At 46.8% G+C, this 135,791-nt stretch overlaps 2 protein-coding genes across 4 annotated transcripts; both read left to right on the plus strand.

The window, feature by feature from the left end:
* Nucleotides 1-6,449: 6,449 nt before the first annotated feature.
* Nucleotides 6,450-78,697, plus strand: LOC144121002 (E3 ubiquitin-protein ligase MIB2-like). Of its 3 annotated transcripts, none has more exons than XM_077653888.1 (22): nt 6,450-6,917; nt 32,159-32,281; nt 38,180-38,419; nt 39,384-39,555; nt 45,925-46,031; nt 47,034-47,228; nt 48,567-48,706; nt 49,190-49,297; nt 52,353-52,457; nt 54,246-54,378; nt 54,990-55,102; nt 55,513-55,617; nt 61,639-61,774; nt 63,040-63,116; nt 63,693-63,856; nt 67,429-67,594; nt 68,575-68,729; nt 69,756-69,882; nt 70,561-70,782; nt 72,860-73,041; nt 75,659-75,855; nt 76,493-78,697. In XM_077653888.1, the coding sequence occupies exons 3-22, from the start codon at nt 38,293-38,295 to the stop codon at nt 76,717-76,719; spliced, it is 2,958 nt and encodes a 985-aa protein (XP_077510014.1). In that variant the 5' UTR covers nt 6,450-6,917; nt 32,159-32,281; nt 38,180-38,292; the 3' UTR covers nt 76,720-78,697. The 3 variants fall into 3 exon arrangements, with proteins under 3 accessions (XP_077510014.1, XP_077510015.1, XP_077510016.1); XM_077653889.1 differs by lacking the exon at nt 6,450-6,917 and adding an exon at nt 19,092-19,403; XM_077653890.1 differs by lacking the exon at nt 6,450-6,917 and adding an exon at nt 19,092-19,284.
* Nucleotides 78,698-88,540: 9,843 nt separating this feature from the next.
* On the plus strand, nt 88,541-135,266 carry LOC144118473 (uncharacterized). Its single transcript, XM_077651409.1, has 23 exons — nt 88,541-88,590; nt 91,149-91,328; nt 92,544-92,604; nt 93,049-93,179; nt 94,127-94,233; nt 94,880-95,037; nt 98,561-98,659; nt 101,519-101,633; nt 103,627-103,699; nt 105,055-105,117; nt 106,092-106,167; nt 107,609-107,748; nt 111,955-112,134; nt 113,288-113,351; nt 116,987-117,120; nt 119,166-119,266; nt 122,611-122,765; nt 125,972-126,073; nt 127,830-127,944; nt 130,116-130,188; nt 130,318-130,380; nt 130,825-130,900; nt 131,819-135,266. Exons 1-23 carry the CDS (start codon nt 88,541-88,543, stop codon nt 131,969-131,971), a joined length of 2,469 nt encoding a protein of 822 aa, XP_077507535.1. The 3' UTR covers nt 131,972-135,266.
* Nucleotides 135,267-135,791: the final 525 nt, after the last annotated feature.

A 135,791-nucleotide genomic window follows, 5' to 3' on the forward strand; every position in this document is an offset into this window, starting at 1 on the left:
GCGTCCTCCAAATTTTTAAAGGTGCTATACCTCATTCGCCCCGGCGCGGTGGCTCAGTGGTTAGGGCGCTCGACTACTGATCCGGAGTTCCCGGGTTCGAACCCGACCGCGGCGGCTGCGTTTTTATGGAGGAAAAACGCTAAGGCGCCCGTGTGCTGTGCGATGTCAGTGCACGTTAAATATCCCCAGGTGGTCGAAATTATTCCGGAGCCCTCCACTACGGACCTATTCGTTCCTATCTTCTTTGACTCCCTCCTTTATCCCTTCCCTTACGGCGCGGTTCAGGTGTCCAACGATATATGCGACAGATACTGCGCCATTTCCATTCCACCAAAAACCAATTATTACTATACCTCATTATCAGTCATAGCCATATCGTTGTCTACACTTTCGCGAAGGTGATTCTCGTAGGCGCCGCAACGAAAGGAATTCTGGCGACCCACAAGCACCACATAGAAATCGCGGGCCTGAGTAGCGCATGCAAGGCACCCTGCGCCCACCGGACGCCTCCACCGTCCCATAGGAATACATGTAAAAAAAGTGGCTGTGGCTTAACTCAGCTGAGCCAGGACATCCAGAACGAAAGCTCTGTTAAGCATGGTTAGACAGGGTTTAGCGTTGGTTCAAGTTTATTTTTTTCAAGGCTTCACCGAGAGCAAATCACGTGATGCGTCACGTGCCACAGGTGCAAGAGCGAGCGTCCAGATCGGCGGTCGGCGCAGCGGCGGACGTGACTGCCAAGCGCAAGAGCGAATCACGTGACACATCACATGACACAACTGGCGAGAAGCGGCCGAGTAGTGTTCCTGTATATGCTCCCTGCGTATACAGGAACACTAGCGGCCGAGCAGCAACCAGCGCCGCGGTGGACGTGACTAATAATAAGAATAATTGGTTTTTGAACCGCGGCGTAAGGGAAGCGATAAAGGAGGGAGTGAAAGAAGAGAGTAACAAATAGGTCCGTAGTGGAGGGCTCCGGAATAATTTCGACCACCTGGGGATCTTTAACGTGCACTGACATCGCACAGCACACTAATAATAAGAATAATTGGTTTTTGGGGAAAGGAAGTGGCGCAGTATCCGTCTCATATATCGTTGGACACCTGAGCCGCGCCGTAAGGGAAGGGATAAAGGAGGGAGTGAAAGAAGAAAGGAAGAAGGAGGTGCCGTAGTGGAGGGCTCCGGAATAATTTCGAACACCTGGGGTTCTTTAACATGCACTGACATCGCACACTACACGGGCGCCTTAGCGTTTTGTCTCCATAAAAACGCGGCCGCCGCGGTCGGCTTCTCGGCCTTTGGCTAAGATCAAAGTGGACGTGACTGCCAAACGCGCAGCGATGGCGTTGATGAAGAAGAAGATCGAGGCGCGATGCCACGCGCGATTTTGCACATACAGCACGCCTCCCGTTAGAGGTCAAATCTAAGATCCGTTGACCTTCAGGCTCAGCATGGGAAGAGTAGAGATTTTCATTCTAAAATAATTTTAGTTCTACTAAGCGAAAATAAAAAAAAGTGCCTAAGCCAACATACCTTGACGACGTAGCGTACGGAAACCCAGGGGTGAAAAAGATGGCTTCAACCGGTAAAACCATGAATTCAACGCAGCCTTCTGTCCTGCGCCTTCCCACAGCACAAAGAACGCTCTAACATGCGCGTTACACGCTCGTAACGATCCTGTGAGTTTTATTTTCTAGTGACTAAGTGTGGGGATAAATTCTTGGAGCCAGACAAGCACGAGGGGGGGGGGGGGGGGGGACGTCTTTAGGAAGGAGCCGTGGCGCGCCGCACCCATGGTGCAATGGCCAATTCCCTTTATACTTTAAAAAAATTGGCTTATCTGCTTCTTCAATATGCTCATGCGGTGTTTTGTGCGGAGATGTCAGTCATCACTTCCGCAATTGCTCCCTTACTGCTCCTTTAGTTTCCCGTTTAAAGTCTCTCTGCTCATCTGACATTACACTGTCTACTTACCCCTCTCTTTTGAATAACCCTGCTGCTTGTGCTGTTCTGACTCAAATGGTTCATCTCATCAGCAGCACAATTCCTACACATTCGCGATGAGTACCTTCGTCACTATCATTTTCTTGCTTAAGCTCTGTACAGAGAAGTGCTCTGTGCTCCTTTGCTGGACAATGATGTATCTCTGTGTTCTGACACTGTGTTTGAACCAACTGTGCCTGTGACTTCATCTGTGTTGACATTATCTGTGACTTTATCTGTGCTTCTGTCTGTCTTTGGTGTCTGGACCTACTGTGCCTGTGACTTCATCTGTGCTGACATTCTCTGTGACGTTATCTGTGCTTCTGTCTGTTTGGCGCCTATGGTGTTTTAGTGTTTTGTTTGTTTGTTGCTTCTATTTTCCTGCTTTTCTCTTTACATTAATTTTTTTGAGCGTTTAGCTCCTTTTCTTTTTTTATTGGCTTTAAGCCCGGTAAAGCGTTGCTTGTCTGGGCTCCCTGTCTCTTTCATTTATGTTTTTTGTTTCTTTTTTCTGAGAGGACCAATAAAAGGGTTAAAAGGGGGGGGGGGGGGGAGGAGCTACTAGCAACGCGAACACAACACAAACTACACAACGCTGCGACAGGAGAGCTGGGTGAGGCCGAATTAGGTAGAGCAGGCTAATCCATGGGCACTCGCCGCAAGAGGGTGGTGAGTCTCCGAAGGTCCCTCTCGCCTGTAACCGCAGTGGACGGCCGCGCTGCAGTCGTCGGAGGCGCTGAGGAGTGCACTGTGCGTGCTAGGAGCCGCCCATTGCCGCGAACTCCGCCGCTGCGAGCACCGGCTCGAACAGCGGCATCAGTAGGTCCATGAAGCGGCGCAAAAGACTCGCGATGCGCCGCCGCTGCATCAGTTCCGAAAGGAATGGTGTGGGCACGCTGAGGTGCGCGGGAAAGCTGCTGGGAATCCGTAGCTACGAAGTGCACGAAAGCCCACTGATTAGAGCAAGAGCTGCCGCGCGTTGGTGTGCGCGGACGACTGGGATCTACGCGAAAAATGGCGCGCAATATGGCTGCCGTCTAGCGAGGCGAGCGACGGGAGGCCATTACTGCACCCCTGTTAGACAGTGGCTCAGCAAGGACTGCCGATAGTCGGCTCACGCCTTCAGGAACCGCCGCACCATGTTGAAGTTGTGCGGCAGCGGAGGAACCGCTAGAAGACGGGCACGCTGGTGAGCGTCGTTTCCGGCGGCGCGATGAAAAGGCAGACCGCCGTCGTCTGCCTGCGGCAGGGAGCTGACGGCGCATGCGCGAGAAACGCATGCGCTGACAGAGATGTGGGGTCAGCCGCTTCCTTCGGCTCTTCGAGCGAAACTGTTCTTCGATCTCTCAAAACGGCGAGCGCAAGAGCAAACCGCAGCTTGTGGCGTGAGGGAGAAAGAAAAGACAGCGAGCAGTCAATTTTTATTTATTATTGAAAATCATTGGTCCCGAAACGCTATACTCAGTTGCCTTTCTGGGACCAAAATGGTATGATATTCGCTTTTGTCGCTGCTCAACACACCCGAAAAAAAAAAAACGTTTCTAGACCATTAGTGGGAGCACTGCCTTTTTGCTTGGGTTTCTACGTCCTGCCTCTACGGTCTAGAAACGTTTGAAAAATGTACTGGGACTGGGACATTCCATTCTTCTTGGGCGCACATAGGGAGGTACGTTGCTTGCTGGGAAGTTCGTTCATTCCACGCGTCACCTGAAACCAAAAAAGACACAACCAAAACAATTCTGCGCCTAGCCCAAGCATACGCCAGCGGGAAATAATAATAATAATAATTGGTTTTTTGAGGAAAGGAAATGGCGCAGTATCTGTCTCATATATCGTTGGACACCTGAACCGCACCGTAAGGGAAGGGATAAAGGAAGGAGTGAAAAAAGAATGGAAGAAGACCTGCCGTAGTGGAGGTCTCCGCTATAATTTCGACCACCTGGGGATCTTTAACGTGCACTGACATCGCACAGCACACGGGCGCCATAGCGTTTTTCCTCCATAAAAACGCAGCCGCCGCGGTCGGGTTCGAATTCGGGAACTCCGGATCAGCAGTCGAGCGCCCTAACCACTGAGCCACCGCGGCGGGCCAACGGGAAAGGCGCGTATGCATTCCAAGCGTAAAAAGGCGTCAGCGAAACCTCGTATTCTCGAAAGGAAGGGGTGTGAACAATACCGAAAGTGATTACCACCATCGGATGGTCGAAATTATTCCGGAGCCCTCCACTACGGCACCTCTTTCTTCCTTTCACTCCCTCCTTTATCCCTTCCCTTACGGCGCGGTTCAGGTGTCCAACGATATATGACACAGATACTGCGTCATTCCCCCCCCCCCCCCAAAAAAAAAAACCAATTATTATTTATCGGGTGCCTCCTTCCCCGCCCGAAACACCGTCACCCGAAAGAAAATGCCCAATGTGTTTCGTACAAAATACCCTGCTCTGAGTTCCCGGCATTGTACCTTGGGCAACAAAGTATTTCACGGAAAGGATGAAGCAGCGCAAAGCTGACGTCAAATGAGCGAAGCGCAGTGGCCAACTACTGCGAGGCATGTGACCGAAGGATAGACAGTGAACTATTAACCGCGCTGCAAAGACCAAGCTAAATACGCGCACAAGGCTGCAGCTTCAGTCATGGCACGTTCAACAGACGCCGGGGAAAATTAATCGTTTTCTCGAGACCCTTCCCTCCTCCTAGATACACAGTTTCAGTGACCTGGCGATCAACTATATCTGCAACTCGCCCGCAATCACAGCTTGACGAATAAACCGAGTGAGGTTTCCAAACGCCGTGTTTTCTTACAGGAACTTGGCTGGCGTTCATTCCTCTCTTAAACTGGAATCTCAAACCGGAGAGACCTCTGTCGAACGTTTTCATTTTAATCGCGTAGCTATTATTAGTGACGAGGCAGCAAAGGGTGGAAAAACAAAATGCCGCATATCAACAGCTTCGATGCTTGCTCGGATCCGTCGAACCGAACCTTGCTCACCACGAACCGGGAAGCCGGGCCACGCCTGTGCTGAGGAAAGCGACATTTGCCTGAGCTCCTACAAAGATTCCTTCCACAGGTGCTCCGTGAGCATGTCAGGCGCGTGCCATGCGGGAAAGCATCTCGCAGAGCCACCACGGCCTCCGATATAACAGTGGGCTCGTTTCAATAGCCTGCCCGCACTCGAATAATCGTGCCTCTGATGGGTTACGCGACGATTAGCACAGAGGCCTGTAGTGTGTCCTCTTGAGTGAAAAAAAAAAAGGAGACGCGAAGATGCAGCCACGCGCTGAAGGTGTCTTTCTCTCCCATCGCGGGGTCACTCCCCGTGGACTTATCGCCGTCAAGACTACACGCAAACATCCACACACAGAGAGACATGAACTGTCGTAAAGTAATGAAATACAAGTAACCGTGTCGTGGTTCAGCTGTGCCTTTCCGACAGAAGGCTCTACAGACCGCATTAGGGACAAGCTCTGCATGCATCCGCTCTGATCAAAGTGCTTCGAACAAAGTACGCTTGCATTGGTCGGCTCCAAATTCTCCCTTTTCACAGCAGAGACACTCTGCTGTCAGTGCGCGATGTCATTGCACGTTAAAGATCCCCGGGGGGTCGAAATTTTTCCGGAGCCCACCACTACGGCACCTCTTTCTCAATTTTCTTCTTTCACTCCTACCTTCCTCCCTTCCGGCGCGATTCAGGCCTGCGCCATTTCCTTTCCACCCGCTGCGGTGGCTCAGTGGTTAGGGCGCTCGGCTACTGATCCGGAGTTCCCGGGTTCGAACCGGACCGCGGCGGCTGCGTTTTTATGGAGGAAAAACGCTAAGGCGCCCGTGTGCTGTGCGATGTCAGTGCACGTTAAAGACCCCCAGGTGGTCGAAATTGTTCCGGAGCCCTCCACTACGGCACCTCTCTCTTCCTTTCTTCTTTCACTCCCTCCTTTATCCCTTCCCTTACGGCGCGGTTCAGGTGTCCAATGATATATGAGATAGATACTGCGTCAATTCCTTTCCCCAAAAACCAATTATTATTATTCATTTCCTTTCCTAAAAAAACATTTTTTTTTCACTTCCGTGTCACTTCTGTGATTAACGAGTCTACTCAGAACCCTAGAATATTAGCAGATTGGAAAACCGCCTCAGTGACCCCTAAAGTGTTCCCCCCGCCCCACCCATTTTTTTTTTTTTACGGGATCGGTGCATCACATAGCTGCTTCTGGAATTAGGAGGAGGGGATGGGGCTGTGCCGTAGTTGACAGTTAAGTGGCATCTCTACTCTTTGTTTCCGCGTGACGCCTTTGTCCTTTCTCGAGTGAAATTTTAAAGCGGCGCAGATCCGTCGTCACGAGACTCCGAAGCAGCAGCAAACCATCCATCATCCGTGCGGCAGCTGCACGCCGAGTTTTCTTTCTCCCGTATTAAAAAAATCGAGGGGAGGAGGGGCCCGCTACGCTCCCCGATGTCGCTATAGAAGCGCGAAGTCGGCGCCGCGCCGCGCAACCGTCGGCCCCGTATCACTTTCTTCCACGTTGGAGTGGTGCAGCCAAACGAAACGAACAAAACGCCGCCGTTAGCGCCACCTAACGAGCCCTTATCGAGTCCGCAGAGACGCAAGCAGCGAACAGGCAAAGTGGTGTAGGCTGGCCGCGAAGGCAGAGTTCGTTTACTGGTGCGTATTTTGCCGTCTGCCGTCGGTGATAACGATAACGTCGACGAGTGGGAAGTTGTTGGTCGCAGTCCGTCCGCCATCGTCGCGAGCTGTAAACTGAGCAGCAGCTGACGAAGGTCAAAAACTCGCGACTGTCGTTGATGCCTGTGTGTGCGTGTTACATGGTTTCGTGCGCGCGCGAATGACTACGGAGGTTCCGCATTCGAGCGGATGTTCAGGACTGTCGCCTGTCGACCACTATTCCTCGCGGTCTGCTGACGGTCTCGTCTGACACAGGTATGCATACTGCCTGAGTAGAGTGTTGGTGTGCTGCGTGCGTGAGGTGGTTGTGTGCTGTGGGTGCTGGCTATGTTGCTTAGAGGTTTTTAGGGTAGTGAGACAGAATTGTCCTGTCACTTCGTCACAATCAAGGCAGCCGCCCTCATCACCTTATGGCCGGTTGTCGCACTGTATTCGCGCGTCATGCCTTGATCTACTGAAGACGCACTTGCGCTCCTTGCACCCCTGGTCTTCCAGGAAACTGGTGCATCACGTGTCAAGACTTATGCCTTCCGGTGCGTCGGCAACAGTTCATGCTCATCTCTCTAAAAAAAAATACAAGACAGAAGCGGCAGTAGGAGAGGTTGCGTGTTTGTTCTCTGGCATGTCCAGTGGTGATTACTTCCGGCAGCGTGTTTTCATTTGCACGTGAAGGAGTGATACTTTTGTCTGTACACAGTCACTTTTAGTAGCATTTTGGTGATATTTGTCTACTCCATGCAGTCGCGGTTCGACATCTCCGCGATGCGGCATTGAATGAAATTAACTTCTTCAGTGGGCGCAGGCCGTCGCTGCCGCTGTGTGATTGTGCGCTGTCAAGATTCCCGGCGAAATCGCGACATAACAGGAAAAATGCTGAATTTGCGGCCCGCGCGTTGTGCTGCTGGTGAATGAACGATACAAAACGGACCGGGTGAAAGCAACACCTACGCAGAAGTCTTTTTGCAAACAAACGGCTGCCTTCATGGTTCGCCTTTGTGAGATTTATCTTGTGAATGCATGTCGCAAGGGACGTTGCTCTCAGCACATCGGTCGTGTTCACAATGCTTTGACAATAAAGATCGCAGATCTCATCCCCCAGCGCTGTTCTGTCAAGGTGTTCTGTGAGATTAGTCGGATACAACTCAAGAACAAACTGCTTTTCGCCATCAAAGGACCTCCTTCCGGCCGATGGCGCCAGCCGGTTCTCATGAGCCTGCTAGCGCGACACTATAAGGAGTGGCCGATGAAAGGGGATAGTCCCCTCCTTCCATGGTTGGTGTTAAGTGGAAGCCCACGGGGCCGATGCCCCCCCCCCCCCCCCCCCCCCCGCACCTGTTACCAGGAGCGATCATGCCCGGGGAGGGGGGGGGGGGGAATCGAGGAATGTACGTCGAGGCGTGACGCCCGCTTAGGGTGAGAGCTGCGCATTCCACTGGGCTCGCGACAGCCCACGGGGGGGAATCGAGGAATGTACGTCGAGGCGTGACGCACGCTTAGGGTGAGAGCTGCGCATTCCACTGGGCTCGCGACAGCCCACGGGGACAATGCCCCCCCCCCCCCCCCGCACCTGCTACCAGGAGCGATCATGCCCGGGGCGGGCCCTGGGCTCCGCCCACTAGTACATACGATGCAATTGCTTTGCTATTGGTCTAAATTGGGCGAGAGCTAGATTACTCAAGCTCCGCCCAATTATCGAAGGGGTTAAAACCCGCGGAAAACGACGACTTGGGACGAGCGCGCCGAGTCTCAAGCTCGGCCGTTTTTAACAGCCTTTTTTAAACAGCCTTTTTTTAAACTGCCTTTTACTCACCTGCGTTTTTATGTCAGTGCCGTCTTTAATAAACAAGTTTTGCTTTGGGAAGTTGGAACTGCTGCCCCAACCGGCAACGTGTCGCCGGACGAAGACCTGAAGTACTCTTCGTACTACTAAAAGCCGTTCCCATCGGTAGGAGGGCAAGAGGAAAGTTTAACTGTTGGGGATAGCACCTTCCCTGCATTGCCACGCGGCTCCTTGCACTGTCACGCTAGCAGGTTAATGAGAACCAGCCGACGCCATTGGCTGGATGAGGGTCTTTGACGGCAAAAAAGCAGCTTCGTTCTTGAGTTGTATCCGACTATATATATAGCACTGCTGTGATCGTCCTACGAGCAGCGCGGGCCAAAACATGCGGGACCCGTGAGCTGACAACGACGCCGTCATCCTCGCGACGGCGCGGCGCCGACTCCAGGCACAGGCGGCGTCTCCGTTTGTTTTGGGAACGAAGTGGTCCATCCCCACACCTCCTGCGAGTCATTTCGGCAGGGCGCCCACATTGGAGCGGGACTGCGTCAGCCGGACGGCGCCTTCCCTATAATGGGAACGGCGGCGGCAGAGGGAGGAAGCCGTGTTTTCCCACGGTTTGCTGCAGACAGAAGCGACCTGTTCGAAGGCGGTGACCTTGCTATAGGAATGGTGCTCCAAGTTGATCCTCTTCATCGGCCGGTTTCAGCGGGGTCTGTTTGGCCTTATGGTGCTTATGGAGAACATCCGTCGCCGACAGAAGTGCTGCGTAACGGTTACCTCATCACCATCGCCACTGGAACTGCTGAGAGAGGGAACCGGCGTCGCCTTCTGCTGTTGACGTCTCCCCTAGAACTCACGTGCGTCCAGCCAATTGGACACAAGACAAGTGGCTATACATTCCCCAGCTAGGCAGCTGGGGACAACAGGCCGTATAAAACGAGCCGGACGGCAGACTGTTCTATGCTTTTGGAACTTCTCTAAATATGTAAAATAAACTGTGCAGCCTTCTTCAGCACCTGTCGGCTCTGGCTATATATAGTCCGCCTCCGGCCGCCTCATCCCTGATCCGACCACGCAAGCTGGAGCACAGCACGTAACCTGGGCCACACCAGCGCAGAGAATACGCGTCGAATAGCCTCAACGACAATGTAACTTTGTTGCTCGTTCATCTGGCGTCGTGAAACAAGATCCTACGTCCGGATTGATCTCTAAAGAAGTTCGGTTTCCAAGCGCTTTTCCATTGCAAACGGCAAGCAGTTTTTCATGTGGATTCTGTCCGCTTGGCGGTGTTGGCGGTTGCGTATACGGCCCACGATGTAACAGTATATGAGAGATGTTGGTTGTTGTGCTTCGGCCGCTTGGTCCGGTACCATGCTTCACGGTGTGTGCGCGCCGGCTGAGGATAGCGGATGGCCTGTGGCCACCCGATAGCATGTTCGCGGTTTCAGTCACCAATTTATACAGCGGCGCTAATGTCAGACAGAGCCACGTGCTCAAGCATGGTTGTTAATTTCGCGGGTGGCGGTACATCACGGAGATCGTGTTAGGGCCTGTCACATTTTATATGTTGTGGCCCGGTGCACGGATGTGCATGTTCTCACAAACACTCTTCTGGAGCCGTCACAAGCTCCACGCCCGCGACGAAGTTCACAAGGTTGTGGTGAAAACTTCCATAGACACAGGGGAGTTTAGGACACGCAGGTCCTTGGGCCCCTGCACGTCAGCATAGGCGCCCGGTGACGTTACGGCTAGTCCGGCGGGCTCCTCGCTCTGAACCGAGTCAAAATTATCGCATAGAAAAATTGTGATGTATGACTGATTACTCGCCGGACGTCGAGCAGTCATCTTTCGCCGTACTTTCATGTGCGAAACGGGCTACCAGCGCACCAGGACGTGTATGTGAAGAAAGTTGGCCGTCCCATCCGGGAGTCGCATAGTGCCTGTCACGCGCTCCGTGTCCGGTTTCCTGCCGGAAGCTCGGCCTGTCATATCGTGTGCCGTCTGGGAACTTCAGCCACGTAGAGATGCGAGCCGTGCTAAAGCAAACGCACATTTCCCACGCAGAGCCCCATTCGCTTCTACTTATTCGTCGATTTGGAAATGCGTTCAAAGTTCAGGTGTCATAAAAAAAAAAACAAGTATGCTTCGTGTTTTTACTCAGTGACTAAGCAGCCGCCGCGGTGGCTCGATGGTTATGGCGCTCGGCTGCTGACCCGAAAGACGTGGGTTCGATCCCGGCCGCGGCGGTCGACTTTCGATGGAGGCGAAATTCTAGAGGCCCGTGCACTGTGCGATGCCAGTGTAAGTCAAAGAACCCGAGGAGGTCGAAATTTTCGGAGCCTTCACTACGACGTCCCTCATAGCTTGATTTGCTTTGGGACGTTAAACCCCAATAAGAAAAAACAAAAAAAAACTTATGACTATGCGTTGACTAGGTGCTGATGAAGTGTTTCTTTCCTCATTGCTTTGGCTTTTTTTCCAATTCAAGGATTTTATTTATGTTACTTTCAAAATACAAAACAGTTGCTGGACCCATAGCCATTGGCTAGTAAAGGGTCCAGTGATGAAATACGATACAAATACTGACACAGCAGAGGAGGAATGTAATTAATAAATACAAAATTTATTCTTGACGCACACATCATAGGCAATGTAATAATATTGTGTTACAATTTGATTTAAACATTACAATAGGTTTCAAAAAGGTATTTCTTTAGAACAGTTATGAAGTTATTGGCTTGCTTGATGTGTACTGGCAAATAATTCCAGATCAAGGCCCCGTTAAATTCTATGAGCCTTTTCCCGTGCACATTATGAGATGGGGGCAAGTTAAAGTTATCATTAGTTGCAGCTCTTGTATTTCGTAAATGGGAGTTTAAACAAAGTTATGGGGAGAGGATCATTAGTCTCTAAGATACTATGTATAGTTTGTGCAATTTTTAATTCGTACAATGCATTGAATGGCAGCACATGAACAAAATTATACAAAGATCTACTGGATTGACCACGACTTGAAAATGTAATAATTCGTAATGCACGTTTTTGCAGACGGATTACAGGTTCGAGATAAGTTGTGAAAGTGGCACCCCAATACTCAATGCAGTAAGAGAGATGACTATGAAAGAAGGAAAAGTTAAGAATGCGTATAATGGGGTATGCAAAACATTCACGAGCTTTAAGTAAAACATAGCAAGCGTAAGCGAGCTTCGAACAAAGGTTTTTAATATGTGATTTCCAGTGCATGTTTGATTCAAATAAAATACCTAAATTTTTGTACGAGCCAACTTGTTCTATTTTTTGGCCGCTTAATGATATGTGCAGTTCCTCAGTATTTATTTCCTTTTTTTCTGGAATGAAAAACTGTATACTTAGTCTTACTGAGATTAAGGGTTAATTGATTGGACGTGAACCACGTAAAAACATTGTCTAGCTCTGCATTTATTTTATCCTGTATTTCATCCAAATTCTCTCCCATAAATACGAGAGCGGTATAGTCAGCATACATTAAACGGACAAAGCACTAAACGGATACAGCATGCATTGTACGGGCGGTTGCATCTTCTATACACTTCTGGAGGTGTGATGAACTATCGGCAGCAAAAGCTTATGGGACGCGAATATGCAAAAAAAAAAAAGTATTCCAGTGCAGTCATGTAATCCAGGCAGCTCAAATATGTCAGGATATGAGGGGATGTAGATGCTCTGTCCACTGTTAACAAAACCACGCGACTGGGTTCACTGGGTCGCGAGGCAGAGCTACAATAAACTGTTTTCCGAGAAAATGCGTCCCGTAAACATCTGCAACCCATGCATCGTACACCATGATTAATCTAGTGACTGAGGCAGGAACGATATGAATGTCAAATATAGCTCTGGGTGCTATGTAGCAACCTTTTGCCCTGCACTCAAACATACAGGTAACTGGACGCGCTTTCATTTGGGTCTTCGCTAGCGCTGACGATAGCGTATCGCTGGCCAGCTAGCGATGAAGGCCGCACAACAGGCAGGGCATGCAGTCTTAACATGGGAGGGGAAGGGGGGGGGGGGGTAATATTCAGCGGTCGCGTCGGGTATCAGACACTGATACCTGCTGTTGATGTTGTTCCAAGCAGACGTACTGCCAGCATGTCGGCGCTCCGCTATTTGATATGGCGTGGGGAGCCTTATCTAAGCGACAGGCGCAAGATGATAGCTTCGGTTATTTCTGTACTCTTAGCGATAATGTTTGCGTGCTCTGAGAACTGACATGCAGTTTCTCCCGGCTTCTTTAAACATTCCCAACGCCGCTCTCCATTTCTATTAATCCCGCCCTTTGAAGGACTATGCAGCGGCATACCTGAGGAAACTCAATTTCGCAACGGAAAACATAAACTGCACTTTTTCTTTAGACATGTGCACAATTTTATGCGCTTCCTACAAGCCTTCACAGTAGTAAATTTCAGCATCGAAACATTATTTGTGAAATAAGCACTCCACGGATCACAGAATCGGAGCCCTCCACTACGGCATTCTTCTTCCCTTCTCCTTTCACTCCCTCCTTTATCCCTTCCCTTACGGCGCAGTTCAGGTGTCCGCCGATATGCGAGACAGATACTGCGCCATTTCCTTTCCCAAAAAACCAATTTTCATTTAATTTTTTTTTCATATGCGCATGATATCGAAATCCGAAAAAAAGGCTTTATATTGCGGTAGCAGAATCCGTGTACATTACTGGGTGGAATGATGTGCTGCCAGCTGGAAAATTGCTTTCTTTAGGGAACGGAAATGGTGGTGGTGGTGGTGGTGGTGGTGGTAGTGGTTTTATTAAAAATAATAGTAAAAAGGAAGGAAAAGATTTTTGCTAGCCCCGGCATCTGCCATCGATACTGAAGCACCTGAGCTGGGGCAGCGGAAATAAAGGACAGCAGGCAGAATGGAGAAATGAAATGAAAGAGGTGAGGGGACAGGAATAGAGGACAGGGGGAGAAGTAATATGTACAAACTATTTACACAATAAGAAATGTGTCCAGGTTGTGCGCGTGATTAGTTCATTTTAGAGGAATTAAATCACACACGCGCACAGCACTGTGTAGGTTACAACTGGAGTGGGGCGTCCAGTTATTAATCGTTCAAGGTAGAACTCGCGGAGCGTTCGGTCACTGCGTGTAACTACCTGACGGAGAACAGACGGGACGTCAAGCCCGTGTGTTCGAGGAATGCACAGAGGCTCACCAAAGTTCGCTCACGAGTGCGCGCACTGCCCTGCGGCCACAATAGCGTCTTGATGGAGTCTGGTAGTATGCCCTGCGCCCTATAGGCCGCAAGCATATCGCGACGAGCATCGGCGAACGCGGAGCAGCGAAGGAGCAGATGTTCTAGTGTTTCCACTGCACCGCATCCGTCACACACATCACTCGTCGCGATTCCGTGACGCACCCGTCGTTCCCCGGGCCACACGCAGCCAATGCGCGCGCGGAGGATCATTGCACGTTGTGACCGTGTAAGTGCGCGACAGCCGGTGACACTGTCGATGCGCTCACCTCCCGCGATGCGTGGGTCGGGGTGCTGCTTTCGGAGATGGTCGTGAATGGCCGCACGCACGTCCTCCAGCGCAAGGGGCAGATCGCTGGCAGGTAGTTGGTGTGCAGCGGTCGCGAGGTCGTCAGCTTCTTCGTTGCCGGCGATGCCGCAGTGACCGGGCACCCACTGTGCACGCACGGCACAACCTCTCTGCGCGAGGCGCTCGATGCGCGAGCGAATTTCCCGCACTAGTGGGGTACCGCGGCCATTAGATTGCAGGCGGCTGAGGGCGGCGCGGGAGTCGCACAGCAGAGCACTCCTAGGCGGCGGAGGGCCGAGGGTGAGCAGCAGGTCCAGCCCGAGCCGGATCCCCATCAACTCCGCCGTGGTGGAGGAGCCCAGGAAGGTTGCGTGTTGCTGGCTGTGCAGTCGCAGGGCGTGGATGGTGGCCGCCGCAGCATGGGAGCAGCTGTCGCGGGCCACTGAGCCGTCGGTGTACACGAGGAGATGGTCCTGGAGCTCCTCGTGTATGACGGCTCTGGCCAGCTGCTGCACAGCGCAGAGGGGTGTGCTCCGCTTTCCCTCGATGCCGACGATCTCTCGCTGTACCTCCGAGGCAGCAGGAAATGGCGCAGTATCTGTCTCACATATCCTTGGACACCTGAATCGCGCCGTAAGAGAAGGGATAAATGAGAGACGAAGAGAAGAAAGGAAGAAAGAGGTGCCGTAGTGCAGGGCTCCGGAATAATTTCGACCACCTGGGGATCTTTAATGTGCACTGACATCGCGCAGCACACAGGCGCCTTAGCGTTTCGCCTCCGTCGAAACGGGACTGCCGCGGTCGGGTTCGAACCCGGGTACTCCGGATGAGTAGCCGAGCGCCCTCTGTTTTACTGTTTTAAGATTGCCGCGTTCGGAAAAGCGCTTTGCATTTGCGATATGAAGAGCACAGAATTCGTCTGAAACAAGTCACTGCTAGCTGTCGCCCCCTGGAATGGAAAAAAAGAAAAAGCTGCGAGTTCGCCGTTCACATAGTTGTGTGCATTGTGCCTGAAAGTTTTAATGAATTTGTTTTGCACAAGCTCTACATATTGCCGTCATGTAGACGTTGTGACGCGATGTTCAGTACATATAGCGTTTCTGGTGGTATAATAATACAATATCACTTGCATTGTTTTGAGGAATCAGCCTGGGCTTCATGTCTCATTTACTGCATTGGAGTAGATTTCGTGGAAAGGAAAAAAAAAATCAGGTGCTAAGATAAAGCTGTGCAAAGATATGGTCCGGAAAACTGATGTTATTAAGCGAGTGGGCTGGATTATGGGATAGAGCTGCCTTTTATCTTTCTGATTAATTTGTTATCTTCCGACTGATAACTCTGCAAACAATGAGAATGTCCCTAACAGCTGCGCCTGTGCGCCGCATGACATTTCTTTCAGAGAAATTTTGCTTGATGTGTCCTCTTTTCTAGGAATACATCAAATTTCAGTGTACTCCTCCGACCAGGGGCGGTACGCTTCTGCCATCGATCTGTACTCCATTTTCTGTTTAATCTCAATATTGCTTGCCTATATATGAGAGCACAGCACACGGGCGCCTTAGCGTTTTGCCTCCATAAAAACGCAGCCGCCGCGGTCGGGTTCGAACCCGGGAACTCCGGATCAGTTGCCGAGCACATTAACCACTAAGCCACAGCGGCGGGTCAAACAATTTTAATACGGAAATTGTTTTTTTTTAGGACAGGAAATAGCGCAGTAACTGTCTCGCATCTCGGTGGACAAGCGTTCGTCGTAGAGTATTCCGGATGATGTCATACGATTTCTCGTTGCATAGAGCTTACATGTGCTAGTCAAGTCGGCGGCTGGCTTGCGACAGGGATTCGAACCTACGACATATTCACCTTCAACCTAATACTTTCCCATACTTTCATATCAAGGATGTGATGCAACCGTTCGTCATACAGCGTTCCGGGTGGTGTCATACGCGCGTGTGTGTGGTTTGGGGTCATAAATCCCGCCACCGGAAACGGCGTGCCTCATGCTTTCGCATTCCCGCAAGTAAGCAGTCTTAAGTGCTCTGCCGAATTGTTTTCGTCAGATGTTTGTTATACAATCCAGAAACCCCACATCGCACCATGAAACTGTATAACAGGTCTCATATTTTTTAGCGGTTAACATTAAAAGCATCATCGGAGGGGAAAAAATGTGTCGTAGGTCATAAAATTTGCTCATTGGATGGAAGGAACTGACGTCACCCGACCGGAAGTGATAACTATACGTCCGCGTCGCCACCTCGAGACACCTGCGAGGAAGCCTCCAACCACCTGCCAGATGACCCGGAGGGTTGTCTTGTGGGCAAACAGACGTGTAGGGGTGTGCAGACACCACGATGCACGAAGGTCGTAAAACACGATGGAAATGCATCAAAAGCTTCTAATGACATCGTATTGCCGACACATAATGTAATAATGAGTCCCTGTGAATTTTTTTCTTCTATTGCAATTATTTTCTTATGTACATGATCGTTCCGACGTGCAGTACATCCGCGTCTTTGCAAGGCTTGGCTGCCTTTGTGCAGAGCGAAAATATTAAGCATGGGAGCAGCCATTCCAAGCACATAACAGCCTTTGAGCCGGACCTCGTTACCGTTGGGAGCACTTGATGGAGTCAGGCCAACACAGGCGGTCAGCACCGAGATGACAATAAAACGCCCCGCTATCAATAGCATCGAGGGAACAGTCCTGAGCACAGATCCCTTTAGACAACGCTTCTAAAATAAACACCTTCGACATGATAAAATAAGTGAGTTGCATTTAAGACACGAGCACTTAAACATGTTTTCAATATTAAGATGACATAAACTGACTATAAGGAGTGCATAAAAGCGGTCAGGCCGTAAGGAACACTAGTTATCAAGAACGGCACCTCTCTTAAGTTGCTGCGTTTAAACTCATAACTCCGCAAATATACCAAATTGCACGCAATGCAGCAAATTGCAACCCAACCGTAATAAGCCAACAAAAAACCGTAAAACGCACACCACAGCTAGAGACTGCAAAGCGCACTTCATGAGCAGATTATCCTGTCTTGCAGAGATCTCCCCAGCACAACACTCAATTTTTCATGGCCAGAGAACTAGCACTTTCACTTGCACTGGCATTCTTCCCCGCCCTCTGGGCATCAGCCTCATTTTACGACGAAAAAAATTCATTTGCCCTAGGTCTGCCTATGAGCGGAAATGCGAAGAAAGCCTTTCCCTTTCATCTATTTCTTCCTCCATTTTCATTTATATCTTATTTATTTTCCTTATCTTTAAAACATCATTTTTTCATTTTTATTTCTATTTATATGTTATTTTGCGTTTATTTTTCATTCGTTATTTTAATTTTAATTTTTCCATTTCGTTTGATTGACAGGTGGAGCTGACACTTGTACACGTTTCCAGCGGACAGGTCTTGCGCGCACTCATGAGCCATGAAAGGTTTTCGCCTTAAAACACACTCACTGATCACAACCGCGCCACCGTTCACGTCGGCAGCAGCGCTAAAAGCAATCAGAGACCCAGACAGCTAAAATACAGAACACCATATAATCAAGTCTCATACCTGAAGGGCAAACAAGTGACGTAAATCAGAAAGACAGCAAAACATCGGAACTGTAATGTCCAGTATTTTAGACAAAAGATAAATTAGCGTCAGCATAACGAAGCTAAAGGGACATGACAGAAGCCAACAGTCACCGAAACTAAGGAGCATGGGAGACGTTTCTCTCTGTTTTTAATTTGTGGTTAATAGGGTAATTATTTAAAGAATATTGATTATAAATCAGAAGAGAAAACGACATGCCACCGGTGGGGTTGATCCGAACCCACGACCTCCGAATTTCTAAATTTCAAAATTGTTTTTTTTTTTGAGGAATGGAAATGGCGCAGTGACTGTGTCACATCTCGATGCACAACCGAACCGCGCCGTAAGGTAAGGGAGGAAGGTGGGGGTGAAATAATGAAGAGAGAAACAGGTGTCCTACGTAGTGGCGGGCTCCGGAATAATTTCGACCACCTGGGGATACTTAACGCGCACTGACATTGCACGGCACACGGGCGCATTTTGCCTCCATCGAAACGCGGCCGCCGCGGCCGGGTTCGAACCCGGTTACTCCGGCTCATTGGCCGAGCGCTCTAACCACCCCCTGAAATGCCGTGTTGGCGCTACTTTATAATAAACTGTAGATCTCCAACCAAAAATTTTAACAGGCAAATCTGTCAAAATGTTTAGTTGACACTACTTTGTGCGACGCTTTGTTGCTGTGGTTTTCACCCCTGTATGTAATGCCCTTTGGCACCGCAAGGGAACAATAAACGCTTTATAATATTAGACGTTTTTAGCATACCGGAGACGTACTAGCGGAGACGTATGCCAGTTTACCGGACGCCACCTGCGCACGCACAGTGACATCATTACTGGGGTCAGGGGGAGGCACTGCGCATGAGCAAGAGGGGTCCGGTAACCGGTATACGTCTCCGCTAGTACGTCTCCGGTATGGTATGGTCTAATGATTGTACGGTGACGGCGAGAATAAACTGTCCTTTGCTTATGACGCTTTCCGACCGCGGCGGCTGCGTTTTTATGGAGGAAAAACGCTAAGGCGCCCGTGTGCTGTGCGATGTCAGTGCACGTTAAAGATCCCCAGGTGGTCGAAATTATTCCGGAGCCCTCCACTACGGCACCTCCTTCTTCCTTTCCTCTTTCACTCCCTCCCTTATCCCTTCCCTTACGGCGCGGTTCAGGTGTCCAACGGTATATGAGACAGATACTGCGCCATTTCCTTTCCCCAGAAAACCTATTATTAATATTATTATTATTATTATTATTATTATTATTATTATTATTATTATTATTATTATTATTATTATTATTATTATTATGACACTTTCATCTAACTGTACGACGAGAACGGGCTCAACTAGAAAATGTGACAACAAGGGCGACGCGATGGCCGCGGACGAGTACTCGTGGAAGGCGTGCCGAAAGGGCCCATCGTAATGCCTTCATCCGCCGCCGCCGCCGGCGGCGAGCGAAAGCAGCGTCTATTTTTTTCCTCCTTTTGCCGCGCGGGTGAAAATCTATCTGCTCGCTCGCGCCTGACGTCACTCCGCGCGGCGCGTCCGGCTTGCGAGAGAGAACGGTTGGCGAGCGGGAACACTGCATTGCCGGAGCCGGTGGCAACGGCGTGTGAAGGGCGCAGCGGCGGCCACCGACGTCGGGAGTTAGTAAACAAGGTTCGTCAGCTAGCGCCGGCGTGGCGCGCGCGACATTTGGCCGATCCAACTGGTTCCTAACAGGTGCGTGTGTGTGTGTTCACGTGTGTGCCGGTGGCGAACTTGTGAGGCGTGTTCCATACTTCGGAGTGGCCCCCACCGGGACAAGTTTTAACAAACTTCAGTGGATGCCTTTGAGCAGGGTACGTATACGTGTTCGCTTGCGCACGTGCTGAAATTGGAGCTCGAATTTGTCGGCGTTATCTGCCGTGCTTTGTTTTCGATCGTGAACCGAAATGTCGTCGTCCGCACGTGTGCAAGGCTGGCGTTTTGAGCAAACAGTGAAACTTCTCGGCTTATTGGGTTTACAGAGGCGAGGCTTTGAAGCTGCCTGAGAACGGACCCGGGCAGAGTGATAGACTGATGCGCACCTTCAGTAGAAAGTCTTTAAGCCACAGGGTTTAGTTTTGAGTCGTATATTCGGAAATTCAAAGTACAGAGTCGATCACACTTGTCTAGAGTGCTCGAGAGGTGCCATCCGGGGGAAATAAAGCGAAATTCAAAAGCGGGTATTGACTTTCACTGATAATGGTTGCGTTGGAGAGCAGCACAATTGACACGTGAACCGCACAAGCACCAGCGCCTTACTGCTAGCAAAGCAGCTGCGAAAAGATTTAACTTCATATGCTCCGCACCACACCGCCCGAGCGCTCTATCTAGACAGGTGTGATTGACTCTGTACCCTCAAAGCCTGAAGAGTCCCGGGCAGGGCGAGAGTTTTATGACGTTTTCGAGTCGGCGATCCGGAGCGGCTGTCCACATCCGCGAAGTAGCAAGTTGTCTAGGCACCATACCATTGCGGTGCAATCAGAACTCAGGATCTGAATCCAAATCGCCCATTGAAACACGCTCTTCAGTTTCGCGGAGCAAGAAAACTTGCTCCGGATTACGGATTCCCGATTTGGGGAATTGGAACTTTGGACGTGCCATAGCTGCCCAGCTTCACGGTTCAAAACCAAATCTTATGGCATAAAGATTTCTGACAAAGGCTGTAGAGTCGTCAGCAACATGAAAGGGAACAAGCTTCTTGCACAAAATTACCGAAGCGATGGCCAAGTGGTTAAGCATCCGCCTGGCATGCTGGAGGTGGAGGTTCGATCCCCATGGCCACCGGGTACCTACCGGTGAAACAATGAGTACAAGCTTTCCCCTGGCCTGGCGCTAGGCATATCTGGGGTGAATTGCTTGGAAAATGGGTCTTTGAGTCCACCTTGAGTAGACGAAAACACTTTGTGCCATGGCGCTCTTTGGCCACAGATCCCCTTCCGCCATAAAAATCCATCATCACCATCATCATCATTCTGGCACAACATTGCGAATTTCCTGGTTATTTCTTAAAGAGATTGGAGAATGAGTTTTGGATATTATACGCCAAGGGGCAAACTAATTAGAAAGCAGAAAAAACTGGTCCTCTCGCGCATATTTATGGAGTAATCAATAAACGAAGCTCAAACATTGTTCTCTTTGATATTGTTCACGACTGTACATGCGCCTCATGGACTCTAAGCTGAGAACTTCGTCATTCTGAGAACCTCATCTCCTTCCTTGTGTTTCCACAGCTTTATTGAAGAGAAAAAAATAATCGTGCCGTCCCACTCAATAAGCATCCGTCCCTAGTTTGAAGGCCATCCGTGCAAAAAAAAAAAAGACTCATGGGGTGGAGCGCTGGAAAACGAAAGAGGAGGGAGGGAGAGCACCAGAAGTACGTCCGGTATGCCATCCAGCACATAGGGTGGGCGATGAAAGCAGTGAAAGAGGAGGAAGCAACGAGAAAAGTTGAGCAGCTCGCGTCTGCTGATGTGGAAAGTAATAAGACACTGGAGGGTTTTAGCAGAGCCGGACTGCCGTACGGCAAATACGGTATAGCAAATGCCGTTGCTACCGTTAACAAGTTTGCCTGGCCACACTTGCCGCACGGTAGTTTCCGTGTGCACCGTACGAAAGTGCTGTAACTGTACCGTTACCATATATCTGTACCGTTGCGGCTACCGTTAGGCATTAGGATTTGCCAGCGCAAAGGTAACGGCAGGGTGTGTTGGTACGCTTAAAATCTGCACTAATCGCAGATGTGCTCCGAACACGGGCCAAGCTATCACCTGGCGCTACACCACTAACGGCAGCGTTAGAGGTTAGATAGCATAGCACGATCCGTTACCGTGATCCGCTTCCGCGGGGCGCCGCTGCGCGTGCGCAGAACGCCGTGAGGGGCGCCAGATGGCGCCACGCTCCCGTCAGCTGCGTCCGCGCTTGCCGCGTCGGGACCAATCAGCGCATACGTTAATTTTTTTTTTAATAATTAAGCTCGTTCAAGTCATGCAACAGGAACACACGCGGGCGCGAACTTCAACTGGATTTTATTTTGAATGCTAGGAATAAACTATATGCTTTCACTATCGGGATGATCGTTCAGACAGTGCAAATACAGAAACTTCATTGCCACACGAGCCGAAAATTTAATGCACCTTGTCATACATGTCGCAAACAGAAAGCAGCTCACCCGGGTTCGAACCCGACCGCGGCGGCTGCGTTTTTATGGAGGAAAAACGCTAAGGCGCCCGTGTGCTGTGAGATGTCAGTGCACGTTAAAGATCCCCAGGTGGTCGAAATTATTCCGGAGCCCTCCACTACGGCACCTCTTCTTCCTTTCATCTTTCACTCCCTCCTTTATCCCTTCTCTTACGGCGTGGTTCAGGTGTCCAACGATATATGAGACAGATACTGCGCCATTTGCTTTCCCCCAAAACCAATTAATAATAATTAATAACAATAATAAGCTCAGCGGCGCGGCGTTAGTGCAGGTTCGTTCGACAGTCAGCGGGGTCAGAATGGCCTCCGTTCTCGGCCGCGCTATAGTAGAGGTGACAGCGAACTTTCGGGACGATGCGCCAAAAACACCGACAACAGTCGCGAACATCCTGGAAACTGCTGCGTAGGATAATCTGATTACTGTTCCAGAGCGCCGCGGTCCTGTGTCGCGTAGAAAAAGATAAGGCGCGCGTGCAGCTGGCCATGAAAAAAAATAACGTGGACAAAAAGAAAGTTGGGCTGAGGCTTAGCAAAAGTGTTAAGCCTGGATATCTCGAAGCGAAAAGCGTTTAGCAAGGCGTGCCTCCCGTGATTCTGGCGTTTCAGCCGCTTGTCTAGCCTTGCACTTTTCATATCTTCGCTGCTTTTGAGCCACGCTACCACTTCTGGGTCTTCTTCTCCTCCTTCCATGGCGAAAGGTCAGACGACGGAGGCAGCGCGCGGCGGGGACGACGGCTGCGGCAGAAGCGGCCACCTGCGCTTTGCGTGACGTCACTCGGTTTCGCGCATGCGCAGCTGTGGCAAGTCTGTAGTGTGGCTCACGCGAAGCCCGGTGTTGACGAGCTTAGTGAAGCCTTTCGCTTCAAAAGCCATTCGCGCAGTTATGAAAAGCAGACATATATCGCGTGCCCATTGTTCAAAATGATTTGTGGGTTGTGCGATATGTCATAATTAGTGGTGATTAGCGGCGCCAATAACAGTGTGCGCAGTTTGTCCCGCGTCGTTCGTCGAAGGATAATCGAGGCGGCGGGAAACGATGCGCAGCGCCACGGCTTTTGAAGGTAGTGAAGACGGCCACTGAGAGGAACCCATTTAGTGCCTTCCATTGAACAGTTTGTCAGATTATGTAAAAGTACGCTACAGGCGCTGGCTACTAGTTGGTTTTCCAGTTTGCATACTGCAAGTATAGTGGCGCTGGCTACTGCAGTGAACTCATTAATTCCAACTCGCTTTATTCGAATTTCCATCTACTGCGAGTGAATTAAAAAAGTTCCCTCATTTTTCGAATATGCATAACCTGAACAAAGTTCTTTGAATTTTCGAGTACGCATTATCGGGAGGGGACTTTATCCGCTAGTTTTCCAGACAGTAGTCACTGCCCAGTTGTGTTGTTTTATGATTGTTTTTTTTGGGGGGGATCGCTCGAATTCGCAGTACTTTTACATCGTTTTGACATTAATAAACAACTAGCCAAAACCACTGACATCTTGGAATTGTTTCTCAGTGACACAACGCTGGAATTTTTATGCTCAATTTGCATGTCGCTATAGGTGTTCACAACGCCATCGAAAAACAACAAAATCTTCTCTTGTCACAACAGATTTTTCTATAGTAGTTGGAACCTGACAGCAGAAATTCTTGTAGTAAAAACATTTTCTTATTGTGAAGTTTCCTGTCGTAACGACAGAGCCACTTTTGTCGTGACAACATACATGTCAGTACTACAGAAAAATTTGTAACGACATGAGGAATTTTTTTTCTTATTTTGGGACTGGCTCCTACTGGGAATGATCCGGACTAATGACACATTCAATCATGGGTTAAAGTTGCTTGTTTGTCCCACGGCCATCTTGGTTTCCCAGCCTAGACATCAGCTTTTGCTGTTTCTAATTCGTGCTTGCACACTGAAGTAATATTAGCAGTGATAATATTGCATGATCAGTCGCCTGACAGAGCAGCATAGGTCACAAGTGTGCATATAAATAAAAACCTTTCAAGACCACAGAGACGAAAAGGAAGAGAGTGCGCGCATGCGCACGTACAGAGCGCTTGCCAGTTGCAGCGTCGTCTGCTCGACTGTTCTGCTGACTTGGCACAGCCCCCACTGTTCGTTTGCTCGCGTCGCGAGCTGACGAGAATAGTACACGAATAAGCGCCTGCAATTCGTTCATGTCCTGTCGTACCTTGTGCAAAAGGAACTTGGATTGGGTATCTTGTGTGCATGTAGTGCGATCCTAAGTAACTGAACGCAGGGAGGCCGTTGTCAGATTCCAGTCAACCAGACTACATACCAGGTGTCACTTCCTGCAAAAAAAAAAAAAGATGAAAAGCTTTGCCAGTCTCGTTCAGCTCGCAGCACAGCCAGCCACTAAGCGCGCGACGATGCCGAAGCAGTGCAAGAGGGCTATAGGATGGAGAACACCTAGTTTCTTGTCCGTTACTGAAACGAATGGTCTGCAGACATTCTGTAGACTTCTTATAGTCTATTGCCTTCCTATAGATATTTACTTTTGTCCAGTCATAGTCTGTAGATCTTCTATAGAGAAGCCTACTAAGTGTATATGGCCATAAATCTATGGATTGTCGATAGACGATCTATGGAATTTTTATTGTCTATAGACTAGTCTGTAGCATTTGTTATAGAACCCTATAGACTTTATAGACAAATGTCTATGGGCAGTCTAAATTTTTTTTAACGGTTTTCACTTTCGCTAGTCAGCTGGTGGCTGTATTCATTACTAGCGAATGCAAATTCTTAGAAAGCGATCGCTAGGGTCTCGGCAAAGTCACATGGAGTTATTTCCTAGATTTAGAGTTTCTCCATCGCAGGTCGTTCAGATCCTGGCGCACAGATCAAACACCACACGAAAAGCCACTCTGGTCACACACAAGAAGCACACGTGAATGGAAGTCCCCAAATACGAAGCAGCAGGATTTGAAATATTTAATGCAGCCGATCAAAGTAATTTTAACTTGAAGTACTGGAAAAAATTTGTATATATTTGCTTGTGCAGCTTTCTCAACACGTATAGAGCAAATTAAAGAGAACCTCTCTTTGCGGATCTGCATACTTAGTTGGTGGAGCGAGACCACAACTCGTCCCAAAGAGGTACGTTTCAGTGAGCAGAACAAAGGAACATCTTATATACACAAAAAACTAATTGCTTATCCGACAAATTCGTTTGTTCACAAAGTAATTGCATACGTCTAAAATGTCCTGTAATTTTCAGCTCTCTACGATGTGAAATGGCTCTTAAGAAACAGAAGAGGTTGAGGTTATTCTCAGGTGCACTTGGGGTTAACAGCTCTTTCGTTCTGCGGGCAACTGCTCTTCCGTATAGGGAAGCATCGCAAGCTATAGGTTTTATCATGTGCGGGAAAATGCGGGCGTAGTCATTTTTCATGCACTAAATATCGTGCATGCTGCAAGGAATCGGAAGTTGAGAACCGTAGACTGAAACCAATGCATCATTTTGTATGGTAATTACGTCCAGCGTGCAAGTTGAAAAAAAAACCGTACAGCTGCATTCCAAAAAACAGTTTTCTAAGCTAAGGTGACACGCACGCTCTGGAACATTCGCGCAGGCTAGTTGGCTTCAAATGCAGCGTCGCGTGGCGCGGCTTAGGATACCTGTAGGCAACATCCTTTTCTGCCTATACAGCCTGCATCGCTGCTGACTGCAGCACTACCTTTGTTTACAAACGTTGCTTTCGTCTACAATACAACCTGTTTTATTTATTTTTACGAGTTTCCGTGGTGATGGCCGCGTTTGCGAGCGAAAGTGCGCGGTGGTCGGGCAGTGTGTCGGCACCTTGTGGTACACTTGGCATTTGAATCGGTTTATGGCGTCACACAAACAGGTTGTAATATGGCGTTGGGAGGGAATCTTGGTGTATCTAATTCAGTATCTGCGGTTCTGGAGTAAAAAGTGCGCCCAGACCTCTCAAATTTTAGAAATAAAGTAAGCTTTCATATTATATTATTATTAGTAACCGGTATTTCGTTATCAGTAGATTAACCTTTCTAACAACCTCGAATCAGTCCAGAACCGCGCTGCACGTTTTATTTACAATGACTGAATATTCATATTACACCAGTGTCACATCGCTCAAACTTAATGCAGATCTTCCGAACCTTGAAACCAGGCGCAAACTTATCAGGCTTATCATAAAGTCTCTTATCATAAATTTTATCATTTTCCACTTGATTACACCATCATTTCACCTGCACCTCGCCACTCTTGCCGTACAAACCACTCAAAACCTATACACACTGCGCATGCTCGCACATCTTCGCATCTTCATTCTTTGTTCTGTTGCATTTGGGTTGCAAGCCCCAAGGGTAGCGTTGGCCTGGCGGCCTGGGGCAAAGCTGGAAACATCCGAAGGTCCCGGCAAAGGATGAGTCGACTGGCAACAGAACAACTTGTTTATTCTGGCATCGCAAAAGAGCAGCCGGTCAGGGCGACCACGTTACTCGAAGGAAGGAATCGAAGTCTTTCTCGGCGTAGTAGTAGTAAGTGGATGAAAGGGGGAAGAGGAAAGGAAAATGCACGGGCCTGTGACTGGTGTTAAAACACCACAACCACTGCCGGCGTGCAGATAGAGAGAAGGATAGGTAGGGTTTCAGAAGAAGAAGGAAGAACGCGCGCGCAGGGGCGCGCGGCGTCTCCCTCTCCCCCCTCGGCGTCCGGGGCAGCGGCGTTTTATACCCACGGAGTCGAGGGCAAGAAGGAACGGCTTGGGAAGAGGCGTCCGATACGGCGACGCTTGAACATGTCCAGACGTGACGGGCGCGTCCGCCAGGCCGGCGCCGGTCAGACCTCCTCGCCTCCCAGTTGGGGAGCTCCTCTCCCCGGCTGCCGCGCTTTGACAAACGTGGGCACCAACATGCACACACACACACACAAGCACGCACGACGACACGTGGCACTGAAACCTGCCTGGACGCGCTTGGCGGGAGGCGTTGCGGCCGCGATGAACGAAGCCGCGGCGTCCGTTGCATCCGCGCCGGCTATACCGCGCGTCGTAGGCGAGACGTAACAGACCGCCCCGCCGGGAGAAGGAGATCCCGATGGTCAGGGGACTACATCCGCTGTCCAGAGGGATGTCGCTCGATGATGCTCGTAATCGAAACCGATCGTCCCTCGACGTTGCTTGAGCGCAGCGCACAGAGAAGGCCTCGTTCTCGGGTTCAGGATCACATAGGACACTGCAAAGTCACTTCGGGAGAGTTGCCATTTTTGTGCTCGTTCCCAGCAAGCGTTAGAACTACGCCGAAACGCAACCGCTCAGTCAGCAAGCACGAGACAACCCTCACTAAGCTCTGCCAGGCTCTTTCCCCTTTTATACTACTGCCTAGTTCCTTACAGTAGTCAAGCAGCACTCAGAACGCGTCCACAAATTGGAAAATTGCACTAGAAAGCACATAATCACTTTGAAACACTAAACAAAAGCAATATGTTAAAAATCCTGCCTCAGGAAGAAAACATCAGTAACCAACAACTTTGAGGCGGATTCCTAAGTTAGGGGCTTCGACTTAAGCCATCGGCGTTACCGTTGAGACTCCCCTTTTTGTAACGCACCTCAAAGGAATATTGTTGCAAAGCGAGGCTCCAGCGCAGGAGGCGGCCATTTTTGGGAGAGATGGTCTGCAGCCATTGGAGAGGGCAGTGATCCGTCTCAATGATAAACCTCGAGCCGGCTAGGTAGCATGACAATTTCTGAACGGCCCACACGAGACACGCACACTCTTTCTCAGTGGCGCTGTACGCCTGCTCACGACAGGTCAGCTTACGACTAGCATAGAGGACGGGGTGTTCCACTTCTCCATTGTCCCTTTGGCACAGTACAACGCCCATGCCTCGCTCACTAGCATCGCACTGAACAACGAACCCCTTTGTGTAGTCTGGCGATCGTAGCACAGGCTGGCTTGTTAGGGCGCTCTTTAGGGCGCTGAAAGCTCTTTCCTTGGTCTCGCTCCAGACAACTGTTTGGGGCTCTGTTTTTCTTAGAGCATCCGTCAGGGGAGCCGCGATATCGGAGTACCTGGGGATGTACCTCTGATAGTAGCCGGCGACACCTAAGAACGACCGAATATCGGTCTTCGTGCGCGGTTGCGGGAAGTCTCGCACAGCGGCCACCTTTATTTCAGAGGGGCGGCGACGACCCTGTCCAATCACGTGACCGAGGTAGACAACCTCGGCCTGTGCTAATTGGCACTTGGGAGCCTTGACTGTCAAGCCCGCTTCGCGCAGGCGGGTTAGCACTGCCCGCAAGTGTGCCATATGCTCAGACCAGGAGGCGGAGAATATCGCTACGTCGTCTAAATACGGTAAAGCGAATTCTTCCTGTCCCCGCAACACTTTGTCCATGAGGCTTGAAAAGCAGTATGGCGCGTTCTTCAAACCAAAACTCAAAACTTTAGGACGGAATGTTCCCATTGGTGAAATGAACGCCGCATACCTACTAGCCTCTTCTGTAAGTGGAACCTGCCAATAACCCCTGACAAGATCTAGGGTGGAAATAAACGGAGCGCTACTAACTTTCTCAAGGCGCTCCTCGATGTTAGGGATCGGATAAATTTGATCCTTAGTAATGGAATTAAGCCTGCGGTAGTCGACGCAAGGACGAGGTTCCTTGCCCGGTACCTCAACTAAAATCAAAGGGGAGGTATAATCACTCTCACCCGCCTCAATAACACCGAGCTGTAGCATTTTCTTTACCTCAGTCTCCATAATATCGCGCTGGCGGGGTGACACCCGGTACGCCTTGGATCGTACTGGCTCTGGCGAGGTAAGTTCTATATCATGACTAAGGACAGAAGTCCTACCAGGCCTCTCAGAGAACTGACCTTGAAACTCTTGTAAGAGTTGGTGTAGTTCGGTTTTCTGCTCAGGCGACAGCGGTGCTTTAATGATTAAGTCACTAATGACCTGATCAGTGTCTTCCCTGTTCGTCACTGAGCTTAGTCCCGGAAGCTCGACCGGAAGCTCTTCTAACTTTCCCGTGTCGGGCATTTCCTCTCCAGTACCTGGTGCCTTCAACGCTACAGGCTCAATTTTATTCAGTTCGGACGTGCTCTGAGTATCAGCTTGCTGCGCCTCCGACCCTTTTTCATTGTTCGACAATGTCGGCCCCGCAACTACCGCCTTTGCAGCGAGCTCCCGAACTCTCGATCCGGTTAAGGCCTGAACGCTAGCCTCACCAAACAAAAGCCCCTTCTCGCGCAGGAGGTGATCGGACCTGTTCGAAAATAGGTACGGTTACTGGGGGGGCAGCCTAGATGACACTACGGCCTCAGTCTCAAGTGCTCCGAAAGGTCCTTCAATAAGCACTTTTGCTACGGGCAGACACACGCTATGAGCTTCCACGGCTTGCTTGATCCATGCGCACTCGCCCGTGAACATATCGGGTTCTACGTAAGAGGGGTGAACTACATCCATTGTAGCCGCGGAATCACGAAGCACTCGGCACTCTTTCCCGTTCACGAGGAAGTCTCGCATGTAAGGCTCGAGAAGCTTCATGTTCTCGTCAGTGCTACATAATGACAAACACACGACTTCTCTTTTTGTTTCTGGACACTGCGCCGAAAAGTGCCCCGGCTTCTGGCACGTATAACACACGCGCGCTTGCCTCGCCTCGAACCGCTTTCTGCGTTCGGCTTCGGCTGCCGCCGTCTCCTTACGTTCGGTCGGACTGCTTTCACTCGCATCCGCACTACGCGTGTCCCCCCTTGCTCTCATGGGTGTGAACTTCGGCCTCTCAGACTTGGAGCCAAATTCACCCTTTTGACCGTCCTTAGCTCCGCGAGCCCGACGCGTCACAAACTCCTCGGCTAGCTCGGCGGCTTTAGCCACTGTACTAACGTCTGGCCTATCCAAGACCCAGTACCGCACGTTCTCAGGTAACCGACTATAAAACTGTTCCAGCCCGAAACACTGCAGAATTTTCTCGTGGTCACCAAACGCTTTCTCTTCTTTGAGCCACTCCTGCATGTTTGACATAAGCCTGTAGGCAAACTCTGTATATGACTCATTTCTGCCTTTTTCATTTTCCCGAAACTTCCGACGGAACGCCTCCGCTGACAGCCTGTACTTTTTTAGCAGACTTGATTTCACTTGGTCGAAATCCTCTGCCTCCTCTCTCTTCAAGCGAGCGACTACGTCGGCCGCTTCGGCGGGTAACAAAGTGAGCAAGCGCTGTGGCCACGTTTCCCGAGAGAACCCCTGCTTCTCGCACGTTCGCTCAAAGTTAACCAGGAACAAACCAATGTCCTCTCCAAGCTTAAACGGCCGCATCAGGTCAGTCATTTTGAACGATACCCGTTCTCCTGCACCGTGTGCCTGACTTCCATTACGAGCGCGTTCCATCTCTACCTCGAGACGCTTCATTTCCAAAGCGTGTTGACGGTCGCGCTCTTCTTTATGTTCGCGCTCGTCTTTCTCTTTTTGCTCTTTACGTTCGCGCTCGTCTTTCTCTTTTTGCTCCCTCTCCTCAATGGTCTCAAGGCATTCCGACAGCTCGTCATCCTCAGCCTCCAACTCAAGAATAGCCCTTAGCAGTTCTGGTTTTCTGAGTTTGTCTGAGACATCCAGACCCAACTCTCTTGCAAGCTCCAGCAATTTCGGTTTGCGCAACGACTTCAAATCCATGGCTGCTCCGAATGCTGCTTTCTCTACTGCCTACTATTGTCTTGCCGCAAACTAACCCGGCAGCAACGACAACCACAATTACCAGCTCTGTTTCTGACACTAACAAAAGCCTGGCAAAACTCAGAAGAAGAAAGTCCCGCACTCACCAAACCTCGCAGCCAAGAATTCAGCGCAGTCGTTCCGCTGCAGGCAACCAGTCATCACACAGGGCTCGTTGCACTGCTCTCGGATGGTCGTTGTGCTGCTCAGCATACAGTTGACCGCATATCTTCGCTGCTGGCCTCCGTTGTCGCGATCCCACCGCTGGCAACCAGTTGTTGCATTTGGGTTGCAAGCCCCAAGGGTAGCGTTGGCCTGGCGGCCTGGGGCAAAGCTGGAAACATCCGAAGGTCCCGGCAAAGGATGAGGCGACTGGCAACAGAACAACTTGTTTATTCTGGCATCTCAAAAGAGCAGCCGGTCAGGGCGACCACGTTACTCGAAGGAAGGAATCGAAGTCTCTCTCGGCGTCCGGGGCAGCGGCGTTTTATACCCACGGAGTCGAGGGCAAGAAGGAACGGCTTGGGAAGAGGCGTCCGATACGGCGACGCTTGAACATGTCCAGACGTGACGGGCGCGTCCGCCAGGCCGGCGCCGGTCAGACCTCCTCGCCTCCCAGTTGGGGAGCTCCTCTCCCCGGCTGCCGCGCTTTGACAAGCGTGGGCACCAACATGCACACACACACACAAGCACGCACGACGACACGTGGCACTGAAACCTGCCTGGACGCGCTTGGCGGGAGGCGTTGCGGCCGCGATGAACGAAGCCGCGGCGTCCGTTGCATCCGCGCCGGCTATACCGCGCGTCGTAGGCGAGACGTAACAGTTCGTACAAACAGCGAAGGACTGGAATGATCTGCCCGAAGAAGCCGTGCGCCACTCCAATGCTGCCAATTTCAGGACTGCCATTGAGCACGTCATCATTCACTGAAGATTCCCACCCCTCATGTAAAACCCCTGCCTAGGGGCGTGTGAGGAATAAATAATTAATTAATTAATTACTAATCTTAGCGGTAAAAAATATATTTTGAACTACCGTGTCGTGAGACTGGTAAACACGGTGAAGAAAAGATATAAAGATCTGTCTGCGGCAAGATACTATGCATTTCATCTTAAACAGTGCTTTTGTTATTGGGTTAGAAAGGTGTGAGCATTAAAATACAATTCGCATAGTGAAATGTGCGCTGTGCCCGCTGTGGCAACAAAATTCTTTTCCGCAGTATTGGCGAACCCCGCCGCGGTGGCTCAGTGGTTAGGGCGCTCGGCTACTGATCCGGAGTTCCCGGGTTCGAACCCGACCGCGGCGGCTGCGTTTTTATGGAGGAAAAACGCTAAGGCGCCCGTGTGCTGTGCGATGTCAGTGCACGTTAAAGATCCCCAGGTGGTCGAAATTATTCCGGAGCCCTCCACTACGGCACCTATTCTTCCTTTCTTCTATCACTCCCTCCTTTATCCCTTCCCTTACGGCGCGGTTCAGGTGTCCAAAGATATATGAGACAGATACTGTGCCATTTCCTTCCCCCCCAAAAACCAATTATTATTATTATTATTATTATTATTATTATTGGCGTACGTTTTCACTAAAGGTGCTCGCCCCCTTCGCTTTAGCCCGGTGTGCTATAATCCGACTTGGAAATTCTTGATATCAGGGGCAATGCGTTATCCTTCTTGCTTTTGCAGTTAACTTCCCAGGATGGGGAAACGCCACCTCAACCGAAAACGCAACGCAAAACACAACTCAAATCAGAAAGCAATTCACAGCGGAAGTCACAACGCCGACACGAGCCAGCCCTCCGGTTTCACGTGAGTACTGTTCTTGCAACATAACTCTTATCCTATAATATCCCTAAAATTGAGTGGGTCGTTAAGGTAGTCAGAGCGGAATATTATTCGAATTGTAAATCTTGTATTATCCTTATTAATGTTGTGCAGGGTTTTTCACCTAAGGCTGTCGGTAATTTTTAAAAATAGGGTTTTTAGTCGAAAAAGCGGCTTTTTTTTGGCATAGCATTGACAGTGGTGTAGTGCTTCAGAATACAGCTCACACATGGCAACTAGCAGGTTAGTAAATTAATATTGAATAGTTAATTTTTAACGTTTACTGTTATAGTCTCCTTAATATTTATCGATAGGCTTCTAGCCCCCGTACGTAATATCCGTACCAGTTTTTAGAATATCGAAAATGACATTCTCGACTCCGCTGCAGCGTCAGGAAACTTGGGGCTGCCAACAGTCTATGGCGAAACCGAGCGACCAGAAAGAGCGCTAGCCACGCCTACGAGCGCGCGTCACAAAGCGGTGCGGGAGTCACGTGATCCGTTCGCAGCGCCAGACTGCGAGCGGCGAGTAGGCAGAGAGCACATGACAGGCGCACCGATGTTCAGTCCTCGTACGTATGTTCAAAACAATTACAGTCTAGCTGTTCAATACTTCTCGAGCCACATCTCAAAGTAACTCTCGATGGGCTAAAAAACCTTTTAGAGGCACTACACGAACCATTCCTGGTAGTTGGAAGCTTTAACGCACAATTTTTTTTCTGCACGTGTAAAAACCGACACTGGAGGTCAAATTATAAAACATTTTATTATTTGTAGTAACGTTTGTTAGCTGAACACCGGTTATAATAAACTGCACATCTCCAACCAAAAATGTCAAAAATATCAACCGCACAAAAGGAAACCTGCCCCCAGTATATGCCCAGGGACTTCGCTCTTCAACGCAACGAAAAAAAGTCGCCATTCAGCACCTCCCTGCAGTGCGCCAGCGTGGCTAACAGCCTAACCCCCCCCCCCTTCCCCTCCCCCGCGCCTTTCGCGACACTGCTGACGTTCTCTTCACCCCCCCCCCCCCCCCTCCATACTTAAAAGACGCTTGCTACTGCCCTCAAGTCACCCCTGATGAAGGAGCCGAGTCGGCTTCGAAACGTTGGGTTAAAGTTAACATTTATGGTTGGAGATGTGCAGTTTATTATAAGTCTTCAAACCCAACCAGACAGGCAAATCTGTCAAAATGTTTAGTTTTCAATTTGAACACCGGTGAACTTACATATATACTGCTCCCCAAACTCGAGAAAAAATGAGCTGCATAGATTTATCTTTTACTTCATTCTCTGTTTTTAGCGATTTTTAAATTCGATGTTTTAGACAACCAATACGGAAGCAATCACCTTGCCTGTTATCCTCACTACCAGACACCCCGTCCAGACGGCGGCGTTGGAAGCTGCTTACGGAAGCTGCTTACTGGTAAAGCAGAAGCTAGTGTGGACAAAATTTTTCGGAAAATCTAAGACATTGTAGTCTCGATGAAGTAAATCAAAAGGTCACTTCTCTCGTTTGTGCCGCGCCATGGGAGTAGTGCGCATGAACTGCAAAGCGTGGTGAACGGGAGAATATAAGCAAAAAAAGAACACACAAAGTAAATCAGGGAGTGTCTTTCGTAGGCACAACGCATGAGAACCTTTTAAAAAACAAGGTGAGAGCAAGATCACGATAGATCCGGCGCAATGCTGACGAAAATACATCGGAAAAATTGTGTAGTTTGTGAACAGCGGAGTTGCATCGAAGCAAATGTGGGGGCACGTACATGAACTAATGGCAGCTACATCCCCATCAGAGTTCCTCTTCTGACAGAGTTGCTTGGTATGTAAACAATTAAGTGTAGGCAGACATACTTGGTGAACATTTCTCCAGTGTTTTCAGTTCTTCACACTGCACAAAATAATTTTCCAAGGTACAAAAACAAGGCTGGAAAACAGACCTCCAACAAGTGGTAACCCAACACGAACTGTATAATAATTTAATTACATATCAAGAAGTTCGTAAAGTACGGCCTGCAGTTAAAAGGACAGCACCATGCCGTCACGAAATGCATTATGAAATGTTGGCTCATCTCTCTGAACCCTCTGTAGCGGCATGTTTGAAGTGTTTTACCATAATATGCAAATTAGTAAAGATATCTTAGGCTTGGAAAAAAGGCAATTATTACTCCTTTTCTTAAACCCAGGAAGCCACCAACATCTCCTGGCAGTTACAGGTGCACTGCCGTTAACCAGTTGTGGAATCTTTAGAGTGTCTTTAGGGCGCTCGACTACTGATCCGGAGTTCCCGGGTTCGAACCCGACCGCGGCGGCTGCGGTTTTATGGAGGAAAAACGCTAAGGCGCCCGTTTGCTGTGCGATGTCAGTGCACGTTAAAGATCCCCAGGTGGTCGAAATTATTCCGCAGCCCTCCACTACGGCACCTAATTCTTCCTTTCTTCTTTCACTCCCTCTCTTCCCTTCCCTTACGGCGCGGTTCAGGTGTCCAACGATATATGAGACAGATACTGCGCCATTTCCTTTCCCCAAAAAACCAATTATTATTAGAGTGTCTTAAATATCAGATCAACTTTTGTTCTTGAATTCCGTTAACATCTTGACATTTATCAGTGCAGTTTTAAAAATGCATGCTCAAGAACATACCGCATAATCCACCTTGAAGATACTATCCGGGAAGCATTTGTTCACAGATAACACTTCCTTGTGGTCTTCTTCAGTCTGGAGAAGGCATACGACACATCTTGGAGGTTGGGAACCCAGCGCGACCCATCAGACATGGGCATTTGCAGGAGGATTCTGAAATCTGAACGGCTTTCTCTCCGGCCCCTCATTTCATGTCCGTCTAGGTACAACCCCTTCAAAGAACTTTATCCAGAGGAATGGCGTACCGCAGCGGTGCATTCTAAGCACGTCGTTTGTAGTAAAAAATCAATTCAGGAGCCAAGATAATAGCGGAGCCCGTTATGTATTTAGTTTATGTAGATGACCTCCTCATAGCTTGCACCAAACACAGCGTATCAACCTGCGAGAGAGAGGTATAGTTGAGAATAAATAAACTAGCAACGTGGACGTACAGAAATGCATTGAAGTTTTCAACAGAAAAATAACTGGCCGTTTTGTTCCCTCCTAGACAAGGTTTGAAAATTTATCCGATTTTGTACCTGGATCAAGTTCTAGTAACACTAATAAACGAGCACAAATATCCAGCAATAAACCAGGAGTGATGAGGTCTTTGCGGTACGGAGAGATGCGTCGCAGTCTTGGAATAGTGGACACATTACCTGATATCGCACGGATACACGACCCAATGCCTCCGTGGCATTATTTACCCATAGAGTGCGATCTCACTCTTGCACAGTGCCATAAGAAACAAACCCCATCAGAAGATATCATACAAAAATATCTCACACTAAATGAACATATGAGTTAATGGGTTTATGGGTTTAACGTCCCAAAGCGACCCTTGCCATGAGAGACGCCGTAGTCGAGGGCTCCGGATAATTCGACTACCCGCCGGTTTAACGTGCCCTGACATCACACAGTACACGGGCATCTGGTATTTCGCCTCCATCGGAATGCGACTGCCGTGGCAGGAATTGAATTCGAGTCTTTCGGGTCAGCAGCCAGCCGAACGCTGTAACCACTGAGCCGCCGCGGCGGCTAAAATTAATGTATGAAGGTTCACGGAGTTTTATACAGACGGTTCCAATGTGAACAGCGTTTCCAATGGGAACAGCAGTCCACACTGGAAACGCAGTATAGTGTAAGGAAACTGGGAAAAAAAACAATATATCAATATGCCTCGATGCATACTGTCGAATGTTACGCTGCGTTGGTCGCTGTAAAAACAAAAAAAACGAGAGCATCGAGGACAGTTTTGTCTACACCTGCTGGATCCCAAGGCACGCCGGAATCGGTTGCAACGAGACAGCGGATATGTGCGCGGCACAAGCTTGCAAAAGGGATATTAAGAAAATAAACATGCGCCATAAAGATTACATAAAGTTAATGTTCTGTAAAACGAGGGGTAAATGGTACTCTACATGAAATAAGTAAACTATAAGCTACACCTGGTAAAACACATCTTTACAGAATGGCAGTCATGCACACGTTAAGAAAGTTTAATTGAACTGACACCACATAGTCTTCACAAACGCCTTACACACACACACACACACACACACACACACACACACACACACACACACACACACACACACACACACACACACACACACACACACACACACACACACACACACACACACACACACACACACACACACACACACACACACACACACGCACGCATGCACGCATGCACGCACACGCACACACACGCACGCACACACACACACACACACACACACACACACACACACACACACACACACACACACACACACACACACACACACACACACACACACACACACACACACACACACACACACACACACAACTTTATCATGACAAAACAAGAGATGCCTACATCTCAGCTATGCGGAGGCGTGGTTACCCCAAACGCCATTTTATGTTCATTCACAAAACTCTAGGCACTGAGGGAAAAGCATTTCCCACAATTTTATGAACATATCCCTTTGCACCCTTACTCGTGGGGAAAAAGACCTCGATGACACTTGCTGTGTTTTTAGGATTTTGAAACAAGCAAATCTTTTGAACAAATTGTGAGACGTCGAGATCGTTTTAGTTCTTTCCCACAATGCAAACACATTAACCTGCCATAAAACCCAACACAACACACAACAAACAACACAACACACAGCAGACAGCACACAACAGACAATGTAACACAGCACAGCACAACAGTTCATTCAGAATGCACGAAACCGAGAAAGGCGAAGGGAATGTTTGTGTTCTTTTGAGAAGGGACTCATCTGAATAATAGACCAGTCATTTGAACTACTCAATTACTTTTCTCCTGCAATTCACTAAATGACTCCATGTGACTGTCATTGTTTCAAGGACTATTGTCTTTTTTGTGTGTATGTGTGCGCGAGGTGTTGTTTGCCTTCTAGGCTCTAACGTTGGGATGAGAAGGTGTCACATCGAAATTAATGTCTAAAATATCCCTTTTCGCAGTTTTTTTTTTCAATTACAGACTTTGCGTCGCTCAGAGAAACTCCTAGAATGCATCTGCCGCCTGAAACGCTGTTGCATCATCATCAGCCTGACTACGCCCACTGCAGGGCAAAGGCCTCTCCCATTTCTCTTCAATTAACTTTGTCATTTGCCAGCTGCGGCCACCGTATCCCTGCAGACTTCTTAATCTCATCCGTTCACCTAACTTAATTACTGCTGCCCCCTGCTACGCTTGCCTTCTCTTGGGATCCACTCCGCGTAAAGGTATATAGCAACCATTGCGGTCGCTTTTATATAAAACTTGTTTAAGGGGGATATTTTCCCGATTCTGTCCTGATGAATCGGAAGTCCATCTTCTGCGATGATGCAGGACAGAAAAAAGTTTCCCCAACAGATGTACCACTGCACAGTTGCACCCAAGTGTACTATAGGGGACAAAAATTTGCGGGACGCGAGTTCTTGGAAAAACGTTTATTGTATCTCCTCCTCGTTGCCTGATATTGTATAAGGTATTAAAGGTCTAAATGCTCCTTCCTCTGGTAACAGTATCACGCGACTGGGTGGCTAGGCAGAGCTAGAATAAACGTTTCTCCAAGAACTCGCGTCCGGCAAACTTGTGTCCTCGATAGTACAATATTTAACAAAGCTTACTGCCAAGTGCCACCTCTGTGCGGAATTTGAGCTCGAAAGATCGGTTTAGCCGGAACCAGCATCCTACAGGAGTTGCTCTGAGGGATGCAATAGTGTGCAGTGCAACAACTTGCTCCTGTCGCCACCTGCAGGGACGTCAGCCCGCGTCGGACAGCGCGTGGTGCGTGGACCGGCCTGGAAGTGGGAGAACCAAGATGGCGGCGATGGTCACGTGGGCACCCTCGTCGTCGTCGAACAGCCCTGGATGGATGAGGAGCAGGAGGGCGCTTCGTTCTGCGTCAGGGTCCTGTGGGACGGCGGGGTGATCGGAAACTATCGGGCGAGCCACATGCGCGAGTGCGATCTACGGCTGTTCGACAGCGGACCCGTGGGCAAGTGCAACGACTCTCTTTCTTCCGAGCCCGTAACCGGGTGATGAACCTTCTTTCAATTCTGGGAATTATCGCCAGCAGTGGGTATTGACTGCGATGTAAGTGAACACCTCAGCGGAGCCCCTAACCGGAGCGTGGCGCTCTCAGGAGGAGCGCGAAACGAAGTTCCACTGCTCCGTTCAGTCATCATGACGTAACACTGCATCTTGCGTCCGGGGAGGAGGTAGTAGCTCCAGTGTCAGGTGTAAAACATGGAAAGAATGGCTTGTGCTAGACCTCTGCAGTGCCTTCATGGTACTCTCATGGTGGATCGGTGGCTCCAGCACAGTTTGCTTTTTCAACTTTGCAGTTTGTGGTTTGTTTGCACGAAAGAGGTACAAAATTACGAAATGAGTGCGCGAGAAGACTTTTCGAACCCGTCGCCGCGTACTCGTAGCTCTTGCGGCATAGCCACAGAAAGTTGTCCCTGAAAAAAAAAAAAAACTCATTTCGTATTGCGAAGGAACTCGGAAACTTCCAGCACCGCGGGTAAATGCTCTTATCCTTCCTGTTAGCCATGCACGTAATACAGACGCTAGCTCTAACTCATCCTTCACTTACGTTCCTAGCGGAGCATATTCTACGGCGTCATAATTACCATGGCAACGGACGTCTGAAACGTACAGGCGTGAGGTGTGTTCACTGGTGTCTGCTGCACGCGCGTCATGAAAGCGGACTGGCCCAAAGACGCTAGCAGGGTCTTGAGAATCGGCCGACGCCATTGTCTGGAAGGCGGTCACTTGACGGGCGGAAAAGCCGCTTCGTTCTTGACTTATATCGGAATATAGCGATTTTAGTGAAATCAGGGCTTACTTATTCCGCGCACTTGCTGCAATGCTGAAATGTGATTACCGTGATAAGCGATCATACTAAAAGTCATCCCTGTTTAAACCGGTATAACTACAGCACCATTTCCGCTTCACAGGTGTCACTTTCACGAGCATTATTTGCGATTCGTGCGCAAAGAATGACATCGCCGGTACACGCTGGAAGTGCGACGTGTGCTTCGACTATGACCTCTGCCACACCTGCTACATGGGCGACAAGCACAACCTGGAGCACGCCTTCTTGCGTTTCGATGAGCCCGGTGCTACAGGGTAAGGGCTGAACACGGGCTGTCTTGGACAAAGCAGCCAGTTCGTTCCATGCCATCCTGCAAGTGCGGATCTGATACGTGCCTCCTCAGTTGAGTGTGCGCATGAACCAACGCCTGACCACCGGTGTTTATTCGGTGGTGTTTATCAGTGGTGTTTATCAGCTACTGCGTGAACTACACAGCTGTCGATGTCCTCTTTCACGAGCCCACTTGCGCTGATGCTGCGAAATTCGAATATCCCTCCCCCCCCCCCACACACACACGTACACACACCGAACCATGTCCTTCACAATGCACACAACTTTCAGACTCTCAACTCCCTGCATTACTATACGTGAAAGAAATCCCTCTGTAGTCGGATACAACTCAAGAACGAAGCCGCGAACGCCCCTCCAATGAGGCCCTCCAGCCAATGGCATCGACTGATTCTCAGGACGTCGCGGTTAATCCCCTTGGACGTGCTATATTTGGATGCTACTCAGGAACGAAGCGGCTTTTCCCTATCAAGGGACCCCCTTCCAGCCAGTGGCGTCGGCCGATTCTCATGAGCCTGCCTACTGTACGACAATACAGGGAGGGGACTATCCCCGACCATGAAGGGAGGGGACCATCGCCTTTCGTCTGCTACATCCTGCATTGTCCCGCTAACAGGCTCATGAGAACCGGCCGACGCCATTGGCTGGAAGCCGGTCCTTTGGCGGGGAAAAGCCGCTTAGTTCTTGAGTTGTATCCGACTATAGCGTAACGTCTCAGGTGTTGGCAGATGAAGGCGGTTTACCACAGTGTCTTGAAAATTGGTCGACACCATTGGCTAGAGGGCAACCTTTCAGGGGCATCTGCCGCTTCGTTCTTGAGTTGTATCCGACTATAGTGGTTGTCTTTTACCGGATCAGCTTGTAACCAAAGGTAAGGGAACGCGCATCCACACGGGGGCGATGACTTGATAAACGTCGTCGTCATACGTGCTTCTTATATCGTTAGTCTTCTTTTTACCTCCCACGGTGGCTCAGTGACTATGGCGTTATCGTGGGATCGATTCCTGGCTGCGGCGGCCACATTTCGATAGAGACAAAATGCAAAGGACGCCCATGTACTGCGCAATGTGAGCGCCTGTTAAAGAACCGTAGGGGGTTCGAAATATAATCCTGATAGCTGCACTACAACGTCTACGATGGCTTTGGGACTTTCAAGTTCACGTACGATGTTGTATATATGTCATCTTTCTGCCTGCTGCCATGGCCACCACCTCGCAAAGTGGCACGCAAACGATCTTTGTTAAGCGCGTACATAGCTCATCCATGAAGTTAATTAGAAAGGCAGGGAATGCAGCATGCTTGCATATTTGTCTGAGCGGAAAGACAGAGTGAAATTTCAGTTCCAGTATCCCCCCCCCCCCTTTTTTTTTGCAACTTAAGGCTGAGGTGTTTTCCGCAACCATACGCGTCCCACTCAACCCCATCATAAAACGTAACGATATTTAGCTGAAATTCTTTTCGGTATTAAACTGCCGTTCAGCATGTTGCAATAGTACTTAACATAATGAAACTGCACATCCCTATACTCAAGGATTCTGTGAGGTTCATGCGTGCGGAATTACGGGTGATACGATGTACGCAAGTCCGTACGCGATCTGTATGTTTGCCGTACGCTTTTCATACGCTTTTCTTACGGTTTAAGCAATATTTCCGCCTGATGTGCATGACGTTAAACGGAGTCCACACAGGTTATGAGCATGTAGTTTGTTCAATTTCAGTACATTGCATGCGGCCTACGGAGACCCTAAGCACTTATGAGAATCGTCTTGTACGGAACACGTTTCACGATGCATAAGGCCTTTCGCTTTCGGGTAAAATCCGATTTTACCCGACGTTTGCATCCCGAGCAGATTTCTTGAGAATCGGGTTTAACCGATATTTACCCGAAATTAAGCACTCTAGGAAAATTAGTTTTCATGTGGACAAAGCTGAAGACATCGCAATATAAGTTATAGGGGACGTATTGTGCCGACATCCGGAGCGGTGTTTTCAGTCAGCTAATCTCTAAATTTCTTTTAAGACATTCTATATATGACGGGGCTTAATTTGAGGTCAAGTTCGAACAGTACGTTTCGGAAACGAGAAGCAAAACCGCGTTCACTTACCAGACGTTTTACTGGAATCACTGTTATATGCGCTACCCACGCTAACTGCATCGTGCTCCAGGGCTCATGTGCGTTTAAAATTATCGCATTGACGTTGAATAACTATCACAGTGTACAAACAAAGGCGTTTCACTGTCTCAGAAGTGCTACGCAATAAATGATAATTAGCGCTGCGAATTGATCAGTATAAATGAGAAAAAAATCTGATTTTATAGAATGGTGGCAGTGCATACTGCCATTTCTATATTCTTTACAAAACAACGTGCATAAAATACAGCGTTTTATGTCGCTTACAAAAGCTGGTGCTTATAGCGAGTTGACCTCTGCTACAAAATATGACCCGATAAAACCCAAAGTATGAAATTTTTTGCTGAATAACCTGATTTGTACTCGAATTTCGGCTCACAAAATATAGGCCGATATTTACCCCCCCCCCCCCCCCCAAATTCCGGAAAAAATAAAACCCGAAAACGAAGGGCCCTCATAATTAGCAGTGGTTTTAGTTTGGTGCGAGAAATACGGCCGTGGTGGCTCAGTAGTTATGGCGCTTGGTCGCTAACCCGAAAGACGCGGGTTCGATCCCGGCCGTGGCGGTCAAATTTCGATGGAGGCGAAGTTCTTGAGGCCCGTGTACTGTGCGATGTCAGTGCACGTTAAAGAGCCCCAGGTGGTCGAAATCTCCGGAGCCCTTCACTACGGCGTCCCTCATAGCCTGAGTCGCTTTGGGACGTTAAAGCTTTAAAAACCAAACACACAGCATGTGTTCTTTCATGTGGCGATGCCCTTAGAATAAAAGCATATAATCTGCGGCTGTCTTACGCTGGCACATTTATCCCGCGGAGCCTTTCGGGTCCACTGGAGGTTACATTATACGACGCCGCATAGAGGGAGAGAAAAAAAATTAACTGGTCGCACGTTCACTAATGTATACTTTGCGTAAAAAATGATATACAAAGTGCATTCTTTTAGTGGTTTTTGTGAGTTCGCTTAAAATAGACGGCGCTACTAAACTGGCTACTTTATCGCAGTGATCGACGAAGCCGTCAAGCATTGCATCGCGGTTGCGTAATGCCTCAGCAATAGAAGGGATCCGCGCTCGGACAAGGAAGGGCGGCATCGAGACGCCAGGAAGAGCCTTTTCAGTCTCGCGTGACCGGTACTGGCGCCGCGCCATACACTTTCTCGAGGTTGCATGAGATCAGCGAGCAGTTAGTCATATGACCGACGATGCGCAGGCCAAAACATTGAGCGTTGTTTTTCAGAGCCTGCAAAAGGCCCCCAGCCGCGCTTGAGGCAATCTTCGGTTTTATTTAAGACTCCCTTGCTGAGTAACTCTTCGCTGCTGGTAATATCGTGCGTCCAATGTGTAGGGGAATCCCCCAAGGTATAGCAGATTTGTAATAAGGGAGTAATTGCTCAGTGACATCCGCCCAGGCGCAGCCAAACGGCTACAAAGAAAAACTGTTCTGTGTATGCTTCTGGAAATGCTGTATAGCTTTCCTTTGTAGTCGTTTGGTTGCTCTTGAGTGGGTGCCAATGAGTATAATTACTCCCTTATAACAAAAATCTACCCCACCTTGGGGGATTCCCCCAAACAATGGACCCACACCTTTCCCACTTAGAGTTATACTGATCAATTCGCTTTCGCCCTACCATATGCTAAATGTCCCGGTTAGTTCAGTTGACAGAGCGACTGTGCCGGTGAAGCGGTGGTCCCGGGTTCGAACCCCGGACCAGGACGAATTTCTCTAACTGCGAAGTTTCTGTGGATGCTATATGTAGTTTTCCTTTGTAGACGTATGACTACGCTGGAGGAGATGCCAATGGGTAATTACTCCCTTATTGGTAATAACGTGGCGGAACCTATATGATATTACGCGATAGCGTATACAGCTCGTTCTGTAGAAAAGACGTCGGCGTAGTTGGCATGCCAACTACGCCGACACGTGTCGGAAATAATCGGGGGCTGCTCAAAACTGCTTAAAAAAAAAAACCGTTTGCCGCAGAATGTTCCGGATGCATGGTGTCATACGATTCAGCATTTCGTGCAGCATAAACTTACTAGTTAAGTCTAGCTCACGGCAGGATTTCGAACCGGAGGCCTATAATCGGGGGCTGCGTAAAAAAAATCGTATCATGGTAATTTGTGCTTCTAGTGATTGATTGGTGTGTGATAGGAGATAACGCGGGTTCGATCCCGGCCGCGGTGGTCGAATTTTGATGGAGGCGAAATTCGAGAGGCCCCTGTACTGTGTGATGTCAGTGCACGTTAAAGAACCCCAGGTGGTCGAAATTTCCGGAGCCCTTCACTACGGCGTCTCTCATAGCCTGAGTCACTTTGGGACGTTAAACCCCCATAAACCAAACCAAACCAGATAACGAGTTAATGAAATTATTGTAGTTGATTACTTGATTAATTCAAGAAATGAAAAGTGAAAAAAATTTGAAAAAGGCCAATTTTCATTTTCATTTCTAAGGTGTCAAAATTAAAGCCAATGCTTGATGATACTAATTAAAGAAGTTTAGAGTGTGTAATTGATCAATTAATGAATTGAAGTTATTGAAAAAAATAGATGCATTCAAAGGTGTCAAACTGCTCAGAATGGAAAGCCTAACCAACTACATTATCCGATCATACCCTTAAGGAGGTGCTTAAGTGTCTTCTCCAGGTTTATTTTTACTGTCTTTCTAGATGTTGCGCCCATAGTTATTGCACCGCCGCTCAATGGAAGCGCACTCGGTTATTCGAACTGATATACTTGGACACTAAAGCGTCCATGTAATTATTGTATAACAGTCGCACTCGGCGACGGATTGACAATTTATTTCGTGAAAATAAATTGCAATACATCGTAGAATAACGACTATTTACCCGCCAAAGTAACTCTTGGGTTATGATGCTCTCTGTAGTGAAAAGCTGTGAACTAACTTCTTTAACGTTCTTTAAATTTTCAGTGCAAGAACTTTTTTGTGTTCGTGCTTTTATAAAATCCGCAATCTAGGGGTCAGTAGCGGAACACTGTAACCATGTACTGAACCACCGCAGTGGGTTCGTTTATTTGCAGGGCCTGTTATTCGAACCTCACCAGATTTCATGCAGTAATAGTGGAGTTATGTTTTTAAATGAACTCCAAAAGAGCACGCAGCATTTCTACCCTGTCAATCGTAAAAGTTTCCTGGATTTACAGTCCCGGCCGTAATAGTACAGAGCACACTTCGGTATCAAACACTTCTCATGTCTTACGTATTGAAAATTAGGAAGTACTTATTAATACATTGTTGGTACCCTCACGTTTGAGCCCTGTCAACTGCTTAATCTTCTCTACGGAATGCGTGAGAAAATTCCAAACGCCCAAGTGTGCTTCGTAATATTTTGGCCACACCTGTACATTAGAAACGAAAGGTGCAGGAATACAAAGCGAAGCTGGCATCAAACACAAAAAAACAAGTGCAAACTCGTTAAAGCACATACGTGTAAACAGACACACGAGCAAATATCCACCAACAAACTAAGCATGCCTGGGAAATAGATGTATTGTCTTTGCCTAAAGTAACAAGGCTGCATGGTTTGCTTCTAACTCGTATAGTGGAGCACTTATGCCATCCCTCAAAAGGTAAGGAGAGCAGTTCCCCTCGCCTTTAATGACCTTTTAGCCTTTCGGAATCCGAAGGGACTTCATTACAGGAGCGAGAAGCAAAGCACGCAGTCTTGTTACTTTTGGCAATACAAAGTAAAGTTAAACGATCATGCAACGCTCTTTCTTCACGATTATTCTTGTGCCACGCCCACTGTGCGATGTTTGCGAGCGTCCTTTGCTGCTCATTTGCGGATTCTGATGTAGCTGTAAAGCTGGACCAGCAGCGTAGTTCATGCTTGTAGCTTGCAACATATGCAAGATGTCATGCTACACTCTAAACAGAAAGGAGTAAAAAAGGGAGTAAACTGTCCTCTAGCGCACTTCCTCTTATGAAAGGGAGTAAGGGCAGCTTACTTCCTTTTTTACTCCTCTATGGGTGTAATTGTGTCTATAGAGTGTAGGTTGCTTCATCAGAAGCACGGGCAAACACGGTGAGCTGCATGGGCTGTCTTGAATATACGGCAGTCTTGAATGACTGCATTGTGACGCTTTCCCTTTTTGCATGACAGAAATTGCCGCAGAGCGATTGTTTAATCACTGCGAATAATGAGGCACCGGAATCGACCCTCTGAAAGGCAAATGTCAATTTCAGCGTGAAGGTTCCTCCAAGGCGAGACTCTGTGAAGGTGCAAGTGCATGGCATCTTTGAGGGAGCCAAGGTTGTCCGCGGTGCCCACTGGAAATGGGCCGATCAAGATGGTAAGGCTTTCTACCAGCATAAACAACATGATTGTTATTAACGCAAAGCGCATGCAACTTTGATCTGATATTGCAACGATGGAACTAAACACTGAAGGCGCAGACGAAAATGTAATTTCCTGGTATTGCTTATGCATATGCCCTGTGTTCACAATGCGACGGTGCGAGGTAGGAAATTCAGAAAGTTCCTTTTTATGCTGCTGATATTTTTCCGACGTTGTGTATCTTCTTTGGTGCTTGCGGGCTGCAGCCTGTCACAGTCCCAGCTTCTTTATTATCACCATATCTTAAACGACTACTTTCAAAAGCGCTCAAGCGAAAACAACAGGGAATGTTTACTACATTCGAATCGGTGCAAAAGCATGGATTTGGGCTACGTAAAAGAATACGATAAGCGGGCAGTGACGCGCGGGACAGAGCACTCGCACTAGGATAGCTGTAAATAGACAACGTAGCAGACAACAGATGATTTTGCTCTGGGTTGGTATGTACGCATCGTATTAGTGCTTATGCACTAGAATTGTGGCCAGTTACACCAAACCACCGACACACAACCTAACATTTTGTCTTGGCTGCATTATTCCTTGAAAGTTTCGAGACCACTTGAATGGAACGACTGCCGAGTCCTGGCATGGGTGGTCAGGATTCAGGGAATAAGTATTGCTAAGCTTTAAGAGTGCCAAGCCACACAAAGAACTTTAGGCAAGTCTTGCATTCTCGTTGTTTACGGTGTATAGAGCACAGGGAGCAGAACATGCCTGCTCTTTCCCTCTCTGACACCCTCCCCGTCACCACTTCTAAGCTGTCGCGCATAGCTTGAAACAATTGCTCTCATCGCAATGCGGTCTTGGAACTTCTGAAAAGCACTGTACATTCACCGCGGCGACATGATGCCGCGACAGAAACTAAGAGTTGTTTTCCTTACTACGCATATGAAAAGGGCGTTGTGTTCCTTTACTATTTTTGCAGTGTCTGCAAAGTTATATTGCTGTCCATACGCAGGGGGTATAGGCACCATCGGCACCGTGCTCAGCATAACCGACTGGGGCGACGGCACAGTGCGCAGCGAAGCGCGTGTCCAATGGCCCCGCGGTGTTGTGAACAGCTATCGTCTCGGACACAACGCGGACGTGGATCTCAAGTGCACTGAGCCCGCACTGGGAGGCAGCTTCTACAGAGACCACATGCCTCTCATCGGTAATGTCACATTTACTGCAGCCTTCAAACACCCAGAATTTAATTAGGCCAACCCTTATTTTTGAGATGAACTGATGAAAGTCTGTGGTCCGATGTCTGTTGCACCTTTCAGGGAGTCTAGGGGGATAGGCCTTTAAAAGAGAGAAGGGAAGCCTAGTTATAGACAGGAGAAAGGTTGCCGCGGGGAGGTTTGAAGGTGAGGGTGATGAAGCATGCAGAGAAAAAAAGGACATTGAAATCTGAAGGTAAAGCTGAGCCGGTTATTATGCATTGTAGATGCAGCTCTGGGAGGCATTAATGGCGCCTAGCATTTAAAGCACCTTTGCGGGATACCAAAACGACAGCCATAGTTTACAGCGAGAGCTGTTACTGGGACTTCTAGACGAACCAAGTCGTCGGACTCCACACCTTCAGATCTGTATGCTCCAACATAATGCGCATTGTGTTGGTCGACGCAGATCCAATAACCGCGGTCACCACGAAGTGGCGCAAAGCCTTGTAAGGCGAAACCGAAACTACGCGGCCACACTGTTTTACCATCAAGTGACGGGGGCCCTGCCATCGTCGTCGTACTTGCAACTGCGTGCTCGGCAGAGGTGCGCGGGCATGAATGCACCATAAAATTCAGGCTTGAGAAGTGTGATTCGGCGACCAGTTGCTGGGCCAGTTATACAGTGGGCACGGCCGTCTGTCAGGAGCCTGTTCAAAATAACCGGTGTGGCTGCTATAACAGTGTGCGAATTAATGAGCTTCCGACACCACAAACTTACACGGGCTTTGCCAAGGACTGCACCAGCAGTTCAAATTGTCAGGATTTCTCACTTAACGGGTTTTGAATTAACGATGTTTTGCTGTATACTGAAATAATTGTTGAGAACTGCAGGCGTATGCTAAGCGTAGTATAGGTGGAGTCAACTGGATTTTGGCAGATCTTTCACACATTCTTGCAAAACATGCTCAGCAAGCCTCGTTGGACAACTAGTAGTCACATCTGTACTGCTCGTCATTTGTACTTCCACGTCGATTTCCGTTCAGTATTCCTGATAGTTGGTTAAATGGATGGTCAGTGTTTCGGCGTGACTCCGCATTTGCTGTACTTTGGCCTACAGCTACTTATTTGAATTTTCTGTCATATCATGTTTAGATGTTCTTGTTGCAGGCAGTCATGTTCATTTATTTGCTATGGTAGGCAATATCAAAGGTCGGAAGCAGGCAATGGATAAGGTCCATTATGATGGAAGGAGGAGGAATTTTTCGCAGAGATAATAGTGAGGACAAGTAACAGCAATGCACAGGTAAAAGAACTTTGGGGCAGATAACCAACGGCATTTGTTGCAGCACCAGTAAAGGTGAGGACCACCTCTGAGAGCGGGAGTCCAGAGTTTTGTGAAGGAGACCGGGTCACTGTCACTCTGGATGCTGATTGCTTCAGGCTTCTTCAGGATGGACACGGAGGCTGGAACTTTCGCATGGAGGAGGTGCGATTTTAATTTTATTTTTCTGTGACGAATACAACGTGCTGCTTTTCAGTCCTCATTTCCTGCGAAACAGACAGTTTAAGCCAACCTTCATGTTCAGTTATGTTTTCTGTTCAGATAGGTGGCATATTGCAGGCAAAGAGAAAAAACTGCCAGATTTTCACCTTGTTTTCTCTAAGGTTAAATGAATAACATAGTTATACCACACCAAAAAAAATAGTGAAAATCAAGTGCATCTTGACGCCTCACTGCCACGGTAACGAGAAAAGAAACCGTGGAACAAGTGGCAGGCTATATACTGTATAAGTGATGTGCTTTGGAAAAGTTTCTGGCTGCAGATGTTTATAAGGTGGCGTGCCTCCATGCCATAATTGTATTTCAACTTCGTTAAAGCTTATCTCGGGGCCTATCAACTCTTATCAGATTACTGTGGGCTTGCAGTGCAAAGTGCATTACATTAGGTTCTTTGTTTTTATTGTACAGATTATTGACAAATTGGGCACTGTTCAGAACGTGGATAAAGACGGTGACGTGAGAGTCAGCTTTGGATCAACCTTGAGATGGACCATCAACCCAGTGGCACTCACCAAGGTATTACATCATTATTTCTATATTTTTTGTTGGGCAACCTGCCCACCAGGCTGTGAATGAACTATACTATCTATAGGAACTTAGTATACTACCTCGAATATACCGAACCTTAGTATGCCCAGCCGTCGCGGTGTCTCAGAGGTTGTGGCGCTCAGCTGCTAAGCCAAAGGACGCGGGTTCGATCCAGACCGCGAAGGTCTCATTTCGATGGAGGCAAAATGCCAGAGGCCTGTGTACTGAGTGATGTCACTTCACATTAAAGAACTCCAGGTGGTCGAAATTATCCGGAGCCCTGCACTACGACACCCCTCATAGCCTTAGTCGCTTTGGGACATTAAACCTCACGAAACAAAACCCTAGTATGCTACCCACCTTGGATATGATGAACTTTAGTGTGGTAACCTCACATAAACTGAACCGTAGTATGCCACCTCAGATATGAAGCACTTTAGTGTTAACCTCGCATAAAGAGGTCTAAGTATGCCACCTCGAATACGATGAACTTTAATGTGTTAACCTCGCATAAACCAAACCTGAGTGTGCCACCTCAGATATGATGAACTTTAAAGCGTTAACCTCGCATAAACCGAACCTGAGTGTGCCACCTCGGGTATAACGAACTTTCGTGTCTGGACCTCGGATGTAAGGAACTTAGTGTGTTGGCCTCGGATATAACAAATATAAGTGTACCACCATGGATATAACGAACTTTAGTGTGCCAACCTCAGATATTACGAATGTTTGGTTGCTAACGCATTCAAACGATCCACTGAGGATCGCTTAAAAGTTTTTTTATTGCAGTATTAGGTGTGAGGTTCGCGTTCACGTGGCAGTATCGTCACTGTCTGTATGGATTGGCAGCTGGTGGTCTTTCAGCCAGTTCTGTGGACGTCTGCAAATATGAACACTTCTACTTCAGCGGCGAATAAGTTATGTGCTGCTCAGCTGCTTACAGGAATTCTTGAAAAGCAGAAGGACGAGCACCAAGGTAGCTAGATGCATGGCCATGGTAAATGCCTCTTCTACATCCGACCACTGCATCCGCGATGCCCTAGTGCTGTATTTCTCTTCTGAAACCCAGTGCCTAGCCACCACAGTGGCTCAGTGGTTATGGCACTCGGCTGCTGACCCCAAAGACGTGGGTTCGATCTCGGCCGCGGTGGTTGAATTTCGATGGAGGCGAAGTTCTAGAGGCCCGTGTACTGTGCCACGTCAGTGCATGTTAAAGAACCCCAGGTGGTCGAAATTTCCGGAGTCCTTCACTACGGCGTCCTTCATAGCCTGAGTCGCTTTGGGACGTTAAACTCCCTTAAACCAGAAACCTAGTGCCGGTGGGCCAGTGTTGTTCTGGAGGAACGCTTGGTTCTGTCACGCTTGGTTCTGGCACACTATGTTCCAGCATGCTTGGGTCTGGGAAGCTTGGGACAAAGCAGCACCAATTTTTGAGCAGCACGGATTTCTGGGCAGAACAGATTTCTGGGTAGCAGATAAAGGCAGGGCTAGAATAAAAAAAATTAAGAACTATAAAATATATTGTAAACGTATTCAGGGAAATAAAAGAAAATAAAAAAAATGAAGAGAGGAAGAGCTTAATGCAAAAAAGACGAACTGCGCAACAAGAACACGGACGAAAGGGAGGCAGACACACACTAACGCAGTTAGTGTGTGTCTGCCTCCCTTTCGTCCGTGTTCTTGTTGCGCAGTTCGTCTTTTTTGCATTATGATCAACCAACTAGCCCGACAAGTCCTGTTGAAGAGCTTAAGAATGTGAAACAACCACCTCCTGGTCGCCATGGCAACGACTTAAGTCTAGCCCATTATTTTTACTTGACAAATCCGACCACAGTTTCCTGCCTCTTGAGTTCCTTCTATGAAGCATAGAAATTGCGGCCACACATATATACACTTGTCCATGAACATGTACTGGATCTATTTGCTGGCGCTCAGGAAGTGCCATTTGTATTCTGAATCTTAATGTGCACTTTGATAAGCATCAAGACGCTGTTGTACTGTCCTCTGTTGGAGTTGCACATATCCACAGTAGGATTGGCCAGGGTGCCTTGTACAAACGAACAATTGTGAAACAATGTCTCAGTTAAGGTAGACGAGGAGATTGAATTGTCTTGGAGTATCAGTTCTCATAGCTCTAGCTTCGTGGTCTTTATCTCGTAGGACACTCAATTCTCGCTACGCTCGGAGCTCTGATACAAAAATTTCATGCATCACGTAAATTCACAAGCGGCCACGGGAACAATTTCATTGGTAGATCGGCAGATATCTGAGCGCAATAAAGGGTGTAAAAGCGAAGGAGGAGGAAGAGGAGGAGGCAAGGCAAAAAGGTTAACTGGTAGATGAAACCAGTTTGCTACCCTGCACTGGGGGGAAGGGATGAGGACATATAAAGGTGAGGGAGAAAAGGGAGCGATGAAAAAAGCAGAAGGCGAAAAAAGTGCAAAAGAAATAGTATGCAATTGACGCAGTGTTTTCTCTTTTCTTACACATTACATTTTACACAGTGAAACTTAGAGAATTCATGCAAGCTTGAGGAAAGGATTTTAAATGCACTACAAGCTTTCAATAATATCCAGAATATATAGGTCAGGGGTGGCCAAACTGCGGCCTGCGAGACACGTGCGGCTCCTCGCGGGTCCAAGTGCTGCTCAGCCCCCTCCCATTTCTGCCATGACAGCTTCCCTTATGTTCTAGAGGAGGAACGCACGAAGGCAGCTGTTGCCAGTTGACACCATCCTGCGGAGAATGCGCGAAATGATGTTTTTCAAGACCCCCCCCCCCCCAAAAAAAAAAATTGCCCCGCCCTCTTATATTGTGGCTTTTCACTAAAAAGATTACTTTTTTTTATGGCTATGTCTGTCTGGCCGCTTCTAAGTGCTCTGGCGTGCAAAAAAAAAAGGGAATGCTTGTACAATAAAGAGAGGAGGTACTGACGTGACTGCATTTTATAAAAGGGCAGCAAGCCTTACAAGGGGAAATGCCATGTATACCATCTCATATGCAGGCGTTCTTGTAATGTTGCAATGACATGCATCATTTTCAGCTGCCTGTTTTTCATCCGGGAGACACGGTTACCGTCATCGACGACCTACCAAGAATGAAGAAGCTGCAGGATGGACACGGTGGCTATGTGGAGTCCATGAGAACTGTAATTACTGGCATGTTCTTTGTGTTCAAGACTTGTGGAGTTAAGTTACGTAGGTGCAGTGTAGTACAGGGCTGCAATGGAAAATTAACAGGCCTCAGTGTGCTTATTAGCCTTTTTTGCCACGTATGTGTTGATAGCGAACTCGCAGCTTTACGTGAGAGTGTATTAGATATAGAAGTGATAAAATAGGAATGATCAAAATAAAGTTACATTTCAACTATCTAAGCAAAACATTTCTGAGTGGAACTTAGCTACTTTGACTTCGGCAGTTAGTACATCGTTTAATTGCCAAGAATAAAAAGTGTGTCAGTAGCTTTAATGCACACATACATCGTGCCAGTTAATGGTCAGAATGTTTGCCAATGCGAAAAGTGGCATTAGCCTTACCGTATTTACATGATTGTAAGTTCACTTGAATGTACGTCGATCCACCATATCTCATGTCAGAAAAAATAAAAACACTTGGAGGTCATTTAAACTTGCCCTTTAAGTGTGGAACGTGACAGCGTTATGCAGCCGCCGCTGCTTATCATCAGCCGATATCGGCAGGCACATTCCGAAAAGAAAATGTATTAATCATTGGACTGCTCATCCACACTAGCGCTACCGTCGTCATCGCTGCTGCGGTCCCGCAGCACGTCGTACTAACGTCGTCGTCCAGCAAAATCCCCCACTTCGCAAACAACCACAGCATGACGTCGTCCCAAGAGACCCCGCACTTCACAAACAGCCGCACTACGATGCCGCTTGGAATAGCTGAAAATTTTGCTTCGCTACAGCTGCCACAAGAGTATGACCCGTTCCGAGACGTAGAACTTGCGGCCGGCACGCAGTTCGTTTCTTCGGCGTAAAGAATGATAGCCATCTTGAATGTATAGCCATGAACGAGGGCTGGACGCTTACCAGAACCGGAGCACAAATGACGATTAACGAAAAACTACATTAAAAACCGGTAGAACGTGGCTGGCAATCGTCAAATGCGTCAGACAGAATCAGAGAGAAACTACGCGCGAGCGGCGTCGGCTCTTCCAACAGCTACCGACACTCCCCAGAAGCACTGCCGTTCAGAGTAGAGATGCCGCCCCTATTGGAACAGCGGCCCTTCCATCAACTATCGACACTCCCTTGAGCGCCGAGTGCACAGTGAAATAAAAAATGGAAAATACTTCTGAGTGAGCACGCAGCTAGAATAGCCGAATTGGGTAGAACCGTAGGGCTCTATTGGGTAGAGCTCAATTGGGTAGAGCCGTGGGGCAAATATGAAATTGCAACCACACTGTAGCATCCCTGATATCTCATTTGTCTCGCCTTTATTTATCGCGCAACGCTTCGGTTTTGATTGTAAGTCGAAACCCAATTTTCTATTTTCAAATTAATAAAATAAGCCGACCTATAATCATGTAAATACGGAATGCATCTTGGTGTGCAGCACAAAATGGTTCTGTATTCCATTCACGCTGCCTTGAAGCAACCATGAAGAACTCAACATACTCTTGAAATCTCTAAATCCAGTCCCTTTCCCCTTGAAAGGCGTAGCCCCACTGCACTAGTGACATCGCATAACCACTGAAATCTTGCTGCATACTTAGAATGTGATGAAGACTTGTGGACGTGAAACCGGTAGTTGTGGTTCATCAATATTTTTTCACACCAGAAAGGAAATGGGGCTGTTCACGCATGCTTCCAGCCTTTCTTTACTTGTGACAGCAGTCATGACTCTTTCCATTTGGAAGTGGTATCCATGCGGTTGTGACTGTTGACTGAACGCTGTTATCCTTCTCTCCTTAGTGCCCAGGACAAACTGGGGCCGTGATGAAGGTGTTCCGCTCCCATGACGTTAAGGTGTTCCTCTCCGGCACTGCCTGGACGTTCAATCCTCTCTGCCTGACATTACTGGCGAGGCGTTCGGACGGTGACTTGAGTTGAGTCAACACGCCTTTTCATAGGCTATTATTCTTGATGGTCTTTTAAATGTTTGAAACAGAGGGAGTGGAAACTAATCTGATTCCTTCTTGAAGTTTGTGTCATTAAACAATGAGGGTGACGGAGACACGCATTAAGACATGTCTCTTATTCATCTTTGAGTTTTCTAAAAGTGCCATATGAAGTGGTCTGTTTACAGAATAGGCATGTTTATTCAAAGCTCTTTGGCTCCAAGAAATTTACTCATGACAGCTGTAATGCGCAAGTTTTTGTTTTTTGGATGTTAGCTAAAGCTGAACTAGCATTTCCAGAATGAGTAGCAAGAGGTGGCACCTTAGATTAGAGAACATTCAACAAGTTTGTCTTTGTTGTGTGCCGTACCAAAGGAGACACACTAGATGATAAAGGAGGACCTCGACAAGTTATAGCTGATCTGGAGGGTGAAGTGGCAAAAGAATACTGTGCTTACACCTCTTCGGCACTACCACATAGCGATGCGTGCAAGAGCTCTTGACACATGATCAACAGTATTATCTTATTAGTCTTGAACCGTGCTTCTTTTATGAAACTTTGGTGCTGCTGCTGCATGCCTCCTGTCATGGTTTTCAGGCTCAAGACTGAGAGCACTTGCGACTGACACTGGTGTCTCTGAACAGCTTTCTGAGCGACTTATACAGATGCTGTCGCGTTCCATGCGAGACCTGGATATTGCCCTTGGCACAGTGAGTAAAGTTCTAAAGCTTTCTAATTGCAAAATCAAAATATGTGGGGCTGGATAAAGAGTGGTAAATTGACACAGCTTTTTATTTGAGATAGGATGCTTTAGTCTTGCACAAAGTTAAGGTTTCTTTGTAATTTAGGGAACGGCAAAGCAGCAGTGAATGTGCTCAGTGGAGAAATGCTGCGTTACATTGTTGTTGTTATTGGACGCAGTCCTGCTGTAAAGAGATCCTTAGATATATCTGTACAGTTTCTGTTTACTTTAGCAATACCATAACACTGTTGCTTCAGAGAGTCAACAAGGGTGAGTGGATGATATAGTCTTTGCATTTTCTGACATGCTGTCATCTCCAGCTGAATTTTTCATATGGTGGTGCTCATTTCTCGCAAATTTTTATTCTTCATTTTGCAGCCATCGAAATACTCATCTGGACAGAAGGTGAAGATAGATGGTGATAAGGAAAGAGTGAAGCGACTGCAGCTAGGCCACGGAGGATACATACCCACTATGGATGGCGTAAGAATGTCATATTGGTTGTTTGCATGAAAGAACATCTGTTTTCAGCAAAAAGCTACCAGATGTACACTGTCAATACCTCGGCCACAAATGCAGCAAATTTTTCTCGACACTTATTGACTGAAGTAGCTGCAGGATAGGTACAAAGTGACATCATCTTGATAACTCTCCAAAATTGACATGTCATCTGTTCTGAGAAGGTGTCCAGAAAAAAGATAATGAAAAAAGATAACTAAGGCAGAATAAATAGATTGCGATCTCATTGACCCAAATTTGTCTGATTTGAAACTGCAGTTGATTCGAGGTAAGAATTTGGTGCTGTCAAAATTGTCTGCATTTCATTTAAAGAAAATTCCCAGTAATTCGAACGTATATGAGAAAATATAGTGGTTAATTCGCACTGGCTGCGTAGCCAAAAACTGCCTCCGCGGAAGGAAGACGAGTGATGGGTCAACTGCAGCTCGGCAATGAGCTGTCGTGCGCTGGTAACCTTAGTAACCGATCACGTGATGTCATCGGGCACATAGTTGTCGCAATGCTGCTGGCATCATGCGTGCGTGCGACTTGCCCTTATTGCTAGTGATAATCTGTCGTCAGGGAGTGCCAAATGGGTTTGCATTATATCCTCGCCGCCTGCAGCTTGCACCAGGCACGTTGCCTTGTCAACCTTCATTGTAAGTTGTTGCCCTGTCAACTGCTGTGATGTTCATTGGTCCGCTAGTGCTTTTTTCCTGCGCGTCTGTCGTGTTAGGGGACCGGCTTATTTTGATGGCCGAAGCGAAGATGCAGCCAGGTGGCATTGATGAGATGTTGACTCGCCTCGGAGGTAGCTACAGGTCCGCCACTTGCACTCAGTGTTCTGAGAGGCTGCACGTACATGAGCGAAAAAGCTGAGTATATGTGTTAGAGAACCGTCAGCGCAGTTACCCCTTAAGCAATGCATCTGCCCCTCGTTCCAATCGGCATCCCTTCGAAATCTGAGTAATATACGAACAAAATTTCGATACCTAGCTTTGAGTTAAAAGAACCGAAATACTGCTGTAATGCCAAATATATTAGCTCTACTGTTGGCACACCCAGATTGTCAATGATGGTGCTGTGTATGTGTATTGAGTGTGTGGCAAGAGATGGCGCCACCATCCCAGCGCCTGTGTGTGCGTGTATGAGTGCGTGGCACGAGACGGCGCCACCGCCGCAGAGCGCCCCCAGCAAGTGTGTGTGTGTGTACGGCCAGCGCCGGCCCTGTGTAACGTGTAACCCAGGAGAATAAAGATTGCTGTTACGTTATCCCAAAACACAACAACTGGCGACGAGGATGGGATAGCGGGGACCCGGACGCAAGCGAAGACATCGCATCATGATGCACGCAGGCAAGTGAACTTGCGCCAGTAGCCAGTGAAATGAAGCACGCTTCGTTCCCGCGCGAACATGGCGACGTTTGGTCAAGTCGAAGAATACGACAACAAAGAGCCGTGGTCGTCATACACGGAACGGCTGGATGCGTTCTTCAAGGCAAATGGCATCGAAGACGACGATAAGAAAAAGTGGGTATTTTTGTCGACGGTCGGCACAAGCACGTACGCGACGCTCCGTAGTTTGCTAGCGCCCGTAAAGCCTAAAGAAAAGAAGTTTACTGAACTCATGGCTATTCTCAACAGCCACTTCAGCCCCGCTCCATCGGAAATAGCCGAAAGTTATCGCTTCCACACCAGAGTACAGCTCGAGAATGAAAGCGTCGCGGTGTTCGTCGCCGAGCTCCGGCAAATGGCGGAACACTGCAACTTCGGTACGGCGCTGAACCGCATGCTGAGAGACAGACTTGTGTGTGGAATTCGTGACAGAGCCGTGCAGCAACGGTTGTTAGTTGAGAAGAGCCTCACCCTAGATAAAGCGCTGGAGATTGCTAGAACGGCAGAGGCGGCGGAACTCAACGCAAACGAGCTGCGAAAGGGCCACGCGGACATACCGACTTCCCCGGTTCAAGAAGGCTCAGCGAATTATGTCAAGCACAAGAAAAAGCAGCACCTGCAAGGGCTCGGTGGCCAAAAAGGGCAAGACCCGAAGCCTAAAGGCAAAATCAAAACCGGACGCCAAGAGAAGTCCAGGCCGTGTGTACGCTGCGGATCCCGTGATCACAGGCCCCCGGAATGCAAGCACATCAACACAAGGTGTTACAAGTGCGACAAAGTAGGTCACCTGGCGAACTACTGTTTGTCTGGTGCTGAGAAAGGGAAGAAGTTGAGCGCAACTGCAGTGAATGCAGTACAGTCGACCGAGAAGCCACCTGAGTACTACCTGCATTCTTTGCGTGCACAGTCACCCCTGAAGCCAATCACAGTGACATTCATAGTCAATGGAGTGCCACTGGAAATGGAGTTGGATTCAGGTTCTCCCGTTTCGTTAATCTCAAAAGATACTTACCGGCAGCACCAAGGTGTTTTGCCGCAGCTTTCACGGACAGACATCAAGCTGAACTGCATACGTGGAACAATACCGGTGCAGGGAACGCTGGTGGTTGACGTATGTCTTGGCAAGACTACATGTCAGCAGACACTGCTTGTAGTAGCCTGCAAGAGCCCTAACCTGTGCGGCAGGGATTGGCTTACAGCATTTGACCTGCTACCACGCCAAGTAAATGCGATACAGCTCGAAAGCACCACTGAAGGGAAAGTGAAAGAAATGCTGCAGGAGTTTGAAGAGATCTTCAGACCAGGCTGCGGGACACTGAAAGGACCACAGGTGCATATCAACGTTCGACCGGATGCACAGCCACGATACTTCAGACCTCGCACGGTACCCTACGCACTTCGGGCCAAGGTTGAAAATGAACTTCAGCGTCTAGAACGTGAAAACATCATCACACCAGTGGACCATTCTGAGTGGGCTTCACCGATTGTACCAGTACTCAAAGCAGATGGCCAAAGTGTCAGGATTTGTGGAGACTATAAGATCGGTGTGAATCCAGCAGTGGTAACGACACAGTACCCATTGCCAAAAGTTGAAGACATATTCGCATCCTTGCAAGGCGGAGTCAAGTTTTCCAAGTTGGATTTCCGCGAAGCTTACAATCAGGTGCCTGTTGATGAAGAAACCAGTAAGCTACTGGTCATCAACACACACAAAGGTCTCTTTGCTTACAACCGTCTGGCATTTGGTGTTTCATCAGCACCTGCCCTCTTCCAGAGAAGAATGGAAGAAACCCTTCGTGACATCCCAGGCACATCGGTCTACTTAGACGATGTTTTGGTGACAGGAAGAACTGACGCAGAGCACCTTCAGAATCTGCGCAAAGTTCTGCAACGAGTCAAAGAGTCAGGGTTGAAGCTCAAACAGGAAAAGTGTGAGTTTTTCAAACCATCCCTCATTTACTTGGGCCACGAGATCAATGCCACTGGTCTTCAACCATCAAAGAAAAACACAGAAGCCATCATTGAAGCGCCCGAGCCCAAGGACGTTGGTGAGCTGAGATCCTTCATTGGACTCCTGTCATACTACGGAAAGTTTCTGCCGAACCTGTCCACACTACTAGCACCGTTGTATGCACTGCTTCACAAGAACAGTCACTGGAGGTGGACAGATGAAGAACGAAAAGCTTTTGTCAAAAGCAAGGAAGCCATCATGGAGGCAAAAGTGTTGGCACACTATGACCCATCTAAGGAGCTCGTGCTAGCCTGTGACGCTTCGCCGTATGGTGTAGGTGCGGTGCTTTCACATCGTGATAAAGGGGTTGAATTCCCACTAGCATTTGCATCTCGAACTCTCACACCTGCGGAGCGGAACTACTCACATCTGGAAAAGGAGGCACTAGCCATTATATTTGGTGTCACACGCTTCAGAGACTACTTGCTATGTCGCAGCTTTATCCTCATCACTGATCACAAGCCACTGGTCGGCATCTTCCGTGAAGATAAAGCAATCCCAGCCATGACTGCTTCACGTATCCAGCGTTGGGCACTCACACTTGGTGCCTACACGTATACTATTGAGCACCGACCTGGACGTCTCAATGGAAATGCAGATGCCATGAGCAGGCTACCACTGGCAGTGCTCTTTGCTGATCCACCTGAACCACCAGAGCTGGTGAATTCAGTCTCAAGCATGGAAAAACTGACAGTGTCAGTGAAGCAGCTTCAGCACTACACGAGTTGTGATCAAGCCCTAAGCCAAGTGCTGCGGTGGGTCAAGGACGGATGGCCACAAAGCACCCCGGACAAAGCCCTACAGCCATTCTGGCAAAGACGTGATGAGCTGAACACGTACAGAAATCTCTTGTACTGGGGTAACCGAATCGTGGTGCCTACTCCTGCCCAGAAGCATATCTTGGAACTGCTACATGAAACGCACCAGGGAGTGGTTGTCATGAAAGGCATGGCAAGGTCTTTGTTTTGGTGGCCTGGTATGGATGCTGAAATCGAAAAGTGCGCTCGACAGTGTACACAGTGTCTGCAGAATTCTCCAATGCCAGCAAAGTCTGAACCAGTGCCATGGCCTGAGCCGGGTGCATGCTGGGAACGTGTGCACCTGGACTATGCCGGACCATTTGAAGGTAAAATGCTCCTTGTACTTGTAGACGCCAAGTCAAAGTGGCTTGAAGTTATCATCGTGCCAAGTGCAACAGCGGAAAACACTGTAGAGCATTTGAGGGATATTTTTGCACGGTTTGGGCTGCCAAGGTGCATTGTAACAGACAATGGAACCCCATTTACTGGCCAAGCTTTCCAGGCATTCCTTTCGGAAAATGGCATTAAGCACCTACGGACAGCTCCTTTCCATCCAGCATCAAATGGTTTGGCTGAGAGAGCAGTTCGAACTGTAAAGGACGGCCTCAAGAAAACCACGGGTGGAGATCTCAAGCTCCGGCTAGCGAGATGGCTGCTTATGTACCGTAGAGCACCCCGCCCAAATGGAACGTCACCATCTGAGCTGATGTTGGCATACCCAATGAAAGCGAAGCTGGATCTTTGCATTCCTAGAAGGGAGAATGAGAGTGCACCCGAGCAGTTGCTGACAGAATCCAAGAGGCATTGCGGAGAGACGAAAAAGGGACCCAAATACAAGAAAGGTGACAAGGTTGCAGTTCGCAATTTCGGCAGAGGAGCTAAATGGTGGTTGGGCGAAGTTGATGAAACGAACGGAACTTCGATGGTAACGGTTTCAACCCCTCAAGGGAAAGTTCGCCGTCACAACAACCAAGTGAAAAAAGCACTTGGCCACTCCAGCACCAAGTACAGCGGGTACACCTGCAAGCACCGAGGAAGACGTAGCCAGCACCGCAAGCACCTGGGAGGCTGCGGCGATGCCATCTGTGAGACGTTCAACTAGAACTGTTCGCAAGCCCCTACGTTACCGATAACCTTCTTAAGGAAGGAGGAGTGCTGTGTATGTGTATTGAGTGTGTGGCAAGAGATGGCGCCACCATCCCAGCGCCTGTGTGTGCGTGTATGAGTGCGTGGCACGAGACGGCGCCACCGCCGCAGAGCGCCCCCAGCAAGTGCTGTGTGTGTGTACGGCCAGCGCCGGCCCTGTGTAACGTGTAACCCAGGAGAATAAAGATTGCTGTTACGTTATCCCAAAACACAACAGATGGGATAAAGGTTCGGTAGTTTGTACAGTATAGTTTTGCTTCCAGAACTGGGCTCGACATTCGAAACAAAGTGTGGAAGAGAGGCGCGGGTTGAAAGCACAGATATTGATTTGATTAGGACAAATATCAGTGTGCCTGGGAACTAAACCGTGTTGCAAACAAGAAAAGTCACTATAATCGGATGCAACTCAAGAACAGACCGGCTTTTCCCCATCAGGGGACCTCCTTCCAGCTCCTTCCTTCCGCGACAGTGCAAAGAGTGTCAGATGAAAAAAAATTCCCCTCCCTGCATTGTCACACTGCATTGTGATGCTAACAGGTTCATGAGAATCTGCTGACGCCATTGACGGGAAGGGGGTCCTTTGGTGGGGAGAGGCTGCTTCATTCTTGTGTTGTATCCAACTATAACACATTAGGTTTCTCTCCGACTTTCGCAGTACCTTGGGAAGGTAGGTACAGTTGCGAATGTGGACCGGGATGGCGATGTCAACGTCATATTCAGTGATGGGAGATCCTGGTGCTACAACCCTGCATGTGTGAATGCTGTTGACAGCTCGGAAGACAGTTCTGACGGTAAGTCCATGCTTTCTTCATGTCATTCAAGCACATGTGTATGATGAGAAGCACGTACTTGATTACACTTGCCTAGACTTGCAGCTATAAGTGCTGCAAAAACTACTTAATAGGCGGCACGTTCTTTGTGTGAGTATCTTGCGAGATGTAAATGGAGTAAATGTTTTCTCCACTTATTGGTCGCTGACAGTTCGGACCGTCGGCACCACTCTGTAGCCGGTAGCGTTACAGAGCGCACGCTATCCACAGCGGGGCATGCTCAGTCGGAACAAAGGAATACCACAAGCTAACACAAAAAGGCGTATATTGCTGCAACAATAACGCTGGCTAGAAACAAAACACGCTAATGAATCGAGGATGTCCAACTCACTAGCAGGGCAAGTGAGTGTGTGCCCACGCAAGAACAGGGAAGAAGCTCTGAGGCTGGTCAAGACGAGTGCTCGGGATGTTCCCACGAGGCTGTGGCACAGGCACCCTCCCTTGATAGTTAGGGCAACTGGGGAGCGTGCGGCATTATGGGGCAACAAACCCAAGAGGTCAGTGAGGCGAGTCCTCACAGTCTAGACCAAAACTGTCAATCGAGGTTTGACGTGACCGAAGAAGACTGACCGTTTTTTCTGGCTAGCAAGACAGCGCTATATGTGTGCAAATGCCCTACAGAGCCGTCGTTTGAGCTTTTTATCTGTGTCCTGTGGTTTTTGAAATGCTTCGCCATTACAACGTGTCTGTGTCTGAAGCCTCCAAGTAGCAAGTGTAACTGGCTCTTCGCTCAGTGGACACCCCCTGCACTGCGAGTAGGTGGTTTGGAGTATGTGGCGGTGGTGGCCACCAGCAGAAACCGTGCTTTTGCACAATATTTCATGCTTAACAGTGCTAAACCACCTGTCATTTTTTTTGTCGAGATAGCTTAAAGCAGAATGATGTCCTCGGTAACGATTGCAATGAGACGTTAAAATATGTACGAAAGGCCAGTGAGACTATCTTGGTGTAAGGAAACGATCTACTTTGGCGAATAAAAGAGTCTGGAAGAGAGCAGGCACCAGTGGAAAAACCAAGGGCATGAAACAATTCTCTGTGACACACGGCCGTGTGTACGTAGGCTGTTATTGCTTCCAGAGCCATTATGGTGTAAGGGCACACAGAAACGAAAAACATATAGAACATTACTGAATGTTCTTGTGCCCACCTTATCTTGGAATAATCGCAACACCTGCATATACAGGGTATTCATTTTATATAAATTTTTTGTTCTCGTTACATCATAGATAGCGACTCAGATGTAACGGTATCGGAAGGACTGGACCGTATGATCCGTCAGTTACTCGGCATGGAGTCCAATGGGGTGAGTTCGATAGTAAAATCTTTGAAGTATTCGTTTTTTTTTCGCATTTTTATGGGACAACAAAGTTCTAATATGACACATTGTCATTCAAGACTGAGATGTGTTTGACGAAAATGGAATGCTGGAGGAGCCGTTGATGACCTGTGGCGTAGCTTGAAAATTTAATGTGTGCATTTTATTTTTCCTTTAAGGTATCATTATTCGGTCTTGTTTTTCTTATGTCACCTTTATATGAAGCTTTAAGCATAGGTTAGAGGACAGTGCACAATATTTTTGCTTATTTCATCATGAGTGGAGCATAGCACTGACTCAAACAGTGCGATCAGTTGAGCTTCAGGGTGGGAAACATGTCTACTATTCTTGCCTTTTTCGTGCTCATGAATTTTTCTCCAAATATTGTAAAATGAGTATGATGAAAGCCACTTCATTAAGTCAGGCTTCAGCACTTCGAAGCTTTACTCTTTATCTCGTAGCCGTGACCCTTTGGGTGTCCACGATTTGCCCAGAAGAGGCAATATCGAAGAGCATCAAACAAGTTTTGATTCACAAATCACTTCGTGAATTCCCGTGGTTCAGGGCAGTGGAAGCGCTGGAGCAAAAGTGGAACTGAAAACGACGCCTCTGCATGCCGCCTGCTTTTCGGGTAACGAGGCCGTCGTCAGAATGATGGTGGCAACTGGAGCTGACCTTGAGGAAGAAGACAAGGATGGGGACAAGGCACTTCACTACGCTGCTTACGGGTAGGCATTCTTTGTTTTTTATCTGGGATGCATCCTCTTGCATTTTGGCTGCAGTCACCACAGAAGAATAAAACAAAAGCAAAGTGCGAGTACTGCATGTGCGTACATATTGATGTACGGACAGACATTAAGATACGAGGCAAAAAGGGACAGGTCTCCGCCCTCACCGCTGCTCTATCGCAGGATGAGTGAAAGGAAGCAATTATAAAATGAAATAAAAGCACAGCATTGCGTAAAAGTTGTTTTGGCTGTGAAAAAAAGTAATATAGAAGTGAAAGGGAACGAGTTACGTTGGGAACAAAAGGAAGAAATAGAAAGGCATGGAGAATCCACCACCAGCACCCCCAGCCAGAGGAGCTGACCAGGGTACAGTGCCTGGGTATCATGGGCACTTATTGAGTTATTTCACTCTTTCTTCTTATAGAGCGAGAGCTCTACTCCTGCCATACAAAGCTGAAGGTCGTGTGGCTATGAAATTTGACCTTCAAACCAGGAGGAGCCGAGGCGGCTCTGACATCATGCCACATGACTCGCCATGCCTCGCCACAGCTGCGCGCGTTGAGCCGATGGCGCTCACTCGCCTCACAACTACCGAATCACGTGATCGCTGCGCCTCGCCACAGCTGTGTATGTGCAGCCGACGGCGCTCTTGCAACTGCCGGAAATCGCGTAGCGCGCCGTTCGCTATATAAAACCGTGTGGCGTGTGCTTACCTTATCAGAGCTTTCGCTCGTATTAGGTGTTCAGCCGGGTTGAAACACAGCTAGTTTTTTTCCCTTTTATTTCTTGCTCTTGCTTGTCTTCTTTTCTTCTCTTCTGTTCTGAAGGTTGTTTCCCGATAGCCTCTTCTTGGTCGCTGAAGATTGTGTCAGTCATAGTCCTGCTGGATATAGTTCTATGTGTTGTATTAGCTGTTGCTGCTTAATGGTTTTGAGGGTATAGCTGACTTTGCCGCTTGTGTTGTATATAGTCAGATCCTTGGGCCCCTCGATTAAAAACAATTTGGTCGCTTGATTCTTACATGCTGTGTTGTCATATGTGTGTTTGCACTTCTTGCCGAGGGATATGACTGGCTATAGCTTGGCCATGAAATTTAGTTTTTTGTTTATTGCTCTGTAATATAAATGGATGCTTAGCCATTTTTAAAGAGGTTCTCTGGGGATATTTTGAATCCTTAATGTTTCTTTGAGGACTTCATTGTGTTTTTTGAATTGTTCATTATAGAAAAGAGTATAGCATGTGTTGCCACGTGTTGTTTTGGACCCCGGTAGCCTGCTCACCTCTCATGTACAGTTTCCATCAAGGTGTAGTATGGAACCCGCCGCAACCGTGGTCCGAGAGTGTGTGCTGCCAAGAAGCAGTGCTGCTATCGTTGGCGTTTGCTGGCATTGAGTTTTCGCATGGTGAGGAAAAATACTCTTCTGACTGTCTGGCTCGTGCTAATATTGAGTCTTCACGAGAGCAAGAGGACCATGCCTCCATGGCCGATGATGCATGGGCGCCGGCGATCGCCGCCTATAACAGTGCCACAGCTCGGCCACATCACTGTAGGCTGTCAAGCTTTTGACAAAATCTGCTCATACAGGGCACACACGTCTTGCTCGAAGGTTGTCCCGGAAAATGCAAGTTCGAAGCTCACAGTCTTCCTCGCTCGCCAGGACGAAGCAGTAGCAGTGAAGCTGTCCGCTGCCACGCTACGCAGTCTGAGATGTGCACGTTCAAGACAGTCTCCAGTCAACATGCACATTATGTCGCAGGCCCATCTAGATTGCAAGACTGCAGATAATCTAACCTTAAGAGCTTATGCTACCTGCCCACATGGCATGGATGACTCAAGACGGCGTGGTTAACATTCTCGTTGACGAGAAGGTCAGTGCGGTGTTTTTTTTTTTTCAAGGTCCACGAGGTCGAGATCAAAACACCGATGCATGCTTAACCCAAATGTCCTCATAGAGCTACAGTTTGCAAAAGAGAAGAAAAATATAGGCTGCCAAGAGACAAAACGCGCTTACTCTTCATCTGTCCTCGAGAGCCGGATCCACTTACATCGATGGTACATATCACTAAAAGTGGGAGGCAAAATGTGAGCACAATATGCTCGGACTTCGTGCCTGATGCTGTCTCGCAAATCGAGCCATGGTGTGTATTCATGGTTTGTGTGTGTGTGCTGGCTCTCTGATAGTCACCTCTCCCCTTTGAATAAAAATGGGAAGCGCGGTGCACTCAAATGCATTCGCCTCGATGGCCAGCATCCTATGTGTTGTGCCAGGGTTGAATTCTGTTGTACCAGGGTTTGTACTAGGGTTGAATGATTACTTACCGGAGCCGTAATCGTACTCTTTGGCATGTACTGCTCATAAAGGAATCATCATAAGCCCAGCGGTGTCAACTCTTCGTTGCCGTAAGGGAACACCGCTGTCGGTTCCCCGCATCACATCTCCAGCCCCAGTATATTTCGTCTTTTAGATTTCAGCAAGGATATCAATCGTGTTTGTTCAGTCAGCTTCTCTGCACTCTTTCTCTCGCTTAAATTTCTGGATAAAACAAGTGTTAGTAAACGTCTACTTGTTCGGCAGGAACACAAGTTAAACCACAGAAGTGCCAAGTTGATAACCTACAAACAGCAGCAGCTCAACTTGAGAGCTGGCACGACGATCCAACTCGTCAGTCACCTAGCTGTTTGTCTATCGCACGCGAGATTCATCTCATGGACAGCAGACAGTGAGCTCACGCGCGGCCCTGCTGACTAGTGGGAAACCGAACAGCAAACTGTTTGGAAGTTTCGGATTTCGGCGCGCGCTGGAGGTTACCAGAAGTTTGCTTCTGCAACTGTTCTTCGGGGAAAGCGACTGCCAGCGAGAGCCAGCCGGGTAAACTAAGGTTGGGGTAAACTGGGCGCAATTATTTTTCTCTTTTACAAGAACAAATTTACAAATTTACCCAAAAAAGCCAGTCGTGCTAGATCTTCGCGCGCATCGCCTTGATTAGGCATTGGTAATGACATCTTCCTTAGAGTGGCGTGGCTGCGGTGTGGCCGCAGCATGGTAGCGTCCCCTCGTCGTCATTCACGTACCTTTCGCAGCCGCACACGGCGACGCGGCTGCGCCTATCTTCCCAAGCCTGCCTTGCACGCACCGGTCTGCATGCTGATGGTCTCGTGCAGCAGGAAGGGTGAAATGTGCGGATTAGTTTTTTAAATTAACCCGGGTAATAAATTAGGGTAGCGTAGTGCAGCGCTTAACCGCTGCACTACCATGTCAGGATCAAGTGGTATGAGGGTTCCCAATGGACTATGAATCTAGGAAAGAGGAGTACTTGTGCTAAAGGGATTTCTGTTCTGCTCTTAATAGTAGTTTAAACATCATCCCAGGTTTTCTTGGTAAAAGCGATGCATTTGTCATCGCATAGCACTAGTCTATTGGTTTAGCGCTGCTGAGTATGCCTCTAGCTTCAATAGCTTCAATAGGAGTGCCTCTTTTCATGCGGTTTATTTGTATGTAGTGGATTCATACTGTCTTCGTCTGTCAACCTGCTTATTCATGTGCGGTTTTCTTTTTTTTCCCTTATCCTAGTGACAAGCCTGACATTATAGAGCTACTGCTCAACTTTGGGGCCGATATAAATGCGACGAACAAGCGCAAGGCTACAGTCCTGCACACTGCAGTAAACAAGGAGTTTGTTAACAGCGTGCGCACCCTGATGACGAAGTTTGGGGAACGCTTGAATGTGAATGCTCAGGTAAGCATCACCCTTTAGTTACGTATGCCTTCACAGAAGCTCCCAGATTTCCTGCCTTTTTCTGGAAGTAAGCAGTGTAGTGGCAGTGACACCAGCAGCTCCACTGGAATCCACTTACTTCCTTTACTTTCTAGTCCATGAGAGCTCTAAGGCCTGCCTATATGATGTGACCAGAAGCGTATTGGGAGTGTCTAATTAACACCTGCTATGTGTTTGATGAAAGTCGCATTGAAAGCTTTGCAATGGAATACCTTTGGTCATTTTAGTTCATTTACTTGTCATGATGCCACGCCACTTACGGGAACTGATGGCTTACGTCATAGCATGAGCAGCTTACCAGGTGGTGAATGCTCCAGTATAGAGCAGTGTTCCGATTTTGGTAGGAAAAAGAGAGCATAAAATTTTGAGCGCTTCCGATGTACTGTTACCTACGAGGTGCTATTTCTCAGTCATTCTCTCACAATCTGAATGGGCTAAGCAGATGTGAAGGATAGTGAGCGGGAAAGAATAGGGAGTAATGGGGAAAGGCTTGATTTGACAAAACCAGCTCATCCCAGTGGACTTGCAATCAAGGAGGCATTGGCCCAACGCTCGGCCAGTTCGTATAGCATTTTCATTTGCCAGCAGGAGAATGGTAAATAAAGTTGAGCACTTATGTTGAACACTGACGTGGAGTGCCGATTCGGTTCATCCCTGCTACGTGCACCTGTCGTTATAATTTCACTGCAACTAAGAGCGATAAGTGTTGGAGTTATTGTCATCAAGTTTGCTCATGAAATCTTTTGTACAGTCCACATTTATTCTTTTCAAGCACTTTGCACTCCACGGTTCTTCCAGGATGATGTGGTGATGGTGTTGCACCAACAAGACACGCTGCTAGCCGCAGTCATGTTGTATAAAATTCTGTCAACATCAAAAGAGTGTGGACATTTCCTCGTCTTGGCAGTTTACCAAAGGTTCTTTTTTTTTTTTACCTTCAGGACAGTGATGGTGACACCCCTCTCCACGATGCTGTTACGAAGAATAGCCTGGAGGTCATCGACTTGCTCGTTAACGCTCCTGCCATAGATTTCACGATTAAGAACAAGCGCGGACACAGCGCTCTTCACCACGCAGCCATGAAAGGGAACAACTTGTGAGTGTTAACTTCCAAGCTTCTTTGAGATTTACGCCCGGGGCGCCTCTCCGCTTGCATGCTTTTCTGCACTGCTGCAGCTGCTTTTAATGAAAACTGTCTCATCTGTACGCGCTGTTACAGCACTTGTGCTATAAGGAACGATATAGTGGAGGGATCCGAATTAATTTTGACCACTTGATGTTTTTTAACTGGCTTGAAAATATGTTCCTACATGGGTGGTTTTGCGCTGCTCCTCCATGTGTTTGTCATGCCCAATCAAATTTATCGCGCCATCTGGCGCTCTGCGTCACAACGATGTTGCCACATTGCTGCTGGGGATGACATGGCTAACTATATTTCAAGGTACAAGATGTCGTAGGTTTGAACGAGCATTGTACAACACCCTGGAATTAACACACACGGAAGACACTGAGGACTGCAGATTTCAGCTGTGCAATGGATCTGGACATAATTGAATTGCTTTGAATTTTGGCAACATTCAACAGGGGAAGCGTGCACGAAAAATAATTTCTGGTTTTTATTAGAAACAAATATGAGTGCGCATAAACACAATAATATTACCATAACTGGTTCTGTGAAATTAAGGTTTCCCCTTTCATACTGTTGGGGCATGCACATCCAGCCATGCAAAGGAAAGAGCTCAAATGAACTAGGTGAAGGCGATGAGCACAAGCTTGTAGAGCATTTTTGGCTCACTACATGGAATGAGCAGAATGTGTATGACAAAAATGTTCGCTTAACAAAAACATTTTTTGCTTTGCTCGCGTTTGTGCACCGACGTTTTACCTTGGTCACAGAGGCAGGCCTATAATGTTTGAAACGGTCTGGAACAGTCAACAAGAGCATTTTTCGTGAGCTCTACACAATACGAAAAGTGGTTATTAGATTTCTGAATGTGTTTTTAGCGTTGTCTGACCAGCATCTCACCTTACCTAACATATTACATGTGTCCGCTACGGCAGAGTTCTCAGCTTTCCTACTTGATGCATCTTTCTTTACGTTTGTCTTCTTTTTCCCCTCAAGCGCGGTAGAGCGGATTATCTTAAAGAGTCCAGACATTATTGACATGAAAGACAAAGAAGGCTTTACTTCCCTGCATTTGGCTGCTCTGTCAAACAGCTATGACGTTGCAAAGACTTTACTGACGCAGGTAAGACAGCATTATTCGGCATGCCTAACGCATATTCTGAGAACATGCGGACAGATCAGTGCGACCTAATGCTTAGTTTCAGTTATGTTGTAACAGAAATCGACTACTTACACCAAGAGCTGAAACACAAGAACATTATAAATTCCAAACACTCTGGCGATCCAGTATAAATATTCAGTGCTCCTGCACTTGCTAATCCCATTTGGCAGCTCGTGATATGGCTTGCCTAGTACGTGATCATCAGTTTCATTGGAAAATGTGGTTCACCAGGCAACGGCTATAAATATTCTGTCTGTTTGAAAGGAAAAAAGAAGAGAAGGTAGTTATGTGATGCCTGAACACCACTTCTTGATCCTGACTGCGTAACTTAATTACGTTTTGGAGAAAAAAAGAAGCGCGTGGACCAGGATGGAAACAAGGAAGACGAGAAAGCTGATTGTCTAGCTACTAAATATATTGACACCGACCTTATTTAAATCCACGTAGAATATATATATTCTGCACACAGCATAAAAAAGAATGATGTGGCATAGAATCACCGTTAGCTAATTAAAACAAGATGGAAGGACATGATTTGCTTCATGCCATTTTAAGTTTAAGTTCTCAATGTGGTGTCATCACACCAACAAGACCTGGAAAGGTTTATGTTCTTCACGTGCAGCTGCTGCATACTTTCAGGGTCGTTGCAGCGTTGATCTCAAGACGAATAAAGAGCAGACGGCTCTTTGGATGGCAGTGTACAAAGGGCACTGCGACATTGCCGAGCTGCTGGTCGGCGCCGGCGCTAACATCAATGCACCGGACGATGATGGTGACACCCCCATGCACATGAGCTTGCTGAAACGATCTGACATGCGGGTCCAATCTGCAAGTCCATCTACAGCCCCCGAAATGGCAGCGGTAGGTCGCAGATGCAATGTGTGTGAATTGTATCTGTTGTCAGCATTGCCAGCGCAGCGCAATATTCTTCATGGTTGAGGGGTGATGATGAGTTTTTCTCTCATGTTCATGTAGGGTTTCGCAGCTTGCTCTGTGCTTGTGTTGTGTGTTGACATTGAATCTGGCTAATGCTAATAACAGCCATCAGTCAACACGGAATGGCCATGTATCCTGATAATAACGCGCTGCTCATCCCACTAATGCTCTGCAACTGCAAATGGCCTAAAGCACCTCACTGTACTAACTGACAGGAAATGGGGCCAGATAAAAAAATGCACTCAACACACACATAATGCTGCCATTACCTTTCCCTATCTGCCAATACTCTCGTACTTCCTCCCCTAAGTGCACGGTTTTATTGAACTCAGTGCATCAGCAACATGCCGCAGTGGAACTTGTTCTATTTTTTAAGATCGAGGCCCTAGTACTGGCCTCTAGTAAAGTTGAGTTTTTTTTTAGGCTAAAGCCTAAAGCCTTACTACACACACATGTTAATGAGTAATTTTCTGCACCATCTGTGAGTACACACACGTTACTGTGTGTGTGTACTTGCAGATGCCACAGAAAATCTTAGCGATGGCAAGAAAATAAGGTCAAAGTCATCAAGCGGCCGTAGGATGCACACTAGTTCTAGTTGTTTTTTGCTGTACTCGCAGCATAATCATTTTAAAGGATTATTTTATTATTTTTTTAACAAAGATTGAGAACTCTAGAAGAAACTAGGGCAAACACCAAGCGTAATTCATATAAAAAGAGTCAGGTTTAATCAAAGTTTACATGCTGATGTGGACTATATTATTCGCATAATTTTACATTACATCGTCGTGTGCAGTGTTGCTAAATAACATGCAAAGCACATAACATAACAGCTTGGATAGTGCTGCACTTTGCGCCGATAAACTTTCACGCTTTTCTTGATTTGCGCTTAGGTGGATTTGGCTCATTTCGAAAAAAATCACTTTAGTTCTCCTCCTGGAGGGTAACTGTTATGGGGTCTGTGTTATTATGCTGTCCGAAAACGGAAGCCCAGCTTGACTGTCGACCTTAGGGTTGTGTGCAGACGATAGAGTTAGGCACTCATCTTGTGGGCGAACACCTTGGGTTGTCGAGAAGACCTAATGCTGATCCTCCCAGCTGACGTTCCGAGTCCCGGTTTTTATAGCGGCTATACTGTCGCACATTCTGATGGTACTGGAATGATGCAGCCAGTTGTAACTGTTCTGGGCACGCTTACCAGCACATTTGCTCGCAGTGTTTTTATTTTTTCCTGTTGTTTCATCTTTGTTCATGTTGCCCCCTTTGCCAAGCACAGGGCAGCAAACCAGAAATACTTCAAGGTAACGTTCTTCCTCCACCTCATAAAATCTTTCTTTGGTGCACACTGTAAAAGTGAGATGCCATTGCAAAACAATATTTCCTTCACACGCAGAAAAAAACGAGAAATTATATATGTATATTATAAGGAAGACAACGAGCATATGCACGAGCCGCATGGTCATCGCCTGGTTGTACGCTCCTGGCTGGACTAGCTGACCTTGGACTTCTGTTGCCCTGCTCCCGTTTAGAAGCTTCTCAGAATAAACCCCACCTTACATTTGGTGGAGGTGCTGCGTGGGATATATATAACCATGTGCCTCTTTCTTCACCTCTAATTCACTCCTGCATTGTTTCTCGTCTTGAGCATCTGGGAGCACTTGCACGCTTGCCGAGACTGCAGCCATTGCCCATGACAATGGAGCCGCTCACCTTGTCTCCTCCGCCCCTGTCGCCAAGGTGGGCTGCTGTGTTGCACCGTACTGACGCGATACAGCCGATGTTTGTAAGGAGACACGTGAACTTCGCTCCATATTTCTGGGTGCTACGCGCTACTTGGACGGTGTAACTTGGCTGAGACATTAATGATGGCACATTCCACGAGATAATTGTGATAACTCGCAAAGATCCAGAGGGGCGCGGGTTCAGGGCTTTTGTAGCTCTATTCTGTATTGCATGTCTGAGCAGTATTACCGCCATTTGTCCGTTTATCTGTGTTGCACAGATTGTGAGCCAGCTTTTGGAGACGACTCAGTCGGGGGTCGACAGCAGCCTGGCTATGGCCTGCTTTTTGGCCAACAGAGGAGCGGACCTTCACAGAAAGAACAAGGAAGGGATAACTCCATTGCAGATGGCCAACAGCGCTCCTGTGGTGGAACAACTCTTGATCTGGAGGACCAAGAAGCGGTAACTCTTTTTCAGCCACATTGGCTTCACCGCTACGATCTGCCGGGTGGCATTGTACTAGATACACAAACAGTGACAAACTACGCAGTGTTTGATATCGTTGCTGTTGAAAAAGAAGCACCAACAACTATGTCTCGATTCAGTTATAATTAATAAGAAATCTTTTTAGATATTTCCCTCGTAATAAGATTGTACTTGTAGTGGGAATAAGTTCATGATGTGGATATACAAGGTCAGTGGATAATTGCAACTACAATACATGTGCTTAAAGCTACTACAGGTTTCCTCTGATTCAGTGTTGCCATGGCAAAGCTCAATGACTTTCATTGAGAAAGCGATGCCTTGCCTCATCACGCTGAATATTGTAATTGATTTTCCTTTCACTTGGTATGAGCTATGGTACAAACTAGCGGATATGTTGTTAATTCTCAGCGATTATATATATTCTCCACCAGTGGATAGAAGCTTAGTGCCTTAAAAAGTCGTTTTCTAGCTAATTTTAAAATGTGAGCTGCAGTCTAATGGGTATGGTCAAAGGCGTATTGTTTCCCTCTCCCTCTGGAGCTCTCAGAAATCTGGGAAAACCACTGCAAGCACATTTTGCGATGAAGGCCAAAAAAAGCAAGCGTATTTAATCCCATTGCAACAGGTGTTAAAACACCTTCAAGCATTTGTTGGCGCTCATAACAGAGCAACCGACACACACGAGCATACATTGGAGCAAACAGAAAACTCTACTTTTCCTCTGTGCTTCACGGATGTGAGGATTTCCTACATATAAGACATTTCTCGGCACGTAGCCAAAAGTTCAAAACGCAGCTGAATATATCTCAGTAATGTTTTGGAACCCAAATACTAATCTTATCCTAAGGGCTGCACAAAAATGGGAGACACAATTTGCACCATGGGTCTCTAAATGACATATGAAACGTGACAGTCACAAGGATTGTTGTAGTGAATAGCATGCCACAACTCTTTGCAAGGAAAGGATTAAGAGTGATGAAAGTAACATGGTTTTATAAATTAAGCCTGTTTGCACCCATATCCCCATCAAACCTGAGCAATATAACTGTTTGTCAGCAAATCAAACCATATTATTGAAGTCTAGATGTTCAATTGAATGCTTTTAAAAAACGGAGTTGACACCTTCTCTCACATATGCATGTGCTAGAATGCATTAAAGCCAAAATTACAATGTTATGTTAAAGCGTGAATAACATGGCATTTGCTATGCGGTCGTGAATTAGAGTACTATGCGGTCGTGAGTTAGTGTGTATTTAAGAAGAGGGATTTCGGAGATGTCAGGTGGTGAAACTGGTAGCAGCAACGTATGAGAAAACAGGCTGTCTTGCTCTCAGATGCCCTGCTATAATGAATTAGAGTTCAAGTAGCGATGTCAACAATGCCATTAACCCTGGCTCTTCAGAGAAATGCCTCAATTGAAGCACTCCACTCTACTGTTTCTTTGCTAGCATTTAAAGAAAAAAAAGCCTCATAGAAATTTTATGCAGTTCACGTGCAGTCTAGTATGGCCATCGTATCGACACGTTGGCCTCCTCAGATTGAAAAATTCTAACTGGTTCTAGCTGGTTCCAGCTGAGGCAGCTGAGAGTGGTTCAACTGGTTTATGGAATAATTCTGAGTTTGGACCAGGTGGGAATTACAACGAAACCCAGTTTGGCTGGTTCCAGATGTGACTGGCAAGTGCCATTCGTAAGCTATCGCGTGCACTTAGGCCACCACTCTGGGTATATGTCACTCTAACATAGGCTAAGAACAACAAGAACAACTTAGACATCTGAAAAGCAGTTCAGAATGTAGCCACTCACACCGCACTTAGCACACCAATCAGCACCAATACAGAAGACGCCAAAAGTGTTCTGTATAGTCAAGCGAGACGGCAAGCGATTGTTTGTTTCTATAGAGTTTGGTAAATTAAGAAGCACTCTTCACGAAAAATGGATTGCTTAAGGTGGCAGCAGCGTGTGCCATCAGACGTTTTCCTGCTAAAAAGGCACACTGCATTGACCCATCCTGGTCGAAAAGCACGACAGAACCGTGCCAGAAATATGACAATGTTTCGTCTTTTTGTCATTACGACACTTTTATGTTGTTTCCTAGTACTTTCCTGTTGTGCTGTAGTTTTTTTCTGTGCAAACTATGCAAAAGTCTGTTTTGCTACATGTTCATGGGCAAGAACGTTACGTAAAATCTCTTGGGACGACAGAAAATTTTCTGTTGTGTATTTAGACTGGGATATGACGACCATGGCCTTATTGCCCGGCGGCGTTTTGAAAATGCGTTTGAAATGGTAAAAGCAATACAGTGACTGGTCACATGCCGTGTCTATCATGTGAGCATCACAGCTCGTTTTCTGCAGCGTATGACTCAGTGTGCATATGTGTCTGAATGTAGTCCCAGCTGAGATCAGCTGGCTCTCCAGTGTTTAGCAATTGGGATCGGCTGTTGATCCCCATTCGGTGAAAGATTACTACTGGATGGGACCAAAAATCGCCCCCCTGAAAGCCATGCTGGCACACTTGGCCCCAAGTGGGACCAGGGGAAAACGTTTGGAACCAGCTGTAATTTTTTATGTTTGCGATTATTTTTCCCGCAGAGAGACAACTACTAAGACCACTTCCGTGGCTGCAACCATCTCTGGAGATGGAAGTGGCACCTGCAAAATCTGTTGTGAGGCTGCCGCCGATGTGTGGTTTGAGCCATGCGGCCATCGCTTGTACTGCTCAGAGTGCTGTCGGCGCATGAAGTGCTGCCTCACATGCGGCGTTGCTATCACGGGGAAAGTCACAAGCGGTAAGCATCCATTTCAATCTTAATATCCGGTGCTGTCGCTTTTCTTTAGGGGCCCAACTGGCTCTTGCATAAACACCTCGGAGTTGTGTCGGGTATGCTTTGTCGGGTCTTGATTCCCCCGCGAAGTTCATATAAACAGTAGTGGATGGAATGACGGAAGTGCTGTGGCAGTGCTGTTGAGCTGCTTGCTGGATGTTTACATTCAGTCGGCTCTGCGCGTGTTTGGTGCACATCAATTGAAATGCTGCCTACACCACACAGTTGTGTAAGGGGGCAGCATTTTTAGCAGCAAAGTAAAGCCGCCTTGAGCTTGATTTGTCATGGACATTGCAGTACTCAGTACACTAAGCAAACATAGACAATACATTTGGTGTCAGCTCTACTGATTTGCCTTGAAAAGATACAGTGAATGCGAGCACTAGCCACTGCCAATCAGCATGGCGTGCAGTACCTGTCATCCGCAATAAGCCACGCAATGTTTGCAAAAGCTGCTTGCTCACTCATTCAGTCGCCAATCTGCCCATGCTCAAACGCTGACTTGCTCCCCTGTCCTCACTCCCATACTCAATCATTCACTAACCGAGTCATTCGCTTGTGCAGTCACTGACTTGTTACCTGCTTGTTTCGGTTCTCATAGCTGAGAGGCAAGGTGCAAGTGCGGATGCGGAACGGCAGCGTGCCCAGAGAGAGCTGGAGGCACGCTTGCAGGAGCTTGAAGAAGCCCACGGCTGCAGCATCTGCATGGAGCGGCAGCGCAATGTTGTCTTCTTGTGCGGCCACGGCGCCTGCGACGACTGCGCTGCAGACCTGGACGCCTGCCACATGTGCCGCGAGACGATCACCAAGAGGATCAAGCTCTATTAGATTGCGCATATGTATACATTTAAAAATCTATCGTGTCTTTCTATCTTTAATCGATATAGCCATCGCCGAAGGCTTTTTGTTGCGCATTTGTTAGACGGGTTAGACGTGCATGTCAAAGCTTTACGTTGCTGCTGGACATGTCATTTGTTGAAATGTTCCTCATGATTTTGGTAAACGTTTCTCTTATCATCTGCTACAAAGAAGTGTAAAAAAATTTACTTTGTCAAGCACTTGTTCAGAGATATGCTGCTGGCATTGCTTATGAATGAAGTTGGCATTTCCGGCAGTTTTATAATAGTTTCTAGGTTAATAAGAATCAAAGAAACACATTTATGGGCCAGCCGCTGCCTGTGCATTTGGCATCATGGCAGTGGTTACGCTTTAGTCGTAGTCACTTCTGTGGCACTGACGGCTGCGATAAAGATTTGTGCACAAACCAGCAAACCCAAGCACTGAGGAGGTTAGAACATGACTTACTCACCAGGTTGTTAATGGTGCCGCAGTGGAATTTAAGTGCCAAAGTGACTGCATTTTATAAACAGATGCAGACAGAATTGTACAAGAAACAAGAGCGGGGAGACGACATGTAAAGAACCTTTCTTAAAGAGTGCGCAAGGAATAGTCAGCGACTTGCATGTCAAAGTGGATGTTACTTTTTGCGAACGTATCACTGTATGGCAGTGTGCGTTGTTATCATTGTCTGCATCGTCATTCTGAATGCAAACATCGGAGAGAAAGAGGATCAGGTGTCTCACAGTCATAGCTTGTCCTCTTTTTCTCGAGTGTTCATTATGATATTGATATCCGAGACTCTCACAGGTTGCATACTCCCCAAGTTTGGTGAGTATAATACCCAATAAGTCAAAGTTTTTTTTCTTGCTTGGACTGCACCAAAAGTATATACATTGAATTCCACGCAGCTGCCTAGAGAGAGTGGCAGCCTGTGGAAACAGTACTTCTATAGTAATGGTTGAAGATTGGTTTGTGTACGTGTTCTTAGCGAATCCTACATTTGGTTCAGTCAACAGTTTTTTCTTATCCTTTGGTCACATCATACGATAAAAAATATTACCCTCATCGACAGTCCCAAGAGCATCCTCTGACATTAAATATATATATATATGTATTTGTTAATGAGCGTTAATGAAGATTGTGCAGAATTAGTGCACATTTGTTGATTTAAATAGATATGAGCCCTTACCTGATTTTGGGCTAGACTCAAACCTGTTGCGCTTCAATTTAAGAAACTTCAGAAGCTCAAATAGGTATTGCATGCCACTCACATCCTTCCTGTAAGTCTGATCACATGTCCGCAGTCTGTAAGGCCTCCCGCGTACGTATCCTGTGTATGACTGACATATGCAGAGGTCTCTCTACTAGTGGCATGCCAGATCTCGAAAGCTCTTTCAGAGCAGAGGTGTACAGGTAAGGCATGAGTGGTCAGGCGTGTTTCCACTCTTTGTATCCTCTCGCATGTTGAAAACGGTGTCGTTTTCCCTCTGTGATATTATCTATCATGTAGCTTTTGTGCAATGAGTGGCTAAGTGGTCATTTATAGTTTTTATTAGGTCGGCAATTCAAGGCTGAGCGCTTTGTCATAACTTTGTTATGGCACACTGTAACTGTTCTTTCTCTCTACTCTGGAGAGTAGCGAAGATCCTCAGCTGACTGGCTTGGTGAACATTACAACTCTGATAACGTGTTTTTTTCCCCTTAACCATGTCCTTGTTTGGCTCCTAACTCCTGTTTTTACGCTATGGCTACACATTACTTCTACATATCAATATATCACCCGGTGATTTTGGGCATTATTTTTGTGTTACTAGATATATAACCACTCACGTTTACGAGGCGATGCCAAAGAACATTCTATTCCTGATCATCGTGGCACGTTTGGAAGACTGAAAGAGAACCTTTTCTTCCTGCATTTGTAAACAGAGACTGGATGGCCAATAAACTGTTTTCTTCTTTGTGGTTATCATGGCATTTGCAATGTGCAGAGGAAGATTCGTTATTGTGGATCGCCTGCAAAGGCTTTTTGCACATTCTAACTAGTTTCTTCACTCAGCCAATGAGTTTTCTGCCACATCGGCTTACCAAAGGTGCGGTGTCTTTCCTGATATTTCTGAAAGGGCAGCACGTATCCGGGACCATCTGGACTTCTAGTATGCACTGCAGCGGAAGGTTATCGCAGGTTCTCAGCACTGGAGATTTTAATTTATCTAACTCTTCTTGCAATTAATGTGTAAAAAATTCTGAAATGCAGCATTTACATATTAAGCTGCTGTGTGAGAGTTTTCCAGACTAAAAGCTTGACAGGCTTCCGCTAAATTACAGAATAGTTGTTTGCCTCGGGAAACCAGAATTATTTGTTTCAAAAGGCAGTGGTCCCAGCAAACAACGTACCTCCCCAGGTGCGCCCAGAAAGGATGGAATGTCCCAGTCCCAGTATAACATTTATCGAACATTTCCAGGCCATAGAGGCAGGACACATAAACACAAGCAAAGGGGAAGTGCGCCCACTAATGGCCTAGAAACGTTTTTTTCTAGGGTGTTAAGCAGAAACAAAAACAAATCATAGCATTTTGGTCCCAGAAAGGTAACTGGGAACACGTTCTTGGGACCAATGCTTTTCAACAAAAAATACAAATTGACTCCTCGCTCCCTTTTCTCTCTCCCTCGCGCCAAAAGCTACGTGGAGAGAAGGTTTTGCTCTTGCACTCGCCGTTTTGAGAGATCAAACAGTTTTGTTCGAACAGCCGAAGGAAGCGCAGTTCACCCCGCATCTCTCTCGAGGGCCGTCGGCTCCATGCTGCAGGCAGGCAGGCGACAGCAATCTGCCTTTTCATCGCACCGCCGGGAGCGGCAGTCCCCAACGTGCCAGTCTTCTATAGTGTTTCCAACTTCAACACGGTGCGGCGGTCCCTGCAGGCATCTCCAACTACCAGCAGTCCTCTTTGCGCCGCTGTCTAGCAGAGGCGCAGTAATGGCCTCCCGTCGCTCGCCCGGCTTCCTCGATGGACGGAAGCCATCTTGCGCACACGTATTCGCGCAGCCCTTAGCCGCTCGCGCGCAAGCCCCTACGCATGGCAGCTCTTTCTCTCATCACTGGGCTGTCGTGAACTTCGTAGCTGCGGATTCATGGCAGCTTTCCCGCGCACTTTGGCGTGCCCACATAAATTCTTTTGGATGCAGCGGCGCATCGCAAGTCTTTTGCGCAGCTTCACGGCCCTACACCATAATGGCGCTCTTACAGGCGTCGTTCACGGCAGCGGATTTCAAGGCAATGGGCGACTTCTAGCGCGCACTCTGCATCCCTCAGCGCCTATCCGACGACTGTGGCGTGTTGGTGGCAGCGTAGTCGTCCACTGCAGTCATAGGCAGGAGAGATCTTCGGAAGCCCACCAGACTCTGGCGGCGAGTGCGCATGGATTAACCTGTTCTACCTACATTGCCGTCCTGTCGCAGCGGTATAGCTTGTGTTGTGTTCGCGTCGCTGATTCCCAACCCACCCCCACAGGATTACTTGTGCCTTGATCTCGCCTCCCACGCCGTATTGTACCGCACGCGCGCTCTGCTGTACCATGGGTGCGGCGCGCCAGGGCTCCTACATCAAGACGTCCCCCCTTTCCATCCGGCTCCAAGCAGTCTCATCTCCACACTTAGTCACAGGAAAATAAAACGGGGGTGTAACGAGGATGTAACGCGTATGTTTGAGCGTTCGCTGTGCCTTGAGAAGGCGCAGGACAGAAGGCTGCGTTGAATATATATGTATAGTTGCAGCATTTTATTTCATTCCCGGGTTTCCGTTGCCAACGCGTCGTCAAGGTAGGTTGGTTTATGCTCTTTTTTTATTTTCGCCGAGTAGAATTAATTTTTTTTTCTGTTTTGATAACACGCTCAAGCTTACTCCGAGGCTCTTGCGAGAGGCAAATCGAGAGGGAAGTTTCACGTACCCTGCAGAATATGCGTGACCTGAAACCGCGCATCTGTATCGTACGCCCATATCGTCTTTTCTTTTGGCACCCAGGTTGCTCTCTACAAGCGTTTGCTTTTGCGTGTGCATATATGCTTTTGTACCATTTAGAATGTTTGCTTGAGGTGCATCAACTTTCAGCCTGTATTATGTTTTATTGCTTCATTTTCTCAGATTTCTCAAAGCTACAGAAAAATTTGGCCATTATTATATGCTGATGCCGCAGTGCTCCGTACATTGTGTGTTAAATGGTGCATGCATATGCGTCTCCTGTTCGTATTCATTTAAATACAGAGACCACATTTAATAAACTGAAATTACATCTGTATTAATTGCGCTGCTATTTCCTGTTATATGGGCGGGATCGGGCGGCTTTTTGAATTAATATTTCCTTTGTGTGTAAAATTCTAGCTCAATTCATGTTCTTGTGCCGGGAGCAGCACAGCACGAAACAAAGGAGAGAGAGAGAGAGGCGGGAATCAACGCTGTCAAACAACCAGATTTTTAATACACGTTCGATCGAATATACACATCTCACTCGTGCAATAGGGAAAGGACAGAAGCATGACAAACGCATAAAGTGTACACGTGGTAAAAGATTAGAACAACGCACGCAGATAATCAATTTCGCTGTCACGAAACGCAATCGAAAGTATGCTGACGCAATATACGTCGCTCTTTTGCCCGATGTTGAAGGCTTCTTCAATCTCCCTGGTCCGTTGATCAAAATACGACGGGATGACCATTGTATTGATAAGCTGCGGAGCGCATTCGTGCTCTCTGCAATGTTTTGCTAATTCACTGCTGATGGCGCCCTTTAGGGATATTTTGTGCTCTCGAAGCCGTTCATTCAAACACCACCCTGTTTGACCAATGTAGGTGCGTCCGCATGACAGAGGTGTTTTATAAACCCTCTTTTCACACATTTAATATGTTTTTTTCGTTGCTTTTTCTTGCAATGATTTTTCTTTGCTCGCTGTTGACTTTGGCGCACAGGCTTCTTAATTTGTTGGGTGCTGTCATGAGCACTTTTACACCAGCTCTTACGCCTACCTTTTCGAGACAGTGGGAAATGCCATTAATGTAACGAATGACCGCGTACGGCTTCCTTTCTTCTGATGTGGATGTTGCATATTTTCTGCCTCTAAGTGCTTGCAGAATCCCCTCTGCGACACTGGATAGCAGTCTCGTCGGGTAACCTGCTGCTTTCTATGAGAAGGACAGCGGCGGAACTATTTGAGAGGTGGACGGTGGCGTGGTGACGAGGGGCAAGGGAGATTTAGGTCCTCATCCCACGTTACATGTTTTCGGTGTTTCCCCCTTGCCCCTCCTCTCCAGACAGCACTGGACAGACGGACTGACAGGAAACCACGAAAACTCTTCCAAGCAAACACACCTCGCTTCGTAAGAAAGAGGACCCCGCCGGGATGGCGGGGGATTCCTATTTTTGCAGCTCTACAAGCTCTCCCCATATGATTAGGCTAAACGCATGCTGTTACATTAGGCGAGAAAACCAGAACGTCTGCACGTTCTGGAAATTTCTCGCTTCGTACATGTCGCTCGAAGTTCCGTTGCCCATGGTTCCATATACTAAGCAGGTTAGAATAAATGGGCCCCCTTCTCCTACTGTCCGAGGTGAGGCCCTGGGCTGCAGCCCCCTTAGCCCCCCCCCCCCCCCCCCCCTTTAGTCCAGCGCTGTCCGTATGTATGGTAGTCACCATTTGATTAAGGGCGTGCGAATAGTACTTTTTCAAAACCGATTCTAATATGGCTCTGCAAGCGAATCGAACACGAATAGTGTAGCTAGGAACCGAATAAGTATCGAATATTTGTACGAATTTTCGCAGAAGTAATGAATATGTATACATAGCAGTTAATTGTGCGTACAACTAAGTGCTGGAGATGAGGCTTTGGTACGACGCTTTAATTAACTTTTCAAAAGACGCAACACTGACCTCCACTTGAGTACGAAACAAGCAGTCATTATATTAAATTTATGACCGTAATCTAGTAGGCCTACGAAAATTGCTTGCTGATGACGGCAGCGAACAAATTAGCACCACATCTCAGTACAGATACGAGGGGCGACAGCTATGTATGAGCGATAGCCTCGGAGTTCGGGCATCATGGCATTGGTTGGTAAGCCTGCCTGAACCTTGTCGTGCAGGTCGATCTTATGAACGCCTAGCCCGAGCATCACGTTATTCATTTATGTAAGCGTGGCTTGTCGTCTCCCAAATAGCACCGAACATTAGAATAGTGTTATAAAAATGTCATGTAAGTTGCAGTAATGTTACCTGTTCCATTGTAATGTTACATTAAAGTTAAAAATTAATATATAGCATTGTGTGTTATATAGAAAACGCTATTTTAACGCTCTAAAGAAACACTTATTTCATGTAGTGTTCGAAACGTTATTATAATGTTAGAGTCATAACTACAAAAGAACATTACAAATATATTTTGCGCACTGATTTCCAGAACCTTTCCCAGTGTTTTTACTGCAAAGATGTTTTTCAACTAGCAGTATTTTGCAACCACATCTCCTAGATAGTACTCGCCATAGATTGCATACACAACCCCATTATTTTGTCATAAAACTGTGGTTATTACCTGTTCGCCACTCTCACTCATGGGACATCCCTTAGTAATGGGTATATAAGCTTAACTCCATGTTACCCATTCGGAGGTGAGTGAATACAAGCTGTATGTTGAAGTGTCGCCCTCATTGCTGGTTCTTGCAAAGCGTTATAGGTTGTGTGCCAGCACAACCGGCAGGCCTGCATGCTTGTGCAGGGCTGCTTCACCATTTTCGCGAATGTTACATTTATGTTATATTTAGGCTGTTACACGTTTTATGAATGTTCGGGGAAGGTCATTCTAACGTTTATATGTAACATTCCAATAACGTTAGAGAAAGTTACATTAAGCACATTGAAATAAACATTTAACCATAACAAAAATGTAACATTATCGTCACGTTTCGGTGCTACCTGGGCTTCTGCCAAATGCGGTCATATACCGAGGCAGCCGCTCCGTCAAGCTACTCTTCGTAGCAGCTTTTTAGCTGCTTCTCCTTTCCTTGTATCAAAAGGAAAACTAAGGTATTTTTATTAGTATGTGTTGAGCCCATATCCCACGCACACCGATCGCGGCAGCATGCTGCGCGGCGTTGGAGTGAGTCCTGTTTTCTGGCCTTCTTCGAAAACGGATTTATGATTTGGCGGCTCCATCACCTCATTTAGAATAACCACCTCAATGCAGTTCAAAACAAAGTAGCACGGCTCTTCCCGTCATCCCATCCGCGATTTCAAAGCGTCACCAGACTCAAAGACACGGTCAGTATATCACCATACGCAGAACCGATTTGTCCGACTATCCTTACACTCTCTACCCGAAGTTTTCGTGTTACATCACGGGTGCCATTTTGTGGGCCAGCTTGCACCTTCACCGGCGCAAACCGGACTAGGTGGCGATAAGCCATTGAGATATATGCTTGGGGCCCTTTGCCGTGCTACATGCATTACCTAATGGCTGCCACTCTGACGTCAGTGCGTACTTCCTGTACCACAGTAATACGTCATTTTATGGTTCACATATTTTTCCAGCGCATCACATCTTGACTAGGATACATCTCGCATACAAGTTAACAATAATAATAATTGGTCTTCGCGGAAAGGAAATGGCGCAGTATCTTTCTCATATATCGGCGTACACAAGAACCGCGCCGTAAGGGAAGGGATAAAGGAGGGAGTGAAAGAAGAATGTAAGAAAGAGGTGCCATAGTGGAGGGCTCAGGAATAATTTCGACCACTTGGGGATTTTTAACATTCACTCAAATCGCGCAGCACACGGGCGCCTTTGCGTTTTTCCTCCATAAAAACGCAGCCGCCGCAGTCGGGTTCGAACCCGGGAGCTCCGGATCAGTAGCCGAGCGCCCTAACCACTGAGCCACCGCGGCGGGTCAATCGCATACAAGTTAAAACTACTTTTTGCTCACACTGGAAAATACCGGAAGCACCCCAACTATTGTCAGTAGCACAATGGAATTAATTGCCGTATATCATTGCGAGTAGCAATGATTTTCATTCTTTTCAATCAGGCTTCAGCCCTGTTTCGAAGCACAAGGCATTTTTTGTATTAAAAGTTTTGAGTGAGAAGTTATCTTGTTCCTCGTTTCTGTGATGAGAGAAACGCGTTCTCATCCAGCGACAAGCCCGCTATATACATGTGATATGTCAGCCGCTCGTTGACCAAGTAAAAACAAACTACATGGTTACCGAGAAATAGTGCCTCGCAGCTCTTTTTGAGGTACAACGCTTTCGTTGACAGAACCGGTTAGACTGGCTCACGTGGCCGATGGCATTTGTGGCTCGAGCAGCGCGCTGCATCGTTACGCGGGCTGCAGATTCAAATCTATTTCTCTCCTGTCAGCAGCCTCCGTTCATCTTCGCCCCCTTCTGTCGGCTCTCTCCATTGGCCGCCCTTCTTGTTCCTATCTTCTATCTTTCCTAGCTGGTGTTTTTATATCTCTTCTTTCACTCTCTCAGCAACAAGGTCCCTCCATCTCCTCCCCTACTTCTGTTACTTCTCCTATCGCCGCCCCTGCATTCGTTATCTCATCTTTCTCTCCTGGCCACTTCGATCCGGGACCATGGACGGGCTTCATCACGCGATGGCACGGGGTGGGCCCCCTATAACGACTCATGCTGTAAAAACCGGTTTGTGAATAACGTCTGCTTATGTGCATATAGCGACGCCGTGAAATAGTAACTCTAGCGACTAATCAAGTAAAGGAGCAGGAGTGGTTGCCCAGGGGCGGTGTTTACGGCACCAAGGCCGCATATGTCCCTCTCGAGCTCTTTCGGATAATAAAGTTCCATTAGAACGAGAGGTGCATGCCTTCGCACTTACAAATACATGCGCTCACTATATAAGGAAGAGGAGTTGTAGGAGGAAACACTCTAATATAAACTCAGCCAGCCACTATCAGGATGGCCCTCAGGCCGCTGCCTCCAGCATGGCCCACTCGGTCAGACGTACAGCTGGTCGGCGGGCTGTGTGTGGCAAGAGCCGTCTTCCAGAAGGAGGGTGTGAAGGTGTAGATGGCAGGAGTGTGGAGAAGGTATAGACTGTGCAGAAACCGCTCTAGACTTAGAACACACACATGCAGAAAGAACGGCAGACAATCGAAGCGATCAGCGCGTCTGCACACTTCGTTTGTCTGACGTTCATTGTGCATGTCTGTGTAAGTATTAAGTAACAGACTCAGTGAACTACAAACTAGCGCCCCCTGTTGCTCTGTTATAGTAAAATATGGACGTTCGCAAAGGAAGTAGCCAGACCCTTCTTTATTTCAAAAATCACAGTGCTCACCGCACGAACAACTAATCTTCCATATTACAGAGACGTTACACCATATAAGTTTATGCCGGCCATGAAATAACGTTCCAGTGGCTTCCAAGTCACTGCGGGATTATCGGCAATGAACGGGCGGATCACGCTGCCCGCTCAGCCCATACTGAGGAGCGCCACGTCCCAATTCCTCTTTCTAGAACTGACGCGGCACGGAAGCTCCGCCTACTTGCTCGGCAGTGCACCGAGTCGCAATGGAATGAGCCACATTTAAGAAATACGCGACTGTACTCACTTGATCCAACATTATGTCTCCGAGCGCCATCACAGCTTCGCCGTAGAGACGCCACGCTTTTATATCGACTTTGGTTGGGTGTTGCCTTTACTAAAGCCTATGCCTTCCGCATAGGGATGACCGACACCCCAACCTGTGACCACTGCGGCCATGAAGAATCAATTGGCCATATATTGTGCTCCTGCCCGCAGTACAGTCCACAGAGGGCATGCCTTAGCCACGAACTTGACCAACTGGACGACCAACCGCTATCCGAAAAAAGAATTCTACAACATCGAAAGGACCTACCGTCGCAGAAGAAGGCCGTGCAAGCGCTTTTGCGCTTCTTACAATCTACCGGCCTGTGTGAAAGACTTTAACTGGAACGCCTTGTGTGTGTGTGTCTCCATGTGTGCACGTTCCTTTTTTTTGCGTTTTCCTCTCTGTCATCTTTCTAACCCCTATCCCCCATCCCCAGTGTAGGGTAGAAAACCGGAGACTCACATCTGGTTAACCTCCCTGCGTTTCCTTCATTCTCTCTCTCTCTCTCTCTCTCTCTCTCTCTCTCACAGTGCTCACTGCTAACAAATGGATTGCGCTCTGGCGCAAGCATTGACCAAATAATGTTCAAGTATAGCCTAGTTGGTCATTTGTCCTTCAAAGGGAAACAGTGAAACAAAAACACGGGCAGAAAAGAGCCCAGACGCGTCGTATGCATTGAGGACTCCCTCTCCGTCTGCTTCATCCTAAGCGTTGTTTCGCCATGAGCATTAATGATATATATGCATCGTTCTGCGCGTGCATGTCTCTCTAAACTACCTCATCATAGCCCGTTGGCCAGATTTGTTTACTTTGCAGAAACGAAAATGCATTTGGCACACTGGAACCAGCTACGTAGTCGGTGAGAAACAACAGAAAACATATATACTCATCAATACGCACCGCTTCGCGCATTTCGGTACAGTAAGTGCCTTTGAGCGTCGTCAAAGGTAGGCGCCGGAATATATCGAACGAATTCTCAGCTCCCTCTCATCAAACAAGGCCGACAGGCGTGATGCAGTGCAAGCGAGAGCCTAATGCACGGCAGGTGGTTGCTTTCAAGCGAAGAGCTACGCCCGAAGCGGTTACGGGCATCAGCACTCTGCAAGTGTTGACGCACTCTGGCGCTGACCAGATACAGGAAATATCCATTAGGTGTCGCCACGAGTCATTCCAGGACACAGTGCCAATGCTACGCAGCCTGTGTCTGTTGTATTTGTTTGAATACGACCTCACGCGGGGCTTTCACGCGCGCACGCACGCGCGCACGCACGCACGCACGCATACATTCGCACAAAGACAAACAAAGACAGTAGTAGACCGCTATTTACATTGGTCGTCTCTAAAGCTTTATTCCCAGCACACTGCCGCACTTAACGTCGGTTGTGTTTTTGAGACGTTTTCGTGTTGTATTTTTCTGCGCATTTTATTTTCAGGTTTCTTGTTTTCTTTTTTCTTTGTTAGCCTGCAGGCCTTCACCACCGGCACACATTGCACTTAGCTCTTGCGCCACATTTTGGCGCAAGTCGTCGACGCTGTGTCCCCGGAAGCCACCGGTTGCCAGGACGTTCAGCGAAAGGTGCGGGGCTCAGTGCCGACCTCTCGAAATACCTTCCTAATTTCAAGAATGTGCATGTGCTTCTGTCTCCGGTGGGTAGGGCTACTGCAGTACTCGATATTTCGTTACTATTCAAACGCCTCATTATACTGCTGCGTTTAAACTACGCACAATACAGCTAAAGAAGGCGTACGGAAGAAAACAAAACTGAAATCCAAGACATGCCTTCCTGTGAATGCTGCAAAACAGGTATTTTCCTTGCTGCAAGCAATTAAATCAATCGAGATTGTTTTTGAGGCTGTTTTGCGTTCGCTGGGCCACACAACGACGCATCCACCACAATATTCAGAGTCAAAACAGAGTGAAAAACTCTGTCCCTTCGATAACTAGCAGTTTGAACAACCAGTGCTCCAGTGCGAGATGATGCCTGCCACGTTATATTTTTACTATAGTTGCTTTTACGGGCGCTGTAAAAAAATGACTTTGCATGGCCTTGAGCCTTCAGTTGTTCACAACAAATATAGCTCAAACAGCTACAATTCAGCACACTTCGCTTTAGGATCACAAACTGCTCTTTGCCTGGATACTTCATCGGTCGCAGTGGGATCTGTGATTCAAAATGGCTCTGCGCTGGATGCTGGATCTAGGTGCCAACGGCGACAAGAAAAAGTAAGTCCTTCGTTATTTCCATACAGACGAGACATCGTCTGTGATTCTAGACGTTTGTATTTCGAAAGAGATTGCCTCTGTTTCACTTTTTTTTATCATTGTATCCGTGAAATGCATCCATCGAGCGGTGACTAAGACACGTGTATTTGTAGCATGCGTCTCAAACGACACTCCTGTCCGGGGACTACAAAGAAAATAGGCTTAATGGGCGGATAGAGGAAAAATGTTCCGTATTGTATAAGTTCATTGTGGTCAACGTCAGGTTTCAGTCGACTGTTGTCAAAGGAACCCAACTGAAACAACAATATCAATTATTACTTGAAGGAATAGCTCGTTTAAAATCGTCAAATAGCGCTTTCTGTCCCCATTGTTCCTCTTCTCGCGGAGCGACTTCTCATTGAAGTCAGTGTGCATTCGGTGCTCATTCTGAGCAAAAAAGCGCGTTATTCTTAACACAGCGAGCACGAATCTAAAACTGCACGGGATCCAGAGAAAGAAACATACTCGCTGCTTGGATAAGGAATGCTGTTACGAAAAAAAAAAACAGTGTTACCCAAGCAGCGGCTGTCTTGCTAATCATGCAGCTGCTCGCAATGTTCCAGTAAATACTGCAAGTACTACAGAGCAAGGAAAAGAAGGGTCGCAAAGCACTCCGCTATAAAAGCCATAATAAGTATTCAGTTCCGAACGCAGTATCAGGCTCAGTGTGCCGAATACGTACGTCGAGGGCACATGGCACGTTAAAAGCTAATAAGCAGCCATAAAGTTTGTAGCAAAAATTAAGCTGAGCACTGTAGAGAAACGAGGTGAATTCTGTTCGGTGTTTTTTTTTTTTCATCAGTATATGACACCTGTCATAACGCTTTTCTTCTTTTCTTTTCCGCGAAGCCACATTCGATCATGCCGTGTTCCTTGAAACATATCAGTACCAATTTCGAGCATCTGTCATCAGGGACCATGAGTCGGGATTGCGCGAGAATCTGGAGTCTGTGGTAATATAATCCAATAAACCTGAAATGTAAGCGCAGGAATTCTCACGCAGTGCCCCTTACTGATTACTGAATCTGCAATCTGTGGTAAAATAATCTAATAAACCTGAAATTTAAGCGCAGGAATTCTCAAGCAGTGCCCATTACTGATTACTGAAGCTGCAATCTGTGGTAATATAATCTAATAAACCTGAAATGTAGCGCAGGAATTCTCAAGCAGTGCCCATTACTGATTTAATATCAAAAGCCATCGCCGTACCGCCTGATTTTTTTTCCCGCTTGGCAGCAAGGGTTCTGCAATTAACTACAGCGCTGAGCCGTGTGTCACGAAATTTACTGGGTGGTCAGATGCATGAACCTCTGATCCAATTCTTGGCCGACTTATTATTTTATGCTCTAGCATTAGGAGCCCGGTGAGGCGTTTTCCCCATGTTGTTGTTGTGGCCCAAAAATTGTCGCATTAGCGCGAGACTGATGAGGTTGAAGTTTGCGTGAGATCCAGCACAGAACTGCTAGTCACAACTTGCGCTAGCCATCGGTAGGAAGTTGAAGCGTCAACCAACGCATGCGAGGGTGTCTATGGCGGCAAGTCACACTATGGGCATCTGTGAAGAGCGGCTACGCTTTCCCTTTGCCACACATAATCAGCGATGAAGTGCCCCTGGTTCGTGGTAATTTTTTCTACTTGCACTCATCTACAACATTCACTTCTCCGAAACGGGGCGCAAGTAGTTCTTCTTTGCCTGGCTGCTTTAAAAAAGAGTAAAAGAATGTTTGGCGATTGGGATCTACGTATCCTTTTCAATCGCGAGTTTTCCAGGCAGGAAAAATTTCCAAACTTCCTTATTTTTGTTAGGAACATGCCAAAATTACACCGGAAAGCTTCCTTCCGTCGAACAGAATTAATTATAAATTTTTTTTCGAGTCTTTAATTTTGTTTCAATGTTGATTGCACGCACTGATTTACGTCATGAGAAGTCGTTATTTAAAGCGGATATTAGGCCTTTCAATGAGCTCACGCTGGCAAAGCAAGCTAACCAATACACGTACTCACCGGAGCACCTGTAAAATGGGGAAGCGAGTCTCGCTATAACGAAGTTGAGTCCCGGCGATTACTTCGTTACAGACGTAGCTTCGTTATAGCCCGTGTTGACCGAGCTTCCAAGAAGAATCGTCATTCCTTCATTATATCCAGGATTTCGTTATGACGAGGTTCGACTGCATAATCTAAAAACTATTTTCGGCGTTCATTTGCATGCCTGCCTTGAAATTATCCTCGCGGTTTGTCGCTAAATGTTCCGAATGTAAGCTGCAGCCACTCGGGGAACATTATGTACAAGCAATAAATGACTAGGACTGAACTCAAACATTGACACGTGCGTAAGGAGGCGCCGGGAATAAAGGAATCTCACCTCTCCCAGTTGCCCTTTTCTGAGAACTCAGGTATGGCATGCCTCTGTTTTCTTGTTAGTGTGTTCGAGCAAGGCGCGCTTTGTCACCCCCCAACAGACACCGCGCCCTGTGATGACCCAGGCCACGATTCCATTAACCTTCTCTTTTCGCGTGCAGGTACCTGCAGCGTGTTAGGCTGCTGCGTATTGGATTATTCATGCTCATGACCACGGGATTCCTGTACCAGGCGTCCAAAGTGGTCGAGGAGTACCTCAGCTTTCCCAGCGCTGTGGACGTACGCATCGAGGGAACGGAAGTGCTCCTCTTTCCCGGCCTCTCAGTCTGCGTCACCAACTGGTGCGTACCGGTGCCTAACATTCGGTGTGTAAAACGAACACAACTGGGCAGAATACGCTCATAAATAGTACGCAAAAATGACAAGGCGAACTGCAGCTTTGCAACGCGTTTAAATAGATCCTATGACGATTTCACGCTTTAGTCGGGCTGCTGATACGCAACAGTACCTTTGTGACATCATCAGCCTTTTCGTTGCTTGCGTTTACCCAAAGGCAATGTGTGCCTTCAGCACTGATAGTTAATAAGCAGACAGTAGAGAGGTGATGTAAAAGGCCCACAAGGTAAGGAAGAGCGCTTTACAGTGCTAGGCGCATTGTGACACCGTTGCTGTAACGGCACCTAACAGAGGTAACGTAACAGGAATAATTTTCTTTCTACATGAGTCCACTTCACAGACCACATTTCTTTTGGGATTTTAGCTCTGCAATACGAAAGGAGCCACAGCCAGCCTAAGTTAAGTCGCGCATTTGTCGGAATGCAGAGATTTCCAGATTTTGAAGGCCTGGATAAAATATATAAAATTTACGATACCAGTTCAGATATTCTCCCTGCCATCACGACGGCCTAGTTTCTCTTGAAGGACGTCATAACTAGGAAAGTTTTTATTTTTCTTGTTTCTGTCTCCTAGAAGTTTGGGATAACAGAGCACTAGTTCCAAAGAAATCTTGTGCTTGTCATTTATTATTTTCTTGTCATAGTAATCCAACAAAGTTTTTCAGAGTTTCTACACGCTTTCCTGGTTCCCACTTCCAGTCATAAACTCTATATATACAGCTGTGCACAAAAAGCAAGCCTGCATTACAGGCGTGTATTACTACCAAGCTGCATGACACGACCTACTGCGAAGGTTACTAGAATAAAGTATTACCAGATGAGTACTTATATTGCCTTCATATTTGTCACTTAAGCTCTGCGGTAGTGATCGTTTCAAATATTTGTGCCGTTAAGCAACATGCGGCGTCTCTCGATTGCGACCGTTAAAGATTTACTGTTTTTACTCGCCAGCTGCGCATTGTTGAAATGTGTCACGGTACCCAAGATTTGATTCAAAAGTGCGGGCGAGGGTACCTCTTGTTTCGCATACTAGGTTGCTGAAAAGCATTTGGTAGCAAATCGTTGTTATGATTTTGTTTTCGGGGAATCAAAGTGGTGGTGCATGATGGCCACTAAAGTGCGAGTGGGTTTCGGCACAACTTCCACTCTGTTCTTTTACAGGGTCAGCAGGACCAAGCTGTGTGAACATTACGAAGAATTCTGCGAGACTAACACTACCAACGTGCGTTATTTGCTGTTTCTTTGTTCGAGAATGCCATAGTCTCAAGGGTGCACGTTGTTTACGATATTCTTTTTTAATACTCTTTTTCGCTGGAGTGCACGCCTGAAAGAAAAAAATTATGAAACATACACCAGTACATCCGAGAGGAAATTGCAGCTTAATTTAGTAATAAGTGGATAATCCGTTACACTTCGTAAGGCTTCTGAGCCGATGCTAACATCATAGACACGTAAAGCATGAGCAGTCTCTGAAACAACGGTGCATTCATTTACCATACAATGCCATTATTAGCTTGTGGTTTCCCGCCTTCCGATCCTGCAGGAGTAGTGTTATGGGGAGGTATCCCAGTGTGTGTTTCCTAAGTGTGATCCCGAATCATTATGATGGGGAGTTCCCAAAGTTTAGTGCAAAGTTGTCTTTAGTTCTGTATTTCCATTTGTGCAGCTCGACGAGCTGAGAAATCTGCTGTTGACGGGCGGCAACCTTGGCGACATTGCCCACAGCTCGGAAGACGTTCTCCAGATAGGTTTCGTGAACCCAACTCAGTACTTCTTTGAGTTCTACCTGAGTCCAAAGTAAGGACTTCACTGCCGCAACTAGCTTGCATGGAATGCACAGTGGCAGTTCTTTGCACCTCGTAGCAGAGTATCAATGATATTCCTGCAAGGCGTAAAGGTTACGAATAAATTTGAAGTCCTCAAAAGATATGCCTATAATCCTACTATAGAGAACCAGAAGAAGCCAAAATTTCCTGCAGGCGATATCTGCTCCCTCCTCTATCTGAAAAAAAAAAAGCCTTCCGGGAGGGTTCGTTAAGGCGATATTTGTGTATGATTCCTGCGTTTAGGAAGCATTTACGAAATACAAGTTAAAGGAACACTGAGGAGAACCCTATCAAAATTTTTTTGTTAGCAATATCTGATAGTTCGGCATTTCAGGGCTTTGTTGACGCTTGTCCGGGAGCGAAAGATGCATTTATTTCAAAGAAATTTGGATTCGAAGTTGAAAAATTTTCCCGCTGCTCCGATTCAAACTCGAGAACTCTTATGACGACACGGAGAACTCTTATGACGACACAGAACGGAGTGACGTGAAACGTGACGTAAACGAAGACTCCGTGAATTCTGGCAGGTGGCGGTGCGGTGCGCTACCTTCCTTTGCAAGCCTCAGAGATTCGTGACATCCATGAAGTAAGGAAAATTCCTCCATGGTGGCGCCTCTTGTCCTAGGAAGTCATCACGCTTGTACTTGCGAGATTGGCCTGTGGCGGCGATACCTGTATTTTGGTTCTTGCTATTTTCTACATTACAAGAGCTTCGTTTTCAGGAGGAGTGGCGTTTTTTTTTTGATCAGGAGCTGGTATTCTATGGATACAAGCCAACTTCAATTTCTCCTCAGTATCCCTTTAAGTTTTCCACGGTGATGCACTAAAGGGCATGTTCTTTTGCTGCCCCCATTGAGCAGTGCGTGCTGTAACGAAATGATATCTTTGCGTTGTTGTTCGTTTTTTGTTTCTTTGTAGCGTCACTCGGCAGTCATACTCACGCCTGCCCCATCAGATGTGCTACACCATGAACTGGAGGCACGATTCGAAGATCGAAACTGTTCACCAGAACGTTTTGGCTTTCGGTTAGTTTTCTGTGCATGCTTTCGTTGTGCGTATTTTATTGGAAGATCAAAATGCTACCGGGCAACCGAACTCAGGCGTTATTTCTGCTTCACTCTATACAGTGTCACTGCAGTTCTTGATGTCGGCCTTTTTAGACGGCACCGATTTAGAGCAGCGTAGTACAACCAAAACAGGCTCTCGCACACGAACACGCAAGCACATTCACGCACGCATATCATACGCCTGCACGCACACAGAAGTGCATGTTTAGTCTTAAGAACAACGGAAATGTCTTTACAAAGACTTTCTACAGAACATCTACGCATGTTCAGACCAGTAAAAATTTACGCCGCCCTTCTCTGAACACGAAACAGCGTATTAGAACGTACAGAAAAATCACGAGGCGTTACTGCCCACCCCTCTTATCAAATAGACATAAAAATAAATCGCAAGTAAAGACGGCGACTCTTATTAAGACACACTCACAGCCCTCACGATTGTTTCCTTATATTTTTTCTTAATCGCTTACATGTACTTTTGTTGTACAAAGTTTACTCATTCAGAAGAAAAATTCAAAAAGCCAGCACATCAAAGATATTGCGAGTATGAGGACAAAGTATCGACGTTTTATTCGACAGACCTGGCTCCCCCTTACCGCATTCGCAGAAATGAACGTACTCTTCGCGTGGCCTGAAGACGACCTAATAGAGCTGGATGAGTTCGAGATGAATCTCGGTTTCCATCACGTGGATACTAATACTGCCGGCAAGAAGCACGCCATGGCCTTCAAGCCCTCTGGGGACTTCGTGTTCGGCATTGTACAGGTAAGAAACGCCAAAAGAGATGAGCGGTTGGCGTTGCAGTGATGGTATTCCGACCCAGCGCTCTTGTGAATGGGTCAACTGTATGAAAAAAACACATGTAGTGATTACTGTACTCTAATTCGTGTGCATAGCTTCAGCAAACAGCAACCGCCACATAACTAAAAAATTACCCAGAGAAGACCTAATAACGAACTTGAAGTGGCCCGGCGATTACTTCGTTATAGCCTAGCTTTGTTATAGCCCATCTTGACCGAGACTCCAAGGGGAATCGTCATTACTTACTTCGTTGTAAACCGTTTCGTTATAACGAGTTTCGACCATGCTTCGTTTCGCTGAAAGACACTTAAAGCAGCAGTAGTTCGAAGAGTTTTATGCATTAGTGAAGTTCGCAATCAGTTGTGCACTGCTCTGCTCAATTTTCACGCCGCCAGTTTTTAAGCGTGAAACGCTTTTAGCTCCCCTTGTCTCCGCGCTGCGGGGTGCCCTTGCCGCCAGAACGGAGGGAGAACACAAAGCCAGACATGAACAAACTCTGGAGAAACTTTTCGTCTGGCCCTCAGTGCCTGTGTGCCGCCGGAGGAGCGCATGCGTCAACAACAGCGTCTTCGTATAGTCCTGTATGGTCCTGTATTGGGGCGCGAAGGAGCCTCCGCTCTGTCCTGCAGCCCGAGCGGCGCACGCGCAATCCTCGTGACGTGTGAGCGATCGAGAGCGTTGTTGCATGTTGCATAATCCGCGCACCCGTGGGCCACTGGTCGCGTGCGGAGCCATGACACCATCCTTAAACGTGGAACACATTGTGAATGGTGAGGGCGGTGGAAGGTAGGGGTCCTCGACGTGGCACTCTGCAGCCCGAGCGACGCTCCGGGCGGATGCTTGTGTTCGGTCGAGACAAGAGCCTGCAGCATGGTAGCAGCATGGTGAAAGCACTGGAAATTTCGAAGAGAGATAATGTCAGCAGTTACTTGGCAGTAGCCAGCAGTGGGATGAAAACTGTGTAATGAAAAGGAAACGTAAAAGAGGGGTCAATAAACAACATTATTATAAGTGCACAAAATAAGTGCATAAGTGCACATAATAAGTCTTAATAAAAACAAATAAATATAAAATAAATAATAAATAAATAAAATAAATAATAAATAAGATAAAAACAAATACAAATAATAAAGTAATGAAAAAATAAAATGAAAAGTACACATAATAAGGTCATAAGTGCACAAAATAGGGTTGTCATTGTTTTCTGTTGAAGCACTCTGTGTGTCCGTATTTGTTTAGTGTTGTTGGGAGGTTAGCCAAGACCGGCATTTATAAAATGTAAGGAAATGAGTAACAACCCAAGAATCAGTATTTCTCGTTTTCACATGAATATTTAATCGGCGCTCTAAAGATGCCAAAGTCGATAAAAGGTTAACAACTTCAGAGGGGGGAAAGTAAATTGATTGCAATAAGCTATATTCATACACTTTTCCTGCACTGATAACATTAAATGATTCAAAATGCAACCATGTAGTTTCTATGGGTGCAATATTTGCAATGTAGCTAATTATTTTTTGTAAGGCAAGGAGTTTATTAAAATTCGTTTTTGTAGTTGTGCACCAAAACTAGACAAAAATATCTTAGATGCGATTTGAGAAAAGCGTGTTAAATTTGATTTTTTATCTTGGGTAAAAGTATTGTACGGCAGCACGAAATAACTCCTGTAATAAAGGAGAGCTTTTTACAAAGGTGATGAACATGAGTATCCCAAGTAAGCTATGACAAATAGTGTACACCTAAGATTTTATGCTGGACAACAGCCCCTATTTCTTGGCATTCTAAAGCCATAGTGTGATTTGGACAAATTCGCTTTTAGCGCAGAATGCAGTAGATTTAGTTCTACTGAAGTTTATTTGAAATCCATTTAACTTGGACCACGTACATAGTATAGGCAGAACTTTATTACATTTCATTATTAAATTATCAAAATTAGGGCCAGATGTAAAAATAGTATATCTATAATATCACTAGCATATGTTTTAAATTTTTCTGTATTATGTATATTTACCAAACATTAAGGCGTGCATTAAATAATAGCGCACCTAACACACTGCCTTAGGGTACGCCATTTTTGAAATGTGAAAAAGGTCAGCAGAAGTTTTTGACGAAAACTCTCTGAAACATTTTGTAGAAGTAAGACCTCAGCAAGGCTAAACACGCGCCGCGGATTCAGTAAGCTTGTATTTCGGCTAGGAGACAGTCATGGTCCAAGAATTTCAAAGCCTTAATTAAATGTATGAAAACAGCAAGTTAATTTGAAACAAGTTATTATGAAAACAATTTACTTTCTGTGCTCCGAAAAAATAGGTCATTTTAACGTCAGTAAAGTCGTTTTCATTGACTTGTCCTTACTGAAACCAAACTTTGCGTTAGTTAATTTTTTTCCAAAAAATTTGTTATATGAGAGAAAATAATTTTTTATGCCTTAGAAAAAACAGGGAATGCTGAAACCGGGCGGTAGTTAGGTGCCAGGTTTGGATCGCTACCAATAAAATTTACGAAAACCCTAGCACTTTTTATTTTGTTGGCAAGACGCTGAACTCCTGTATTATACAGGTTAAATATGTAAGAAAGTACCGAAGTAATTATTGGCAATACATACTTTATCGGCATTATTTGAATTTTTGCTAATATCAAGCACCTTACTGTTTCGGAGCGATATTGAAGCGTTGTAAATCTCATGCTCATCCCTTGGATGAACGCATGCGCAGTCTTTATTGTGTTATTGCAGTGACGAGTTGTGTCTGGGTGACAGTCATAAGAAACAGCGATATTTAAAAAAATGATTGTTAGAGTGATCAGGGAGTGCTTTCCTGCTCAATTCACAGTCTTCACGTGTTATAGTACTTAGTATAGAACATCTATCTTTACGACCGAAAAAGTGTTGATTGCTTTACATGCAGTGTCCGGGCGCTGTCGAGCACAATCTGCAACTAGCTGCTCATAGTATACAAAATTTTTCTTGCAAAAGCTTTGCAATGAGCGGAATCTTTAATCTTTTAAGCTCTTTTACTCTTTAGTCTCTGTTCTGAATGCGTATCGAAAAAAGAATGAAAGTGGCGACCAGCATTTTTGATCATTTTTAATAAGTGCTCTCGAGTGACCAATATTTTATTAGTCTTTTTCGTTGGCATAATAGTTTGCAACGCGAAATGCTTAGCATAGAGGCACATAAAGCGGTTTATGAATTTGTTGTACGCATGGTGCGCATGCGCAATTTTTAACACGGAAGACTAGAACAATGACGTTCAGTTTCTCAAATGTGCTACGCCAGTACTGTAGAACAGTTCATGCTTACGTCAACAGTTGACCACGATATTTTTTTGTGTGTGTTGGCAAGTGTCATAACAGTTCTATTTCGCATAGATACTATCATCTCTTTTTTGTTAATGTCCTTCCATGCTCCTTACTCCTTGGCTTCCTTTCGCACATTGTGTGGTGAACGGTTTCGAATGGCATAGTTTTTCTTTTTGTCTCGTTATCCTAGGAAGGAGTCGTATCTCTCCCAGCTCCATACGAGACAAAATGCGACAACTACAGCCGCTATCTGCACATATCGAACTACAGGGTCCGGTACTCAAAAGAGGTGAGCAGTGGATTTTAACGGCTGGCTTGTATTTCCATAAAACAAATCCACAGCAAAGTTACTACCCTGCTTAGAACTTGCATTTGATCGCTAGCTTTCTGATGATCTATCGACAACATTTTGGGCATTACTTTTGGTTGCGGGAGTTTTTTAAAGGCTGATCCATATAGCCCTCTTCACCACACTGTCATTTGCGTAGAACGCCGTGGGAAACGTCAACACTTTTTTTTTTTGCATTAGCCTTATGCGTGGTACTGCGCCTCGTGCCAAGCACCTACCTCATATTATCTGCGTCCGTCAGTGGAGCAGGTCTAAGAACGTTCCTAGAAGGGACACGCAAATCTGCAGAGCATTTCGGATCCTATTGTTCGAAGGGCGGAATGCAAGGGTGTTTTTCATGCTCTAATGCCCCAGCGTATCGCGTGTTATACATAGTTTAAAAATACGAATAATTTTCTTTCTGTTCGCAGAACACTACTAATTTAGGGCACTTGCAGAAACAGCCTTTTTGGGCGTACAAACCAGCGTATGGTTTGTATGTCCTCGAGCTATGCTATCCACGTCCTCGTTGCCCTCGAGTCCTGAGTGCGCTGGTATCCAGGTTATTTGGTGTTTGGGAGATACGTTAGAGGAGCTGCTGCAATTTGTTAGTTTTTGCAGCCTCTTATGTATTCGTCCTGCTAAAAGGAGTCCGCATGCCGTCTGCAAGTCCGCGATTGCATGTAGTTCTCGGTTTGTGACAGCCCCGTGATGAATGGCTAGTGCAATCGGTATGGTTTCTGCCTCGGTGATTGTGCATTCCGTGAGTGTCATACTCGCGATTTCTTGGAGATTGGCGTTCACTACGGCCGCCACTGTTCTAAGCCCTGACTTGTTTGGGTACGTAGCTGCGTCTATACGTAGACTGTCTTAGCGCTCCGTTCCACCTTTCGGCAGATGTAGTCTATCCGGGGTTTTCTACTGCCTTCGCTTGTGTGGGCTGACATATTCTTCGGTATTGGGGCCACGTGTGCCCGCGCCCTGTATTCTGGTGATCGATTTGTTTAAGGGCTTAAGGTGGCGTCCGCTGGAGCAGGTCAGTGTAAATTGTACACAAATAGCATAGGCCAAAGGTCTTGTTGTGGACGTAGTTAGGCTGGTAATGGCTACAGTGGAGCCCTTATACAGCATCTCTCAAGATCGAAATGTCTTAAAGGGATATTGAGAACAAATCGAACTTGACCTTTATTGACAAGGCAAAAAAAGAAATAAAAAGTGGCAGACGATCAATGCTATCGGCGTTCCCCCCCGGACAGAGCAGTCTCTGCCGCTGACGGGTTCAGGCCGTGAGACCGGCTGGCGTGATCAGCCCATCAGTCACTGTTTGACGCGCCGTACCCCAGCACCACTTTCCCGATAGAATCAAGCAATCACTGCGCGACACGCCGTACCCCCTCTCCATTTTCCACCACCCGTCGACTCTGACTGACGACCGCAGTGTCCCTCTCTCCCCTAATCTCTTCCCACTCCCTCTTTCCTCTCCCACAACCCTTTCCCTTCCTCATCTCTGCTGAAAGTGTACTTCATCTCACAAGCTGTTTGCAACACTATGAAATGTGAAGCTCTCTCATCCAATCAGGGAGAAGGAGGACAACAAATAGTGCCTCACATATTTGAGCAGTGTTGTGACTACTTGAAAAAAATATAGCAGTGATTGAAAAGGTAGTTCAGGATTATGCTCTGAAAGTACTTCGAGCGTTTCATTCACACGGTAAATTAGCAGAGAAATTCCGCAAAAACACAGCACTGCGGAGGCCTGCTTCAAAGCTATGCGCCGTCGTTCGTAAACATAAGCAGCGTTTACATGAATGCGACAGAAGTCGGCTCCAGTCCCCTTTTTGAAGGAAAGAGCAGGTATTGAGAGGGAAAGGCATGACTCGTCCTATACTGTCTGCTTCGAAGTTTTTGCACTTTCTCTCAAAAAGGGGACTGGAGTCGACTTCTGTCGCATTCATGTAAACGCGGCTGTAGTTTTCGCCGAGTCGGCGGAGAGTCATGCACGCAGCAGCTGGACCCTTGTGCCCTTTCCTTCTCAATGATAGAGTCACCAGTAACACGTTTCTCAGAGCACGCCGATCTGATTGGCTCAGATCGTCGCAGCCTCCACAGTGCTGAAAACGACTTGCTTTGCGAGATGGAGTATAGATAGACAGATTTCCATCTATTAAGTTTACATCCTACCAATTGAGACTTCACGCGCCAACGCCAGTGCCAGACACATTTTGCGATAATGGGCGTTCTAATGTTAACGCAATAAAATGAAATACAGGTGTTGCCGTCACCGATCAACTTTGCGAGGCAACTGCGGTGCGTGAAAGATTTTTGCGCCCATAACCCTGAGGCTATAGCTGCACCGCCATTCAAAAACCCCCGGATCACGGAGTCCTTTTCGCTGTCGACGTCAAAAGTTTGAATCGCGTTGTTGGAAATTTTCAAATGCAGTCTGATTGACAATAAATACGTCCTCTGCCGTCGGGAAACCGTCAATATAGCGAGGAAGAGCCACAGTATTCATTTTTACTGAGTACAGGAGGTGGATGGAGTTGTATCCATGTCCCTTTAAAGGGTTATCCCCACCCTGCTTATATTTAGAGCTTCAGGGGTGCCATAAGCTCAGCGAGTACAGGCAAATGGTGGAGTTTGAAGATTTTTGCCAAAGGCTGTACGCGATTCCTCAGGGCGTATAATGATCACTTTCGGGGCGCAAGAACGCATCAATCCTAATGGTTTTCCAGGATTGCTTCAGGTTGGGTAAAATACGAAACCGGGTGCGCGTCGCGTTTTCCGAGATTTAATTTCCGCTTCTTATCTTTCTTCTAGATATGCTACGAGGAGTGTCGAAAGGAGATAACTCGGGAAGTGTGCGGATGTATCCCTAACGACTACGCTTGGCGAAATCACATCAACGACAAGGTGTGCAACCTACACGAAACAAGTAAGGTGAATTTATACGGCATGCATATACATGCCGACGTTCACGCGTAAAACTACTGTCAAAATGTAATAACTACTGTTGTCTGCAAAACGACAAGTTATTATACTTATCTACTTCGTTAGATACACTACTGAACATGTATCATCAATTAAATATATAAAGGTTCATTTAGCTTCCGACTTTACCTGAGTGCTGATAATGTATATTAAGAACGAAGTTGCTAAAACTTCAAACTTCTCGAAGACTGCCCTCAACCAAGATAACTCTGAAAAAAAAAATACTTCTAGCTCACACTGCGCTTGTTAGGTATTAACTTGCGAACGCACTAATCAGCATGAATCCGCATAAAGCATGCTTGAAAGGAGCCATTTAAGCAGTTAAGAACAAAGCAGCCACATTTTTTGAACCTCAATATTCCTATCTAACAAGCTTTATAAGTCTCAAAAAACGGTTTAACTTATTTACCGCTATAACGAGAAGACTCCATATCCGCCTGTCTTCCACACACTTCGAGAAACATTTCTGCGACCTGCTCACTACACGTCGTCACATTTAGACCACCCATATAAGGTTAGTTTCATATTTGCATCAACCAATCAGTTTAAATATTCAGCTCTAATGCTTGCCATCCCGGACTGGAACAGTTTGTCTGCACAGGAGGCCTCAACAGTTTACCACACGGCATGTGCTAATGATTCAGGCAAACTATACAGCGCTAACAGCGCATTTTTCTCGGCAACCTGGAATATAGGGTTTAACTCTCCTGTGTTGTATGCATCCTGTGGTCGGTAACGGGCGTACGCTCCTATCTTTAAAATGCAATTTTTTAAGATAGCGTAAATTGTTATATATATATAATAATAATAATAATAACGATTGCTTGTAATAAGTTATCTATATGAGAAATTTCTATTTCCCTTTCATATACTCTTTTCTCTCTTTTCGCGCGTGTACATGTGTATTATATTTGATTGTTTTTGTCAAGTATGAAAATTTTTCTCCGTGTACAAATTCTTCCGAGTTTATATATAATCATTTTTCTCCTCATGCGAGGACCGAAAGACTCCCTTAGGGTATATTGATAAATAAATTAATAAATAGAGATAAAATAATTTTATCCTCGGATTGCAGTGAGGTGCATGGGCAATGCCGAAAATAATGACGTCTTGTGTTTTAGTGTTTTTGTAGTGGGCTTTCTTACCTTATGGCTCGAACAGGCCGTTTTCATTACTGGAATGTGCAATTTCCCGCAGCGATGTTATTTATTAAGTAAACCGCCTGATACCATACTATGGCGTTTAAACGTCACCAGCTCAAACCGACTCAACCTAATCAAGCTCCACATATTATGCGGAATGCATTTTTTACGGTGGGACCGTATAGCCAGTTACATTTTTCATTCTCGCGGTCCTGCACTCTAAACACGAAAGGAGTAAAAAGGGAATAAGCTCTCCTCTAACGCACTCGCTCTTGTAAAAGTGAGTGCACTAGAAGACAGCTTATTCCCTTTTTACTCTCATGTAGGTGCATTAGTGTTTAGAGCGTGCTCTGCGGGCGCTTCGCTACGTTTACCACAGCCGCTCGAAAACGTCACAACAAACTAACTACGCTCCTTTAATCTTTTCTTTTATGTGAATAAAAGGTGAGAATAGTGGGTTTACTGAACGTACAATCTTGATCAAAAGTATTTTAGCGACAAGGTTTCCACTTGTAGTTGAGGAGCTACCACATTGCGTAATGTTCCAAACCTCTGGACCGGGTGCAGGTCATATCCTCATGCCCCCAGCTTTTCCAGCTTCGAGTGTGCCGTAATTAACTTCTAGAATATACGCCTCAGAAGTAAATCCCAGGTTCTGAAGACTTCAGACAGTGGGTGTACGCTACGGGCTGACATGAATATCTGCGACACTACTGTGCAGATACCTGAAAACTTTCTTCGCGTCTTCCTGTTTTTTTTTTATTATTAATGTTCTCTTTGTTTGTTTCTTCCTAGCAAACTGTGTTCACACCGACGGCAGAGCTATGTACAGTGTAGTTTGCAATGACCGCTGTCACACGGCATGCAGGTAAGGATGTTAGCGCAAAATCATTCTCTTGCTCTGGCTAAAGGCAATGCGGACTAAAGAAGAACATTGGACTTGCAGTATTTATGTAAATACAATCTTGAGGGCAGAATTCTTAGTTGTGTGTTACGTTTAGCTGCAGATGCTGTTTAAAAATCTTATTTAGAAGTTTCTTGGTGACTGACGTCTTACTTTACGCTAATTTAAATGGCTAAAAGATTGCACACCTTTGTGTAAAGCAGGATGTGAAAAAAGTGGCACCTGTAGTCATGAAAGGCATTTTAGTTCAGTGGGGATGCTCTTGCTTGGTATAATTATTGTGTCTATTCACTTATTGTAAATGTGTAATGAAAAATACACAAGTGTTCAAAAGCAGAAATACAAAATTTGGGATAACCAAAATCCTGACCATGTATACATAAAAGACGGTTTAGCGCCTATGTTTTGCGTACAGACGTACGTATATAGTGAGAAGACAATTATTGCCAAGCTTGTTTTTACTGAATAATTTATAAAATGTATAGGTACCGCAGTTAGCGTATCTATATTTAATGAAAATCAAGAGACGGTCGTATTCCTAGATTGTTGCATTTGGTAGAATTCTCGTACCTCGCCAGCGTTCCATGATATTCCCTTTCAATTTTCCAATAGACTTCGTTTAATTCCGCGTGCAAAGCGGTGACGACCAAAGCAAAACATCTTGACGTGACGCATTTCTTGCGCGTGGCGGCTCTTCGAGTTCGGTAGCCAAGGTTCAAGATCAAGACAGTTACCAGCTTCTTATGTCGCTCTGCGACCTTAGCAAACTAAACACCACGCGCAACTGCTGCGTCACGCCGAGAAAAGTTCTGCACCGTCTCCGGCTTGCACGCATAACAGTTATCTTCCATTCGGGGCGTTTCTGTATGTCTTAAAATTATAGGAGCAAAATTTCACGAAAAAAAAATCAGCGTAGGTTTTCGGGAAAGTTTAGGAAGCGATACTTACTCGTGTTTTCGAAATTCCTATATTTTTTTCAAGCTGCTCAGAAAAAGGATCAAAAATAGAGATTTTTGGATGTGAATAAGGGAATTTTAGATTATGGCATCGAACATAAGAGACGCGTAATCGCACGGACTGAACTGGAAATTTCGAGGCGAATATTTCCGAACGCTGGCATGCTACGAGAACGTTACCTATGGTAATAACCTATAAATTCGAACGCCGATCAAGTGTTATTACCAAACATATGCTGTGGAAAATCATCTTGCGACTTTCTTAACACAGAGAAAAATGAGACCGTTTTTGATTTCCGGGAAGTTCCTGACATTACTTTGTAAATAATGATGAATAAATGTCTCTGTTGTACTCCGTGGAAGAGAGACCATCTACAAGGCAACCCAATCGGCATGGAAACAGGCCACCAGCATGTCTATGGAAGGGTAAGTACTGTCCTCAGGTTTTATGAAAACCAAATGCATTTAATACGTGCGTATTATCGCGATCAAAAGTTTACACGACCCGTGTTCTAAAAATAAAAAGCTTATTGTGCCTCTGCCTCGCGACCTAGTCTCGCGGGGTATTGGTATCAGCGCTCTGTTGTGTGACTTGTGTGTATTCCTTCTGTCCTGTCTTTAGCGCTGTAGATATGAAAGCCAATCTCACTCAGGTGCACAGAAACGCGCGCCGGAGTTTGGCCACTATAGTGTGACGTAGCCCACATGGAGAGGAAAATGTGACGAGGTCATGTCAAATGTTGGTGGTGTTGGTAGAGCACGCGGGTCCCCTGATACCTGGGCACATTTTACGCGACTGGGTTATACATGACCACGCCGAAATATTTTTTCCCGCCATACGCACGTCCCGTGAACTTTTCACCGCGATAGTACATGTACAGAGTATATAAAATGCTCCCAAGCCACGGGCTCTGCTCCACCTCCGTGTAGTAAAGCATTTATGACACCCGCCATCCTCAACTGTAGGCCAAACCAGCGTGGTGCAGCGAATTCATCAGCATACAAGAGTGCTTGTTTAAGGCTGCGTCTGACAAGGCCGAACGCGTAGTTAGTGGTCGCTAGGGTGGTATTCGAAGCCACGTGGTAAAATACGTCTATCCCTTGTGACGTCAGTTGCCCGCCCAAAGCAGAGACACGATGCGAAGTGTAAGTAAAACAATACGGGACTTCGTCACAATAATTTATGCTCTTCATTCGAACAGCTACAAATACCGGGCTAATAAAGTGAGCCTACCCCGTATAGGTCAAACACCCAGCAACGCTGCACACAATGTGAACATATTAATATTACATATTTTAGACTGTTGCTCGTTAAGCGTGCTACTTTAAAGACACTCCACATTCGAAAATATCTGCATGGTTTGATGAGCATCAGCTCCACATTCTCCTCTCCTTTTCAGGTTGACCTACGTCAAAATACGGGCACTGATGACGTCACGGAGCGTGGATGCACTTCACTTCATTCCACTCCTTACGGTCAGTTTGGCGACCTTTGCGTCTGACACTTCCCATTTCAGATTTGGACCCAGATACGAAGAATGAAAAAAATTGCGAATGCACTTAAGTCTCCTTATGTGCGAAAATGCGAAAGCTGTGTGCGGTACGCCACCTGCCCCATATGCTGGGCCAGCGCCACACCTGCTCATAATTACTTATGTAGGCCTCAGTATACTTACCTCGAAGATACGTTTTTAATAACGGTTCATTAACTAGATGCGCATTTATTCACCTTGAAACGTCGAAGTGACGTGGAGGAGCAATAAAGCAAGAAAAAAACGCCGTGGCGGTGTGGCAGCATCCCCGTCTCGCAGGTCGGAGGCCCGGGTTCAATTCCCACCTACACCCCAATTTGCTTTTCTTATTATTACCATACAAGTTGCGATTGACAGTTTGTGCGGACCTTTTTGCAGAGAGCCTCTGCCTACAACTTCCGTCCACGCCACTCGTGAGTCAAGAAAGGCTTACGCCTTAAAAACTCGGAAATGTAGACGATCGAGAGATCTGAAAGTGATCAATATGAAGCGATGAAAATCGGCCAGACATAAGAGGAATAAATCATTATGCGGTTATTCAAAATGTGAACAGGCCACGTGATGTGCCCCATTTTGACTTCCGCCGAGGTTTTTTTCTGTGTGCGTGTGGACAATCCTAGTCACAGCCGTCGATTGGTTTGCAGTAATGAGGCGTGGCTGCGTGTGCCAGTTGTGACAGTACACTACAGCTATGATGTTCACCGGCTTTAACTATATATTGTGTATTTCACTGCATCGAGTGGCAGCCGCACCGACATGGGCCGGCCAGTCATGTACACATAATGAGATCAACTTTATGAGTAGCAGGCAGAGCGCCAAAGAATTCATTCACTTAAAGTGTGCTGCGTTGGATCAGCTATCTCGCTAATCATTATATAATTATTTATTCAAATATCTACAGTGCCCAAATATGTATTATTGTGATTGGGGGGGGGGGAATAACTGGTAGCACAATGCAAAGATGAGAACGCAATGTTATGGGTAGAAACAACAAGACATTCAACAACATGTTTACAAAAATAAGTGGATGTGCCTCCGGCTCTGTAATTTCTTGGTTCTTCTACGAAGGGTTGGACTGCAGTGTGCAGCGCTGGGAGTATCGCTCTTCACCCCCCACCCCCCTCCTTCGAAAAAAGAAAAGAAAAAATTAAAACCTGCAGAAACAAATTGTCAAGTAGTGATGACGGGAGTCCAGGCAGTGAGGAAGACAACGGTAAAGCCGCGTGCCGGCAGCTTTGAAGAATGAACAACAGGCAGTACAAAGATTCGCGGTAATATAGCATTGCGCTTATACTTACGGGCGTTGTTGATGTGACCGCACTGCACGTTTGCTCCGCTGTGTCGCGGCAAATATACAACGTGTATACTTCGTACTTTGCATGCAGGGAACGCAAGTACTGGGCATAGTTGGTGGCTACGCTGGGTTCTGGGTGGGAGTGGCCATATCCGTCAGCTCTGCCGAGGTCGTTCGGGTCGTCCTCGACTTCTGGCGCCGCCGGGTACGCTCTCGGCTGCACAAGGCGGAGTGAGTGCACGTCCGCGGCGCCAAGCGCCACTGGATTCATGAGGACCTTTGCTTTTTGTGCGTATACATTAACGTAAGTGACAGCACTGACATGGGCACGGAATACGCCATATTCCTATCAGGCACCAGTCCTTCCGCTGGGAAGCCTTGGGTTCTCATATTGTTTCAGCTTTGACTAACGGAAACTAAAAGAGGCGAAATGTGGTCCGGTAGGTATGTATTTAAGCGAGCAGTCGTTATTGTGTGCGTTCTTTGTTTTTGGCCCTGTCTTTTCTGCTGGTTTCCGCTTCAGCAACGGAGTCCAAGCGTGGCCGTATAGGTGTCATGGTACATACGACATCCGTTCATACGACGTAGCCGTAATTCGTTAAAACGATCTAATTATTCGAAGTCATAAATTAAATTATGACCACCGAATTTTGGTGGCATGTTATCTTCTCTACAGTGATTCGGAAGACACTAATGTGCATGAATCACCATATGGTATTCGCCTACGACCGATATTTCATAATCGATTTTTTTTTCTGTCACGCTGTTTCGGTTTTAACTGCCGAACAATAGCTTTGACGTCAAAGTGGGGTTATATGCCACGTCATTGAAAAACTGCGATATAATCGCTGCTTCATCATTTTAATTCACTACAGTGCTGAAGCCAGCCTTCCTCAAGAGCCGGAATGACCTTGAGTGTAGAAGCAGCAATTATATTGCAGTTTATTCATGCCTCACGTGACCTATAACCACAATTTGACGTCACAGTCATCGTTCAGCTGTTGAAACCGAAACAGCGCGAAAGTTATTTAGCGGCCGTAGGAGAATACCATGTGGTAATCCATGCATAATAATGCCTTACGTATCATTTCAAAGAAAAAAGCACGAACCCAAAAGTTAGTGTTTATACTGCTTAAAATTCACAGTATTTCAATTCATCAGCAGTGAACTATCTGTGAAGCTGGTATCCGGTTAGGTTGGCAAGCGGCAGTGGTACTGGTGTTCCGAAGGACTCATGGGTGTATTAAATCTTGATTGACGTGGCATTGAAAATTCAAAAAGTTTTATTGAGGAAATCCTACGACTCGATAAAAAGCTGTTGATGAGTCACCGAGTTCACTAAGCTCTTGCAACTCATCAACGATGCGTGGCTTGCAAGGGAGTGTTAGCGCTACTGGGATGGCATCCGTCTGTCCTAAATGTTCCGCCTTCCAATCCTCCACTGCTGCTGTGAATGTCTCCGCATCATTTGGACACCGGCAACGCCAAGTGGTGTTCCGTGTCTGGGGCTGGTAGCCAGCTATAATTCAAAAATGGTATTCTGGCATTAGAGCCTTTATAATGACCGTTAAGCGAACACTGAACGCGAGTAAAATGCCAGCCACGGGTCCTCTAAAAATTTCAACGACTGTACTTCTTGTAGTCAGGGGGTTATTTAAAACTTCAGGTGGCCGTAATGCATGGCTCTTGAGTCGTTCAAGATTGCATATTTCCGTGTGCCGCTAGTAACTGCCCTCTGCCGGAATATAATGCAAAAAGTCCCCCCCCCCCCCCCCCCTATTATCTTACGGATACAATCTTCAGGTGGACCGTGCAGAAACTGTTCAAATTTGGCGGGCCCCAAAAATGAATCGTGTAGTGTGTCTGTTTTCCGCTTGATGCCAGCAGCTGCCCGGATCGTTGTAAGAGTGGTCGAGAAGAAATGTGTTCGAATGGTCACGCGTGGTAGTCTTGTGCACAAATCTTCGCCTCACTGAACGACTATTGTGGAACAAAAAAAAAAAGCCCAGGCAATCGAACGATGTTATGCGGCAAATATGCGTTAGCAGTATTTCCCTTTTACATTGATCGCTTTCCCACTGCGTCTGTCAGCTGGATTTCGCCGTCGTATTTTCGTTCCTGTGTTCTTGGCCATCTGTAATGTGGAGATGGTGGGTGTAGCTGCTTGAGAGTAGCGAAGGGTAGTTGTACAACACAGCCGCACAACACAGGTTTGTGCTGTACAACAGAAGTTTCTTATCAGCAGGATTTTGTGTCGTTACGGCAGGGTATGCTGTTGAATTTTGCTATAGGGGTGTGGGACTTTTGGGTGGTAAGGTTGAAGGAGGGTGAGAGTGGATTGGTGGAGCCTCCGTTGGGTGATGGTGGATGAGTGGACGATCGTATGCGATAGGAGCATTTTTACCGACGGGTGCCCGGAAGTGCACCCCCCAGTGGGTGCTTCCTCTGTACAGTCTCGCACACACACATACACCACTGACTTTGAGGAGAAAGAGGACTATAGAGCTATTGCAGTACAAAAAGTAATCATATCAGGGAAATCACACTAAATGTGGGCACTGTGCTGCACAGTATACGCCGAGAATAAGTAAATGCAGTACGCTCTAAACACGAATAAAAGGGAGTAAGATGTACTAAACTGTACTCCCTTTTTGGGGCAGGGTACGCTGCACAAGTCCCGGAGTAGATTTCGATCACTAAAGAAAAAATATTTGCTCTTGAAAATGGAGGCATATTCCCACTGCAAAGCATAGTAACTTGAAGCAGTAGCAGTGGGAGGAGGCTTCTAAACGCGGCACCGGAGGTTTTTTGAGGTTGGTAAGTAGAGAAGACGGAAATCTCGATTAAATTCCTCGTAACTGCTAGAACTTCGCATGTTTTCAAGGTGCAATTTGTTTGCTTTGCCAACCGTAAGCATTCCGTATATTAAGTTATGAGAATCTACCCCAGGGCTTAGGCACAATACCCTGCCCCTAAGAGTGTGCTCTATAGGACAGCTTATACATTTTTACTCCCTTATAAACTAATTCATGTTTAGACTGTATAATTAGAATTTGAGTTTTCACTTTCCATTTCTGAAAATTAGGCGGACTTTTCCGGTGTTTATTTCTGAACATATCTTTAGTTTTTTTTTTCCTGCGATTATTACCCGAGGAAGAATTACCATGTTTTTTCAGACGATATATATTTGTGGCACCCTCCTGCAGGCACAAAAGCAAGGCTCGCCTGGTATTCAGGCTGCGTCTTGAGAGGATGCATGCCTCTCTCGATCTCAAGCGACCTCATTATCAGCAAGAGCACGACAACGAGCAGTTTAATATACCAGTTCCCCTGGCTCAGTCTCGATACCGGCATGCCCCATGTGACGAGTTTTGTAATTTTATGCGTTTCCATGAGAAATTTTATGTAGTCAGTATGGAGCATACGGAGTCGGTATAAACATATGGAAGCAGATATGGATACTTACTGACTCCATATCACTTCATATACATCGTATGGAAATCGTATAGACATTATGTAGATTGCTTATGGACTTCGTACAGAGGAGATATGAATTTCCATACATTTTACATATTTTATGGACTCCATATTCCCATAATTCCATATGAGCGGCTCACATTTCCGTATTGAGCGATCCCGCACCGACCGCGGTGGATGGGTCCGAACTCTGACAATAAACTGTACTATTCTCTTTGTACATTATAGACGTAGCAATATGCGCTGACCAGCGTAATCGTGTAAAACAAGTAATGTGACAACGTCCCAGCAGTAAAAATAACGAAGCAGACGATTGCTGGTTTCCCCAGTTATTGTCACGTCTCGCATTGCTGATATCCACTGACCAGAAGCATTAACCGTAGTCAACAGCTTTGTTAAATTCAGATTGTTCCTCACTTGAACGTTCTCTGTCGAGGAGTTTAAAACACCTGCACGAGCGTCCTGCCATAATGGGCGCAACTGAAATTGAGCGCATTCTCTGGACAACTGGTTTCAGGTAACGCAATTCCTCATCTTCTCAGGAATTCAAATTGTTGACATTTCCAAGACACCACCCTCAAGGCTACCAGGTTATTAAATATGGCACTCGCACTGAAGCCCATGCCTTTACTCAATAGCTTTCTGTTTGTCTCCACAATATTAAGGAGTTCCTTGCCGCCGATTGTATTCGCAGTAGCCTTATGAAAGCAGTCTCAGGCTTAGCTTGCAGCCCAGCCATTAGGCTACTCATGATTGTACAGTGTTCCAGATTTATTTCCCTAGGTCTTAGAACTGAACTATTACTTCTAACGGACGGACTCTCTCTACCCCTTTCCCCCAACCTCATCCACAAGCCACATTGTACCAAGAAATGTGTTTTCGTTCATTAATCATTCCTGATTAGTCGGCTCTCCTGTGTCCGCACCTCCCTCCTTTTTCCGCTCTCTACCGGAAATGCAGGATTCGCTTCCTGTGCCGCGTGTGCAAGACGGTGCTGATGCAGGCCTGCTTCGTGGCGTGCGTGTTCTTCGTGTACTGGGACTACGACAACTACCGGCACTTCTACACGGCCGTCACCTACGAGCAGCAGAACATCCGCGGCGTCTTCTTCCCCGCCGTCACCATCTGCGCATATGAAGCGTGAGGGGACACACTTCGACTTGCTTCTTGCATTGCGTTTAACAGACACCTTTAGCATACCGCGTACCGTGTTGCCGTTACCGGAGTACCAGGAGCCCGCCCACCACCGCTGAGCGCGCGCTGATTGGTCCCGATGCTGCAGGGGCACGCGCAGCTGCGGGGTACGTGGCGCCATCTGGCTCCGTCAAGGAGATTTGCGCATGCGCAGTGGCTGCGCGCGGGCTACCGGTACTCCGGTACTCTGGTATCGGTAATGGTGACACGGTATGCTAAAGGTGTCTAATAGCGGATAGCGTGACAGACGCAGTGACAGAAGATAGAAACATGCAAAAACGCTCGGTGTGCGCGCGTTTCATTTGTTTCCTAAGCTGTACCCTGGTGCTAGGACTACGGTGAAGGGAAATTTCACGCGGGCCATGATCAAGCCACTGAAACCTTGGGTTAATGGACTGGGTTTTCATCGTAATACTGGTATAGTTACTTCGACTCGAAGTTGAACCAAGTGCGCGGCGCTTTATAAGAAAGTTTATGCTATTCATGAAGTTGGTGAGCCCTTTGCAGCTTATCTGGGCCTGAGCAGTCTGAACAGAACAGAAGGCTCAGAAAGTAAAAAAGAAATACCACCTTGAAGATGCTGCTAGCCCAAGACTGAAAGCAGAAACCCTGGGAACATTTTTTTATGCGCAGGATTTCATCCAGTTCGTTTGAACTACTTTTTCCCAAGAAAATGAAGGCCCTAAGCTCTGGAATCATGGCAGTGTTTGTTTTTGGCAAAAAAAAAGGGACGAGAACTTCATGAAACCGTCAGTGTTAGGTTTAAGCTCGCGAGCAATAACGCGAAGCCTAGGATGGTTCTGAAAGGCACATCAGGGCTGTGCGAATGCGTATCCGGATCTCATTACTTTGTTCCTGCTTGAAAAAATTAATTTCCTCTCTCAACCAGTACAGGCACATGCTTCTAGTCACTTCAGATTAACTTCCTTATTCGCCATGGAATCTTTTAAATTAGTTTCCTCTTTTTAGAAAGCTTAATGTCTTGCCATGACAGGCAATGTAAGGGCACCCGAAAGAATATCCACGTTTTTTCTTCATTAAAATACAGGAGGAATCTTGAAACGATCGTTTTTTTTTGTCGTTCTTTTCTTTCTTCCAGTGTAAACTTCACCAAGATGTGCGCAGAGTACGGAAGGTACAACAGATGCGGTGCTGCCAGTTTTGTAAGCACTTACTATTATTTACATGCTCTTCTTTTTGTATAAAATACTCTTGTGAGATGTACCAAAGGACTTAAAAGGTTGTAATAAAATATACAAGCATTCGCAGCATATCCTCTCAGCTTCATTTTTTTTTCACTAAGATTAAGGTAAATGGCGCATAAACAGAGCGTATGCGTTTTCCCGAATACAAGTGAAGAAGTGAACGGTGCGTAATTATGCCGAACCCAAAGCTTGGCTGCAAAAGTGAAATGAAAGGGCCTTTCCTTGATATCGTGACTTTCTGGCTTCATCGCGCGTTCAAGACTATAAAAGCGTACAGACTTCATTTACCATTTTGTTTGGTTGCAACACTGTTTCGCAACAACATAATAAATGTTCATGAAGAGCACTAGCGTGTTCCATGTTTTAGCAAAGGGTTCTGCAGGGTATTGCAATAATTTCACAACACAAGGGCTAAGTTAAGTGGTGGACGGTGTTATTACAGGAAGCGCACGTTACAGAAGGAAGCGGATGCATTCTTGGAGCACTCATACACTTTATTCACAAAAATGTGCACAGATCGGCCAGGGTGGCTGCTACGAACTCAAATTTCTGCACAAAAAAAGGCGAAACTTCTTGTGTAGTTTCAGCTTCAGTTATCTACGCGACGAAGTGAAACGACTACAACTACAATTAAAAGGAAACCGGAACCGATTCATGCCAATCACAATCCCAGTGCTCTGAGTGCGTGCAATCCATGCTTTACAAAGACCGAAATGAAGCATTAAACCTAGCATTTTGCTCTCAGGTGACAGAACTTCGACAGTAAGACAAGAAAATACACGAGACCTTCACTCAAATACGGGTTGCAACCTGGTGGCGTCGAGAGTGAACAGATGTTAAGGCGCGCAAATGCTGTGTCTGCGTCTTAGTACCAAAGCCACCACCGGCCGCCATCGATCCCTAATCCCTTATGTTCTTGAGCACTGCCGCAAGGCATAGATAGTGTAAAAAGTAAGCTCACCATTGCGTACAGTCGTGAGCAAAACTGGCATACAACACGAAGCCGGTGGCGGAGCTCGGGAAAACTGCATTGTAACGCCATCTAGAAACAGCTATCTTCTGGGATCAAGACAATCGTGGCGGTGCCCCATTTTACCGACAAACATGGCAGTTAGCTCGGCTCGATGCGTCCCGCTCCTTCTCGCCTAAACGCTCCGACGCGATTTGTTTTTTTCGTATTTTTGTTTTAACTGCATGGTCGAGATAGAGCAAGCTATCGGCGCATGACCGGCGCTCGCCGCGCGCTGCGATATCGCTTGCGTAATGGCCGTTCGCCTGACGCTAAATCGACGAACAAAAGGCCATGTCTGTGGTGTCCAGTTTTAACTCAACGTTAACAATCACGGTACTGCTGCGCCACCGCTCGGCATTTCACCGAACAGTATGGCGTGACACACCGAAAGCAGCCAACTGACATGCCTGCAGATAAGATGAGTCCCCTTGTCGCTGTGGCTAGATGGCGTTTCGATGCAGATTTCTCGAGCTCCACCACCGTCTGCGTGTTGTATACCACTTTTGCTCGCGACTGTACGTATAAAGAGCGAACGGCACAATTCAAACGCAAACAGAAGGATGAACACGCTTTAGCTTAGGGAGATTTGACGGTTAGTTGTCCTTTCAAATGGGCTGGGGCCGCTCCAATAGCTGATAACGCACAACAGTAATATATATGTCGTCTATCTCTTTTATTATCATTATTTTATATTCCAGATTGAATTGTATCGCCTTGTTCCATTTGCCCCTTATAGTACACGGGTCCGAATATTTCTGGCCGACGGTTGTCTGTCGGGAGGTATTAGTGAGTGTGGCATTAAATGAAGTGAATTAAATTGATGCTGTTGCCAATATAACAAAAACACTATGAAGAAGTGCTTCCTGATAAGCTATAGGAAGAAGGTGACCGAACTATGCAATTGCAAAAGCAAGAGAGGTTGCAGCAGGGAGGTCACCACCGGAATGGCTTGTGACTGTATGTCATATGTATCAACGAATGAATAAGCACTTAATGCTCACATTTGCTTCCGCAGACAATATGCGCGCGATCTCCAATAGTGAACGATCGTCTTATTCGCCTGCAGTAAGGGGTGTGGACCTTGTTTTAGGCTTGTCGGCACTGAGATCTTTCGGTTCAATGATGCGTTCGCTGCATTTTGACACGACCATTGTCTTAAGAGCAATGGTCTCACCATTGCTCACCATATCTCACCACCGATATCTACCCGTGACCAGAGTACGTTTCGTCCCAACTAATGCAACAGCTAATGTAATGGACGTGGGCAGGGCATGCAATGCGAAGGCAAGATAACCGCTGGTCCTTAAGGGTAGCGGAGTGTATTCCAAGGGAAGGCAAGCGTAGCAGGGGTGGCAGAAAGTTAGGTGGGCGGATGAGATTAAAAAGTTTGCGGGCTTGCGGTGGGCGCAGCTGGCAAAGGACAGGGTTAATTGGAGAGACATGGGAGAGGCCTTTGCCATGCAGTAGGCGTAGTCAGGCTGATGATGATGATGATGAATATAGCAACCATCCTTCACATTCCCAGTAAGACGCGGTAATGGCCCGCCACTTCATGTACGAGTACATAAGCGCCAGGTTTATACTCCATATCACAAGCTGTTTGCCGCGCTGCGAAGGATGCAGTGATCTGAGCCAGTCAGAACGCCGTGTGCTACAAAACGTGTTCCTCCCCGTTACCTCACTGACTGGTGGCTCCATCTCTGGGATGAAAAGAGCACCAGTCTATAGCCATGCTTGCGAATGGTGGCGCACCACTTCTGAGCAGGACTCCGCAGTGCTGTGTTCATGCGGACTTTGCTAATTTAAACAGTGAATAAAACGCTCGATGTGCTGGAGAAACACCATCCCGGTCTATCTTTTAAATAGCTGTAGTAATTGTTTGAAAAATAGTCACAACACTTCACAAATATGTGAGGGACTATTTGTTGTCTTCCTTGGCCCTAATTGGACGAGAGAGCTCTACCTTTCACAGCGCTGCAAGCAGCTTGTGAGATGAACTGTAGGCCCCAACCAACTAAGTGTTATGTGCATCACTACAGAGCCTGAAGTAGGGAGGACGGGGAGAGACCCGATTGCATGAACTAATCCAATCATGGCTGCCGTTTCTTTGAGGCTGCTTTCCCCCATTTTCTTTTCCGTTCTTTTTCTATTTATCACTTCAGTTTTCACTGCATAAAACGCCTTCCAACTTTATCTTCCGTTCCAAAGCTTCTCTGCGACCGGTGTTATTCTTACAGCTGCGGTTCACGGCCCATGGCGGAAATACAATGAATAACTTCTAAACAATCTTTCTGCATCCCTTGAGTTCTTATCTGTATAGAGAAAATGGTTGCACTTAACACATATTCCACATTTCGGGCTTCACTTATCTATTGCCCTTACTATGACCGGATCAATCCGGGATGTAAAATAAACGCATCAGCGGTGATTCGAAGATAAGTTACACAGAAACGGGACCATATACCTCAACGTGAATGCCCTGTTCTCGAGAGTCATGCGTAACTTTCCGTGTGCAAAAGCTCTGTGTTGACGACGCCAGCAATGATTGAATTTTTTGTCTCTAACGCTTGTTGCTTTCCAGGACACGACTGTGGGCAACGACATTATTGCCATGAAGTATGTGATCAACTACACGATTCCTCCAGCTGATATCTTTTCAAACTGCACGATGACCTTCTCGGGAGAGATTTGTGAAAGTTTCAAGTGCGACAGCTTGTAAGTGCCATCTGTATTGCCTCCTATATTTCCCTTTATATTGTTGCTGTAGGAGCGTATACGCGAAATAGCGATAGAAAGATCTTAATTCTACATTTGCGTGGTGACGCATGGGCTCAATGAAACGAAGCTAAATGTGTTTTCATGAGCCCACTCTATATTTGCCTCTCAGGCAAGACCTGTGCAATAGGGAGCCCCATACTGATTTCTACAACCTTAGTTATAGCTAAGTAATCATCGCAAAGTGTACTCATGCGAGAGAACTGACTGGACTCTGGTAAACTGCAGGGTTCTTTTAAATTAAAGTGCATTTTTAAAGAGATAGACAAGACAACTGCATGCAATTGTTGTTCTTAATAAAATTGGATTCTATGGCCCTTGCTCGGTATAAAAACGTTTTTCTGGTGGCGGAAGATGAATTTATTGACCGAGAAAAATCGCATTTAAAAATTTTCCCGCCCTTCAATTCCCACCAATGACGGCTACATCGGAAAGTCTCCGTGATCGCCGTCTGGAAGTGAAAGCCGATGCAGCTAAGACTCTGGGATCTGCGCTGAAAACTGTGTCCACGTACGCAGTTTACTTACAAATTCGGCCGTAGATGGCAACACCTGTACTTCAAATTTTGGTATTTTTATCTAAACAAAGCTCTGTTTTCGGCGAAAGTAGCATTTTTGACGCAAGAATGCAGTCATCTATTTATCGACACTGGCCAACTTCACTTTGTGCTCAGTGCTTCATTAAGTTCTCGAAGTTCGCCGTTCATGGTGAAACTTCAGACTAAAATGGCGTAAAAATGTCTGTGATAACCAATTTAAATTTGCATCTTCGGTCCTGTTTATGTAAAGCGGAGGACCTTGGAGGAACCAAACTAGTCGACAGAGCAGAAAACCAAGAATCTCGGCACAATTTGAGGAGCCCTGAACGTAAATTATAGAGACAGATTTTATATAAAATGCGACCCAGTTGATCCCGACAGGTTTATTAAAAGAACATTGGTAATTTCGGAAACATTTTTTTTTCAAATAGAACATAAAATCGTTTTCGGCCCTGTGATTCACTGCTCTGGGTAGCATGCGGTGCAGTCAGCAAACCGCTCACTGCAGAGCTAGCCTTCCTTGTCTTAATTGGTGGGCTTGATCGCGGGTGCCTTAATTAGGCAACGAAGACACACTTGATCCAACTTTTGCGTTTGAAAATACGATCCACACATAAGAAAATTCAAATAAGGCTCCCCCTTGTCTACACCAAATATCAACGAAGAAACTTATTTTTTTTTATCGGAACTGCCCAGAGTTATATTACCGTCATGTGTTTACCAACAGGAATGAAATGTATTCTTAGGGTTTGCGGTTGTTTCGGGAAAACCTCAGCAAGAGAGTTATCTACCTGGCAAATGCTACTATGAGTAGGCTGTTGAGTATGACTTAGTCATAGAAATTCTTAATACACATTAGGAGGTCGTGGGACTCGGACGAAATACAAAAGCAAAATTATGTCATGCTTCAAGTTGTCATGAACGTAACCGTACTTACTGTCTCTGCCTAAAGTTATTTGCCGAGTCGTAAAACATACAGCAGCAGCACGCTGTCGGCGTCCAGTGTCAGCAGCGTTGTGTTCCGACTTTATGATTTTACTTTCAACATGCCCCGCCGCGGTGGCTCAGTGGTTAGGGCGCCCGACTACTGATCCGGAGTTCCCGGGTTCGAACCCGACCGCGGCGGCTGCGTTTTTATGGAGGAAAAACGCTAAGGCGCCCGTGTGCTGTGCGATGTCAGTGCACGTTAAAGATCCCCAGGTGGTCGAAATTATTCCGGAGCCCTCCACTACGGCACCTCTTCTTCCTTTCTTCTTTCACTCCCTCCTTTATCCCTTCCGTTACGGCGAGGTTCAGGTGTCCAACGGTATATGAGACAGATACTGCACCATTTCCTTTCCCCCAAAAACCAATTATTATTATTACTTTCAACACCACCCGACCTTTGTCCTCGCAAGCAAGCTAACTTTCAGTGTGTTTGTTCCGTCTGCCTTCGCAACTCCTGCAGCTGGGACCCCACGTACACGTTCGTCAAGACGGGTGTCTGTTTCATCCTCAACCTCGGAAGGTCACACGAACTGCAAAGGTGCCGGGAGCAGTACAAGTACCGTAAGAGCAAGTTTGTTTACTAACAAACAACTAAAATAAAAAAAAACACTCGTGTTCATTGGGGAACAAAAGGGTGTATACCACTGCAGCCTTCATTTCCGTGCCAACTTTAACTCCGGGTGTGTTTGCTGTCGAGATTAGTTAAGGTATGGCCATTTTTATCTGGAGGCATTTCACTTTGCTACTTTCGGTCCGTGGAGGTTATGCTTACCGATAACGCCGACAGGCGTCGCAAGAGCAGCGAGCCACACAACGGTGCGTGTTTTCCAGCACCTTTGCTCCCGACAGTACATGTTATATCGGAAAGCTCCACATATGTTTCGATTATAACTCGTCTTGCTTTTTCGTGAGTCAGCTCTGTTGAGCCACTTAATGTTACATTACAGGCAGTGAAAAGGAAAATTCCGAAATTTCGTATCCGATAGCACCGCGGTGGTCAGTGGTTATGGCGCTCGGCTTCTGACCCGAAAGACGCGGGTTCGATCCCGGCCGCGGCGGTCGAATTTCGATCGAGGCGAAATTTCAGAAGCCCGTGCACTGTGCGATGTCAGTGCACGTTAAAGAACCCCAGGTGATCGAAATTTCCGGAGCCCTTCACTACGGCGTCCGTCATAGCCTTAGTCGTTTTGGGACGTTAAACCCCCCATAAACCACTTAAGAAAAAAAAACCAGGTATTTTGTATCCAGGAAGCAGACAAAAATGCATACAGGGTGAGACGACAAATCTTGCACGCCCTGTTTAACCACTTGTTGTTCCTGTACCAACCGGAGTGCAGTTTTTATTTCTCGTGTTTATGCCCTTCCTTTTAACTGAGAATGTCTGCATAGTTAGATTATTCGCCCAAATTTAATATCAGCGCACCTTGTAAATATAATCAATATTATGCGGAAGTTTCACTTAGATTATCTTGCAGCTGCTTTATGTGTTCGTCAAGAGCAGAAAAGCCGGCCTTGAAAAACTTGCCGGGCCAAAAGCTCTAGTTTTGTCTGTGATATTACTGTCTTTTGTAGATGCGATTAAGTATTTCCACGGCCCACAATGTAACTCGTTTTCATTGATATTAAAGCGCATTCTTAGAAAGTAAAGGGCAATCGCAAGTAAAGGAATCGAATTTACAAAGAAAAAAAGAAGGAAAAATGGAGAAAGATTGAAGCGACGTGGTCCGCGTCGGCAATCTGTGCCACGCGGGACCTCCGCGCAGGCCATCTATCAACGTCAAGGAGACTTCGCAGCAAACTTTTTCTGAGTTAGAGTGCAGAATATGTCTTGGAACCAAATCTCATTACTGTCGAGTGATACTGCGCCTGCAGTCCGCCTGCGACTTGTGTATGGTACTTGTGGTGTTTGTTGACGCTGGCCTCGCTCCAATCTGCGCGCCGCAGTTGGTGTTTGCGTTTTTTTTTCTCTTTAAGTTAGACATTTTTCTTTACCCTCCTTTCACACCCAGCGCTGAAGTAGCATTGAGGCGTTTCTTCTCTCTAAATTTATTTCTCAGAATTTTCCTTTTTCGAAATACCCTGCTCTTCACAAGTCATCCCATCAATACTCACCCGCGAGTGCAATTCGCAGCTACTTGAATGTGAAGAAATTTTGCGGTGACTGAGACATGAAATCAAGAGTTGGACGAAGATTCGTCTGGTCGCGGTGAATCATAAAACGTGACATTGAAGACGCCGACCACAACCAAGAAAATAACACACAAAAGACGTTTCGGCTCCCATACGGGAGCCTTATCCAAGAAAATAACACACAAAAGACGTTTCGGCTCCCATACGGGAGCCTTATTCATTTTGAATAAGGCTCCCGTATGGGAGCCGAAACGTCTTTTGTGTGTTATTTTCTTGGTTGTGGTCGGCGTCTTCAATGTCACGTTTTAAGACGGAGACATGCGTATGAAAAAGGAAATACTTGCAAGAAAAAAAAAGCCTATCGCTTGATTTGCTACATTCTAAGCCAAAAATGGGCGAAATAGGACTAATAAAGAACAATTGTCAAGGCGTTTATTTGAAGCACAGGTCGGTTGATCTTGGTTGACCGGCGACACGACGGGCACACTCACAGGCGTCGTTCGAAAAACCCAGCTGCACTTCGTCTGCTTCTTCGTTGACCCGCTTCAACTCGTCCGCTTCTTCGCTGCGCTGCGCCTGTCGGTCCCATTACACAATTAATAATTAGCTAATGAGAAATTGCTCCCTTATTACAAGTTTGCGCCACCTTGGGGGAGTGTAAGCCGTGGAATAGATATATACGAAGGCTATCGGCTCTGTGGTCAAGCCGAACTTTGTAGCGAGATGAACGCAGAATATCTTCAGGAGTTTTGCGAGCGTAAGAGGGGAGCATCCGGCCTAGCTACCCTTTTGGCCGAATCAGGCCCGTCAGCTAAGACACCGACTGCTCTCAGTGTGCTAACTGATGAACAACATGCTCGCAAAATTGGACAGCATCGGGAACACCGCCGCGGAGACAGCCTTTCGCTGAATTGTTCGTGTTAGCCTTACCTTATAACCATTGTAGTTTTTTTTTTTTTTACAGTCGTCGTAGAAAACAACGGCGTGCCTTAGTCGATCTATATGGACAATTGTTTGAAAAATGTTAGAAAACTTAGTACACTCGATTCGTTTCGAATAATTTTCAACATGCACTACTCGGTTCGTTCGACGAATCGAATATTAAGAATATATTCGGTTCGTTATTCGAAAATATTGAATAGCGTCACACCCCTGAAAAATTGATAAAGCAAACTGCATCACTTAGACCTCGCGACGAATAGTTTAGTCAGTGTGGAAGCTAACCGTGGCTTATGTACAGTCGGGGACAAAAGTCTCTGGACCGCGCGTTTTCTAACCGAAGTCTATAACTTTATTATTAAACTGCCGGCTGGAGACCACACTTGCGGAGAGGAAAGAAAAAAAAATTGACTTTAACCTCCACAGTTGTGGTCTACAGGCGCCAGCTAATGGTTGAGGTACTGCTTAGTTTGTGGAACATGTGTTCCAGAGACTTTTGTCTCGGACTGTACCTATGCAGGTGTCTTTGTAAGGGAGTAATGGCTTTCAAGAAACTAATGGTCGTGGCAACACAATTAGTTCCCAAAGGACGAACCTCTGTGACAGTTTTATTAGTTTTTGGCTTAAAGAGCACCTGCTTACCTGTGCACCTGGGTTAATCTCTTCGACAAACATGTCACAAAAAGTTACACATACAGTCATCGTTGCACCATCACGTTCCAGATATAGCTCAAAAGTCCACTGCGCTACAGATTACGCATAAGCTTGGCCCACTTGTGTATATTACGCTCGTTTCCAATTCTCGCTCGACTTCTGGTTCTGTCGTTCGCACGCAGGGCTGAACTTCCGCGCCCGTGCGGACACCAAAGACCCCCGGAACGAGAACATGGCCTTCTCGGCGCTGGTGCACGCCACAAGCAGCTACACCTCGGGCATCATCCACACGTTCCGTTTCCAGGCGGGCCGGAAGTATACGCTCTCTGTCTCCCAGGTGGCGCCACTTTCTTTCTCGCTACTGTGCCTCATCAATGCCGTATACTCTTACACGCGCACTTGTTACAATGCGTTCACACTATTTCAATTGTGCCTTTTCGAGCGCGAAATCAAGCTGCAGGTACAATCAGCGTCAAATAAAATGCGAACAGCGGAGCGCGTGACGAAAGGTACACATTAATACGTCTGCCTGTCGTCATCAGAGATAGGCGCGCTCATCCGGTTTGCAATAGTTTTGCTTCTGTTTTCTTTGACGTTCATTTCTCATTTTGCCACTGCAGCGCCACCTTCAGGCTTTCCACTTATCTCAACTTGCTCACGGCGGTTCGGCTGGCAGCACCGGCTGTGGCCCGCGTAGGGGAAGCGAGTGGTCTTAGCTGCCTGGCCTGCAGCGCTTTGATTTCGCTTCTATCATCCCCGTGTTATCAGCGTCTGGTTGCGGTACGAGCACTGAAAGAGACCTATCGGGTTGCGGTCGGTGTCCAACGAGACAGCTCCCGAATCACTTATTTTCAGTAGTGAGCACAACTTCCTCGCCGCCAGGAAGCTCAAATGCAGGGGAATGGGGAACCTGCGCTGCCAAGGTGGCACTGCAATTGTTCCATTCGGTGAGTGAAAACTGCATTTGTCAGCCGCTTGGGCCGATGCGAACGCGAGAACACATTCTGTGCGATTAGATACCCGCGTTTGGCTGACAGAATTCATTGCCTAGCTTCTCTCGGCGTAGCCCAGATAGCTGACGCACGGCACGTGCGCCTTCGACAGAGAGCGGAGGCTCACGCCAATAAGCGCCTGAAGGTGGCGCGGAAAAGTACTAAGAGTACTACCCAAAACTGCTTGCTCTTTTCGCTAGGCAGTGTGTTATGGCGCTGCAATCGGCACGGCAAACTTCAGGGCAAGTTCCCCATGGAGCATTCAGGCGTTAGTGTGCGGCCTGAAAACAGAGCGCGAATCGTTTCTCGTTGCCGTCACGGTGTGCAGCAGCGCTATGGCAACGCGGAATTGCAAAGGAAACAGGTGGTCCACTATCGAGAATTGCTAGAATTTTCTAGGCATTCTGTGGTGAGGGAAGGCTCAGACTCTTGTCTCGTGGGCACAGACAGCGGGTTACTGGCAAGGATTAAGACCTACTTATTGCAGCCACTGCGCCAGACACACCCAGCATTACGACTCGCTATTTAAAGGACATTTTTCCCTGTGTGCCAGCACGTCAACCATTAGACGTCCTCTGCACGAGGCTCTCTCTGCGAAGCCTTGTACCTTCACAAAACCCAGTGGATTCAGAGGCAAAGAAGCAAATAGAAAAGCAAGGCTTGTGTTTGCACGGGGCCATGTGTCATGGACTACGGAGAAGTGGCACTGTGTGGCGTTCTCTAGCGAGTCAACGTTTTCCACTCACTGGGACCAGCGTCAGCGATTCTGGAGAGCCAACAACACCGGGTGTGCCTTTCCTCCTGCATGCGCATTTCGATCTGCCATATTCGAGGTAAGATTGCTTGAATACCATAGCCATCTCACTAAGCAGAAGACGCCTTCGTTCTTTTCTTAATGCACACAACCAGTGGACCTTCACTTGTTCACAATTCAGCCAGACGCTGATAACATGCCTAGGATTGAAGCTAAATCAAAGCCCTGCACTCCAGGGAGCTAAAAGCACTCGCTTCACGCCTGCAGCCGTCTATGCCAGCGATGTAGTATACCACGCTGCGCGAGTTGTGATTGGGGGAAAGAATGTACGGGGCGCTCCAGTGGCAAATCGAGAAAACTAACGTCAAGGAAACCAGAAGTCAAACTATCTCACATTTCATTTAGCGCCGATAGTGCATTCCGCACTTGCGCACGGGGCCGATGCTTGTGACGTGTTATATTACATCGTCCATTAGTGTAGTGTCCCATAGCGAATGAAAAACTTAAATGCATGACGACGCATTACTTCACGTCGCATGTGGGCTGCAAAGCGTAGAAGTAAGTGGGTTGACAAAATGTTTATTATGACGCAGAAAGTCTGCTGTTATGTCTTTTATGTGCCAGGGTCATCCTGCTAATGAGCGCTTTCAAATTGCGCAATGTTTTTTGTTGGTGCCACCGACTGAGGACTGCCACAAAGTATGAGCAGGCAAGTTCAACACAGGTTGTAAGACACAACGGTCTGCTGTGTTAAAAAAAAAAAGCGGCTAAGAGCTTTCTTTTTTTTCAACGAAGTCATTAGCATTCTGATGATTTCTCAGCAGTTGATGCAGGTCATGCGTCACAGTCATTCAAGTCTCTTGCAGGCACTCGGAAAATGCCAGCCACTCGAAAAAGTCCCCGCCGACTCTAAGCTCTGTTCTATCTCGGTTTAGAGGCAGGACACCATGGCACCCGGCAGTTATGTTCTATACCACAGGCTGCGTCGTGTCCCTATTTAACCCGCCCTATCTAATGCGCTGGAACATAATTCTTCCTCGGTGATTCTCTCCAGCTCACTTTGCTTCAAGTGATGTTTCTGTGCAGAATCCTGTTCTGATTTCTAACAGGCTGCTTCCTACGTCGGCACACACGATGTGTCACCTCCCATTAAACTTCTCGAACCATTCTCCCAAGTGAGAAGTGATAGTGCGCCATTCGGGCAACAGGCGGCTCCAGTTCATTCGAGAAACCAAGAGTACTGCAAGGGCTAACTGGCAGTTAAATTCCGCGACCACAAAAAATCCCGAAGGTCGTCACCTAGGCCTTTATGTTTCCGAGCAGTTCGACTAAGCCTAAGTGAAAAGCTATTAAGCTGCAACAGCGCATCAAGTGCTCGAAGCGACCGAATACTTCTTCCACAAATAGCTTCATCTATCTTAAAACCACTGTTTGCAACATTCAGCGGCGCCTCATCTATAACTATTTCATTCCATCCCGATTTTAACGTAATACTCATCTGCCCTTGACTAACCAATATTGGTTGTAGTACTGCAGCAGTCTGCGACCGCCGATATCGACAGTTCGGTGCTCTGGACGATAAAAACAGGGCCGATACAATGGGACGATTTCTTTTCGATTCAATTTTTGCTTTCTTGTTTCATTTTGATCGATTGCCTCAAGTGACACCAAAGAAGAAAAAAAAAAGAGAAATGCAGTATAAATAAAATTCTGACCTTATAGTAGTTTCTTTTTTGTATTTCTTTCATCGCTTCTATCTCATTATTTTTGCTGCCCCATTTGTTTAAATATTTCCAGACAGAGCTGGTGTCGCTGCCTTTGCCCTACGAGACTCGGTGTATAGATTACGAGGCCACTGCCGACGAGTCCCTTTACGATGAGAAAGGAATTCAAGAAGAGGCAAGTATACGCTGCATCTTTTGCGCCGCAGTGCAAAAGTGCGTTGACTTTGTCCACCTTACAGTTCGGGGATTTCTTGCCGGTCTTCAAAGCAAGCCTTCGCAACTGTTTTGTATCGCTTGTTTCGGCTTATCTTTTTTATTTTTTCGAAGGAGTTGACGCGTAGAACGCTTTGTCTAGGATGTATCTAGTTCACTGTTAGCATTGGTGATCATCCGGACTTATTTTTGCCGTTCTAGTCAAGAGGTTCAAATTTGGAACGAAATCTTATACGCATCGTAAGAGCAGCTTAGCAAGTGTCCCATTAGTCAGAATACGTTCCATGTATGCTTCTCTTACCAAGCCACAGAGCTCGTTCGATGCGAAAGTTAGTTTCTGCACATGTCAGAGCCACATTAAACGCTGCCACAGAGCAAGATGTAGGCTATATTATTGATTTAGCCGTGGATAATCCATTGCTGTACAGGAGGTAGGTTTCTATTATGGCATGCTTAAGGCTGTAAATCTGTTGGAAATCTAGGCTTTCTCTCTTCGGAGCCAAAAGCGCATGCTCTGAGGGAAGCGGCATGTCCACATATATCACACGCACTATGTGCTATGAAAAAAAAAAACATTGAATGCATTAGATTTCCGAGAGAAAAAAAAAAGGGGTGTGCATACCCCTCTTATTCAAGAATAAACAGCGCAAAATGAATGTGTTACCTTGGGCTTGTTGTCAGCGCTGAATTTTCGGTTAAAATTACTAGGGTGGCTTTGAGAATTTTGCTGGGTCCTTGCAGCTGTGTTCTCTGAATTATGGTATTGTGTGATAACTAAAAAACTTCAAACTTTTTGAACGGTATTTATTTGTTTATCAACTTATTTGCATAGCTCAAACGCCTCACAAGCGAGGCATTACATGAGGGGCGGGGCACATAAAGATGTTCCTGTAACAGCAAATGCACAAAACTTAACGAGAGCAAAACGGTTGGGAAAATGCACTTGCAATTGCTAAATACAGAATATGGCACCATTACGCAAACTTAGACTACGACAAAAAATATCATGCCGAGAAACAAAAATACCTGACATAAAATCGCACCCATCTTAGACAAAAAGAAATAAAGCCCTGAAAAGAATCGAGCATTCAAATGACAGCGCGAAATTGAAAACTCAAATCAAGCCGTTAACTATAGTTAAAACCGATAATTGTGCATGCGTAAAAGAGCTTCCGGGAGTTATCACTTCGGCTAATATGAAGAACAGCGTTTAATAGCAGAATGCAGATTAAGAATAACAAAATGTAATCGTGGAGAAGGAGGTGCGGGATAGTTATAACTTCTACTACTTCTACTGCTACTCGTGAGTAATGAACCAAAAAGCGATACTAATAAGTTGGCTCCAAAATGAGCGCTAGACGCGAAGGATAACAAAGGAAGGAGTGGGCTCGGCTCATTCGCCCCGACGTGAGCAGATTGGTGCCTCAGGTTGAGGTTTTGGTTGCAGGTAGCAGTTCTTATTCACCGCCGGCTCAGCCGGATCCCATCGCTTCTGTACATACATATCTTTCCAAGCGGGTCAGTCGGGGTCAACCCCGACCCGAATCTCGCATGGTCTGACATGCAAACATTATGTGACCCCAACAAATCTCAATCCATAAAGCCAGCTAGACCTTCGCCTCTTTAGTCTGTCTCACGTGAAGGGCTTGACTGGCGCCATTAGTTTCCTTTGTCTTGTTTCTCTCGTTCTCATGTGTTGTCACCGACTTCTCCGGCAGGAGTGCAGCGAGTTCTGCGTGGCCCACAAGTGGATCGCCACGTGCGGCTGCTTCTCCAAAATGTACGCCGTCAAGCACCGCATGAAAGGAGCCGTGTGCGAATATGTGCCCCACAGTGAGTAAGGCGGGTTGCTTTGCTCGGCGATATCGGGACTACTCTACAAGGCGCTTCTTCGCCAAACATACAACGTAGAGTGCATGAGCTGTAGAATAATTTAGTGTGTGTGCTTTTAGAGCCACGCATGTATGCAAATGTTATAGTCAACAGCTACTGCATTGTATATTATGACTATTGATTTCTAGGAAGAAAAAGCTCCCCTCAAGGGTCTTAGACAAACTTGGCCAGCTGCATTGTGGTACAGCAGCTGACCCATATAACCCCATATATAACCCCATAAACCCCATATAACCAGTCACTTTGAAGTGACCAGTGATTTTGGTAGGAGAAGTGCGGGCGCAATGGTTGCCCCCAACATTACAGGTTCTTCTTCCTGCGCCTGCAGGAACCCGCAATGGGTACTCTCTTTTCTCGTGAATAACTTGACGCTGTTGTAAGCGTCCATCTACACCAAGGCCAGATAGCTTCACGTATGCCACTCTTCGCCATCTTGGCAATGAGCCGCGTAATGAACTCATTAGCGTTACAACCAATCATGGCTCGAGAGTTTTCCCCCCAGAGTGGAAATCCAGCCGGCTGATACCACTTCTAAAACCATAGCAATATCCCTTAGAACTGTAACTATAAAGGTCAATCGCTCTGGCCAAATGCGTGGGAGAGATCAGTGAAAAGATGGTTCTCACGCCCATCGAGTGGTACCTCGAATGCTTTGCCACCTGTTTCAATGTCATGGCGGACTTTCGGCGGGGCCGCTCCTGTGTTGACAAAAACGTTGGTTTCGTAGCCACCATCTGACAGAAAAACGCCTAAGTCACATTTACGCAGCATTTTTTCTCTACCTCAAAGGTGCATACCACTGCGTTACTTATGGAGCCGTCCAGCCGTTAATGCGATCGGCTGCTGACCCGAAGGACGCGGGTTCGATCCCGGTCGCGGCGGTAGCATTTCGATGTGGCGAAATGCTAGAGGCCCGTGTGCTGTGCGATGTCAGGGCCCGTTAAAGAGCCTCAGGTGGTCGAAATTATCCGGAGCCCTCCACTACGATGTCCCTCAGAGTCGCTTTGGGGCGTTAAACCACCATAAATCATAAACTCATGAAGCTATCCTTGATGCTTTGGTGGCTATTAATTGGAATTGGTGGTCGGATATTTATGTCGATAAAAAGCTATTTGGCCAAGTGGTGATTTTTTATGTGGTGTGAGGATAGTCTGACGACTGAGCATTATACACATCGAGGTGTTCCGCAGGAAGGAGTCTCAGTCCATGCATTGTTTAATCTGACGAAAGTTTAGTGACAGGCTTTAAGACTGTCCGCTGTCGCATCAAGGGGCTCTCGTGAGCTTACCCCCAACCTAAAACAGCAAAGAAGTACCTAACGCTATTTTCAGTCCTAAGGAAATGAGCATATATTTTATCGCCTCCTCTGCTCTTCTGAAGAAGCAGGACCAGCATCTGATTTCATCGGGGCATGTGCGAGATAAATAAACAATGGGAAACACGTTTTGTGGGAGATATTAATGAATAACGTACACAAATAAAATGTTTGTGTCTGGTTCCTAAGATAACCATGCAAACTGTGTGTTTCAGAGTAACGGACAAAACAAACACACCGACAACATATAAGATGTTAGCAAAACAAATTTGAAGCCGTCATGTAGAGTAATTAAAGTTGGGACAACATGACAAAGTTCTCACAATATGTTTTCAGTCAGATAGGACTTCTCCCTTGCGGTATAGCTACGCACCGTTATTATCCATGTCCAGCATTCGTGGACAAAAATTTTTAATATTGGAATATTTTAAAGTACTGTTATGAAAATATTGATGGTAATGGTCTATTCATCTGATGGTCGCAAAATCTTTCTTTTAAAGTTTTTCCATCCATCGCATCGAGCAGTTATGACCGCCATAGGAAACCAATGGCGAACGTTTTTGACGAGTGCAATACAGTTAAGAGAAGAAAGTTCAAGCCTGCTGACGGGAGATCTGCAGAAACATTGACTGTTATAAATTTTACAACTTATGAAAAAAATTGCGCTCATAAACACTTTCCCGTTGAAAAGTGATTTTGTACAGAAATTTTGGGTATGTTTATGATGTCATTCTGCAGCCACTATATTGAAAAACTCTACTTACCGGCGTCTCTTCGCTGGCTGTGTCTTGCGCAGTGCGTTGCATTGACGAACTCATTCGACAGAAGTGGTTCCTGTCCTGTCAAAATCTCTGCACCAGAGGATGCAAGTAAGACAACATGTGTTTCATTAATCGCTCGCAGTCGATCAAGTGCTTTCCTTACCATCATGACTGCTTTAATTACCAAATACACGCGGGAATTTGCAGACACTACAGAGCTAACCCTACCCTTTGCAGAGACACCCGTTACAGAGGCCTCATGTTTCAAACTGGGTTCATCACAGAATACGTGAGATACGAGTGAGTGCTTGACAAATCCGTTGTACTGTGCCATTTTTGTAGCGATATCTACATTACGGTAGCATTTCGAGCCTTCAGCGTGGCGGCGCTGCCACCCTGTGGCTGCGCCGCCACGCTGTCACGTGGTTGGTCACGTGGTGTGGAGCAGCCGCCGGCGGCGCGGCACCGTGGCTGATCACGTGGTTGGTCACGTGACCAAGTTCCGTACGGCCAGCGGTAGCTATCGCGTCACTCCAGGTTTAACCAGAGCTAAACCGCCGCCATTTTTTTTATCACGCAGGCTTATTTACTTGCATTGCTTTCTGCAACTGCACACAGCTATCCACACGCCTGTTTGATTAAGCTTCTTTTGCCTGCTGATCCACGCATGGCGAAATGACACCACTATGTATCCTTCTTCTCAGGAGTGCGCTGATGCGAACTTTGTTTTTTTCCTGACCGCAGCAACCTCGAAGCGGACCTGACGGTTGTGCTCGGCTCCACGAAGCGCAAGATTGTCCGCAATCTCCCCAGGATGACGGTCTGTTATACGAATCCTCTTTCGTTGTTATTCTTCGAGCCCTGGCACATAAGCGACTGTTCTTTTACTGCATCTCAGACCCTAGACCGAAGCATTCCCATCGGCTGGAGGGAAGTTGCGGTTTTACCGGAACTGACGCCAAAAGGCATCAACAGGGCAAATGCTACCACATTGCCAAAGCATCACGAAATTATTTGTATGTGCTTTGTTTTTCTTGATTGCCGTGGACACCGGGTGGTAGCAGGAAGGTTATCGCTGTTCCAATTCTAAGGGAGCGACAAAAACTTGGGCGATTGCTGATACAGGGTACAGTATTACTGGATAATAATCATTGTGAAGCGCTCGGTGTGGAATCAATATTTCTACACGCGTGCAAGCGTAACAGTTTTCTTCAGTATAGCTATGCACTTCAAGCGGAATTCACAATGAGCATGATTCCATACAGATCGCTTGATATATGCTAGGTGACGAGGTTTATAAAGGTAGAAGGAGCAATTTTCAGCGAAAGTTTTTCTTGAATATCAGTCACTAAACCCGACCCTGGTTAATGCCCATAGCAACAACTTGAGAGCTAGGGCTCCTCCCGGCCGCTCTTGGAAGGCCGGTAAGGAAATTTCCGGTAGGCAAGAGGTTCCTTGGGCTTGCTGACGTTTCAGATTAATTGAATTTTTGGCACATGTTTTGGTTGTCAGTTTTGCTGGGGAAGAGAAGAGAGGCTATATGCGTTATAGTACCCTGCAAGTCTATACGACACCCGAGTAACTAGACACAGTTCGGCCAGACCTCCCAAGGACGGCTTCCTCAGATTAGAACGTTAAGTACGAGAAATTTAGTTTCCTTTCCTTTCTTTTTCACTTCCCGGTCAACTTCTTTCTTTCCGTCTCCTCTCTCTGTTCTTCCCTTCCACCTTCCTCTCAGATGGCCGACTTCCTGCTCTACCTTTCTGGCCACGTGAGCATGTGGATGGGCTTCGCGCTCATCGCAGTTGGCCCGCTTGTAGTCGACGCAATCAAGGCCGTGCAGAGACAGTTCAACGAAGCGATCACCTCCATGGGCCTGGTTATGCACTAATTGTTTCGCACAGGAATGTTTCGCGAACTACACTCATGGAAGGCTGTCTCTGTGAGAAATCAAGCGCCGCTTATGCACAGTGACAAGGAGGTCTTGCAGCCGTATAGCTGTATGCCGACTTTTTGTTGAAATCAGCACAAGCCGCACTCCTCATTGTTTGATAATCCTTGGGTAACCAAAAATAACGGAAGTACCAAAGCTTCTGTGTTTCTTTTAACGCGATGATCGCTGATTACCGGTACTATTCATCGGTTTCGGTAGGAATTCTTGAACGACAACTTCCAAGGGCTCATTCAGAAACTGCAAGTCGTAGTGTAAGCTGTACGTGCGGCAAGGGCGTTTCGTCTAATGTAATTTTATTCTTGGCTAGTGAGGAGTCTCATAGCGCCATTGACCTTGAAATACGAAACGGGCTTGATAAAGCTCGCTTACCTAGCTTACGTGAAGAGCGCCTCGGAAATAAAGTTGAGACTTCTGACAAGATGTTTCAATCGTAATTATTTTTGTTCAAACTGCCGTGCTCTCTATAGGGAACCACACATGGGAAATGCAAATAAGCAATTACGAAAGCACGAAATGCGCAAATACTAAATCCACATGACGTGACAAAAAACATTAACAATGTAACGACGCGGCACTAGTATTATGGAGAATTGTTTCTCATTCAGAAGTGGCTCAAGTTCTTGAAGCCAACCATGTGTTGTCATCGGCGTGCTTTCGTGGAACTTAAGAATGCAAGCGCTGACCAGAGAAAAAATTCTATTATCGGGCGAACGTACTCGTAACTATGTTGAAGAAGGACTGTTGATTCCTTTGATTCCGGAGCAGCACGGAGGTTCTAGAACTTAACAGGTGCGACTAGGTGTCCCTTTGTTTTCAGGGCAGTGCGCCACTGAAGCGTACTTTAGAAGATTGACGCAGCTGCTGTCCTTCACAGGAGGTTCTTTGTAAAAGAACGTCGCAAATGGTCCGCTTTTATTATGACTCCAAAAGTGTCGTACGAGCTCTTAGAAACATTGCCAAAACGTTGCACAACTTTTGTTACAAGGCGCAGGCTGGGGACTAAACACAAGCTGGAATTTCCGACCTACAAAATTAGTTAATGTTTCCTGACCTTCCTAGTTTCAAGTCCAGGATAATTTATCAATTTTAATTGTCAAGCAACTGTGGAATATTGTAGGGTGCTTTAATGAAAATATTGAAGTTTAAAGGTCCATTCTTGCGACGCGTAGCCAAATCTTTCTTTTAAACTTCGTCCATCACTCGCATTGAGTATCTAAGACTGTCATAGGAGAGCAATGGGGAAAATTTTTGACGATAGCAAAAACGTTAATAGCAAAAAACTGCAAGCCTTCCCAAGGAAGATGTGCGGATATATTGATTTTTATAGTGGAATCTTCTGATGTATGAAAACATTGCATTCGTAAGTAACTTCCTGCTGAAAAATATGCTTGTCTAGAGTTTCTGGGCATGTATCTTTGTGTTCAGTTTTCCTACATAAGCTAGATTGTTTTGCTCAATTAACACTCGAGCAGCGTGCGTAAGCACTTGTGCAACAATGCAGGGCCGCAGGCCACTCCCCAAAAAAAGTTTCTGCTGCTCGACGGATCAAAACGCTTCCAAAGACTAACTGTGTTTGGGAAGCTTGCGGCAGTGTCCAGCGACGAAGACTTCTCCGAATATTACGAAGCTGCAGCAGAAATCAGCCAGTCAGCGGGGCTATATTTGAAGGCGAAGTTGATAACACGGCTGAAGAGTGCCCTGAATAAAGTTATTGGGACGGAATAAGTAGGGTTAACGGGACGGTGAATTCATTTTTAAACTGGGTAGCTTTGAAAGATGGCTGCCGCCCGTGATAAAAGTGACAAGAGCAAATGTTTTGATGAGCGAGTTATGTGATGGCATGCAGTAAAAGGCACTTGATAAATCAAATCATCGAGACAAGCTGCTCGGTTTCAAAACCAACAAGGTCCGTAAAACGTTCGCATAGTGTTTGTTTTGTGTAAACCTGAGCATTGCATTTCAATCGTTCCCTATAGTTCTAAGCACAGGACACCAAACTTTTTGGTTTTGTTTTTGTAGCGCGAGAAAGGAGGAGCGGATTTCCTCGACCGTTCACGTGGATGTTGTTCCAATTTTCGCCATCGCTACCGCTTATAAAACAATGCGAACTTTAAAGAACAAGAGATCGAGAGAAAATTCAATATAGACTTCCACTTTCACTCAACCTCTCATAGCCTCGTACCCAAGTAAGGGTGAGTGAGAGAGAGAGGTTAGTCTTACTTTTCCTTGTAATTAAACTTCTACTTAGTGGTTTTACAAGAAAATCGCCATTACGAATCGAACAAGAAGCTTGGCCTGCGACTTTGTCCACGTACGTCTGCGCCTCTTTTCGCTGTTGCAATTGCGCAGGCACGCTGAATACGCAAGGCAGTGTACTACGTGAGTGAAGTTTCCATGCTATGTGTGTTTACTGCCTCTGTCCGCAAAAAAAAAAAGATGCCCGTTGAGTTCTTTTCCCTTCTCTACACATGACAACAGAAGAAAGGCGTGAGTAATGACCGAGCGGGATCACGGGAATGGGGAAGCGGAGGATTCTGGGAATACGGGAAAGGTCAACCTTGGTTCAGGTCTCTGCCGTGCCGCATCCCATTGTGCACGTCCTCAAGGCGAGGCAGGCGCACGCGGGCAGCGAAGGGTCATCTTAATCCGCGTCGCGTCGCTTTTGTCCCACGTCTGCCACTCCGCTGCTCGCAGCAGAGGGCGTCCCGGGCGGCGCTCTTTGACGGCTTAAAGCGCGGTCAACAAGTGCGCCCGCTAGCTGCAGGCATGAAAAACGACCGCTCGTTAGCACGAGTCAATCTCAACTGACATGCACAGTGAATGGACATGCGATAGAGGTGGTTTGTACGAGAGTGTGTCCATCTCTCTACCGTGCACCAAGACATTTTGTGAGTGACGGCACCTTAGTAGATGGGCCTCGGAGATGGCTTTTCCCCGAAACGGTGTTTACCAGGAATCTTTGAGGCCGTAAACAAGCCGCAAGCAGGGAGAGAGTGCACCAAGGCCGCGGGGAGAAAGGGGAACCCTTTGAGATGTCGATAGGGGGGAATGTACGTACATACTCGCACAGAGTGGGTCGCGACGACTTCCCTTATTTCCCCAATCCTCACTTGGATGTGTTTCTCCTTTTCCAATCCTTGATTGGCTATGTTTTCCTTTTGCCAGTCATTTATTGGGGCGAATGTTTGTGAATTTACCAAACTGCTTATCGTCCCCACCGATGGCGGGGACAGGTCTTCCCAAAGCAAGGAAGCAGCAGTTCACAATTGGTAGCAGGGTGCTGTAAGTGGTAAAGTAGTACGTCTACTTAGGGCAGGTAGTGACGGCTGATCCGGATCATGAGAGATAAATAACTAGAATGATAAGAATGGGGTGGAGCGCATATGGCAGGTTCTCTCAGGTCATGACTAGCTGCTTACCAAAATCCCCCAAGAGAAAACTGTACAACAGCCGGTACTCACCTACGAGGAAGAAACGTGGAGGGTAACGAAAAGGATTCAGCTTAAGGTAAGGACAACACAGCAAGCCATGGAAAGAAAAAAGGATAGGTGTAACGTTAAGAGACCGGAAGCGGGCAGAGTGGGTGAGGGAACAAACGCGTGTTAACGACATCCTAGTCGAAATCAAGAGAAAGAAATGGGCTTGGGAAGGGCATGTACTGCGAAGGCAAGATAACCGAAGTGGATTCCAAGAGAAGGCTAGCGTAGCAGGGGGCGGCAGAAGGTTAGGTGGGCGGATGAGATCAAGAAGTGTGCGG

Source organism: Amblyomma americanum, chromosome 2 (assembly GCF_052857255.1).
Source record: "Amblyomma americanum isolate KBUSLIRL-KWMA chromosome 2, ASM5285725v1, whole genome shotgun sequence".
NCBI lineage: Eukaryota > Metazoa > Arthropoda > Arachnida > Ixodida > Ixodidae > Amblyomma > Amblyomma americanum.

Coding starts and splice junctions, on each gene's coding strand:
- LOC144121002 (XM_077653888.1), top strand. CDS start 38,293: ATGGATGAGGAGCAGGAGGGCGCTTCGTTCTGCGTCAGGGTCCTGTGG. Junction 55,618..61,638: donor ACATACCCACTATGGATGGC/GTAAGAATGTCA, acceptor CGACTTTCGCAG/TACCTTGGGAAGGTAGGTAC. Junction 67,595..68,574: donor GCTTGAATGTGAATGCTCAG/GTAAGCATCACC, acceptor TTTTACCTTCAG/GACAGTGATGGTGACACCCC.
- LOC144118473 (XM_077651409.1), top strand. CDS start 88,541: ATGGCTCTGCGCTGGATGCTGGATCTAGGTGCCAACGGCGACAAGAAA. Junction 119,267..122,610: donor CCGGGAGCAGTACAAGTACC/GTAAGAGCAAGT, acceptor GTTCGCACGCAG/GGCTGAACTTCCGCGCCCGT. Junction 130,381..130,824: donor ACAGAATACGTGAGATACGA/GTGAGTGCTTGA, acceptor TCCTGACCGCAG/CAACCTCGAAGCGGACCTGA.